Below are 106,376 nucleotides of genomic sequence, written 5' to 3'. Positions count from 1 at the left end.
TTACAGGCCATAAAATTCTAAGTGATCTCTGTATCTGCTTTATACGTGCTGGATGTTTTAGTAGAAACTGCAGTTGTGATCGAAAGACGGGTAGCAAGGGAGGCTGCTGGAAGGCAGAGAATACTAATTATGTGCATATCATAAACCACTATTTGAACAAATACTGTCTTGCACTGTCAAATCATGTCTATGAAAACTACCTTTAAAATAATCTTACAAATCTACCTAATTAACAGATTTTCTCAGAGTCTTTATGATTCACTGGTAGATAGCCCGTAAGAAAAAAAAAGCAGGATCATGCTGTAATATAGATGAACATTGACTGGAAAATATGACAGCATCCTCCAGCATAATTTACTGGTAATTCAGAAAATAAATCTGAACTTCAAGGGCAATAATTCAACCACCATTTAGCAGTGCTCACTTACAGTTAAACCAAATATAATGAAATGTAATCAACAAATTATTTTATTTCAAGAATTAAAGTTGAAGTTCTCAAATTCATCACATTCCACCTCACATTCTTGAAGTCATGGTGGCTGGGCCCTGAATTTAGTTTTTTATTGTTACTGTCTCCTACCATGCTTTGCTCCAGTCCCCAGTACTTTCTGCACCTTAGAAAAAGCAAATTTCAACCTACTGACAATAGACTGGCTTCCCATGGTTAACTTTACAAACTTCTAAGTAGTGCGGTTTCCAGACATCCACAAGTTGAAAAACTTTGATTTTAAACACATTAGTCTTACTGACAAGCCTCTCTCAGTCCTTTTGCCTTTCTTTAGGTGACAAAAAAAGATGATGAGGAAAATGGTAGAAGGTTGAATAAAGCCAAAACTTTTCTTCTCTCCTCCCTTTATTTTTTTGCCCCCTTTTTAAAAGAATAAAGTAATAGATATGTAAAAGATCAATGGGTCTCAGAAATTAAGGTGGAAATAGGTTCTCTCAGAGTCATTCTCCCCTGTACTTTACCATTAATCTCCCTTTATGTTTAACTACTCTCCTTTGAAAGTGTTTGCCTTCTTTTCTTCTGCATTGTCTTAAATTTCTGTTTTGTTGTGGTGCCTATTGTGCAACCTATTCTTTCCCTAATAGTGTTTTCTGGTTTTGAAAAACAAATTATGCTAGTGTTTTTATTCATTTCATGTTGCTCCTTTACTTCTTTGGAATACACTTAGATTTCTTTATTCCATCTCTCTTATTCTTCTTCCTTTATCTATATGGGTTATATTCAAGTCTTTGCTTTCCCAATGTAACTAGATTATGTTTATATTGATCCTTTGATTCCTAACAAAAATAAACTTAAAAAATGGGGAAGCAAAAGTATCTGCTGGCTATTTCATTACCGCTCGTTTCTGCAGTTTGTTGTAAAATAAACCTAGAACCCCTGGGTTAATGTCTTGTTCCTTCCTTTTCCTCAAAGCAATAATAAATCTGAGAACATGACTTTAGGTGTACTGTAAATATTGTGTGACACTCAAATACCGCCATAACACGGTCCCTACAAAAGGTAGCAATCAGACAGCTCGTGCTGATGTTGAATGGTAGCCAAATACCATGAGATAAATTTTACAACATATCTGAAAGGGTTTTATTTACTACCATTGCATTATTTCATTCTTTCACTAACTTTCGTGCCTACTGCATTTATAGACAAAGCAGCAAAAATTGAAAATTCTGGTTAACTCTTCATGAAACAAACCCCCACCAACACAAAACCAGTGTGCATCCACAGCTCCCACAGAGATGAATCCAGGGGATGCACACAGCCACACAAGCTCTGCAGAGCTGCCTCCAGCTACCTGCAGCATTTTGCTTGCAACATAGACAGTTGAAAGCTTGAAGTGCTACGATAGAGAATACCTGGACATTTTCTCTCCCTTCAGTCACCTTCCCATTAACTCGCCACAGTAGTTTTTATCACTTGCCTTCCCTGCCCTAATGCTACCTTTCTGTTGTTCTCAGCTTAAAGAACATACTTGACACCCATTTCACATCACACTTTTGTACAAGTGATCTTAATCCTAATCTCTGTTTTTCTAGGAAATGCTTCAAAGCCACAAGGCTGCATGCTTCTTTTGCATTGTCTGCCTGTCCAAATGAATCTTGAACCCTTAGCATTAAACAAGGTAATTTTAAGAGGTGGGGTGCACAGTGTCTCTTCCTTTTTTTTTTTTTAATTTTCTATTCTGAAATCAAGTAAAAGAAGTGGTAACCCTGCGGTGGTATGGGAACATCTCTTTGAACCCCTGTGGACAGGCAAGATTAGGATCCCACATCTCTCAAATCTCAGCCGAATGCTCTCTTCGAGGATGGAATGCTCAGTCATTATTTGCTCAGGGATGTGGTGGAGTCACCATCCCTGGAGCTGTTAAAAAAATATGTAGATACCGTACTTTGGGACATGGTTTAGTAGGCACAGTGGTGTTGGGTTGATGTTAGACTTGATCTCCGAGGTCTTTTCCCATCTTAATGATTCTATCTTGCCATACATCAGAGCTTTTCTACTCATCTTGCCTGCCTGCAAGTCTGTAAATATAAACATTACCATTACATCACCTTCTGAGCTACAGCATGCACTGTGACTTCTGAAAGGATCAACTCCTTACCGCAGTAAATCTATTGCAATGGATTTAACTGAAGAGAAAAACACAGCAACAGCTCTGAGGTATCAAAGTGACAAAGTAAGAGTAGATGTTTTCAAGATTATCAGCACTTTATTTTTGCCTATATACTTCACATGCACATTTTATTTCTTTTTCCATGTACTGAAGCCACCACGAGAGGCTGACTGGCATGTTGGTGAGTACAGGAGGAATGTGAAATGGGAAAAGGAAAAGGCAGAGAAAGAAGGAAAGGGAAAAAGATGGTAAAAGGCAAAGAAAGCAAAAAGAAAGGACGAGATGTGAAAAGAAAGAAAAGTAGTGAAAAATTTGAGAAGTGTTTACAGACATTAAAAATAGTGAAAAGTACTGAAAAGAAAAAACACAGAACAAAAAAGTGAAAGAAGATACAGAAGTTGAAATGAGAAAATGAGACATGCAAGGAGGGAATAAAAAAGAAGATGCAAACGTTTGTAAAGAGAAATTAAAACAAAGAAGAAACATGAAAAGAGAAGCGATAAGGAATGAAAGAACTGCCACAGGAAAATTGAACAAAGAAAGAAATAAAAAATAGAACTGAAAAGAAAGAGAAACAAAAATTTAAAGCAAAGCAAGAAAGGAGTGAGGAGAAGTCAAAGCACTGACGTGCAGGGAAAGGAATTTAAAGAAGGGAGGAAACGGAAGAGACCTGAAAGGCAGTGATAAGAAATTAAAGCAGTGCATATCTTGGACTAGTATAGAAAAAAGTGAGGAAAGTAGCAAAATGGCTGGGAGAAGTGGGGAAGGGAAAATCAGGAAAGAAAAAAGGATGAGAAGTCAAGATGTGAAAACTGACAACAAGGAAACGCTGTAAGAAGCAGGGAGGGAAAGGGCAAGCAGAAGGAGGAAGAAAAGGGAGATGGAGAAAGATTAAAAGGAAGGGGGAAGGGGAGCAGGGGAAGAGAGAAAAAAAATAAAATAAAAAGGGAGCTCGGAGCGGGAGGGAGTAGAGATAAGAGTTGAAAAGCAGTGGCAAGAAGCCAAAGCGAAGGCAAAGAGAGCAAGGCAAGAGAAAAGAAGGGTAGGAAAAGGAAGAGAGGAAGGGAAGACCTGAAAACCAGCAAAGCAGTGAAAAGCAGCAAAAAGCATTCAAGATGGTGTAAACCACACTAAGAAGGAATAGCAGCCAAAGCAGGGGGAAACAGAGAAAAGAAGTGAGGAGGGGTGGAGGAACCCCACAAGGCATGAAAAGCAAGAACAAGCAGAGAAAACAAGACAAGAAAAGCAGTGTAAAAAAAAGTTAAAGCAGCGAAAAGCAGGAAAGGGAAAGGCAGAGAAGGGGGTGAGTGGAAGGAAGCAAAACAAAAAAAAAAACCCACACACACTTAAAAAGAAGCAAAAAAGAGTGCACAAAGTAAAAGCAGGCAAAAGCAGCCAAAGGCAGCCAAAAGCAGAGAGAAGCAGTGAAAAACAGGGAAAGGGCAAGCAGGTAAAGGAAGCAAGGAAGGGGGATGAGGTGGGGGGAAGATCTGAAAAGCAGCAGAAAGGTCAAAGAAGTGAAGAGAATGCAGAAGCAGTGAGGAAAAAAAAGGGGGGGAAGGAGGCGGGGAGGAGGGGACAGCCTGAAAAGCAGTGGGAAGTAGTCAAAACAGTAACAACTAATTAAAAGAAAGGAAAAGACAATCCAGACAAGCAGTTTGACAAAAAGTCAAAAAGCAGTGAAGAGGCTGAAAATCAGGAGAGGAAAAAAAAAAAAGAGGATGGAAGAGAGTGGGAAGGAGGGGGGGAGTAGGCAACACCCTCACCCCCACATACACCACACCCAAAAGAAAATCAAATTAATATGCGGTGGAAAGCAGGGAAAAGAAGGATAAAGGCGGGGAGGAGGTGGGGGGTGAAGAGGGCGGGGAGGGGAGGACACCAGAAAAGCAGTGAAATGAAATCAAATCAGTGATAAACAGGGAAAAGAAAGGAAAGGGAGAGAGTTGAAAAGCAATGAATATAGAGCAAAGCAGTTACTGGCAGGGAATAAAAGTCAATGCAGCGAACAGTGGGGAACAAGAAAGCAATGGACAGGGAGCAGTGGAGTGGGAAGCAGAAAAAGACCTGAAAAGCAGCCACAAGCAGGCAAAGCACTGGAAAGCAGGAAAACGAAGTCAAAGCATCAACAGGCAGGGAAAGAAGGGATAAGGAGAAAGACCTGAAAAGTAGATAAGTCAAAGCAGCATAACGCTGGAAGAAGGGGAAAACGTAAACAGAGAAAAGAAGTAAAAACATGACAAAGCATTGAAAAGAAGTCAAACCAGTGAAAAGCACGGAAAGGAAGGAGCAGAAAGGGGATAAAAGACCAGAAGAGCAGGGAAGGGCAGTCAAAGCAATGAGTAGCAGGCAAAGAAGTTAAAAGATCTGAAAGGCAGTGAAAAGTAGTCAAAGCAGTAAAAAATAGTCAGACAACTGAAGAGAAGGACAAGGGGGGGGGGAGGGAGAGAGGGTAGCTGGAGAAGAGACCTGAAAAGCAGGAAAAATAAGAGAGTGGGGAGAGCGACAACCTGTGAAGTGGTGAAAATAAGTCGTGGCAGTGACAAGCATTAAAAAGAGAGGAGGAACAGAAGAAAAAGCAAGAAAAGCAGGGAAATAAGCAATAACCAGGGAGAAGATGAGGGAAGACCTGAAAATCAGTGAAAATTAGGTGAAAGCAGTGGCAAGCAGTGAGGAAGGAAAGGAAAATTATGTGAAAGAGAAAAAGGGGAAAGCAAGGAAGACACCTGAAAAGCAGAGAAAAGTCTGCAAGTACTGAAAAGCAGAGAGGGGTTAGGAATAAAAGCATGAAAAGGAAGGAAAGGATGAGGATAGAAAAGCAAGGAAAAGACTAGGAAGGAAGAAGAGGGAAAAGTCAAGGTAACAAAAAGCACGGAAAATGAGGGAAAGTATCTGGAAAGCAGAGCAAAGGAGGTCAAAGTAGTGGGGGGAAAAAAAGCAAGGAAAAAAGTTTCAGAACAGTGAAAAGAAATGTAAAGGGGAAGATGAAAATGCCTGAAAATCAGGAAAAAGACAAGGAAGGAAAGGCAGTGGAACGGTAAGAAGTGGGGGAAAAGATGAGAAGAGAGAAGCAGGTAAAAGACAAAGCAGTGCCAAGCAAGGATGAGATCTGAAAAGCAAGGAAAAGGCCAGAGAAGACCACAAAAGCAGTGGGATAAAAAGTCAATAGTGGGAAAAGATGGGAGAGGATGTCAAAGCAGGAATAAGTAGTAAAAACAAGAGAAGGTGGGAGAAAAAACGAGAGACAAGAAAAGCAGTGAAAAGAAGTCAGAGCAGTGAAAAGCAATGAAAATCATTAGGGTGGAGGTTGTGTGCAGAAGCAGATGCGGAAAAAGAACTCCAAGCAGTCAAAAGCAGGGAACAGAAGTAGAGGGGAAATGACCAAAAAAACACGGAAAAGATGGGAAAACAGTGGGAAAGGAGTCAAAACAGGGAAATGCAGGGAGAGGCTGGGAAAATAAGCAAGGGGAAGAAGAAATAAATTGAAAAGCATTTGATATAAAGTGGAGAAGGAAGGAGGAAGAAACCTAAAAAGCACTAAAGCTAAGAAAGGAAGCAAATAAAACTGAAAAGCATTGAAAAAGAATGGGGAAAAAGAAGGGGAAGACAACGAAAGCATTGAAAAGAAGGGAGGAAAGACCTGAAAAGCATTAGAAAAAAAAAATAGTGAGAGGAAAGGAAAGGGGGAAAAGAAATGCAAAGCAACGGTGAAAAAGCAGGAAAGACAAGCAGGAAAAAAACAAGCAGGAAAGAGAGGAAGTGAAGTCAACATAATGAAGAGCAATTTAGAAGAGGGCTGGAGCAAGCAACATGAAAAAAACAGAAAAAAGAATGGAATACAACATCAAAGCAAAGAGGAGAAGTCAACCCAGGAAAACAGAACAGAAAATACCAAACAGAAGAGAAGGGGTAGAAACCCTAAAGATTTGGGAGGACATCAAAAGAGAAACCAGCAGAGAGACAGGGAAACACAAGGGAAAGGGGTGAAAGACCTCTTAAGTATTGAAAAGAAGGGGATGGAAGGAGCAAGGCAAATAGGGGAAACATCACAAGAACAACAGGAAGGAAAACAAAAGCAAGGAGGATGAGCATAAGCAAGACAGAAAAAGCTGTGAAAAGACTGGAAGAAGACAAGCAGGAAAAGGAAAGAAATCCAGTGAAAATAAAAAGAAAGACTGGAAAGGCAACAGAGGAAAGCAGGAAAAAGCAGTGGGAACAACAGGGAAAAGGCGCAGAAAGAGCAGGGAAACAAAAAGCAGGGGGGAAAAATGGCTGAAAGGTAGGGAAAAGGGGAGAAAAGCAAAAAGTAGGAAGTGTAGGAAAGCGGGCAGACGGGTCGGAGTGGAAAGTAGGGAAGGGAATGGGAACAAGAAGCAGTGAGAAAGGACAGGAACTTGGATTGGGGAGATAAGGCCATGCAATGTTATTGTTTCTGAACAGGGCAAATAACTACAGTTTCTACTGAAAATGAAAAGGGTATTCAAATGGTTTTAGCTGAAGTTACTATGTTTGACTTTTTTTTCAGGCAAAAAGCTCCCATCGTTCTCACAAAAGAACTATGAATATGATACTTCCAATATTCAAAGCTCTACCTCCTGAGAATTCTGCATTTGTCTTCTCAGATCACTGTGGTTATCACAGGACATAAACCTTCAGAATATCACTACATCAAAGTGACCTCTATGGATCTCAAGGCACTGCCACTGTAATGTTTCTATTTTTAGCATGTTTTGTTTACAGAGCAAATGTTCCTTCACAAACACTGAAGTATCAGTTCTGCACACAGAAGTTTGACCAGACTGATGTGAGATAGCATACATAGAGTACCATAAAGCAGGTTATTCCAGTATAAACTCATGTACAATATTTTTCTGGGAATATTAACTTAGCTGGTGTAGGAAAAAGAGTGATATAAGTTACTCATACACAAGGCAAACATTTTATACAGACAGATCAGTTCAGATGAAAATAAAAATGCACGAGTGCAGAAAAGAGCATGAATCCCACTGGTACTATATTGTGCTAGCCCTGCAGTGGGGAAGAAGACAAGACTGAGGCTTTGAAACTAAGTTCCCTCAGCTTATTCTTGGCTCCCAAGTTCTGTGAATGGAGTTTCCTTTGAGTGCAAATTATGAAAGGGTTTGTTGCACTGAAAATGCAGAATAGCTCTGAACATGCTCCGTTCAGGACTAGCCTTTCTGCCTGCTTTAGGTAATGAGAAATCATCATCATCATCACCATCCCTGCAGGCTTAAAATGATTAACTCCATCTACCAACTGTTGGCATTTTACACTAAGGAGAAGTTGTGAAATTAACCTGTATGAGCTAGAAGTTGGCAGGAAAATCTGAAGGAAGAGGCAGGCTTTGGAACACCACAGCAAGCGGTACGCGAGATCGCTTCTACTGGTGAGGAGGAACAGATCCTGAAGAAGACAGCCTGGGTGGAGAGATTTTCTGCTTGACATCTTCAATTAGTTTCTTCAGAACGAACAAGCTTTGCTTTTACTTTTTCATATATCATTTTCCAATCACTAACCAATTAATTGTCTTTCGACAGTCAACATCTGTCACATTAATCTCCTCTCCTCCTACTTCTCACAGGGAGACCTACAGGAGGTGGATTTGGTTCTTAATTTCTGGTGGCGTATCTATGCTGCTGTTCTTTTTATTACTTAAAACCATATGGAATACCCGTAAGATCTGAAGTTTCAAGAAATTCTTAAAATCTATGGGATTCATAAGCTAGTGCTAAGCAGGATTCAGCTCTGATGATCACACACAAAATTGAACTTGAGAAGTAATGTTTTACCCTTTCCATCATATTGTAGTTATGTTTTAGGGAGCAATCTGTGGATTGCCTTGAAAATTAAGACTCAGATTTCTTTATAGACACACTGCTGAATATCAGCAATAGGAAAGCCAGAGTTCTTTTCGAAGAGAAAAAAAACAACAAAAAAAGAAAGCTACCAAGCCAGATCTTCAAAATTATAAGCTACTGCCATTACCAGTGCTTTAAGCAGTGAGAACTGGCTAACAGGATAATTATTGGGAAAATGCAATGCAAACATATTAAGACAACAAGCGTCCTATAGTCAAACAGACCAACTTTCAACACCCTTTAACAAATAAACGCTTTGAATTAAACTGTTTGTATCAGTACAAATCATAAACACCAATACATCTATGGCTATTTAAAAGTTAACCAATCCTTTTAGACTCAAATTGTTTTTTTCTAGCAGGAGTAAAATTGCTCATCTATTGCTCCACAGGAAAACAATGTCTTCCCAGAAAGCTTTCATAAGACTCTAGCAGGAGTCTTATGCAACAATGAAGAGTCCAAATGGCTAATGCATTTATGAGACCACTGCATATATTATAAAAGCATTCATACTGGAGACCAACATGCTTCTAGGAGACGCTCCAACACTGCCTTATGGTACACAATTCCATGAGATTTGTCCATTAGCATGCAAAATGATGGAAGAAAAATGTCAAAACGTTTTTGTACTTTGTTAATTGGACAGCTTTAAACTAAATTTGACATGTAAGATGTTCTGCAAAATATAATGCCCTTACAGAAGAACCCACATGCCAAGACATCATGACAACTGTATTCCGGGACGCTGGAGTTCGCAGCAGTGCAAAGTAGAAATTCCTGCTGAAGCTGTTCCTATGGAGTACGTGGAGACCAAGAGCTGGATTGCACAACTTACCAGAGATGCCTCTCAAAGACGTACAGGAAAGAGAAACAGAAGAAAATTCCAGTGTACTACACAAGAAGTTTAATTGCATTTGCCTTGTTTACCTAAAGCCACATTACATTCTGTTGTCCAAAAGCCATGATCTACGTGTGGGTTTCTCAGAACTGACTACTGAAATTCAGACCAACTTGCCCCAGCCTAGGATAAATCTGCTCTTAAGGATTATTAGAACTTGATTTAGAAAGCCAAATAGCAGTTCTTTCCTACCAGTAAGCGTATTAGTAGTCTTAATTTTAAAAAAAATAGCTGATACTTTTCGCCATTTAGGCTGAAAATGTTGGGGCCATTTTCCTTACTTACTGGTTTTCTGTTTGAGGTTTAGTAGCTTTTCAGCATGACACTGCTTATCATTATTTAGCTCAGATGATTTTCACTGTTGCTCACTGAGAAAAAAATTGCTTGTTGTGAAACAGAGGATGTCCTGTCTTATGAAGGAGGACCTAAGGTGGATCCACAATAAAACATCTTTTAGAATATACAGAACCTATGCCTTTTCTAATTCACAGCAACATTTTTGTTAAAGAATGCCTTTGCTTTGGTCAGTCTCACTTCCATTCTCATCCTACTAAACACATGTGCAAGCTTTAACAGAGAATCACTCACCAATGTACCTTGCCTAGGCTTGGGGAGCAGGCGTGGGTGTCTGTTATTTCTACATCTGCTGTCTCCTTCAAGGTCTCACTAGGCTCTGCTTTCAGCCCATTTTAACCTATACATTTCAGCCCTAGTTAGGAAATAAATTAAAATCCATCCAGTTGTCTACATGCTGACAATCCATTCAAACCATTGCTGCTGCTTCTGCTAGTCTGATCTCACCAGCATATCCTCATTTGGCCTGCTGTCAGAAATCAAATCCTCCTTCTTCAATTTAGCCTTTCTAAATTGCAATAAAACCATCCCAACATTCACTTCTGCTTTCTTGCAAAATTCCAGATTTGACACAAGTCTTGCCAATTGATAAACAGACTGGATTCAAATCTACCTTGAGACAAAACACAGAGCTACATTTTAGACATTTCTCACATTAATTGCTGGAATCCAACCTCCTATAAAAAAACATTTTCAACTCAAAGTGGAACTGTTAAGCTTTAGTCAACACAGCCATGAAGTTTTCCATTCGGCTTCTCTTTCCTAGAACCAGGACTGCATAAAAAAAAATTCTTGTTCTCATTTTCAATTAAAGTCTGCACAATTCCAGTCAGCTAAGGGTATTTAATCTCCCTTTCATATGCTATTATTCACACTGGTTAGACTCCCTCCCACACAGAACATCCTTCCAATTCCCACCCTTATCCTCTTCAGAATCATCCATCCTTAATTTCCCTCCAGAATCTATGAACACTGCTTAAAGTGAATTTCATTTACTCTCTCCCATTCAGCAGAGGAGCCTGAAGTTTAGAATTTTAACTACACCTTTGTCTGGCTTAAGAAACATATCACATTCTCATATCAGTCAGGTCCTCAAGGACAGTCACAGTGCCCATTTTGTGACTGAACTCTGTGATGCTCTGCAACATCCAGCATAAAACATAAACAAACTGCAAATCCTCTCAGGTCTAGGCAGATCGTATATATTTGATAGGGCTAGTACGAAGAACTGTTCAAATAAAAACAAGGCATCTTAATCAATAAGGAAAAAAATAGCTCAACTATCATCATGAGGTGGAGAAATAAATACCACTTGCAAACTTCTCAACATAAGCTTGCTTCTGTAGAACCCTAAAATGCCAGGCATACATAGCAGAGAAGTACAATTTGGCAAGGTGACTTTCTTTGCTTGACAGATGTAAGATATTGTGCAATTCTAATATGCATCCTTCTAAGTAAAATACATCACTTGCCAAAGTCATGTTGGATCACATACAAACTATCTTCATGAAACCAACACTCAGCAAGAATTCTACTTTTAGTCAGTTACTTGTGTAATTTGGACTAGATACTTCTATACTATTCAGAAGTTCCACATAATGATCTTATTGAAATATATTTGTCCTATAAATTAACACAATATATTCACTACTGTGTCAGAATGTTAGAGTTTTAGATAACCTCCTCATTAAAAAAGGATGTTTCTAATGGATTTCAACAGGAATTCCCTTCAAAGCTACTTAAAATTTTTCAGTTATCAAGAATAAAATATAAGCACACTGATGGTTTAATGAAAACAGCGATGGTAGTGATAAACAATGAAGATAAGTCACATCTGTAGGTGAATCCAATCCGTCTGTAAACCAGTCCTGTTCAGACATCATTATACTTACAGGATGGAAGACTACATCCTGGAAGAGCAGCAGTTCTGAAAAGGACTCAGGAATCATGATGGATAATCATCTAAATTTACAATCTTTTAATGCAAATAACTGATACTGAAAGATTTTAAAATGCAATCCTTGGAGGTATAAACAAACAAGCAAAGATATAAACTGAAAGGTTCAAGAATGTACCTGCACATACTACACGCACACAGCAATACTGAAATTACTACCAGATGCTGTATGCAGTTCTTATGTCCACGCTCTTAATGTCCACACTTTAGAATGGATTTTAAAACATCTGAAGTTTCAGAAGAGCCGTAAAAGCTTTACAAGTAGAGATTTAAGGAACTCCATCTATATAGATTATTAAAGTTAACATATTTTTATGTGAATAAAGTGGAATAGTTTAAATCTAGAGTAGTTATTCATTATTCTAATAGGCAGCTAGCTATCTGATGGCCAGCAGCTGTAACTAAACAGTCCTAAAACTGCAGGAGGTCTAAGAGTATGGAAAATAAACTAGCTGCATCACTCAAGAGACACCAAAAACTCCTCACACTTGGAAGAATCTATATGAAAATCAGCTATCTTTTTAAAATGTATGTTCTACTGCACCCAAAAGATATGGACTTCATGATGCAGATATAACTAGACTGAATTCTAGGGATAATGGCATGCCAGTCAGATTATTTCATTACCATGGTCACTTCTGGCCTTAAAATCAGCTAGTCTGCGATAGGTAGAAAGCTGCAGTGCATATGAGAACATTCAAACTAACAGATGATAGATAATATGAAGAACTCAAACTGCAAGTACAGTCCATCAGAATCAAGCAGAGCTGTGTTCTTACATCAATGATTTGTATACCTTGCTGTTTCAATTAAAAACTCAAAATTATCTGTTATGCCTCCAACTTTTTACTTTCATATTTTTAAGTCTGTTTCAATGTATCTGATATTTACATATTATAGTATAATTATACCTACCATACCATGGCTTGGAGTAGGTTAATTGCATAGGAAGATTTACTATGTTTACATTTTTTCTTAAATTATTCTTTTTTTAAAAAGCACAGTAAAGAGTCTGAGGACAAATTATTCAACTGTTTATCATACATAAGACTGCATGACTATAATACAAAGGGCTTGTCTTTTCATTTAACGTTACAATATACACAGCAAGTCCGGACTAGATCTTACAATCTGAACACAGGTATTTAACCTTTTCCATGCTGTTTATGTTTACAATGCACAGAAGTCCTGTAACCAAACTGTGTAGTAAAGCACACAAAACTGGACTGTAACATAACACAGTATGCAGAAGCACTGGATTTTATGATTTCTTCTTTATGTAGATATTTTAACTGCTTTATTTTTTGGCGCTTGATAAGGTGTGGCAACCCGCGCACACGAAAATTACCCAGATTTCGTATTACCCTTATATTCCTAGACAGCAGTAAGTACTGGATTCCTTTTTATATTGCTAAATTCAGCATTCTGTTTCTAAGGTGATAGCCTTCCAAATCCTGTAAACTTCTCTGAATTACTGAGTTAAAAAAAAAGAAAAAGGAAAAAAAGAAAAAAACCCACTTTCATCCACAGGGCTGACATGTCAAAACAGAAGAAATATGGATTGCTCAATTAAAAAAAAAAAATCATGATTTACAAAGAAATGGTAGTCCCAAGAATTCACTCCCATTTACATGGTAGTCAGCTGCTGCATTGCAATTTTAAGTATAAAAAATTCCACCTTTTAGTCTGAAAAAATGACTTGGCCGCATAGAATTGACCAGTATGAACTCTGAATTTTCTGCTAAATTAAGTTTTAAAAGGGCTTACTGGCAGAGGTAGATCACTGCTTCTGTAATACATAACGGGCAAACAATGCTAATCTGGGATGGGCAATCAATGAATTACCCTTATCCTTTCCAATGTTCTCCACGGAGTTTTCACTTCCCATACAAATAAATTGCTAAATGGGCCCATAAATTTTGCAACTGCCAAGCTGACTGTGTTATATTAAGGCAGCATTACCCAAAAATTAGGCACCTGTTAAATACAGCCTGCTAACCTCAGGTCTCATGTGAGTGTTTTGCTTTACTCAGACTATTATTTTGGACCTGTTCATGCAATCAAGGTCTTGCCTTCAAGTTTACAATTATGTTAATAAGGAATACAAGAGTCAACTGCTGGTTTCATAGCTTCTGGATCTAGTGTCCCTTTTACCTTCAGAAGCCTGAACACATTTATAATGTAACAGATGTTATAGTCTCAAAGTAGATGTCAATCTATTATGTTCAGTACACAGATTGCTGTAAATGTATTGGCTATGAATTCAACAACAGTTCCAGTTTTGTTTAAGCAATAGTACAGCCATAATTTTCAACTGACATTTAAAAATGGTCTAGTTACACCTTGTGTCAAAGTGCAGAACTGCTACATTATTGGTTACAGACATCTATGTGCTATAAAAACAGCTTTGGTACAATAAATTATCAAAAAAGAAAATAAATTTTTGTAAAATTCACAGCATAATTGTGAGGCAAAAAAGCAGTCACATAAAATTCTGCATTTTTAAAAATGTTCAGGATGAACAGAAGACGTCTTTGTGCAGAAGTAATGGTGGAGAAACCACGTGCCGAGAAAAAGCAAAAGAAAAAAGTAAAAAGCAGGAAGGGACACAGTTGTAGCTATTTCCATCAAACGCAAACCACTACTCCTGTGACCTTCAACCAATAAGGAAGTCAACTTTATGACACACGCAAAGTGACCTTGCAATACCTTACAATAAGTGGGTCACAAAAGTCTATTTTAAAAGAAAGGCCTCTTGAATTACCCATTCTCTGTGTTTTCAGCATTAAGGACTGTCTGCAAAAGCATGTCCAAAAGTGATTGCATCTGAAATGGTAGGCTCTTCTAACTTAAGAGTCCAAATCCATAAGGCCAAAGGTTATCCCAAAGACCACCACTTAGACCTCCCCAGGACTGGCCAGGACCGACCCGTTGATTGCTTCTCAGTGCACCTCAGTTATGAAACCAGTCATATTTCAATACTAACTGACTGCGGTCTCCAAAATATGAGACTCGCAGAATCCCATTACAATTGCTGCTTTGATCCTCAGTAGATTCAGAAAAGGAGAGTTCTGATCACCGCCACTTAGCATGCTTAATGTGCCTTACAAACTCCATTACAACCGTCCCTTTTTACAGCTGAATAATATATTTGTGTAATCTGAAGGTCCCTCTTTCTTACAGTACTGCATTTCTGTGCCCATGTTTGTTTGGGGAACTAAAAAATATATATATATTTTACTCACTCCCCTCCCACCCAAAAATTTCAAAGGGTCTTTTTATAAATCATGTGCAATGCTTTTAAAAAGAAACTAGATTGCGACTACAACTAACATTTGAACAATAACCCCTGTTGAATGAGACCAAAAAAAAAAACCCTCCCCAAAAAAACCAAACTATGACTAGGTTGTGGCAAGTTAAAATGGGGGAAGCAAAAGGTGAACACCACTAAGCTATCCGTTAAGGTGGGTCCGGACATGGCTTTTAAAAAAAAAAAAAACAAAAACAAAACCCCAAAAACCAACAAAAAAACTTCATTGTCCCTTTGCAATCTTTTCAAGTTTAAAAAAATAGTCAGCTTTGCCCTCCTGTAGCGGTTCAGTGAGTTTATCTCCTTCTGATTCAAGCAGCTTTGCACTTTGTTTTTGGAAAAACACCACTTCTATAAAAACACACAAGAAACAAACTTAGTTTCAGTTTAGTCACGAGCTAGCCACAGGACTTTGCTGAACACAAACTCCTGTCATGGGAGACTCTTCTCTATCAATTCCTTGCCTCATTGCAAGGTGTCCTTCAGTCATGTAATGAGCAGGACCTGTATTAGCAGAAAACTGGTACGTTGGATGTCCAGCTATGCCAGTTTCTTGGCGCGGATTAGAGTAGACTGTTAAATTCATGTCCATAGCTCCATTTTGTCCAAAGTCCAAGGTATTAGCAGCCACTGGGCGGTTCTGATAGGCCTGATTGCCTTGGTTACCAGTAGAGGAGGAAGATGTAGAGGAAGAAGTAGTTGAGGAAGACAGGGATGTCATGGAGTGGTGACTGTGGCCCACCTCCATAGAATCCTGGGTGGAGGAGCTGTTTGTTGGAGAATTGTAGACTCTCGGCCTGGTCCGGCTACCCAAGGCTTGCTGTCCATGATGGTGGTGGTGGTGATGGTGGTGGTGGTGGTGGTGAGAGCTATTTCCGTGATGATGATGTAATGCATTCTGTTGTTGAGGGGTTACATGGAAGGTGGTTTCCTGAACTGGATGGTTTTCAACAGTGACCTGTGTAGGAGCTTCAGTGGCTGTCCAACCAATAGGAGGAGGAAACTGTTGTCGAACCTGTTAAGAAGCAAAATAAAAATTAAAATGCTTACTCAAATCTGTCCATTTGCAATATGTAAGATGTTTATACTAACTTTTTTAAAAGTTGACCAAACCTTGCAGTTTCAAAATTACTCTAGAAATGTAAGCATGTAGTTAAGAAGTACTTCTAATGCACTTTCCTAAATACACCTTAAGAAAAATAAGTTCATGTTCTGGATATTTTTTTCAAACATGGTTTAAGTAAGTCCAACATGTGACCTTACTGTCAAAATTACAGAAGCAGCTTTACAGAACAGTAGTAACAGCACAATATTTGTACATCTAGAACAAAAAGGCCCTGACCTCTGACTCAGGCTTCTGGATACAACAAGCATACTAAGCTTAATTCCTATGTCATAGTTCATATCTTGAACTGTATCAACAGCATTAGAGTACTACTCACATCCCTGGAAGAAGACAGTCAATTAAACATTATTAAAATAGCACGACCTAGCTACACACCGATTTGTTGTATAAACCACATTTTCTAATTGGGAGAATTTATCTTTTTATCTGTTTTATACTAAAATAAAAGTATTACTGAGTTATCTGCAGTTAATAAATGAGTTGTTGGTTCTCTCCAAGAGCCAGCATTGAAAAAACACTAATTCAGCCAGTGATTATGTGGGTGAAGTACGTGCAACACCACAAAATGGAAGCACGAAGTGCTGCAGGAGTCCACTGAAGTACAAGCTAGTTTTTTCACTGGGTTGGAAGATGCAGCACAGCTCTGTGTACTCTTATGCCCTGTGTAAAGCGAAGCACTGACAGCTCCACCTGACTTATTGCTACTGATATTATTGACGTTTCTGCACAACCTATGGAAATCTTTACAGCTACCTGCAGTGCTTCTGCCTAAGTGACCGACCCAACGCACACGGGACTATACAAGAGCTGAAGGTAAAAAGTAAACCAAGTCTGAAGGCTAGTTCCCACGTTTAAACCACTTCAATCCAGAAACTGAAGTGTAAATTTGTTTTAGGGATATAACATTCTCAGAAAATTGATATAAAACAAACAGACAAAAGCTCTGCTTAAGTATACCTGTGGGCTGTGTGTTTCACAGTCCATAGCTTGAACAGCAGCAGTGAAGTGTCCACCACTATGTCGATGCTGGTGTGTGGGGTCTGACCGCGCCCTTCCACTGTTGCTTGTTCCAGAAGATCCACCTATAAAATCATAACAAGCACAATAACCAAAGAGACACAACATTTAATGCAAGCTGCAAAACAATGACCGCATTAAGATATTTAAACTGCTTCAAGGCAAAAATACAAGACGTATCACTCATATTTTTGCTTATCTATTTTTTGTTGGAGCAGTTACCTGTTACAGTTGATTAAAATAATTGTTTTGATGACCACGACTGACATATTTGGTTTTTGTTTGTTTGTTTGTTTTTTTTAAAAAAAGGACACTTATATGGGTAAGACTCCTTTGATGTGATTAGGAAATATAATTTTGTTATCTGTGAAAGAGAAAAACTTGCCTGAGCTTGAAGATGTACTAGAGGTGGTTCCTGAAGACTGAGACTGCTCCATGGCAGGACTTGTTGACACACTGTTACTTGTGTTTGTACCTTCGTCTGCTGTTTTCTTAAAGAAACTATGCTGTAGGGCATAATAAGGTTGAATTCGTGTCTTAGGGTCATAATCAAGCATCCTTAAGATGAGGTCTTTGAACTTCAAGTAGTCAGCTACAGTATGACCCGATTCCCCAGCACGACGTCCACCTGGTCCTCCTGTTTCAACTCCTAGTATATTGTGAAGTTTACGAGTTCCGGGTGGTTTGTATTCCTGTTGGAAAGGTAGAAACTGCTTGAAATGAAGTTATATATTAAGCCTTGGATGTGCATAGTTTAAACGTGCCATAAAAGGAAGTATGTCAAATAAAAATAAGATACTATTCAATATTACAGAAGGTGTTATTTTATTATTCTGTCTTACAACATGGAACAATAAGGAAAAACCATAAAGCTACATTTTCAAGTAAGGCAAGATGTAAAACAAAGTAACATCTCACCAATATATGTATATATAATATGTATATATATGTGTGTGTATATACATACATATGTATGTATTTTTAAAGAGGTAATCTATATTCTCATCCTAATTATGTAACCTACCCTTTTTCCATCTTTGGTCTTCTTCAAGTTCCAAGCGCCATCTGGCAACTTCTCAAAGAACTTCCTTGCTTTTGGTGCTTGGTCAAGGATGTGGGTAGGTGGAATCCCCAAGACTTCCACTATTTTATTCATTTGATCCACCTGTTCCAAACAAGAAATATTCGTCAACAACATGTGACAGGGAGCTGAGCAGTGTGACAGGGTGATATTCTACAGTCTCACGGGAAGTAAATGTAAATCTCCCTGCCAAATTTTAAATTAACTTACTTTAAGAAAAATCCAATATATAGAAAACAAATTTATGAATAAGGACTAAGAGGGGGGACCCAGAAACAGAAAATTAACAGGCAATTTAGAGTTCTGATAGAAGACATCGTTGTCATTAACTTTTCTTCATTTTAGAACCAGTAAGCTTCCCTAGCTTATGTATTACAATTGAAGAGATGGAAGTCATGATAAGAATGAACAAAAAAATAAAATAATCAAGCTACTTGTACTGCAACATAGCCGCATACCTCATTTGCCCCACTGAAAAGAGGCTCTCCAGTGTGCATCTCAACTAAAATACACCCAAGGGACCACATATCAATTGCAAGATCATAAGGCATTCCCAGTAGCACCTCTGGTGATCGATAAAAACGACTCTGGATATATTGGTATATCTGAAATAAAAACACCAAAGGTAATAAATACACAGCATCCAAACAGCACTACCATGATCCCAGATTACAAAACAGAACTATGATGAAATACACTTTTGGTGTAGCAAAAGCCAAGGTATAAGTGATACTAAAAAGTACCTATACATTACATTAAAAAAATATGTAAATGTTAATCCTTAGGAAAATACTAGCATTCACAGTCTCTGACGAAAAACATAGTGCAGATTCACTCATGATGACAGTGTTTTACATTTATGGGTTGATGAGTGTAATCTCATGTAATTACAGGTAATCATACAAGAAAATTTTAGTCTGGTATCACCCTAAGAAAAACTATTCCATAAGCCACATCAGAATCACACAACTCTCCAGACAAAAACAGTAGTAAAAGTTAAAAAGCCACAATTATGATGTGATGAAACGTGATTAAGCCATCAGGTAATTCCAGGAACCAGAAAACACCACATTTGAAAAAGTAACCTCCTTCCACCCTCAACTATCCTACTCATTTCACAAAACAGGTAATTCTACCTTGATTATAAACCCAGAGATGGACTTAAACTTAAGCATATTCAAAAAGAAACACAGAAAGAAAACTTTAACAGAAAACCCATAAAATTCCAAAATCCTTAGTAGAAAACATCCAACAGAATAATACTCAACATAGAACATACTTTATATTCTAAGTAACATGCAATTTCATCCAGCACTTTCCACAAAGGCACTGGTGTTTCTTTGTCATTTTTTAAGTTAACTTTAATGAAGAATTATACCGGGGTTTCCTGTTTGTACTTCTTAACATCTCAAAACTATCTTATTGACCTAAACAAGCTAGATCTCATTTCACCTCTTGGTGTTGTCCTTCACCCCAGGCTGCAAAGTTTCTAGTTCACAGAAATGAGTATCTTTACTCATAGTAATACCACCACTAAACTCAATTCAGTCTTTCCACAGCTGCTGAAGTGTTTGTAAGAATGGGTTAGTTATAATCAGTATCTTTAAGAGCCAGCTACTGCCCTGTCTCGATTCTCAAATACCTTCTCCTCTCCAAGGCACATTAAATAGACGCCATGCTAAAGTGGAAGCATTAATACATATGTAATAAGAAAATAATAAAAATGTACATTATCTAGTAGAACTGCAGACTTCTACAATCAAGTGCTGATGCATTCTGCATTAACATAGCATAAAAACATAACCAAAGAGAAAAGAAAGATGGAAAGTTTATCTCTATGGAGAACGTTCAAGCACGGTAGCACTAAAATTCATTAATGTTTAAATTAGCTATCTGAGTATTATGACTTAAAAAATATTAAGTTTTTTATATGCATCCAAGAGTAGCATAATTGTAAGTTTTACTAATACTCACCCTCTGTCCAAGTTGACACGAACTGCCAAAGTCAACAATCTTGATAGCACTTCGTTTGGGGTTGCAGAGCAGGATATTCTCAGGTTTTAGGTCACAGTGAATGATACTAAGTTCAGGAGTCGCCAGAAAAAGCAGTGCAGTGCACATTTGCTGTGCAAATTTTCGTGTCAGGTTCAATGAGACACCTCTGAAGTTGGTGTTCCGCAAGAGGTCATACAGATTGTAGGACAGCATTTCAAACACTAAGCAGAGATGGTTTCGGAACATGAAGTGGCGCTTCAAATGCACTTTAAAAAGGGGAAGAAAAAATAATTAGCACACATCTTGTGTGGCAAGTACTAAATACTAATTACAACAAAATATTTTAAATATTTTCATCAATATTTAGGAAGCTGACCTGTGAGTAAGATAACACAGTGTTGTGCTTGTTTTTATTTATTAGATCCAGGTCTAGGCCTAGGGTATGAGGAGACACTTTAAACATCTGCAGGCTACCTCAGTAAAGCTCCATTAATCAAAAACAATTTAGAAGTTAGAAGAGACCTTTTTTCCAAACAAGATATCACTCTCCTATTTATGGGTGAAGAAAAATGTCAGTAGAAAAAAGCCAAAATGAAGCACAAACTGTGTCTAACACCTCTGTCACAACAGTTCTGATCTTCTGCTGGGGAGAGTTCATTTCTCCACTCACCTAAAACTAAAACTGTATTCAAATCCAAGCAGACCGGAAAAAAAGTATATAGTTTTCAACAGTAAAGCAGATACCGCACTTTAGACTGAATTATTTATTATGAATCTCCCTTATATTTATGGAGAAAATATTTGAATGCCAGGTTAATTTTAAAATATTAAGACATTACTGCAATTTATAAGCCCTGACTTCAACTGATTACTTCAGTTAATGAAACTGATCAATATCCCCAATGTGTTGTATTAATTTAAATCAGGCCATTATCTCAGTTAATGAAAGCAATCAATCCAGACCAAATCCAACTGCTTTATTTCATGAAAAAGGTGAAAAACTCTTCACATTGTCTGTATAGAGGCAAGCAGGTTTGCCAGTCTGTCAACCATTCAGATTTGTTGCCGCAAGTAAAAGAAAACTGAAATACGAGAAATACTTCAGCCTTCAAATAAAGAGTCACACTCCTTTTTTTGTCGTAATAAAATCTTGAGCCGATACTAGCACAGTAAGCATTCAGACTTTCAATTAAGGTCACTACTTTGTGTCCTATGGATTTTTCTTTTCCACTACCATAACTCAGTTCCTCATGTGTCCCTTAGAACTTACCTGTAACAATACCATTTGTTTCCACCCTGACGCCAGTTCCTGCAATGCATCACTGTCTAAACCTTTTGTATTTTTTCATCTTTGCCATATTTCCGATATCCTCCCACAATAAACGTACCAGCACCTTTTCGTGTCCATGTGAGCTTCCTACGCTTGATTCGAGTTCCTCCCCACATGACCTAGCCTTGCTGGACCTGCCAACTTGGCAAGGAACATCACTTACTCCGACTGATTTGTAACTACCAGCCAAACAGTACCACTTGCAACTGCCACACAGTTCAAGTAGGCTGCGTAAGAGCTGAACTTGCGACATCTTTCCTTCGGTGAAGACATGACATTTGAATATTTCTCCTCCACTCTGCCACCCATTTTCACAAAACTTAAAGACCCTAATGCATTCTTGTGCTTGTGTTAGCTCTGAAGGAGACCAGTCAGAAGGTTTGAGGGTACTAGAGGCGATCTGACAGAAGCATAGGCAGTTAAGCTTTACGTCATTAAAAATCAGGCTATGGTGTATTTAACCACATTCTCCCTGAAGTTTACAGTTTACATCACACGACGCATTGTAATACCTGCAATGCTTTCAGCCTTATTCAGCTATTCTTAGCATCACACATCTGAAAGCCTATGCAAGGATGAGCTGTCCATGTGTCCTACAGACAACTTACTTTTTACATTAGCATGCTGAAAACTTCAATTAAGTCTTGTTGCAAAAGTATGTTCATAAGCAACGGTTCCTATACTTATAGGAATTTTCCAGTGAAGTGCCTAGAGATCTCAGTTCTCCACAGTCAGATTTTGCATAGCATGCAATACAAGGTATTCATTCAAAACATTATCTCTTTGGGTTTTTTATCTTTACTGATGCTGTCACGTTCACTAAACACTAAGTTAAATAAATGGGTAAATATTCTAGTGTATCCTAACAGATTTGGAGATCAGCTTGAAATAAGCCTAAAAACACTTGGCTAAGCAAAGGCAGTACATGTTATTTCTCCAATGTCCAAAATTATCAAAACTTTTTTCTTGCTTTTTTTTCTTGTTTATATGATGTTTTGGTCCATTTCACTTTACTCGATGTTACAAACAGATCCTCCAAAACTTAACAATTCCAAAAGCTTATGTGCCAACACCTACAGTGCCTTTATTTGCTGCCTATTAATCTGAAACTGGTCATGTCTTTAAGGTTCCTGAAACATCTTTTTGACATAGCATGCTGTCAAGTTCAGGTTTTCTTTTATAAAAGCATGTTATTAAACAAACAACCTCCTGTTAAAAATACTTAAAAAATAAAGTGCATTCTAAAGATTATATTCTATAAAATAAGTTTAATTGTAACTGAAGACTCATCAGATAATTTAACACCAACGTATTAATCTCAGAATTTCAAAGGTTTCTTTCTAAAACACAGAAAGAAAAATTAGTAATCCAGCATATACATGCAAATCAGAAAAGCACAGCTGTTAGTATTCCAGCTTCTATAAGCTAAAATAAAAGATGCCTGAACTAAGCTTCATTGTCTTTAATCACTTTTTCATACTTCTCCATCTCTCTTTACAACACGTTATTGCTTTCCTGAAATCTTTTTTTCCCCATCTGTCCACTACAAAGAACAGACAGGATTTAATAAAATTTTTACACAAGCTGACTTAATTTCATTGTTATAAAGTTCAAGAAGCATTACTATTATCAATTAACAGGACAACGTTCCAGCCTACAGGAACAGTGAAAATCACAAGCTTTAAAATATTTTCTGGGTTCTAAATGGGCAAGCCTTAACATTTACACAAGTCTTATCTCAGATGTGTTATACAAAATTTTGAGCTTTTAAAACACACATGATCAAAAAATAAGGATTAAGCTAGCCATAAAACTACTGTGTGGTGCTGTTGTACATTAAGTATGCACTCTTTTACCCACAAGATTTCTGAGATAATTTAAGATATATTCAAAGTAGTGAAAGAGATGCAAACTACCACAGATCACAGATGCTATGGAAAAACTGGTCCATGCCAGCTACTTCAGCTGTCCGTATTACCAAATGGAAAAAGAAAATTCCACAGAAAATGTCAGCGTTACAAACAAATAAGTCTGTTATCCCAGATAACTTCATATTATTCTTCTGGACAGGGTGCTGTTGCAAATCAAACCAGAAAATGTAGACTGAACAACATTAAAGTTTGTATTTTCATTTCTTTAGCACCAGAAGCATTAGTTGAAGCATCCTACACTACATAGCAAGATCCACAATATTCATAAGTTGATTAAACAATAATTTGAAGTAACTATTCAAATACCTATATAGTACTTCATCTCAGTGTCATGTTTGTTCATAAGCTCAAGCAGTCGCACTTCAATCTGTGCTTGGTTTAAGAAAGCCTTCTTGTTTTTTATTATTTTGATAGCCACCCACTCCTGTTCCACTCGATCATAAGCCTTTACAACCTGGAAGAGAAAAGTCAAATACCTCAGTAAAATCTCTCAACTCAATTTTTTTAAGTACAGAAAAACTCACTTTTTAAACTTTATTTACCTGCTGTATTTAAAGGAAATACTTGAAAAACTTTTGTTCTTTCCAGTTGAATTTCTTATATTGAATTTCTTTTCTTACTTGATACTACAATAAAGCCACAACTGATAATGTGACATTTACTGCAACAGGTTGCAAAACAGTACTGAGGCTTCACTGAGCTTCACTAAAGCAAGTAATATACCCAAATGCAACTAGCAAATCATCAGAACCTGTAAAGCAACTGGCAAAATCCAAGAAAAACTAGCAAAAAAAACCAATAGAAAAGCTCCAGCCTCCTTGCAGCCGTTTCTCACTCCCTAGCTACAGTCAAAACAAATGTTAACAGGTAATTATTTGCAATAGGTAATCTCTAGCACTAGACTGTTTTAATTCTAAAAAAAGCAAACTAACAGCTAAAAATACAAACTGATGGCAGAACGCTGAGGATTTGCTTATTGCAAAATGCTTTACCAGATCGACATACTGGTGTATATTCACATGTTTTCCATAGTAACAAGAAACAGCACAAAATACAAGTGTCTTGAGCAGGCACTCAGTTCAAAAGGATTAAAAAAAAAAGTGTTGAATTTAAAAATTAAACAAGAATACCCCTTAAATGAAATCCATCTTACGATTCACATTAATTACATGTTGCTCAGTTAATACACATTACCTGTCCAAAGGATCCTTTGCCTATTAAAGAGTCAATTTCATAACGATCCATCCACTTCTCCCCATTTTTTACAATATAGTCATAGTTGTCATCATCATAGCCATCATTGTAAACTTTTCGCTCCTTTTTGTGACTGGAATCATCTCCTTGGCCCTGCTGATGCCGCCGTTTTTTTTTTGCATAGTAAACCTAAATGTGGAAAGTATATTGCTTAAAAGAGCACTTGTTATAACATCAGTTCAATAAAAATTAGAACTGACTTTTATAATCACTGCACCTAGAAAATTCAGAAAGCAGATATAAAGAAATGCTTTAATTACACTGATCCCTAGAGTTCACAGGTGCAAAAAGAAGAGATGAAGTACATTATACACACAGCAGAATTTAAAATGGTTAAGTAGCCTGAAAAGAAGCGTTATAAGCTGCTCTTTCTGTAAGACTGGAAAATAAAAATTCCAAGGAAGTCAGTGATCACTGCAGAACTCCCTTCATACTCCCTACAACTGCCAAAGAGTTAGAAACTAGCTGATGCTTTCATGTATTATCCACACTATTGTCATATTTTGCATTTGCCAATAATAGTTCGATAAATAATTTAGGGAAAACACTATTTTTCCCTAAAAGCTTAGACACATTTCTTAAACATTTATAGGATGAGCTGAACAAGTATTTGTGCCGCTTATATTTGCTTATGTAATAGGAAAGCTCAACATCTGTTTATAAAACAACAGAAAATAAACTTCAGGATAAAACATGTCCCGTGGGCTGGACAGAAAGCAGGACCATCACATCAATGACCTCAAATGAGAAGGGAACAACAGATGAAAGGCTTGATTTTTCTTCTCTCTCCAAAAGATTATTCAGAGAAAATATACTTAATGATGTACTGTGAACAAAAACTTCACATGGATACACAATTACAAAGATAGCCAGAGCCATTACCTCATTAATATGCTTGTATGTTTTGATCAAATCTACGGAGAGTTTCCTCAAAGGAGCAGTGGCTGGATCACGGAAAGTTTGGGGCATCCGCCTCTGTAATATGATCACAACTTAGAAAAAAAACACCAGCACTAAAGATACAATTACTAAACCAAATCGTGATATTCCTCATAGACATCAGCTATTCCACTGAGGATCATTTTCTTTAAGGTGACATTAAAAAAAACAAACAAACAAACAAAAAAAACCCCAAATCTAGGAAATGAAATAAATTAACAGTTCAATTAACAGTTCAGTTACTTCTTAATATACTTGAGGAATAAAATAAATAAATAAATCCCAAGACTCCTACTTCTCCTCCCATTATGCCTAACAGACTTAATCCTTATAAACAGTTTTTTCCCCTGGTTAAAAATACAGCTATTTTGACAACTGAGGTTCTCACTGACATTACTCCTCTACCTCATGACAGATGCATGGAACTGTAAACACATTCAATGTATAGCTGCGTTAAAATCACAAATGAAATTCAGCAATGGTAACTACTGCAGAGCTGTTGCAGTTTGCTACATTTGAAGCGCATCAAATTCAAAATAACAACAATAATACAAAAAACCCAGGTCTACTGTGCCTTGCTACTGTGCCTTGCAGTAGCCAGGCTTAAATCTAAATCTAAAACCTAAAAGAAAATTTAGAGCATGCACATGAACACCGTAACTACATTTAAAGTTTTAAAACAACAAACCACATCCCTGAAATGGTTGTGATGTTCCTCATTTGTGTTTCCTAAAACTGAGTACACTTGGAACAAAACCATATTCAACAGCAGGTTGGGTTTTTAACTGATTTCCTGAAGAAACAAGACTCATGCGATAACATTAATTGTGAGCCTCTTTTTTTAATTTGCACACATATGCCATGTAAATTCTGATCTACTAATCAACTCCTTCTCATCCTTAAGATTTGTTTGAAATCTCAGAAGATGAAGTTCCTGAAACAGTAAAGCTCCAAGAGGCAAGCTGGAAGTGAGTTATATGCCCAGAAAAGATAAGACAGAACAACTAAGTCACAAACCATTTCATTTGGCTAAAGCTGACTACCTGCTCAGCAGACACTTACTTAACAACACAACTGCACCACCAGACAAGCTCTAGCAGCTTCCCTGTCTCACCCAGAGTGTGTCAGATGGGAAGCTAGGACAGAGAGTGACAAGGTTAGTGTGACTACTCCCGCAGCCTGCCTCTCTTTATTCTCTCTCTTCCCAATGACAGAAAGCCACAGAGCAAGTTCAAGCAATTCCACTAGAGAAAAGCACATTTCGGATACACTGAAGCCTCTTTGACTTCCTTTCCTCATTATTAAGAGGGTCCAGTGACCAAGCGTCACCACACTCAACCTTACAACTCTCCTCTCATCTCGTGGCACCAAATATGTTCACATTCAGAACTCTCATCACTTCCAAGCACTTCATCTGATCTGCTACCTCCTGTTATAACTAAACTGATAAGCAGCCTCCCACAGAGCTGAGGAAAGAGCATAAACTGTCAATAAAAATAACGAAACTGATTTTTGTATAATTATTACTGAACTAATAAATGAACCGGAGAAGCATAACTGCTCCTCCATCTTTCGTGCTCTTACTCAATACTTACAGCAGTGACTCTGCAAACTAGCTCATCTTTTGCCCAATGACCAAGTAAAACCAACTATGTTGAAGTGACCCAAAAACATTCTTGCAAACTGAAGCGACAAAGAGAGTTTGTGCTTCTGAAATTGGACCTGAACTCAGGTACCCAAGCAACTATACTAGGAAAGCTAACGCTCTCCCCTGGTGGATGTGCAGACTGCACAGGGGGAGGAAAGACACTGTGCGCAAAGCTGAGAGCGCAAGACAGAGTGTGAACAAGCAAGCATTAAAGAGGGGGGGGGGAAGTAAGAAACTGCCAGTAAGCTTTACTGCATCTGCTGAAGGCTCCTGAGAAACAGCAATTCAAAGCTCTGACGCGCACCACTCCAAATACACTCACATAACACTTTTTCACCCCTGCAAGACTGCTGACTTGTGATCTTTTTTATTAGAGAATGTTTCTCAGAAATTATGTGCTACAGTTAAACTTCCCTCAGGAAATTTTAACCTAACTCATGCCCTAGGTTTCTGGTCCAGTCAATTCACTTTCAGATATGCCCACTACCATCAATTTCCCTTACGCGGTTTTACCAAATTAGTTGTTTAATTCTTTTTTATTACAAGCACGACCATTTTGTGAATATCATAAAATTCTGTTTTAAAGTTTCCTAAACAAACTATTTGACATTTGCAAAACATTTTTGTTTGTTCCTTTCATCTGTCAAACAAATGTGAACAATTAAACAAATCACACCTAAACACGATCTCTTCTGGTACTCTCTCACTGTTAAACAACTAAACGGCATCTAGTCCTAACCCCAGCTGCTGCTGCTACAAGGCTTTTAAAAGTACTTCCTTTAAATTTCCCAATGTGACTTAGTAAGATTTTTGGAACGCAGGAACACTGGTAGATTCTGTTGGCAGAAGAATCTCTGCAGCGGTGCACAAATACTGGCTGGGACCAGCCTCTGCCCTAGGCTGACATGACCACACGGGGTCTTCATTACTGCAGGTCACAAGTTTTGCAGAAGACTCTCAGTGTGGAAGAATTCCATAAGTCAGATCAACTATTCAGACATAAGGTTGTTCTAATTTGGAAAGGGAATTTGTAGGACAAGCTTTCATATTTCTTTTCCAATTTACTTGCTTAAAAAGAATTTTTTTCTAATTTAAATTCTGAAATTAGTAGCTAGGTGAAAAAAACTTCTAACTTGTTGCCATTCCCCAATAACAAATTATTAAAATTCTGCAGACTACCCCTATGTTGCTTGCAGCCAGTACCTTGGTTTAAAACTGTGCTTTTAATTGTACATTTAGACAGTCACACATTCTCGAGGACACACTTTAACCTGTGTGAACTTTTTAATGGGTGCTATTTTTCTATCCTGGGTTCATGAAGTGTTGGCTGGGAGAGGAAAAATAATTGACCTTTTATTCCTCCCTCTGTTATATTGCAAAATTTGTATAATTCTCTTCTTTTTCCAAGATCCTTTTGGAGACTCTCACTCCCTTCTTTCTGATGATGCAAGACTATGGAACAAAGAAGTCATTATTGATTTTACACAATAGCACTCTGAAAATCTTTATCACTGGGGTAATACTGATATTCCCTCTTGGCCTCAAAGAATGCTGAACCACAAAAAAAAAAAAAGAAAAAAAAAGAAAAAGAACAATGCTATAGCACAAGCTTCAGTCTCTATCTGGTGGCCAGACAGCAACACTGCAACCTCAGATCTTCCCAAAGACAGAACACACACCAGAAGATATGCTTGTATTTCAAGACTGAGAGACAAGAAACTAGTTCCATTACAGTTACACATGTGATGAGTCAGTAAATACTCATCACGTTCTGACCAGTCCATACTTCTGTCTCAGTGGAAACAATAATGCTACCAGGATGGCACCATGACAAAAATTACATGGCAAGCAAGGAACTGAAATTTCATTTTCTTACCTATTAACCAAACACACAACATAGTGCTGAGAAGCAACCAGTAACTAGTCTAAGCAAAGAAGAATCAAATAAACACCAAAAAGGCAACCAAGAACTCCACTTACGTGTAGTCAACACATCTGAGACAAACTATGTTTTAAGAAAACTCTGACTTTTAACTCAGGTATGTTATTTTAACTCACGTATAGGCTTTGAGGTTTAATGAACGAAGGAACAGATAACAAAACATATGTCCAAGAGAGAAATTCGTTATCTAAAAAACAGATGGCACTGTTCCTTACTAAATGCATTTTATTTTGATTAGGGGAAATTCTGAGCAGATATATTTATATTCTATTAATGTAATGCTTTAGTTCAGCTTTTATTTTTTTAAATAAAGATCCACCACCATCCACATTTATCAAAAAAGAGACGAGATATCCTGCTTGTCTATAGTATGTTTCTTCTTAAAAACAGAACAACAAAGATTTTTATATTATAAGGCAAACTTTTAGCAAGAATTTCTGTTGTAATGACCTATTTAAGACTCCCATATTGAAGAAACAAATGGACCAGCCTCCCCTCCTAAGACTCTTGCCACTCAAAACCCTTCTTGCATCAGAATAATATAGGATAGGAAGTCAATGCTAATCTCATATTATGGTGGGTTGGCCACACAGTAGATGGTGTCTCCAGCTGATCAGTAAAACAAATGTTTAATTGCTACAACTGCGAGCCACAGTAATGCTCTGCCATAACATAAAACAAGTTTCAGTTTTTAGAAAAATTACCAAAGAGAAAAAAAAGTATGTGCCAGAGAACAAAATAAGAGAAATCAGGACTCTTCTTCAAAATGATTGTACTCAAAAGACAGAACTACATGCAGGCAGGGACAGAATTTCAGTCTAATTACTTTAATCACTGACTTGTGCTCTGTGACTACTTCCCTCCTATTCTGCCTTCCTTCCACAAATCAATAAGGTTGCCGAATAAAAGTAGTAGTAAGAAACAGATAAGTTTAAATTTAAATAAATAAATAGAACCAGCAAGGAAACAAAAGGTTATCTGCCAAGATGTTTATCTTTTCCGACTCATCACAATAATTTTTAAAAAACACAGCGGGGAACAGGAGTAGTAAGAGAAAGGGAATGAAGAAGCCTACTCTGAAATTCTTGTTGCTAGAGCATAAACATTTTTTTCTAAAAAACATCCGAGAGAGATGGAAAGAAACAGAAATGCTTTTACTGACATGAATTGCATGCCCACATTCATGACAGAGTCTGGTGAAGTCCGACCACCACCAAGAGTAATGCTGCTGATTAGGCAGCTGAAGTAACGGAACTAAGGATTTGCTACTGCCTGCTAGAACATATTAACTTTGCAATGACCTAGGTGCAATCAATAAAACTGCTGTCAACATCTGGACGGGAAAACCTAGAATTCTGCAGGTGATAAGTGATACCCTACAGAGAGAAAGATGTTTAGCGGTCAGCCTGATTTTTGAATTCCAGGTGCTTTGTGAAAGCTAAACTTTTGGAATTTGTTACCAAATCTGCCCAGGAGTCTCATTTCAACTTCCTTATCAAGTCAAACAATATCTTAAACTTTTGTATTCAACTGAAAAAAGTTTTAGGCAATCTGAGTATGCAGAATGAAGATAAATATTAGCACAGCACAAAAGAAATGCTTGTTTGGAATTGTGAAAACCTCTAAGCTTATCTTATATTTACATCAAACTATGTTGAACTCTCAAGATGCAACCACTTGAAACAGGACAAAGAAATATTAATGTTTGTTACTGGCAAAAGAGAAAGGCCCCAAGGATCTCATCTCTTCTATTCACTCCAGGCCACATGTTCCTATTGCTTTCCTGAAACTGATCCTGGCACTTGTCAAAGAGGTAAGACCACACAGTTGAGAGCAGGACCCTATCCCACCAGCAGGCCTGGCACTTGGCGAATCACAGATTTAAAGTAAACCCTAACAACCCAGCAGTTTTCGGGAAACAAAAGCATTAAGTCAAACTACTGAAGAAAACAGAAAAATAAAAAGGGATGGAACTGCAAGTTTTTAGCTGTAATTTTAAACCTCATAAATAAGTGAAAAACAAAGCAATCTTGTTGGCTTTGAAGTATCTTCCTGTTATTCGTTCCTTGCCAATGATGAGATGAGTAAGTTTTGGTAACTATGGTCATAGAGCAATAGGTGAAAAAGATTATATAAATAATATTTTAAGGGTAACGTGATATAAATACACATAATTTATATAACTTTAATATAAATTGTCATTACTGTTGCCTAACCTTTAATTTGCAGCTGCGAATGATTCACAGAACACCAGAATATGGTCTGCAAGCCGTTACAAATCAAAAACCAAGAAGCACAGACTGGGAATAAAAACAATAAATTAACATTCAAGGCCTAGCCTCACCATTATTTGGTTATGAATGAAAATCATTACGGGAACTTGAACAAGACAATACTCCTCCAAAAAAGGAGTCAGTCCTCAGTTAAAAGACAGACACAAAAATAACCTGGAAAAAAAAATAATGAGGCAAATCATCTTTGCTATTTATCAAAATGACATTGTTTACAGAAAATGCTGCTGTTCTACACCCTAAAACTTCACAGCTACTCTCAGCAATTGACAAGCAGTATCCTTGGGTATCTTGCTGCAGCCTGAAGAAATTTACTCTCAGAGGGGAACTACTTGATAGCTATTATTTCTAGAAAACTTCGGCATCCCAAAAGCTGATACTTCATCTCGGGTTTTATTTTCAAGCAAGTCAATGCTGTTTGATGCAAAAAAAATACTGTTTACAAAGTTCAGCAAACGCAGCAATCACAAAAGTAACCCTTGTGTTCTCGATTCCCTCAACAAAAGACTCCCTCAAAGATATACTACGCCACTCAGCAAATTATTTCACAGATGCTGAGTTGGTAAGAAGCAAGTTTATCCTAAGGAGGGACTGTTGTGCCGCCTCCTGGCAGCGGGGCGGGCGGTGCAGTGCGGCTCTGTGACCAGCAGATGGTGGCTGGAGCGCGGAAAAGAATTCCGCCTGGCGGTCCCGGCACCGCCACCGCCGAGCCTGGGAGATTCTCGCTTCATTGACCCAGCTGGCTACTCAGTCAACAAGGAAATGGAACACTTTCAGGAGCAAAGGGGCCGGCGACTCGCTATTCATCAACTGCTGGACGCTTGCATCCGAACTGGTTACTATTCCTCTGTTGAAAATGGTAACTGCAAAGCTGACCCAATCAAGGGGTTGGAAAGGCGTGTAGATGTGGTGCTTCGGGACATGGTTCAGCAGGAGAGTTGGCAGTGCCCGGTTTGCAGTTAACACTCTGTGACCTTAAAGATCCTTCTCCAACCTAAACGATCCTGTGATTCTATCTGGTCTGCTGCTGACCACTGTTGCACTAGGAAATTCTGGGAAACTGAAGCTCAGAGATTTGACTTCTTGTCTCTTTCAGTGGATACGAGATGTTGCATTACAAGGATCCATCCTTTAAGAATTACGCTTGTTGTATCTGCCAAAACTCATCTTTTTCTTCTTCCTATTTCTAACGGATCAATCTATCAAGCTTTCTACAACAACAGACACTCAGCCTATTCCTTTTGCTGCCTAGGTTAAAAACATGATCTTCTTAATCATCTGAATTTGAAAACAAAGAACTATGTCACCTTATGTGACTGAGGTCAGAAGACTTCAAAAAGTTGCTCACCAAAGTCAAGGGTGCTGAAAGCAGCTCACAAAGGATAAAGGAGCAACAATTCTGAGCTGCTTAGGCAGAGGACTATAAAGACTTCAACAACACAATTGCAGTAAAACAGGAAGACAAGATACAATGCAGGAAAAACAAGATGGAACTGGAAAAGTAAAAATGTTAATTCTAAAGCAATGTGCAAAGACAGCTACCATTTTACCCATTTAAATTCCTTGATGCTCTTTGGTTTGAAAACATGAACAACTAAGCACTAACTTACACTAAAGCTCACAAATGTCATGCCAGATTGCAACACCTCGCTAAGTACCTTGAATGGTTTAAGGAACACAGCAGCTTTTCTTAATTGGCAAACTGATTCGCTAACATCATTGTGGAGGTCTGGGGGACCTGTAAGCTAAGAAAAGTCACATAAAATACCTTTGTAGATTTCTCAAGGTAAGTACTATTATATATGAGTAGATTTACTCTTTCTGCTAAGTGGCTCTCATGAAAGCAAAAACATCCTTTACCAGCTCCATCCACTACTCCTCACAGACCTCCAAATCCTAGTATCAAATATCCTGGCAGTTAGTTAGACCACTCTGATCCCCTCTAATCTTTCCCTCTTTCTGCCTAAGTGCCTTCCTACAGAACAAGACCAATAGAGCACCTTTTGATGGTAGATTTTTTTGTCAAAGCCATCTTGAATCCAAAACCAGACTTGAAATACTTCATCTTCACCCTCATTAAGTGGAACATGTCTCATCAGCCTACGCCAAATTTTGAAGCTCTGACTTGCAATACTGGCTCTTCCGGCTAGCAACCTAGCACTATTAATCAGGAAGCTAGTTTAGCAGTTCTAGCAACTCAAAAGCAGTAAGGAAGAAACACCGATCTTGACAGCTTAAAAGCATACATAATCATCATAATCCCTGCACTCATTTTACCTCCTTGCAATAGTAAGTAGTAAATTATTAGTAGAAGTAGTAAAACCCCAATGGCAGCATAGCTTAACTTTTTTTTCATCTGCCAAGAAAAAAGGGTATCTTCCTTAATAAAATGCGTATTTTGTGCAAACCTCTCTATTCTAAATACACTAACCAGCGACTCTGGATTAGAGCACTGTCCATTAGAACAAATAATAAAGCACTCACATTCTAACATCAAACAGCCCTAATGAAAGAAAAAAAAAAGCCATTACTAAACTGTCTTTCCAACTCTCCACTTGGACAATATTTGCCCTCTCTTATCTCAAAAATGTTAGAAATAGAATAATCACAATAAGTATGTACCAGATGTTTAAAAACAACTTCCAGAAACTTACTCATCCACCCATCCTTAAAGAGTCAGGAGTTAATTAGTTTAAAAAAGAAAAAAAAAAACTCAAAACCACATGCTCTGATACTGTTATTTACAAGTGTATAATATACTTAGAGAAAGAATTATTAGATGTAAAATTACTTTTTTGTTATCATTTACCTGGTTTGTTAACGTTAGAGGTTGCTGAATCTGGTCAGCATACGATAAGGCAGAAACCTGTTGGTCGTTTATGTTCTGCTGTCGACGATCACTGTACTGCTGATGCGAATGGGACATCTGTCCAGCCATCTGAAGGCCAGCAGCATGGAATGAAAACGATGGTGCAAGCCGAACAGATGAAGGTTTGCATGCTGAAGTCTCTCCTCCTGCAAAGACAATGTGAGTTTTTAATGTAGTTAATGACTTGAAAATATTTACCTCAGTTAAGCCTCTGTCTCCCAGCTTACAGTGTTTATAAACACTAACAACTTCACTGTTTTAACATACACAGGTTTTCATACACAATTAGCCCACATAAAGATTACCTAGCTGAAATGCTTATTCCTGTTTCACAGCGACAAATTATTCATTAATCATTTGTTCCTATTTATCCTTAACACCCCTCTTCCAACACTATCACCTAACGTGTCACAACTCAGCCAGATTTTGACAGAGCTTATTTTCAAATATATGAATTTTGTGTATGGATTCCATGAAAGCCAGAAAAAACATGCAAGTTTTTCAAGGTTGCTCACAGCAACTTTCTGGACTGACCACATCAAATTAAAGAACAGCTAGTGCCCAGTCTCAGCAGGTCATCTTCCCTGGCCTCAATGGTTATGCCTTCCTACAAACTGCTTAGCTTGCTACCCCACATTTGGAACTTCTGCCCTTCTTCCAACACACACTGTACTTCAACTCAGCTTCCTGACCCTGCTGCTGAGTTCCATTATGCTATAGGTAGCAAGCACTGTAACCTAAATTAATTCCTTTTTGGGAAGGTGAAATCAAACTGCAAGAAGCAATAGCAAAGGAACTGCAAAGCAAGAGATAAACAAAACACTTGGTGCTAAGTTGCTGGAGAATGGCAAACTGCATTGCCAAAGTCCTTGACTGTGTAACAGCCTGAAAAATGCCAAATTCCACAGGCACAGAATCTGCTTTTAACCAGGACAGATTCCACACCTGTCAACTCTAGTTTCAGGCATCCATCAGATGGCATTTAATTGGTTCATAGTCTTCTTTCATCTTCACTGTCTCCCATCAGTGGAGGACAGACTGAATTACAATTTGGTTTTCTTAGTTTGCTAATGAGAGTTTAGCATGTTCTACATTTAACATCCATCCTTTAGCTTTTTGCTGACTATGCCAGAGAGGGGAAATTCTCTAAATGGATGGCACATTGGCACAACGTAAGAGATGGGGTAGGATGGGACAAGCAGTGAGGCACACTTGAAGCCACCACTGCCACTCAAAGAATACATGTGGAGTCAGAAGCTGAGATCTGGAAGCACAATTATTGGTAAAGGTTAAATATAAAAGCAAGATGTAAAATAATCAAGCACCTTAACCAGCAAGGGAAATCCTCATTTCCTTTACAATCAAAACCTTGCAAGAAAATACAATCAGTAGAAAACACTTCAAATCAATTTTACTCTCTTAAAAATAACAATTCACCACCTGCTCTAAGTTAAGGAAAAATAAAACATTGAAAATTATAGTGCATCATTGACTCAGCACCTACCAGGGCAGGGGAAGAACAGCATGGGACAAAATAAAACATTATTTTACATTACGATCATTTTAGAAAAATATATTCAATTAAAAAGTCAAAATAACATTCAAACAGCTACAAATAAGAAAGCCTATATGGAGTATTCACTAGTACTTAAAGGGGGGGGAAGTAAAATTGTACAGTGAAATACCCACTGACAGACCACTGGTATTTTTCTCCAGTGTTACAACTCGGTAGGACTAAAGACTAACAGAACAAATTGTTTCAGATAACAAACTGGTGGCCCACAAAACAAACATATTTTCACAATGTTTCATTAAATCTTCAAACATTTTTGTGTGTGTGTGTGTGTGTATTATGGTGCCTCTGCTAACTTAATAAAGTTATCAAGATGACCTTACAAATGGAAATAAAATAAAGAAATTTCTGGCCTAAAACTATTATAAGCTAAGTCAACTTAACATTGCACAGAAAATTACTTTAACTCTTCCGTAAAAGGTTCATTAAAAACTGCTTTGTGATTTTTAACACAAATACAGATTTTAGTAAGCTCTAAAAGTGAAACTATCCTCCAAAATTTAAAAGTACAGAGAAGAGATTAGTTAAGTTTCCAAGTGTAAACTTTTCAAAACATGGGCATATTTTGAGAAGTTTTCATTAAAAGTAACATCTTACGTTCACTTGTGAACTGAGCAACAGATCGTTGCCTTCCTTTTTAAATTTAAAACTATGTATTATGAAATTCACATTTAAATACAGTGGGAAAAAATGCATGCAAAGATTCTAATGCATCAGCTGGCCTCTCTCAAAGATACCACAGTCCCTTTATATAGTAATGCTTCTGTCACTTAGATCATTTAAAAATTGTATGGAAATATTTTTACCCACGCTACCATATTTTCTTAATACCTAAACTCCATTTTTACTAGAGAATCAGTTAATCATCCATCTGTACAACCTGGTAAATTCAGTGTACCTTTACTTTTCAAGATATAGTGAATGGTCCAGTAAGAACACGTCAACACATGTAAAATATTACTTGGTATCTCTACTTTTCTGCTCTTTTAATTTCTGCTGATTTTCTGCTTAACCTGAATAAAAAGTAATCTCACTTAGCGACATCATGGTGGTTAAATTAAAAGTCAAAACAATATTTAAAATTAGACAGTCAAGAAACACTATAAATTTTGAATCGTAGAGCATATTACTTTAAAACTTTTAATTTCTTGTAATTTTTTACCCCAGGACAGTTTCCCAATAGCATGCTAGATATCTTAGCATATTATATAAAAGTAAAAATTAGGTTTATTAAGTTAAAAATCTCTACTTGCAGGTGTCCCTAAAAGAAGCAGAAAGCTCACACATTTACACACAAAAACCCCAGTAGCATGGAGTTCCCACTTACAATTCAACTTCCCAGTATCTTCTGATACTCACTCAAAATATCATAACAAATCTGAGGATAAACTGAATAATGCACTATACACACTTTAAAGGAGAAAAAAAAGAAAATTAGAGTAAGATTAGAAGCAAAATCATCCCCCAAAAGAACAGCTGTAATACTGATGTTTCACTTCAGCTTTAAACTCTTGATGCTTGTGCACCCTTTCCCTCCCCAGTGCACTAGCAGGACAATGAGGCTGTACCTTTCCCGGTCTTCCAAAGAGACAACAGTTGGTTGGACCAACTCAGTTAATTCCACAGTAATGTCCCAGGGAAGAGAGCTTCAGAATTTATTGCGAAGTGACTGGGCTGTAGAATCACCAAGTTAGTTTCTCTAAGAACCACAGTTTGACAAGTCACTTATTTTGACTCATTCAAATTTTTTTTGAAGATGCAATGTTTGTGATTAACAAGCATTTACCCATTTCCCTCGAGGCAAGTCACACACAACCCATGACTGTCAACATATATGAATAAAAATATAAAAATTGTATCCCATAAAAACTTTTTATAAACCATTGTTCTTCGGGAGAAACAAACTGATTTCACAAACCAGCACTAAATCTCAGAAAAAGAGACATTACTTAACACAAAAGTTTGACTACAGTCTCATGACCTGAAGTCTGTTACAAGCAGAGGAATGGAAACTGGCGTGCCCATATATCCTGTGTTTTGATACCAAATAGAAAGGCATCCCAATTTCTGCAGAGATGGTGGTATTAAGCCTTAACCACGTTACTAATAAGCAAGGACTACCCAGGTCAAAAGTATAAGAACTGTAAGAACAGGCTCTAAAAGATCAGAAGCCACGTAATTTTCATCTATGTGATTTCTTACTGTCACAGAAATGGAGACACACAAGTTCACAGACTCCTCTTGCTGAAAGTAGTCTTGTCTATGAACAAAACCAAGGAATCTTCAGAATATAGTCCCTGATTAAATACTTGTCCTTGCCACATTTCAGACTTTGTTTCATACCAGCAATCCTACCCCAGGACAACTAATCCCAGGAAAACACACATAACTTACTACTATGAACAGAGAAACAGTCACGTTAGGAAGAAACGGGACTTTTTACAAGGGCATGGAGTGACAGGATGCGGGGAATGGTTTTAAATTGGAAGGGAGAAAATTTAGATTGGGCATTAGGAAGGAATACTTCATGATGAGGGTGGTGAGGCACTGGCACAGGTTGCCCAGCGAAGCTGTGGATATCCCATTCCTGCAGGAGGTGGGACAGGGTTCCCAGCTGGACAGGGCTTTGAGCACACTGACACAGTGGAAAGGGTGGACTTTTGGAATTGGATGATCTTTAAAATCCCTTCTAACCCAAACCATTCTGTGATTCTATCATAGGAAAGAAGGTAGGGTTTATTTCTTTAAAGTATCATCTTAACACAGTAGAAGAGTGTAAGTTCAGAATATACTTCTTCATTTGGCAAGGACGAGAAATACTTCATTCAGAATATGTTTGCTTAAAGGGATTTTTCCAAGTTTCAAGGAAATTAGTAACTAAAGGTAGAAAAATACTTGAGATGGTAGTTATTTAACAGCCTTAATAAACTATAGTTGGTTTAATATAGGACAGGTTTTGGTACAATTTTACAGATTTTTAAAAACCCAGTGCAGTTTCAAAATTCAATTTCCTACTTCATCTACCTTAGATTCTGTTGTTCTCATTTTGGTATCAGTCTGTATAACTCATTTAAACATTACTTTCTCCCAAGAGTTTAATAAGACAAGCAAGTTGTGCAACGCATTACAGGCCTTCTCCTTTCAACATGAAGTCAGGCACACTCACCAACTGACTGTGAACAGCTGCAGGTAACAGTGTGCCACCCCGAGTGGATCACTGTTCAGAAAAAAAAAAAGTGTCTTGTGGTCATTTAAATTTGGTATTTAAGAATAGGAAAATTTCAACTGAAGTTTTCCCTACAGCTAGGCCACTGTGAACTCTGTTCTTCGGACAAGACTTATCAACAACCTAATAACACCAAAAGGCACGCTACAGCCTTTCCCACAGTCACTGACTGAGCACTGTCACAGCTTGCCCAGAGAAGCTATGGGTAAGACATTCTGGGTGATACTCCAAACCCAACTGGGCATAGTCCTGGGCAGCCACAGGTGGTTGGACCAGGTAGCCTCCAGAGAGGCCCTTCCAACCTCCATGGTTCTGTGAATCTGTGACACATGCCAGAACAAAGTAAATGACAGGCTTTCTCTCTGTGAATCGGGGAACTGATAGATCATATGCTCTTGTCACATGGGACTGCACTTGAAAATCCCCATGGCAATGAAATAGTTTCACTGCATTTCTGTCACCCAGCTCATTAAATATATGCTCAGCTTCTCAAGGTATGTATGTGACTCTCTTTGTCCCTCTGTCACAGTTCTACTGAAGTATTCTATTTAGGCATACTTATATTGAGGGATTAAAAAAGGAGAAAAACTCAGACATTAAAATCATTAGAACATTAAAAGAAGTGACATTTCCTTAATATTTCTTCATACCCACGTACCTCACACTTAAAAAAACTAAACCCAAAAAAGGACCACTGCAATGCTTCCGACACCATGAGTTATACAGACTTGCTCTAAGAGATGAGGGGAGAAAAAAGAATTGGCTAGAATAGCAGTCCTGACCTCTTTTAGTTTTAGGCCCCAGTTGTCAAAAAGCTATAGAAATGGGAACATTTGCGTACATCCATTAATTGAGGTTCACAAAAACCCTGCTGGCTGAAGTTCATCTGGACAGCTTTAGGCATGCAAAAAAGTAAGTGATCTACTGACCATCACAGCGCCACTAAAATCCACAGGAGCTCGCTACCATACCACAGCTGTAACTTCTACAGAATAGAAATATCCAAGGAACATGGTCTTGTCAATCACTGATCTTCTTTTCTAACCATTGTAAGTTCGAATTATTATACGTTGTAGAACACACTGCAAAGGATATAGTGACAGAAAGCTGAAAGCATGCCAAGATCTCCATGCATGAAGGACATTAAGGGAAGAGATTTCAGCTTAGGAGTGGGTAGAATTATCTTGGGAATGGGCTTTACCTAATGTGTTAGTTCAGGGAATGGCATAAAAAAATATAGGTTTTTGTATGTTTACAGTTTAAGTTTTTAGCATTTTCAACCAATATTTATTTGCCTGTGAGGAGATTAAATCAGAACTTGCCATAAAGAAGGTCCAGCTTTGGAAGGCATCCCTTATTTCAGTCTTAAGAGCGTTTTCCCTTTTCTCCTACAGTCATGAGAATGTAACAGCTCTTTTGAAGCGAAGCTGTTCAGAGCACTCTATTTCTTTAGTGATATTTCATATACCATAATACAAACAAAACATAACAACAGTAACTTCTTGACTTTTGTAAGTCTGCTGCCTCAGGAAAGTAACGAGAGGAAGAAGTAAGCACTAATAAAACGCTACGCTCTTGTACAAGCAAGCCACTGTAACTGAGAGAAAATGTTTAAAAGCCGACCAATAGCATAAATGTGATGCTAGAGAAAACATGAATTATAACCTCAAGAGGTTCATAACTTAGAACTCAGAACCTAAAGGGGGCCATTTCCTTAATATTTCTTCATACCTACTTACCTCACACTTAAAAATTAAACCCAAAGAAGGACCACCGCAATGCTTCTGACACCATGAGTTATACAAGCTTGCCCTCAAGACTGACAAAAAGGACCCTCCAGTGCAGCAGCTGATCTTGATTTCATGACACCAAGAGACAGAATTCTCTACTTGATAACATAACCTTTGCAACAGCCCTAAAAATACTTCACTGTCTATTGACTGTTGTACAAAATGGAGTAGGTGAAAGCAGTGCAAGTCACACAAGTTTTCTATTCTATCCTATCCTATCCTATCCTTTTAAAAGTTCAGATGTAGTCATTCTCCATGTTTGCAAACTTACCACTAACCTGGTACCTAAGTAACAGATTTCCTTTAAAATCTTAAGAACTTCATAGCCTGTACCCAAGTCCTCTCCATCTGGCTTCCAGGCAGAGATTACTAAATTTGCAGAACACTTTGACTGCTTCCTAATAATGTCACTGTTCCCATTTCCCCATCTCTTTGTTTAGCTCAGCTCAAAGAAGAGGAAGAATTTCTTATTGGATCCATAAATTAAAGACCAGTGAAGTATGGCACTGTAGCATTTAACTGGCAGAAATAATGCAGAGCTAAATTGGAATCAGTGGCAATATTCCTTGGGGCTTTATCCTGGACTGTGGGGTCATCTCATTTTGATGTATGAAACTTTCTCCTCTGCACAATTCATCTTTCATTCTCTTCGCATCACTAGCGCTTTCCTTCCTGTTCTTCAGCATTTTCCTTCTAAGCATCATTGCTTTGACCCTAAATATTCTGAGCTTCCTTTCACCTCCTCTCCCTTCCTGCCTCGTCCTCCCTTCCCCTATTGTCTCTTTACTATCTATTATTTGGGTTATTCAGCAATATGCAGAGATATTCCATCTCAGTCGTATCTACACAGCTGAATGAGAACCTGCTAGAAAACACAACCGGAGAGCAAAAGTGTGAACTGTATCACTTACCACAAAGGGTACTCTCATTTCCACTCTCAAGAGCTCAAGAGCTTATTAGCCTATGCCACAGACCAAGTAAGGTAGCTCTTAGTACTGCATGTGACTGGTTCAGACTTAATATCCTATTTCTAATCCTTGCTACCCTACCAGAGACGAAGGCACCTACCTTCTTGTTATTCTTTTTTTTCTGTATTTAAATTACTGAATGTGAAAACAGCCAAATGTTTCCTCAAAGAAAATCCTGTAATTGTTGAGGAACTGTACAGTTCTCTTCCTTCACATAGTATGCAACTTTTACTGCAATTAATCGTTTCACAGAGTTCTCATCAACCTTGTTTTTTAAGATCCATGCTTGGAAGACTTCTTAGCACCTATGAGCATTATAATATCTCAGCTATTATGTCAAACGTACCTCTAAGAAGCAAGTCTGGAAAAGTGAGAAGACTGATCTTTGCATTGCTTTAATATCCAACCATCTCTGCACTGTATTAGCACATCCTAAAATAGATGAGCAATTAGCAAAAGAGACAAACATTTGTATCTAGAGAATTTTATTCAAATAAACCCACATTTAAGACAAGTCAGACCTACTCAAGCTCTGCCTAAGCATAATAAACGTCAAGCACCTGGGATTTTAGAGTTTAGAACTATCATCTTTTAAGCAATAAGCAAATGCCAACTTGAACTCTAAGTGAACTACTGCTCTACTGAAATACTGCTTTGCCTATTGTCCTCATGCACTGCATTTAAAATAACTGCATGAGAACATGACGGTACATGGACTTCACTCAGCTTGCTCTGGAATGAGGAAAGCTGTGAAAGAACCCAGGGAACAAAGGGAAATTACCTGTAGCAGCTATTGTAGAACAAACAACACCATTCTAAATATTGCACCCTAGTTCCTCCTCTGAAGGAGGAACTATATTATTACGGAGGAATTATATTATTAAGAATGGCTACTTCAGAAGCTATTCTACAATAACCATTCAATCAACTTCCCTGTACAGAAATGTCAAACGCTACTTTCACTCGAAGCAAAATTAGACGCTAAACTTAGGAAAAACGACCCTCTCAAGCTCTGTTCACTAGGCCAACACACCCAGCCCAAAGAATCCTTCTCCTTGTACTTTTTTTTAATGGACAGAGCTGGAGAGAAGGTGAAGTGCTTAAGAGGCAACATAAGATTACTTCCTGGTGTCATCTTTTCCAACAGTTTGCACCTTTGACACGACTTGTCTGTCATGTGTCTGTTCATACGGTAGAGGCAGAGAAAGAAACCTGGAGAAAACACAGGCCAATAGTAGGTTTCATTCATGTTTCTGACAGTGTCGAGCCTGTTCTTGGACAACATCTTCCTTGGATGAGCTGCAGCAGGAGGTGGCCTTTGGACAGGACTGGCATGCACATGCTTTATTGCTCTTGTGCAGTAAAGCCTGTATTCAGCAGACACCAGTTCTCTCTACTGTAGAAATACAGTGGCTAAGACCTGTGACAGGGACAGGTTGCGGTATGTATCTCTCCCTAGTCACTTCAAAAATCTGGTACCAGAAAGAACGAACACCATTGCTCACTATAATCCTCCTATAACAAGAGAACGAAATTTCTAAAACTCACGAGCAACTTATGATTTAATCCACTGGCAACACTACATAGATCTATGTTTCATTAACATATAAATGCCACGTTGAGTATACTCTGGAAAATCTTAGAACTAAGAAGATTTTGTGAAAGTGAAACTATTTTGTTTTTATAAACTAAGACCAAGATTGCCAAAATTCTCAGTTAAAGACTACAGGAAACACAAGCACTCTAACTTTCAAAGTCAAAACCTCCATGAGAACTCTGCTTTTGCATTTTTGTTCCCAAGAAGCAGTCTGCCTAAGATCACACCTTAAAAAAAAAAAAAAAAAAAAAAAATCTACAACTCCACAAATAAACAGTGAGGACTGAACTGATGTACAGGCCCTCACATGTATCAGAAGCCTCTACCTAGGTACATACTGGACTGAAAGAACACTAAAATTGAAAAGTATTGTGCACAGAAGTTAGGAAACACCAGAATACTTTCACAGTTTTAATTCAGTGCTTCTATGTAAATAAGTTATGATACTGTTTAGTTACATGAATACTCTATTTATTTTAAGGCATAGAATGGAAGTAGCACAAACTGAATAGGTTGCCATACAATACATCCTTTTATTTTCATTGTACTTAACATAATATCCCTTTACGCTCCTTAGGACTGTGCTCTAAATAAAATTTTTACTGTCTGCATACATATTCTATACAGTAGTCATTGTTTTCGTATTCATGTAATTCACAAATAACAATTTCCTCTTAAGTGACTGGATTTTATCGTGTTCTGCAGAAAACCAGGGAGACGCAGGTTAAACACAAACAGATTCCATGACTTTGAATTTCTAATTTTGTACACACGGAATTTGAAAGACTTTACAAAGACATGGAACACATACTAGTAGGTAAATCTGCTTTACAGAGGTCCACAGAGAACCTTTACAAGTTACATTTCAAGAATTTGGGAAAAGTAAACCAAATGAGAGAGATCTGAAATGGGCATTCATTTCTGCTTGCAAGCAAAACCAAACAAGGTGGAGTACTTGATTCATGTTGGACTACAGTTCTTTCAAGCAACAGGGCACCAACATAGGAATTATTCATATCTCAAACCAAAGATGCATTCGCATCAGTGTCCTGTCTCTGAAAGTGGCCGACACTGGTCATCTTGGAAGAAAACAGGGCAAGCATATAGCAGTGGGTGCTTAGGATAGTCATCCAGTCTCCAGTCTAGGAATTGCACGAAACAGAATCTTTGCGATTATCATGTGATGCACATATATATATATACACACAAAAAAATATATACACATATATCGTGCATCCTTTTCTTCCATGGACCTTCTGAACCACTTTTTACACTTCATCTTTTAGCATCCAGAAGACCCATGGCGAAGGGCTCCATGGATTGTTCACAGGTGGCATGAGCATGACCTCCCTTCCTTTGTTGTGAACTTGCATTTTTCATGTGATGTCCTCTGCTGTACCGTAACAAAAATTATGGCTGCCCTCCTTCAAAGAGGCAACAATATTGGTATGAAGAAATGAACGAGAGGCTTCGCTTCAGCAACTCTGTTTATTCAACTGTTGAGTGATTGATTTACCTTTTTTTTTTTAAGCTCCCTTTAGCACTCTGTCTTCACGTGATCCTCCAACAGAGGATAATCTAATATTTAGAGAAAAAATATACTCGGCTAACGTGTTTACATATATAACATTTATATGCCAATGTATTTATTATTGAAGTTTTTATCTTTTTCTAATACACATTTAATATTCTTCAGAAGTTTTCTTAACACATTAGTACTCTGTCCAACTCTTCATCATCAACCTGATGCTTGAGAAACACCGTTCAAATTCAAGTAGTTAGGTTCATGACTCAGTCCAAGACAGTATTTAATATTATGCCAAATAAGTAAGTAAAACTGAATAGCTGAGCAATCAATACTAATTTATTGAATGTTTAATAGATCATATTTAAAGAAGAGGACTGATATTTGCTTTAAAACTGAAAAAAAAAAAAAGTTAAAATATTCAGAAGAATAATACATTGTTTTTTCAGAGGACACCAGTGCTGGTGAAAATGTGCCAAAGACAGGGTTCGCGTACTCCTTTTCCCTCTCCCCCCACAGATTTAGGTTTACTTTATGATTTTAGGCAATTATTCTAAGGTTATGAGGTTTGTAAGTTTTCTAATTTAATGAAAAACCTGCCGCTTAAACAGAGGGACTACAAAGACAGGGGAAAATGGAGATCAATGTTTTTTATGATCACAGTGAAAGTTCATAACAGCTTTTAAAATAGAGAAAAAAGTGTGAATGTTATTCCACACTAAAGTTTAAGAACTACTTAATTCCATCTACATAAGCATCTAGGTGAAAGGCCCACACCTGTCCTCCAGTTACCAGTGCAACCTCTGAAAAGCATAGATACAAATAGAAAACACTGTTTATACAGAAAGTTCTGTCAAATTTAGTAGGTAAAAAAGGGTAAAGGAGGAAAATATAACTAATGGCAATCTCAAAATACAGACAACAAATTTAGTGACACGAACGTTAAATTCGTATGTTTGTATGCAAGTGATTCCACTAAACGTGCTATAAGAGAATGTCCACACTCACATTTCAGAAGGCTTCAAGCCAGCTCCACTTCATGTACACACAAGACACATTTTATTTTCATTTTTAGCTTCTAAAATGCACTAGAACTTGGAATCACCAAGGTCCCATATTAAAAGGAAACATTCGCTTTGTTCAAGAGCAATTAGATTTGCCTCTGCTGTCATTTTTCTGAAGGGTTTACGAAACAGTAGAAAAGTTAAAATTCCAAAGTAAAAATCAGATTTAATCACAGTCCACTTTTTAACAGTAAGCTTTGCTCTCCACAATGAACACAACTTGTTAACGGCTGCAGACTATCAGTCATCTGAACTAATGCACTACAATAGTTAGTTTAGAAACCCAAAACTTGTTTAGTCCTAAGTATAAGCATTAAATTATGAGAACGTCCGTTCTCTTGGTATTAAAGTACCAATTAATTCAAATTTGTTAGAACCTAAAGAAATGTTTTGTGCACAGATGTGTTTTTTAAAAAATTTCACAAAAAAACAGTTGTCAAATGAAACTACTTTTACCAAAATTCCAATTCCAACTGAACTCAAAAGGATTTAAATGTGCTGACACCAGGGTTACTCTTGGTCAATAATATGCCAGTGAAAGTGATTTCCACCGTTGCTACTAAATGCTAGGTGGTATCAAACCTCAGGCACACATTGATATCAATACTAAGGGGAAGGGCGAGAGAGAAAAAAAAAGAAAGAACACCAAACCTACGTGGCTAGATTTACTCAGTTAAATAATTTATTATCCCTACAGTCAGTTTTACCGAGTTGGACAGAAAGAATGTAAGCAGTTACGCAAAGAAAGCCCACAATTTGGACAGCTAAGGAGAGAGGGAGAGACTAGGGAAGATGACTGAAGAAGGTAAACTAATCCATGATTGAACAGGAGAAAAAGCAGGCTTGCAAAGCAACAAGAAAGGAATAGACACAGATTTAAGCAACAAAAATATTTTAAGATCAGATTTCCCAGTATTCACAGGCAGGAATTATTTAGGGCAGAAAAAAATCCAGGCTCAACTGTTACAGCTGAGATGGAGTTTGGGTTTTGGTGTGGTGTCAGGGTTTTTTTTGGGGGGTGGGGGATGGAGACATGCGAATATACCATTTCTAAAAGGCAAGCGTGCGTTCTAGAAATAGATTTTTCTATATTCGCACCAGCTACTGATACTTATCACAAGTAGAGAGATTACTGCGTTTTAGGAAGTCCTGATATTAAAGCTGACTTTATTAACGTTCCGAAGCCGTGACGCTTCCCACATAAACCTGGCGGCTCCAACACAGGGCAGTTTAATTTAAAAGAAGAAAGAAAGGAGGTAAATGAAGCGGGGCGGGAGGGCAGGAGGGCGGGCGGTCCCCTCCCTCTCCGCAGCGCGGGCAGGGCCGGGCGGGCCCCGCTTCCCGGCGCGGCCCCCGCAGCCGGCGCGGCCCCAGCAACAGCGGCACGAGCGCAGCCAACCGCGGCCGCCCCGCCGCGCCATTGGCCGAGCGCGCCGCCCGCGCGACCAACCCGCGCGCCGTATGCAAATCGCCGCCCGCAGTTGCCGGGGCAGAGCCGCCGCCGCTCGCCCAATCGCTGAACGCGAGCCGCAAACAAGAAACGCGATCGAGCTTTGTCACGTTTGCGAGCCGCTGTTAACGCTTTCGAGCTTAAAGCCGGCGCGGACCGACGGCTTCGGGGCTCGGGCTCCCGGGACGGCCTGAGCGGCCCCGAGCGGCTCCTGTCCCGGCGCTCCCCGGCCCGGGAGCTCCCCGCTGACGTTCCTCGGAGGGCTTTGCGCAGCAGCGAAGAGCAGGGAAGCTCCCTCTCGCTGGCTCAGGCAGATCCCCTTACAAAACGCTGTGTGCTGCTCCTGGTGCGGCACCCCCTCCTTGGCAGGGACCGAGCCGCTGTCTGGTTGGGTTTAAAGAAGAGGAGAAACACTAAAGAAGGAACCTCCTTCGTTATTTACCCCACTGACAGATTTATTTACCCCGCCGACAGGTTTTAAGTAAATCCAAATCCAGTTCCAGTTCATCTAACCAAACTGCACCGCCAATAAAGGCTGAACTAGAGAAACTGACGTATCCTACAAGAAATAAGCAGGTCTTTTTTTCCCCCTACTCGTTTAAAAAATTAAGCTTATCTGAAAGAATGTTTGCCTCTGAGTGTCTCTGCATATGCCAGTGTGAATACACGGGGGAGCACAGCAGCCGCTGACCACCATCCCCTCCAACACTCCTCAGGAGGTTCCCTTCCCACACACGCAGATGTGCGTTTTGAAAACCAGCATCGCTCATCCCGCTTCAAACAAAGTCTCTAAATGCAAAGCCTGACAGACTTACTCTGGAAGCAACTGCCTCTCCCTTCAAAACCAGAACGCAGCTGCGCAGCTTCCCTCTACACTGTGGCGGATGCAGGAGATCCTGTGCATGTTTTACTTCACTTTCCACAGCCCGACAGGGATGTGGAAGGGCTACTTGCAAATTCACTCACCTGGGAGGCGGGTGCTTGTACATTTTTCGCTCTCGAGTGCTTGTGGAAGATGCCCGACACTGGCAACCGACATCTCCTGCCCCGGTACACACCAGGTACAAGATACAAAGTAACGGCAGCAGCCTCTGTGAATGAAACCCTCAAAGGATCGAGACACTGTTCTGCTCGCCGATCGGCTAAAGGAGGTCTATGACTTTCTGTCAGGTGCTAACCTGGGTCACTGCTAGAGAAGAGAGAGGCTCTGTATTTATAAATCTCTACGGCACTAAAAACTTTTCAGATCTGAATTACAGAATCTGCTTTTTAAGTGCCCAATATGTCAGTTCCACAGCCTGATGCTAACAGAAACCAAAGTTTTACTGGCTCACTTAGAAAAACTTAACTTCATTTTGGAAATTTTATCAATAGTAAAACTAATAAAATATGTCCTTGTATGTCCTAAAATACATACAGTTATCTTAGCATGTGCACCAACCCCTCTGATGCCTACAGAAATCAATTCTATCCTTCATCTCATATTATCTTTTTAAACTAAATTACTGTGGTTTGATTTACACTCATCTAGCAAATACTGTAATAGCACAACAGCAACAGCAGTGAGCAGCAGCAGCAGAGTGTTATCTGACCACAGGCTTACAAGATTTTCCAAGCAATCCAGCCTGGGTGGGTACTTTGCAGCACTAATCCTTCTCCTAGTCTGGTTAACTGTCCTCTCAAAGTAATACTTTTATCAGCCGTTAAGTAAGAGTTTACCGTACTGGTGCTGTGCTTTCTCTTTTCCCCACCTCTAAAGAGAATATAAAATAACATTACTTAGAATTTTCAATTGACAGTGCAAAACTCATTAAAGGCTGAATAGAAATTACCTGCTACACAGCCACATGGCAAACCATACAATCCACAAAAGAAGTGAAAAACACCAAATACCTTTCACCTAATCAATACCTGTGGCTAACAGCTAGCCTAACGTCTAAAACTTCACTGTTCGGGTTCCACAGGCATTTCTAGCTGAACATAATATAAGGTTAGCATAAAGAACTGAATCATTTTTAAAGGTCTCCTTTACTCTATTGTACAAATACATATATATTTTAAAAAGAATCTTTTCCTTCACGTAAAAACCATCAAAGGAAACAGAATAATTCAAGTCATTTCCCATTTGCAGTTACTGAGGCACAAGATATATTTAAACAGTTGGTACAGAAAAAATGGAAAGCATCTACCATATCAATGTACAGCTAGCATGCCAAACCATTAATGTAAGAGCTAAAGAAGGGATGAATACATCATGTGCAATAGTCTCACATGATATAAATTATTCAACACCTGACCAAAGAAAACAGCTTTCAGGAGAGAGGGGGAGGACCTCAAAGTACTTTTGCAGTTTGAATAAATACAGTGTTATGAATTGATGCAAAAATCTTTCTCTACACCACAGTTAAATAATCACACGTATTTTCAAACTATTTCACTATGTTAGTCAATCCAATTTATGTTTTGCTGTTTACCATTAAGGCAGATTTCATTTGATACTATGATGAAAATTTTAAAATAAAACCAAACACAAAAATGAAATTACTCGGTACACAGGCAGGCATGTATTTTCAGAATTTATGCTATGTTCCCTCCTTCCACTTGCAGGATTTGGATAACATACAGACCTACTGATATTTTTTCTTTACTCAAACTGGCTATATAGGACTTCGACTTGGGATTGCCACACTAGTAAAAAAATACTTAATTCATGTCAAACAAGTCTTTTCTAGACTTGGGTATACAGATAGAAAGGGTTTTTTAGTGACAAACTGAACAACAAAAAAAATATCAGCAATTATAAATTACACCTAAATGATGTGGAATCTGCTAGTATACCAATTCCAGGGAATGCCTTCGGTGGCTGATTTCATATGACCTTAAAATACTTAATTTTTTCCAACAGAAGTTTATCATACATACTCAGTGTTGGCAACTAACGGAGCAGTTATGTTGCATCTGGAGACAGTATACTGTTTTTATACTCTGTCTTAAAAACAGGTATTCTGATATAGTTTTTAAAAAACAGAATACTTTGAAACTCCTAGGCATACTGTCTATATTAATCCATATTATGCTTCATAAAAATAGTAACATTCAAAAAGGTTTTTTCTGAACTCCAAAGCAGACGGGAAGCATCAGAACTATCTTCTGTAAAGTATTCACAAACTAAATTATTTTTCTGCTATGTTCTTAACAGTGTGATAACTGATATTCTGACAACAGCATTTTACAACAGCCATCTCAAGTTGGTCCTTACTTCTTGACAAGCTGTTCAGAAGACTTCTTTAGTAAAAAGTTGTAACATTTACATATCAAGTGAACTGCAACCACAGAGAACTCCAACTACAATGAGAAATGAAGCCAAGCTTTCACAAGTACACTGAAACTTCACAATACCAAAGCACTGACTTGAAAGACCAATTTTCTGCCTTGGTAATAATCTCTGTATTTAGTACACACACTTTAAGTTTAAATAATTACTTCTTTTGATTTGTCTCATTTTGAAGTACTAGCTTTCAACGACAAAAAAACTTAAGTATGGTTGAATGTGTACTTGCAACTAGCAACCACCAAAACACAGTGATGACAACTTTCATTAATCCAAACAACAATACAACCCCAAAGCGGGGCTCACCGTAAATTGCTTTAATTTCTCTCAAGTACCATAAATTTACAAAATCATAACAAAAACAAAAACCACCAACAAAGCAAAAAACCCTGTATCACTATTTTTTTAGGGTAATAATACATGAAAATTATTTTTGGAGCATAACTCAAAGGCTTTACCATTTCCAGTACAAACTAGCAGTATGCATTAAAAAAAACTACAGGTAACTATTAGAACTGGGGAGCTTCACAACAATAATGATGAGAGAAACATCACTCAAGTAGCAAAGTTGTGAAAATTTAAAACCTTTAAATTTAGTCTAGATCTTCAGCTACAAGCATCTATAAATCTTATTTCCAGCTTAAAAAAAAAAATAATCTGTAAGCAGAGACTGGAGTTCACGTTTGCCATGACCAGGCTCCTCCCAGTCCCTCCCAAAAGGTGCCACTTCTCTCTGCTACAGACACCACGGATAACGCATAAACCAAAGATAATGTGTTCCAATTGCCATGCTTAAACTGTAACGTTTAAGCCTCTCTTTCCAGCAGTCTCTGGTTTTACGTGCCACTTCTCAGAGCCAGATAGTGAGAGCTGCCCGTCACATACATCTACAGCATCCCTATGGGAAGTAAGGTGGAGATAACGACGACGTACAATTCTTGCCACCAGAAAAGACAGGTTACTTCAAAAGGGGTGGGGAGGGAAGAATTTCCAGCATGGCCTGAAATGCAGATCAACTACATCAGGGAAAAACTGACAAGACAGTTAGATACAGGTTTGGGTTGGGTTTTCTTCCCTCCACAGAGGTTCCAGAGGGAGAAGAACATTCCACTTGGAACTTCTTGTTCCATTTTGTGCTCATTGTCCCTTGTCCTGTCACTGGGCACAACTGAGAAGAGTCTGCTCCCATCCTATCAATGCCAGCCCCTTTAGGTATTTATAAGCACTGATAATGTCCCCTCTCAGACTTCTCCAGACTAAAGTGACCAAGCTCACTCAGCTTCTCCTCATAAGACATGCACCAGTCCCTGATCATCTCTGTGGCCCTCTGCTAGACTCTCTCCCACACCTGCTTGTCTTTCTTGAGCTGAGGAGCCCAGGACACAATACAGACGAGCCTTACTAGGACACAGTAGAAGTCAGGGTAACCTCCCTTGACGTGCTTGATTCACTGTTCTTGACGCACCCCAGGATACCACTGGCCCTCTTGGCCACAGAACATTATTGTAATAAGGATTGTCTATTACTACAGTTATGAATTTGGAGGAGGGAAATAAAAAACAAGCATAGTATCTGTCGCCTACAAGATGTTTGTGAAAGAAAATGAGAGCTGGGGAACTTAGCATCCTCATCCAATAGACTGCCATTGGCACAACATTTTACCAAGTGCATCTGAAAGTTTAAAATCCTTACCGGAAAAAAGAGCAATACCGTTTATCATGCTCCAAAGCCACTGCAAAAAACAGGGAATTGGTGCAGAATGAGCAGAAGAACTCCAAACCACCTGCTACTGCTTTGTAGCATCAGTCATTATGCCAAGCAGTGGCAACACATGAAGCTACTTGCCAAAGCATCTGGTCTGAAAGCAATACGGTGTTGTTTGCTGGCACTGCTGTACAAGATAGCAAAAAACTGATTCAAAATGTCAATCTGAGAGGGGCTCTTCAAGACTTCTATAGCAATTTGCAGAAATACTACGATTCTTAGCAACTTCAGAGAGCCCCATCACGTACAAACACAAAGCCATAGAGGACTTTGCTCTTTTCCTCTTCCTCTGCCCCACAAAGGGGTAGGGGGAGACTCCCTAACATCTCTAGAAACAAAAGGCAGTAGACAGAAATGGAAAAACTTTCCTTTGCCATTAACTGTAAGAAGGAAGCATGGTACATTGTTGAGTGCACCATGGTAGTGGCCACCTTTAGTCAATAAACCAATGTTTCAAATGTCAGCAACTATTAAACTTTATGTTGCAAGACGGGAGCCATACAAAGGCAGAGCTACAAGGGCTCAGGGCAGATAGCCCTCTTTGTGCGCTGTTAATTATTTCATTGTGGGTTCTACAACTGCAGAGAAGCTTGAGATTAATATAACTTGATCTGTCTTCCTATATCCATGTCCCAAGGCATGCTTCAGAAATCCCAAGGGCAAGAAAGCAAGCCAAACCATCTTTTGGGGCATAAGAAACAAGTTTGTAGTAGCAATGACATCTCCAATCAGCTCCCTTTCAACCTTCACAGATTTTCAAGGGAAACAAAGTCTTCAGTAGTGAACCACTGAGCACATCCACACTGGGTGGTAGCACTGTGTTTTCTAAAGACACGAAGACTCTCACAAAGTTGGCCCAGAGTTTAACTGCAGAGACTGTGGTTTTGCTCACATATGCTCTCTTTCTTACAACTTCTCTAAATGGTCTGTCTCTGCCGTTTCCAGGGGTATGGCTTGACAGCGAACAATCCTGAATTCTCAGCAGGCCTGAAAAACTTGGGAGACATCTTGCAGGAGAAAAGGAGATTAGTCTTCTGATCGTAAAGCAAATCAGAGGTGTGCACCCAGGCACACTGCAGACTAATGATCCAGAGCCAACCACCCCTTCTCAAAAACCATGGGATTCAAGACTGCTCTCCTTGATTCTGAAAAAAGTTACTTTACCAATCTTGAAAATTGCTGGTGCTCCTGTCTTGCATAGGGTTTTAAATCTCCAATAAATAGAAGATTGAGCGAGACTGTGCTCATCATCCAAAAAGAAGCAATGCATCTTTCTGTCATGGGGAGAACCCTTCTACACAAGAATATGACCTGATAGGTTCCTACAGCCTTGTTTGTTCTATGCTGAAGCACTTTTCTTCACATCTTCTCTGCAAAATTTCCAAAATCCTATTTGAAGAGAGAGTAGCAAAGAACTCTGCCAAGGGAAGCTACAATTCTTTTATTTACAGAAATGCAGGATCAAAAAAAATTCAGTATAGAATCATAGAATGGTTGGGTTGGAAAGACCTTAAATATCATCCAGTTCTACCACCCTGCCACAGGCAGGGATACCTCCCACTTGATCAGGTTGCTCAAGGCCCTATCCTACCTGTCCTTGAACATCTCCAGGGATGGGGCAGCCACAGTTTCCCTGGGCAACCTGTGCCTGTGCCTCATCATGGAGAATTTCTTCCTAATGCCTAAATCTTCTCCCCTCCAATTTAGAGCCATTTCCCCTCATACTATCACTACATGCACTTGTAAAAAGTCCCTCCCCAGCTTTCTTGTATACTGGCTTAGTGATGACAAACAAAAACGACTCAACTATCTAACCTTGACATGCTAAAGAAATAACAAAGGAAGTGAATGTGGCTAGGCTAATACGTGCCAAGTAGGAATGTAAACTTTGAATGAAGAAACAGAAAAAAAACAACAAAAAAAACCAAACCCCCAAGCCATCAGCAAAACCAAAAATCATAGACCAACTAAAGTCCCCTGAAGGAAAAGAAATGGTTACACTTTGAATTTTCACTCTCCACTTTTATTCTCACTGGACATTCTCCTGCCCTTCTTTAGTACGGATAATACAGCTATCATATTTTTTAAAGAAACCATGAAACGTGTTTCTGCATATGGAACAGAATTTTTAGAAGTTCTCAACACTGACCAAAATTCCAAGTGAGATAATGCAGAGCTTTATCATTTGATTATCACAGACACATAGCTGTGCAAACAAAGCTTTTGAAAAGCTCTTAAATAAGAATACAAATTTATTCATGTATGTCCAAATCTGTTTCTATTTCCATTTGGTGGAAATAGACATGCTGCCAAGAATTAATCTATTTACTACTACCAAATATTTTTAATAGCTATCTATGTATATGAACTGTAAAGTTTGGAGAGCTATTCTAAAAACAACACTCAGTTCCAAAATTGAGGAAAGACAGATGCCTTCCTACCTCCTCTCATTTTATATGTTAGCTTCAGTTTCCCCAGCAAAAATCAGCTAGTTTTTGACAGCTCTGACAAAAGCAGCTAGTATTTCCTAATGGTGCTACTTCATACACCACTTTGCTCTGCTCTGTTCTAACAAATAAGGAAAAGTTTTATGAGAAACACTGAAAGACTTTGCATTCTTTGTCAGTTGATGTGTCTCCAAAATGGTGGGAATAATTCAGCCAAACCATCTTCTCTATGTACATCAGCAAAAGGGGCAATTTATCTGGAAGAAGCACTAGGGGTGGGGGGTGTGCATCCTTACTACTTTATTCCTGAATTCTGAAGGAATGATCGGAGTCTCAAAGAATAAGGCTGAGAATCAAGGAACATCACCTGAAGAAAGATCAATAGTTGGTAGGCACATGGATACAACTCCTTTCTGTAATCAAGCAGACTAGATACTACAGTCATTCAGTCCACTCAGATGAGGAACTAGACAGACAGGACTTAATTACTGAAGGCCAAGCATGTTAAGCATAGTCATACTCAGAAGTTAACATGCTTGTCCTTTCCCCTGTGACTGTACTGAGGACCCCAGTGAGAATGAGCTGGATTAAAAAGAGAATGCCTGACTCTTCAAAAAACAAGCACACTGACGCTTTTCCAGGAAGCATCTTATACAGATGCTCTTAAGAACTTTTTAAGCCATTTCTTATTTTCAAAAACCGGTGAAGTCCTGCAGTTAGTTCGTATCTTTGAATAAGGGAAGACAGAAAGGAAAGACAGGCCTCTGTCAGAGGTCCCATTAATCCAAAAGGTGCAATATCTGTCTAATTACCTGGTCTTTGATAAAATTCAGCTGATTCATGAGATAGATAACCATGAAGCTTATCTCGAAAGGACACCAAATCACTTTAAGTAGCCTGCTACGTAAACTTGCTCATAAGACACCAATTCACTTTTCTCTAAATTGATCAAAAGGCTTAGATAAGAGGGAGATTAACCATCTTCCTAATGGTTTACTGCAGCTTCTTGGAAAGACGAAGCTACTGCTAATCTGTTATTGAGGATAATGTGGCTTTTTGATGGCAGAAAGATACTGCTAATAAACTCAGATCTTTGGGAAAAACTGTGATACAAAGTGGAATAATAAAATACTACATTAAGTACTGAGCAAATGTATTTGTGTAAAGGCAACAATTCCATTCTCTTCTCTACCAACCCTTTCTCTTCCTTCCTCCAAAAAACAGCAAAGCAGATTTTTCATTCATATTATACAGGCTACAAATCGCAGAGTTACAGGACACAAATTATTCCTGAGCTGCCTTAACACACTTGGAGTGTTTACATGCAGCCGAGCTGAATACCTGTAGCCAGTGTAAAAGACTTCCAGTAAAAAGACGTCACTACAGAACTGGCAGTGTTTTTAACCCAAATCATTGCTGTAGACAAAGTTAGCTCCCAAATTCTATTTAAGGAAACTGCCTTCTATTGAAAAAGTGGAATATTCAGCTAGCTACATTCTGGTGGCACTTTTTCTGAACAGAGTGTCAGAATTTTTGCATTTGGATGGCAGCCTATAGAGCCTGGATTTCTCCCAAGAAAAAAAATGAAGTTTCACTTCTTGTCTTCCCCTGGAGCTCCACATGCCTCCAGACACAGAAGAAAACACCAAACAAACAAAAACCACAACAACTACTTTTTGCCTTTCTCAAGATTGAAACAGTTGTTGCCTGGGGCCTTTTGCTATCAGTATCTTTGTAGGAATACAAAGCTGAACGGCATTCTAAATTGAATTTGCAGAATCCTCACTTGAAAACTGACCAGTGGATTTGGGTGTGAAACAGCCCTTTTCTTAGGAAAACCTCTTCTTCAGAAGGCAAATCAAGAAGATCTATAAAGTCCATGAACAGCCTAAGAAAGAGGACAGGAAAAACTTTATAGGTACAGACACAATTTGTCAGAAGATGGAAGATAAAGAGAACTTTTGAAGAAATCCTACAGGAATCCAACACAAACTTCTTTTGAGCTTTGTAAGCAAGAGGGATGCAAAGGCATATTCCTGCAGCTCCAGGTCAGGAAAGAAAAGACACACACACATATATATATATGTATTTTATACATAATATTTATATATTATGTATGCATTAAGAAAGGTAAAAAAACCCCAGCATTTTCTTTGTTTTGACAATAGAAAAAGCAATCTTCTTCCAAGACAACAGTAAGTCTGAAGGGAAAAGAAAAAGTATTCTACCAATCCTTCCAATCCTTCTCTAAGGACTGGTAGACCACTGTAGACTTAATAGTTTAGTATACATGGAACTAGGAGCTTTGCACATCAATACTAACAATTTCATCTGGGCTGAGGAAGGTTCCTAAACACAGAACGATGATCCAGCTTGTTTGTAAAATGTTAGAGCATTCATAACATCCGTTCCAACTAGCACTCTTCCCCAGTAACTCCTGGGAATGTGTGGCAGTCAGCATGTTCCAGGAATCCTTCCCAATAGGCAGCTTTCAGGCAGCCACCCAGTTTGACAGGCTAGGACAGTTAACTAGCACAGATGTGTGCTGTGATCGGCTTCAGTGGCTGTGAACACTCAATGTACTAACAAAGATGTGGGCGTTTTTGTCTCCAAAATTTTATTCTTAAATCTCTTCTGCTGTTGTGGCTCTCTTTTAGCATGCTCTACAAATAGTGTCTTCTACCTATCTTGAGGAAATCTCCTTCCAAATAGTGAAAGTAGCAAAACAGAAAAGGTTCACTTGTGAATGCTTTTCTTTTTTTCTGGTTTTTTTTTCTTTGTAAAATACTGAGGTGCAAACAAAAAGGAACGAAGATGTGTCAAAAGCTATCATCCAAAAACTGCATTGCTTGCTTCAAGATTTTGGCCTAGTGAATCTGTTTCTTTGCAGGGGGCTTGGTTTAAAAGAGGCTAGTGCTCTAATCAGAGAATTGCACAGTGAGATCAAAGGACAGGAACAATTAGTTTATAGTGACAATCACCAAGTACAAACCATATACATGCAAAGATCTTCACAAACTAGTCTAAACTGAAGCACAGAGGACTACCTTATATTTTTTTCAGTTATTTATCAGAATCATCTTAACGTTAGAATCAAAGTTTTCAACATCTCAACACATCAATTTTGGAAATCACAATTCTGAAAACTCCAGGGATCTAAACATATAGCGTAAAAGAAACACTAGCTTTTGTACACCATCTTCTGAGACTAAGCACCAGAAATATATTTAACCTATATGCTGTGGATACATCATTTTACTTGGGTAAATTAACTACTCACCACTGTAAAATGATTACTTAATTTTACAGCAGAAAGTTTTAGAAATGTAAACTTAACATTACTAAAAGAGTAAATCAATTAATCACAGAATCACAGAATGGGTTGGACTGGAAGGGACCTTAATGATCATCCAGTTCCAACTTGCCTGCCATGGGCAGAGTCACCTCCCAGTAGATCAAGTTGCTCAAAACCCCATCCAATAATAGCAATAGATTACTGCTTTTTTTTCAGTCTTCAAGGACTTAACACTTAAAGCATCATTTTAACATAAAAATATGGAACATCATCTAAAACAAAGTTGTAAATGAATGTATGATGCACAACCATTTCTTTTAAAAGATATTTTGATAAACTTTAGTAAGTGAAATACACCAAAGGACAAACTCACCCTTTCATTCCAAGCTAGCAAAAAGCCTCCATATTAGTGGAAAGTACAAAACTCAGTAAACATATTTGTTTGTGGGGTTTTTTTTTTAAAAGAATTTTTAAATAACCTTATCTAATACATAAAAGCCCATGCTCCATATTTACATGAAGATACCACTTAACCAATTTTATATTCACTCACAGAGAAGGATGTAATCAACTACTTCCAAGAGATATTAGTCAGAACTATTATCAACAGGTGAAAACATATTTTTACTAATATTTTAAAAAGTTGCAGTCTCAGTTCAAGCCACCTACGCATATTCAGTAGCCATGTGGGACCACCAAGATGGATCAAAATCCTACTACATATAAGCTAGCCTTTAAAAAATAATCCATCAAAATATGGTTGCATTCATCCTACTTCTTTGGCTTCAATATTCACTGCTGCCTGTACAGGGATCTTCATGTTTTATTGCCAGAAATGGCTATTTACTCCTGTGGAATGGTGAGACGACCCTGAGGAACTGTGGACTATAATCACTGCATCACAAATGTTTCTTCTCTATTCAAATTTCTCACTGCCTACATAACCAGGTAAAACTTGTGTCCACAAAATAGTCAAGAATGAAATCATCTTCACCCACCTTTGCAAACACAATCCTTCTACTTCATTTCCTGGCAGAGCCCATCTACCAATTCTTCTACACTACATTTCAGAGGCACTGTAAACAAGTGGCAAGCTCACTCCAAGATACTGACCTCAAAATAGGCAAGATGCACAAATACGAAAATTTTCTGTGACCTTAGCAAAGACACTGTGATACAAAGTAACAGTGCTGAGTGGCAAGCCAAACTTTAGACTGGATTTTCTGTCCATACATAAAGTGGATTTAACATGACAATGAAACAGAATTCAGGAATATACAAAAGAAGAAACCCGTTAAAAGAACTAGAATTAACGAGTACAAGCAGATCTTAACACTGTGCTTGTATTCTCAGTTTTTTAAGGGATCCTTAGTAACAACTTTGTTAGAAAAATGCAGGCACCCACAGATTTTGATGGGGGAGGAGTAAATAAAGAACACACCTCTCTTCTGTGTCTGCAACAAAACTCCTGCCACGTGTTTCACCTTTACAGCAAATATGTTCAACAGCTGTCTCCATCTGCAATGTACTAAAATCCAGATCTTCAAAGATATTTAGGTACTTAACCCAGTAGAATGTGAACAGGAGTTAGAGCTAAGTATCAATGAAGTGCTCGGTCTCAGAAATAAACCTTCAGAATATCACTTTGGTTGGTCAATGCATGTTGTTCTGCGTATTAGCCACTGTTGCCAGGATAACTGAAAGGTCAAAAGTGCAAATCTGATGCATCGCCACCACTCATAAAAACAAGTTGTTTCTTTCTATCTAATCTAATAATTGTTCATAACAATTTATCAACAGAAATGTATTTTTGAGAACAGCATCAAGATGAAAATCTGAGAATTGAAACATTCTCAGTTCTATGACATTGTCCAAGTTTAATTACATTCCTACTAAAGAAGGTTTAACTCAATCCACTTAGACCATGCCTGAATTGCATCTAGCAACATAAAATGACTAAGAAGTATATCCTTAAGTTGTCTTATGGAAGTATAGAATCATAGAATAGTTTGGGTTGGAAGGGATCTTCTTAAAGATCATCTAGTTCCAATTCCTTGCCATGGGCAGGGACACCTCCCACTAGACCAGGCTGCTCAAGGCCCCATCCAACCTGCCCTTGAACACCTCCAAGGATGGGGCAGCCACAGCTTCCCTGGGAAAACTGTGCCAGTGCCTCACCACTCTCCTGGTGAAGAAATTCCTCCTTATATCAAGCCTAAATCTGCCCTTCTCCAGGTTATACTCATCCTATCACCACAAGCCTTAATTAACAGTCCCTCTCCAGCTTTCTTGTAGGCCCTTTTCAGGTACTGGCAGGTCACTATAAGGTCTCCCTGGAGCCTTCTCTTCTCCAGGCTGAACAAGCCCAACTCTCTCAGCCTGTCCTCACATGGAAGGTGATCCCAGCCCTATGATCATCTTTGTAGTCCTCCTCTGGACCCATTCCAACAGCTCCATATCCTTCTTACATTCAGGATTCCAGAACTGGACACAGTACTTCAGATGAGGTCTCACAAAAGAGGAATAGAGCAGCAGAATCACCTCCCTAAACTTGCTGGCCACACTTCTTTTGATGCAGCCCAGACACAGCTGGCCTTCTGGGCTGCAAACACACATTGCTGGCTCACGCTGAGTTCTTACTGACCAGCACCCCCGAGTCCTTCTCTGCAGGGCAGCTCTCAATCACATCATCCCCCATCCTGCACTGAAATCGGGGACTGCCACGACCCAGGTGTAGGACCTTGCACTTGGCCTTGTTGAACCTCACAAGGTTCACACAGCCCCACTTCTCCAGCCTGTCCAGGTCCCTCTGGATGACATCCCGTCCTTCTGGTGTGGCAACTGCACCACTCAGCTTGGTGCCATCTGCAAACTTGCCAAGGGTGCACACGATCTCACTGTCAATATCATTGATGAAAATATTAAACAGCACTGGTCCCAGTACAGACCCCTGAGGGACACCACTAGTCACAGATCTCCATCTGGACTTTGAGCCACTGACCACCACTCTCTGAATACAACCACCACTCTCTGAATACAACCACCCAACCAGTTCCTTATCCACCTTAACGTCCACCCATCAAATCAATATCTCTCCAATTTAGAGAGAAGAATGTTGTGGGGGACTCTGTCAAAGGCTTTACAGAAGTCTAGATAGATCACATCCATCGGTTTACCCGTGTCCACTGCTGCGGTTAACACATCATAGAAAGCCACTAAGTTGGTCGTACAGGATTTGCCCCTGGTGAACCTGTTCTGGCTGCCAGTAATCACCTCCATGCACTCCATGTGCTTTAGCATAGCTTCTAGGAGGATCTGTTCCATGATCTTCCCAGTCACAGAGGTGAGGCTGACAGGTTGGTAGTTCCCAAGGTCGTCTTTTCTACCTTTTTTAAAAATCGGCACAACATTGCCCTTCTTCCAGTCACCAGGGACTTCTTCTGATTGCCATGACTTTCCATATATCATGGAGAGTGGCTTGGCAACCACATCTGCCAACTCCCTCAGGACTGTGGGATGCATCTCATCAGGTCCCACACACTTATAAACGTTCAGGCTCCTCCAGTGGTCACGAACTTGATCCTCCTCTACTGTGGGAGGGGGTTTACCCCCACGGTCACCATCTTGCTGTCCCATGACCCAGGAGGGGCAAGAAGAACAGTTATCAGTGAAGACTGAGGCAAAAAAGTTAAGTACCTCAGCCTTTTCCTCGTCTGTTGATACAAGGTCACCATTCCCAATCATCAGCGGGGGTACGTTCTCTTTAACCTTTAGAAGACGTACCTGTAGAAGCCCTTCTTGTTAGTCTTTACTTCCCTTGCCAAGTTCAGCTCCAGCTGCACCTTGGCCTTCCTGACCTCATCCCTACACAACTGGGCAGCATCCCTATACTCCTCCCAGGTTACCTGTCCCTGCCTGCACTGCCTATGCAGCTCCCTCTTCTTCTTTAGTTTAGCCAGCAGGTCTCGACTCAGCCACACCAGCCTCTTTCCTTTCCTGTCTGATTTCCTACATAAGGAGACTGAGTGCTCTTGTGCTTTATGGAGAGAGTCCTTAAATACTTGCCAACTCTGCTAAGCTCTCTTGTCCCTGAGGACTATGTCTCAGTGTGTTCTACCAAGCAATTCCTTGAAGAGCTGGAAGTCTGCTTTCCTGAAATTTAGGGTCCTGACTATACCCCTCACCCATTCCATATCCCTCTGGACCTTGAACTCCACCAGTGCATGATCACTGCATGGACAGTTGATTGCATACTAAGACACAGAAACCACTGTAAAACCCAGTGAGAGGAACACTTACTCCCCTACATATAACTAGGCAAAAACTCTCCATCATCAAGTCCTAGTGTATTTTATGTTGCTTTGACAAGCTGGTAATATACTGGCTTGGCATACCAGTCAGGCATCAAGCTAACAGAACGTTTGGTCACCAGTGTCTGGAATAGCATTTAATATAAACATATTAAAAACCATATATCAAGGAATGCATTGAACTGAATGGGAAACAGCAGCCTGACTAAAAACAGAGAAATAACAGTTTTTAAGAAGTCATAATGTCCAATTTCAGCAAGATTTACGAACATTTGCATAGGTCTTGCATCCTACCTGCCTGATGAAGTATTACCAACTGAATTCCTACCAAGAACTATGAAGCACTCGGGACTGGCTGTTGAGAGAGCCATCCTATAGCCTCGCTCTCCATATCTTAAAACCTAATCCCAGAAGAATATAACTGGTTAGGGATGGTGGGAGAGGTGATTTACATCTAACTGCATGACTTATAAAATAGGATGCCTCCTACAAACATTTACTCCTCTGCTTATTCGACACAGGATATGCTAAGGAACTGAAGCGGTGCATACGTTTAAGTTAAGCCACTATTAAGCTTGTTTAGTGCTAGGGCTGGTCAAAACTAATGCATTAGGTTATTCTGTCTCCACAGACAACAAATCCAAATAAAGCTGTTGCTGTGTGCAATGAACGATTTTCATCCTAGAATATACTTTAGGAATGCAAGACTTCAGATGTGATTCTTAGAAAGCTGTGAGGAGCAAGCTCCCGAACTAGCATTGCCCATTGCTGAGTTCAAGGGAAGAAGCTTCCTTTAGACATAAACCAATGGCCTCTCCAAAGGAGGACAGGGCTCAGATTCCCATTGAAGCCCACCCTCTACTCCTAACTTCACTCAAAATACCTCCCAACCCAGGCAAACAACATCACTCTATGAACACAGTTTGCTACTAAAAGCAGACAAAACAGGTCAAAAAGAAAAAAGCTGTCTCCTATACAACGATGCTTAAGAGAACACAAATACTACCAAACTGGGCTAGCAAGTCAACATGATATAGCACAATGCCAAGACTATATAGGCAGCTCTAAATGCAGTCTAGCCATCCTATTACTGCATTACCCAAGAGAACCTTTACTTTTCATTCACAAACTGCAAACACTGACACCACAGGGGCTTTTCATTACAGCTGCTCATTTGATGACTTTAAGGGCTATAAGACTATCTTTGTAGTGTTATATTCATTGTGGACCTCAGACATTCTCAGTGGAATGACCAATAATTCTAGAGATGTATAACATTTTTCATAATAGTTACGATTATAATTCTTTATCTGAATTTGAAATTTTTGTTCAAAATGATATTTTTCTCAAGTCTAAGTGAGTCTTTGCTTTTAGAAACAGGTAACAGAAGTAACTTTCAACAGAGTATTAAGTGACGAGGACACTTCTTTTTCACGAACAGTAGACTTCCAGCATTTCTACTGCATGGCTGAAATGTAACTCAAAAAAGTTATGAGACACACACAAATCCGGACACAAAACAAACAAATTACTTTCCTGAAATATTAAAACCATAGATGTGTAACTTTAAGACACTTTTACGTAAGCTTTAGGCAGCAATATAATGCTTTTGAAACTGCAAACCTCCTCCGACTCTCCCATCTCCTGATGGTCCCCTGGGCTGACATCTCAGCTCCATCAACACAGGAATAGGAGATGTGGCTGCAGTGGTTGGAACTCTGTTCCACCCCATCTCCCTGTGCTCCTGAAGAAACAGGCCACCCAACAGCTACCCAGGCCCCACTGAACACTCATATGAACAGCCTAAGAAAGAGTATTTCCATCACTTTTGCTGCAAAACACAAATGAAACTTAAGTAATGAGAAAAAAACTTAGACAACTACTAACAGGGCTTTCTACAGGAATGCACACATATGTCTCTTAAGTAGAAGAGAACTGCTCTCTCTTAAGAGGAAGTTAATTAAATAAAATCAGAGGCCTCTCACGATTTTTGGTGCAAATGCTTCAGTTTATTCCTGAATAAATAAGTTCTATACTTCCATGCCAAACAAAACCCTGGAACAGGTTTGGTTGTTTTGCTCCATTTGTTTCATCTTAGATGAGGACTGAGGATGAAAACTTAAGTCTTCAATATCACAGGTACTAAGCATTTTTGGAGGAGGGGAAAAAAAAAATCCCTTTTCTTTTAAATAGGCAACTTCTTTTTAAATATGGATGCATGAATCTAACTTTAGCTGTCCAGGTTTTCATATTTTTGATCTCAAATACAGAAAGTAGAGCATTAATCTAGTCTCTTGACTTCAAGGTTATCATTCATTGAGGTCAATGACTCGATCTCTGAAAAGCAGAACTTCCACTTTCAATATGATAACTGTTGCCCTTCAGTAAGCAACTGCGTTCACCTTATTCCTGACTGCCTTCTCACAACTGGTGACAAAAAACTAGTACACAGTAAGACTGCATGAACAACTCCTGTAAAGAGAGTTATCTGTGTAAAAATAGCAGTTAACCCTAAAAGCATTCTCATTCATGCAAAGTGCCCAATAGCTATCTATGTTTTATATTTCCACTACTAATGAGCAACCTTGCCCCTTACATTATTTTCTTGATATCTTCTGTTCATGTTAAACTTCTGTTTACCTGCTCAGCCAAGACCTGAATATCCAACAAAAACTGCCTCTAATGATACAGTCAAACATACAAACAAGTTACTGATGGACAGAATCAGTCTAACTGGAATCAAAGTGACCAATCAGAAAAAAACCCAGAATTAGCCGATCTCATGGTTCAGTATGGAATCAGCACACAGGCCAAATACTGGCTCCTTTACAATCCAATTCTGGTTTTATGCCAACAACATACATCTCGCAAAAGACACTCCATGTATGCAATGACTTAAGTGGAAACATAGACAGTAATAGTCTTCATTTCCACAAGATACAGGTAAGTGATGAAAAGGTGATGACCCAGGACGTTTCTGGAATTCCCTGGTAAAATTTAAAGTAGCTCTCAAAAAACTCGTTTGAAGGCATATCAGCAGACATAGTATAATGTAATACTGATGAACTTCAAAATGCAGAGCAGCAATACTGGACACAGTTTTTTCCAACTACAGAGTAACACTGGTGTGTTTTTTCGCTTTGCTTTTGGGTTGTTTTTTTGGTTTTATTACTGACATATAAAAACACAGGCTCAAGGAAATCAGTAGCTAAAATATTATGAATATGAGACATAAGAGACATGGCCCAATTCTAAATTTTCATTCCACTCTTACATAAAACTAACACCTGAACACTTGCAAGACTATAAACTCAACCTAATCCAAGAACTTCCCAGAAGTCTTCACTCCACATTTGTTATATTTTAATAAGCAATACAGCTGGGGGCAGAAGGGGAACCAAATACCTATGTAAGTATTTACCATTTCATTGTTCTTGCACTGTTCTTATTGCATAGCACTGGAATGACTTTTGCTTTTCCAAACACTAACAATATTTTTTTGAAGTTAAGAGGAATATGATGACTTCCCATGTTTTATCAAACTTGAATTTACCATCTTCACATTTTATATCACTTGCTTAGTTCTCAACATCTCTGGTGCATTTAATATATTTTCATGACAAAGAAAATAATTTTATACATTATTTTGATCTGTTTTCTACATTCAAATGTACCCACAAAAATATGAATGTGTTAAAAAATACAGTTAATATGATAAATTCTACCACACAATTACAGATAAAATAACTACACTACCCTTCATTTTAATGATTGTACACAATCAAACCTCTAGATCAGTTTATTCAGGCATCAGAATCAGACAAAAATACTACACTATTTATATACTACAAATGCCTATTTAAGACGTAACTGATAACAGTTACTCTGTTTCCATGCTGCCCTTAGTATGCAGCAATGTCCCAAACAATGTTGTTCAATGGTCCTGTGGGAGATCTAAATCAGGAAGAAGTATCTGTTGTGTTCTAACATAAAAGTGCATCATCATCAAAAAGCAGTTCAGGACATACAGCCCCTTCTTCCTTCCCTTCTGCTTCCAAGAAAACATTTCAACAGTATTTGCTACCAGTTAATCTCCTCTGAGAAGATCAGCACATGTTGTTAAGGAATGGATCCTTCAGGAACTTGGGATCCTTCTGGAACTTGTACTTTTGGTTTAGTTGATTTATATTGGTCTTTTATGCTCTCAACTGAGATAGGAGTCCTTTCCTCACAAAGGTTATAAGGAAAGGCAAGAAGCTTTAAGCTCTTCAAAAGCTTCAAGATCAGACAACCAATTACTTGTACATACATATTTCTAGGCTGCAGCTATCTAGAAAAATCAAAACCCAAACCAGAAAGTTCTTTGTTATAAAACCAATCTGTTTACATAAGGTAAGAAGAGAGGAAAAAAAGTAACAACCAACCACACAGTTATACTCTGCTGAGCAGGTGCAGGACACGATGTAGCAATCACTTTGGAAACACTAACTTTCAAGCACAAGACAAATCCTTGCTTGTAAGTACACAGCCCAATCCCAAATTTGATACTACTACATCATAAGAAGTAAACACTTGCTGTTATGAATAATTACAGCCATTAATAGTAGTAATAGCACTGGCATCTATGATTCCTTTCTTTCAGAGTATGTCCTGGAGAGACTGACTTTCAAAGTACAAAGAATTAAAAAAGAAAAATTCGCATACTCTTTTTTTTTGAAAAAAAATCACAAACCACACTCTTAAGGCATTAACTTTATCACAACATGCATTTGTAATGCACGAGCATGTCTGAAATATAAATTCAGCTCTTCCTATAATGAGCAGAAGCACCAGCTTTGCTTTTTGCAGTGTTGCACAGAAAAGCAATATAGATCTTATGAAATCTACAAGTTAACAAGACAGACAAAAAGCAATTATTGAAAACCTTTCAGTCCTCCAAACAGTATCCTTAAGAGCCCTTCTCTGTATGCATCCTACATATCACAGGTGCTAATAACACGGCAAAAAGAGAATTCAGACATGCTGCAAATTTGTTTTCCTGGGTAGTCAAATGGGAAAATGAGATTAGATAAATACCACCATTTCTTCATATTTTCACTTTTTTTTTTAAAAGCAGTGGGCTTCAATACATTTCCATGTTTTCAGCTTAAGCAGTGATCGAAAATTCAAGTATTCCAAAGTAGAAAAAGAGAAAACATTCTCTTCCTCAAGAGGATTGCTTCCCTCAGTTACGCTGTGGTTAATTTTAGGGTTTTAGAGTAGGGTAGTTTCCAGTGAAATTAAGTGATCCCCATTATAACAAAAAATTTATTTACCCCGTGGAAGTTTTTACCCTCTATCCAAAAGAAACTTAGACATTACCAGGCATCTCTGATCAGTCAGCCAAATCAGTTACCCTCAGAAGCCAAGCCTTGTTGAAAATGCAAAAGCACCATCCTCAATAACCACAAAACCTTTCCATTTCTGGCTTGAGTTCTCACCAGCTACTTTAAACTTGTGAAAGATAGCAGCAGAGTCATCATACAAGTCTTGCTGTTACTCCACTAGAAAATAACTACAGTACATTTTTCTCATTTTAAGGTATGCAAATCACATTTATTTTCAGAACCTCAGCATACTATACTGGCTCTCCTAATAGCCAATAATAGAAAGCTGGAAATAAACCTTATTTGTCTAACTTCCCAACTTATATGGCATAAGAAAAACCTGTAAGTTTTTGTCAAGATACCACTGTTTTTCACTTTGTATTTATCATAGGACTTCTAAATAAGGAATTTGGGCTTTAGAAGACAGAATTGCTAGTTAAAATTTCAAAACCTTGTATACGTTTCTAGTCTTTAACTCCGTAATTCTACAAGCTCACCTTTTCAGAAATCCTGACCAAAACTGAATGCGCTTAAGTTTTACATCAGATTAATGTATATGAAACTTGATTCTCTCAAACAGTATTACTCCTTTTAGTTGTGGGATGAATACTTTTAATGCTTTCAAACCACTTTCTCAGCATTTAAGCTATATTTTAATCTACACCACAATACACAAATGACCTACAGTGCAATCAACTACAATGACTGCCTACGAGACAGAGCTTCATAAATTTGACAGGACACTGAAAGATGTAATTTTAAGACTGCATTTTGAGAGAGACAGAGACACTATTTCTCTGCGTATATATTCAAAACAAATTAAATATCCCTTTGGAATAAGTTTTTTTCTCCTCCTCTTTGCCTCACCCGATTTTGGCATTCTTTAGATCCAGTTTTCCTTGAACTATTAACATACAACTTACAAATGTTCAACTGAAATGAACGAATGCTTAGTTTTCACAGAATGAAATATCCACTTACAGCGTCTTGGCCTTAATCCAACATACTCCATGTAAATATACCCTGTAAAGCTGTTTATGCATGAACAGCTGATGCAACTGAAAACTGTCAATCAGGAGATGATCTGCGTGCATACATAAATCGATCTAGCTTTTTTCCAGCACCAAGGATTCACGGGGTTTAAAGCTGAACAAGCAAATGAAAGATCTGTTTTACATGTACTTCTGTTATAGGCCTCAAAATGTGACATACAGAACTGTTCATTGCTTAAATAAGGGCACATGGGCATAAAGAACTACACCAATCCTCCTGTACAACCTAGATTTTATTCTCCTTCTGCTCATCATTTTTCATGTCAAAATATTAAACATATTTCCAGCAAAACAGCATCACTAAAGATAAGCTCTTTAATCTGCAAACAGAGTATTTTGATTAGCAAAAAATAGATGAATTTCCTAAAGATCAATGTTAAGAATGGCTAGTGACTTCAAGATGTTCAAAGATCCCGCCCTCAGTTCTTGAGAAATCTTACAGTAATTTGACAAAAACACGTGACATGGTATAATGAACTCTTAGCTATTAACTTGCTATGCTTTTTTTCAGAAGGATCCATAACATCCCTTTAAAAGAAAGTTAATGAATTACTGAAGTACTGTGCCACTAAGCAGGTGACATACATCCGTTGGCAAGTGGGGTTCATTAAAGGGGGGCAATAACAAACAAGACAACTAAAAGCAGTACACTTCATTAACATCTTTAAAAGCAAATCCTTTTTTTCCATAGAACTTTGAAACAATATTTCCATTCAATTAAACAATTTTCAGCTGCAAGGGCAAAGAAAGATCCCAAAATTCTGCAGGTTCTTAATATCCTGTTCGGGTTGGAATGAAATAATTTTGGGGTACAGAGAATGCAATAGAAACAAAAAGTAGACCAAGAACAAAGATTATCCCTTTTAAAAGCCCTTGAAAATAAGATCACCTGTATGCATCGTCTTCTTTCAAGTCTCATATCATCCTGTGGGGGTGTGGGGGAAGGGGGAGTCCAGCAGCAAACAACACTGCAAAATGAAGAAAAAAAAGAAGAAAATGTAAACATACACTAATAACATACCTAAAGAAAAAAAATTAAATCTCCATTCCACTAGATTAACATAGTACTTAGTTCAACCCTAGCTCTCAGATATAACCAGGGAGCTAAAGCAAGGGAGTTTCAACAGAGAATGAAGTTTTCCAACAGTAAGAGACCAGAGTGTCAAAATTTCAGAGATAAATTTCAACTGACCACTGAACACTTCTCAAAATTAAGGTCACCAAAACAAAACAAAAGAAATACCAAACACATACCTTTGCAAATCTGCAAAAGTGAAATTCATTGCAAAGCCCTTAAATATGTCAATTTTTACAGAAACTCAGGACAATATTTAGAAAACATGACTAAATTCCTGTTCACTCAATTTTTTTACCAAATGAACAAGCTATAAAAATGTAAATCCGTTTTTACTTCGTATCTCACATGAAATTGAATTAGGAGCCTTGGATTAAGAGCCTTAGATTTAAGCTTCCACTGATTTTATGGAAAGGTAGGCATATAGGTCCCTTCAGCACTGAATTTAAGAGGGCTGTCAGGCCCTCTTCAGGCTGTCTTCAGAGGTGGAGATACAAAAGTAAAGCAATGATAGGACTAAAATATGAAATTTGTCTGGGGAAGCGATACAAATTAAGAGAATTTCATCATCGGTAGAGTAACATCAAATGAAAATTCGCTCAGGAAAATAAAATCATAACTTTTTACAAGACAAAGAGATATAAAGACGTGAATTGCTAGGAAAAGATCTCTAACAAGTTAAAAAAGAAAACCATGGGATTAATAAAAAAAAAAAAAAAAAAAAAAACAAAACAAAAAACACCAACCTAAACCAAACAAGAAAATCTCACTGAAATCAAAACACAGCACCCAACAACCAAACAAGCCCCTGTCAATGTTTTTTTCAATCACTGGTTTTCACGTGTTTTTCAATGAAATATCATTGGTACACTACAACCTATGAAAACATCAAAACCATTTACAAATGACTGAGAATTTTAAAGAACATCTGCAAATTACCTAACAGCTCAAATTGTTGAGTTCAGATTATTACTAAACATCTCCTGATACATATAAATCCAAGAAAACGTGTCTAGACAAAAAAGAACTTAGATACTACAATCTGAGCAGAAACGTTGCAGTTCACTCAATTTCTTCATCAAAAATGTCTGCTTAAGCACTGCATACATCCTAAGCCCAGCCAGCTTTTCTGCCATCATGCTGCGTCCTTCTGACGCAGAAACGAGACATGTATACACAGACTCACACACATAAAAGCGGTGGCGGGAAGAGAAAGAATTATGTATTGGATACACATAGGTGTATATGTTGCAGTGGTTCTGCTGTTATTTTATGAGCAGACTAATTCTGGCTGTCATGCCTTCAAAAGATGGAAGGGGCAAATAAAAACTGGTCATGCAACGTCATGAGTGAACAGCTTTATTTTTTTACTACTGAAGTTCCACAGAAACCTAGGATGTCACTGCCACAACAGCAGAGAACAAAGACAATGAGTTCCTGTGACGGTAACAGCACCACAGGCATACAAAGTAAACCCATAACATTATAATATTTTTTTTTAAATAGATACAGCCAAATTGCATACAATAGCTGCAGGGGAAACACATTAAACTCAATAACTGAGAGTCTTCTATTGTGCCTCTGCGTTGCCAAGTTCTTAAAACCGAAAGACCTTTTACACAGCCTGTACAAGGGCTTCCTGGTTTAGATAATAAATTGATGATAAGAGGAGGCAAGAACAAATCCCAGTCACTGCACAGTCTGTAAGATCATTACTAGAAGAATCCCCTTAGTAATAACATCTACTGGGCTTCAAGAACCCAGTTTGATCTACTTACTGGTATAGAACAGAAGTGAATAAAAATAAAGGAGTTGGGGAAGGAAGAGACAACAAGAAAGGTGCTGAAAAGCAAATAATTGGAAGTGGTAGAGCACACAAAAGAATAAAAGCTGAAGTCTTTCATTTAAACAAAGAGAACAGTTCTTAGAAATCAACTGTGTAGGGAGCTACCAGAATAAAACTTTACTTCATGCTTTTGTTTCCTATTTTAATTACTGTTGCTTTCTACTCTTCATCTTTCTTACTCACACAGTGCTCCTCTGATCTCCTCAAAATACCGATAATGGGATTACCCACTCCACTCATGAATAATTTCAAGTGTAGAGTTCAGCATTACTACAAAACATTTAGTTAAATAAGCACATTTTATCACAGGTTTTACTCCACCATATTATAAAGATGGCGACTCTGAAAAACAAAGCTTTCCTATTTCTCTGACTTCTTCCACCGTAAGCCTAGTTTGCCTGTTTAAGGACTAGTGTTTTATTCTACTGGATTCCTTAAAGAGTACCCACTCATTCCTTCAAAAATCTAATAGATACACCATAAATCCAAGTTGGTTTCAGAGCAATCATACATCTAAAACACTAAAAGTTAAAGTGCAAAACTCATTACTAGCTCTGAAGAAGTTTCACCACGCTCCCCAACTTCTGGAGTATGATGGATATTAATCAGCTATCAATCGGAATGAGTTTTTGCAAACAGGGACAATTTTATTACACATCAGCACAATAGGAAGCCAGTTGAGCTGAACTGAGATGCAGCTGAGCAGAAACGCTATTTTTTTAAAACTATGTTAAAATTTCATATGCTTTTGAATGTACGTAAGTCATGTTGCATATCTATGATTTACTTCATATGACAGATTTTTATTAGACAATCTTTACTAAACAGTCTATGCAATTCTATCCAGCACGAGTTTGAAAAGCGTTAAAGGCAACTACCATAAACACCTTTAAAGAAAGGCCACATCTACAATTTTGCTTTAATTCTAAGCACATATGAAAAATAATTTTCATGATGAATTCAAGTGAGAGTTTTCAGAATATCAACAATAGCACACACAAGAGTTTGAATTAAAAGAAAACTCTGCTAGGGATGCTTTTACTTCTCACATTTTACTAATTAAAACACTTGGTACACAGATTTATTTTCCTTATTCAGTATCAATGTATTATGAGATTCAATATGGCACCTTCAGTAAAAAAACCCTGAAATATTCTGCTAACTAATCAAAACAAAGTTCTGAAAGTTTTTCCTCTGTGATAAGGTTATTTTCTAATTTCTAAAGTCACACTCATGAAGTGCCAGAGAAATCTCTGCATATCTCATGACTACACACACTGCTTTCAGAGATGAACATAATTTAGGTCACTGACCTTCAGCAAATGCAGGCAGCCCTGTTGCTAGCAACATAAAATATAAATACTTACTTGGAAGTAACAATATTTATTTATTGACTAGGAAAACTATCCTGAGGAATATATCATTACATTGAGACTATAAACATACCAGAATATAATGGATCTAGACATCCATAAATCTATACAATAGTAATTTCTTAAGCTGTTCTTATTCTGCATCTCAACAGCCTACTCCTGGAACTATGCACAGACAACCAATGACAGTGCTTGACATAAGACACACAGGGCAAAAGACTCAAATACACTAGATTTGGTCTATTATTTAAAATACTGAATAATAAAATGTGAAGTACAAACAATACACTGAAATTTTAAATAAATAAATAAATAAATCTCTCAGAGTGCTAGCAATTGTCAACTTCCAGGACTAGTTCCCAGAGACACACAACTAAGAATTCCAAAAATCATTGTTTTTACAATACCTAGCACATACAGTATCTGGTTACTAGGTAAAAATCACAAGTGTTTAGATGTATAAATTAACATACACCTGAAAACCAAACACATGCATATTTACCGCTTCTGCTCTACTTAGGATCAACAGTTGTATTATATTGTATTGTATTATTAATTCATGAGATTTATTTAAAAAAAGAAAAATCAGACTACCTTGTATAGCCAACGTCCAAACAGAACTCTGCACAACAGCTTCGGTCCACCCACAAAATCATATACATAAAATTAAGAGCAGATATGGTTTCAGCATGAAAATCCAATACATCCCTCCACATTTTTGGTGACCTGCATGTTTCTGTACCCGACAGCCAATATATTGAGTAGAGTATACATGAATACAAGTAATTCATGCTTGGCATCACATTTAGCACGTTCCCACAGAAGCCACAGATCCCTGTCTCCAGGTTTAATTGCTTAAGTACAATGGAAAACCTGTTAGCTGACTTTTCACTGAAACAGACAGCAACTACATTAAGACTACTTTAGGTTTTAAAAGTCAAAATTCAATAATACCAATAATCAGTTTAGCTTGCATATTCCACAGAACTAGGAGTGCAGTCAACTTCACATCTCCATTTACTCCATGCTTAAGAAAGGGAATTTTAAAATTTTGGGAAATGGGCGTTTTTGTAGATGACTGCTTATCATGTTAGGGTGCAAAGGCAATAATCAGAACTGTGTTTATACTTGACTTCACCCTGAGAGTCTGTAATACACTTTGTACTCCCAATGAGTTTTAAAACCACACTGCTAAACTAGAAGACTCTGCTAGATCAACATTTGCGAGATGCTTACCAAACAACTGCATCTAAAATAAAACACTCTGCCATCATTTTTCTTGTATACTGTAAAATTATTTTCAGCGTTCCACTTCCTCTAGGAAGAATATTCTTTGAATGATGAGTTTCACTCTTCTAAATTTACAACATATGATGCAAGAATCCATCCTTTAAGTGTGAAAGCATGTAAAAGCAGCTTTACTGACATCATTGAAGTTTCTCACCCTAATTCAAACCTGGCAAAGGCAAAACTCCAGCTGCAGTAGAGCAAGAATTTCTTTTCAGCATCAGCGCTGCTTAAGCAGCCTGTATCCTCTCCACTACTACCTGCGTGGCTGAGACAGTCCTACTATCACACGGTCACTCAGCCAAGTGCACAGAGGAAGCAACCCAGGTGGAAAAATGGGGAGCAGGATTAAAAAGACTATTTTTTTCTTATCCCGTATCAGCCCTCTAATCTGGTCTGCTACAGATGCGGAGCAGCCTGGCAGCAGGAACAAACAGCTGGGACAAAAAGGGGCTTCTTAGGCCAGTATTAGTGTCAAAATACTAAACATTGAAACACATTTAATTTTATCACAGAAAGACCTACAATGCTGTCACACCAATATTAATTCAGTAAGACTTCAGAGTGCAATCTGGATCTCTGAACTACCTCATTTCTAACACATAGGTTTTTTAAAACTATCCTTTTTAATGAGAAGAAATGCAAAACTTCTAAAAAATTCACTGCTTTTCTTGTATGTGAAGAAACTGAACAGCATAAAACTTATATTTGACCCATACAGCCGGACAATTTGGGATTTTTTTTTTAAATATTTATTTGTTCGCATGAATAAAGCTTATGGTTTTAGGAAGAACTGAACTGACACAATTTAAGGGGGGAAAGGGAGAGTAAAACACCTCACACTTACACTAAGAGAAAAAACTTCAAATACTTCAGTTTTTTAGATAATTTGTGTATGCTTCTTTTCTTATTCATTGACTACAAATATTAATTTTAGAAGCACAAAATCAAAATGTTTTTCAGTATATTGACCATATAAAGAACCACAAATTAGAGAGAGGAGTGAGTCACCCCCCGAGGCTTAATAGTGTCAAACAAAACAGATGTTGTTACATTTTAACTGGTTTGGAACAGCAAAGTCAGGCCACTGTTATTTACATTCCTCCCACTCCCCATCCAAAAGCAGCAAAGAGATGTTACAGCAGGAGTCGCCCATCACCTGCAATATCAGCTAAAACATCCACAACTGTTGGATGGCACTGAACTCTTACAGCCAAGCAGTTCCTCCTGTACTTTTAATGGCCTTACTGAGTATAAATGCAATTACTAAGGAGTCCTTTTTACATGACCCTTGAAAATAATTCCACTTCAAATTCACATAAGCATGAAGACAACAGAATTCCAGGAAAGGGACAGATATTCACAAAGTCCAGATATTTTTGAATTATTTCTATGTCATCTTACAAAACCAGATGTATGTAACAATCTGATTCTTCTTCATGTTAACACATGCACCCTACCTACAACTTCCTTAAAAGGTGACACCTGATAAGCAACTACATTTTTAATAGAACCATTTTAGTCACATTAAACATTAATTACACAGTAGCATGCAAGTAAAGTCATATTGCAAACAGACTAGTAAACTAGTTTATCCAGAATAATTTGCTCTCACATTTGTGAAATGCTTTTCAGAGCTGAGATTCTTCTACAGATGTCCTCAAAAAGATTGATCATTTCATTTACAAAACCCCTTTCTGTTCCTTGTGGTTGGAGAAAGAACTTTAAAAATGCAAAGCAAAACATATGCCACGATACATTTGTATTCATCAGTTTAGAACCTTAGACCTACAAAGTCTCAAGAGAGTATAACCTTCCTACTTCTCTCATTTTTTTCAGCCACAAAGCAAGCAAGCAGAGAACTAAAGGATGCCTAAAATTTGCAGAGAACGTGGCCAAACACCACTCAATTTACAGGTCTTCACTACAATCTTGATATTAATACAGCTTACTGTTCTTTCAATTTAGTGGTTGCTAACTACTACTTCCATTCATTGCTATGCCCTTTTATTTACAAAACACACTCTACTTCTAAGAAACCTGGCAAGAGGGGGCACTCAGATGCAGCTACTTCAACTTCTTATACCTGGACTAGAGTTAGGACAGCACTTGTAGTGCTCTCCAGACAAGCAATGCCTACTGAAATGCTTTTAACCTCTTAAAAATTGCAACAGCTCAGACCCATGTTACACATACGTATAAACACACACAAACACTACATATATACACACATACATATATACAGGAGGTTGTTCTTCTCTGCAAGCACAGATTGTTTTAACTGCAATGCCTGTATACTGATTAAAACATAAAATCTTATTTTTCAGTGGGCTAAGACAACAGTTTCTATCCAAAGGTTTGCCAAAACAGTCATTAAAAAAGAAAAAAAAAAAAAAAGAACGAATTCCTAGAAATTGAAGAAAATAAAATGAGCATCTGAATGGTTTAGTATTTTCATAGCTACCAGGATTTAAACAAAATATTATGACACATTCAAAAGACTTGAATTTTCTAAGTGACCCACCCTTTTTAAATTCAGGTGTTAACGAGGTTTTGACATCACTACTGTTTCCTCATTTAAAATGTCTACTTTTTCTTTTCCCCTTTTAATTCTGCCCTGAAGCATGACAAATGCCATATCACCCTGCAATGTTCATGTAACTGGAACCAGAAATTAATAAACTCATACGTTATCATGTTTCAGTAAACGTGACTCTAACACAATTGAACAAAACCAAAAATCTCACCCAGACCACAAAAAACACTGTTACAAAACCACTTTCTATACTTATACAGGTTTCAGAGAAATGTTTTGTAGATGAAACAAGGCTACTCCACTTCAATTTTGGCACCAGATAGTTCCAACATTGCTTTCAAAGATGATCTGAAGTTACGTATTTCAAGTACATTTGTAATAACCTAAATGACTGTTGCCCTGATACAGTACTACCTTTAATCTTGAATGCTTCCAACCACAGCTGCTGGCTAGCTCTGTAAATATATGGCTTTGGGCAAGTGGCTCATTCCTACCATACTTTGGTTTGTCCGCCTTTTTAAATACTTAATCTTTTCAAACACACCATAGACTAACTGCTGTTTAATTGATTCTCATGACAGCTCACACCGATAACTGCAATGCCACGATCTACATTTGTCTTTTATTATTCAAGAGATTGAGACTGGATAACCATACACATAGCTAGGTACTCTCTGGTCTTACGTTAACCATATGCCGGGTCTTAAACTAGACTTCAATCCAACAATCCCCATACCTTCTACCAAAACAGGTATATTTCTGATACAAAAAATGATAATGGAGAATTACTGCTGATATCCCTTCCACTTGAACATACTAAGTCATATTTAACTGCCTGAGCTTCAGTTTAGTCTGAAAATGTGAAGCCTGCCTACTTCCACCTTGTATCTAAAGAAGCTAAATGAAAATATTTAGTTCTCAAACTTCAGAATTCTCCTTAATGCACCAATCAGAATCAGCCACTTAAATGGGCTTTTCTGGGGACACTTGTTCACAGAGGCTTTTGAGCTGCTGCATCTGAAGGAGAAGGAAAATGAAGGCACTTCTTCAGTTACAAATACATACTGCTATCATCATAGAAATCCTACAGAACTGCAAACCTCCTGTAAGACTTCTCTAAAAAAAAAAATTAAAAAAAATCTATAGCCCTTCTAAATCAATCAATAAGTTAGCCAAATAATAAATCTTTCCAACAAGACTTCATCCACAACATCATTCTGATGGTAAACGCATCAGTCACTAGGAAAAAAAAAAAATCTTAAAATGACTGTATCTAGAGCACAGGCATTTAAAAAACCTGCCATGGAGGATGGCCTCAGCTCTAAGCTTTCTCCTTTTTTTCTATTTCTCTCAGGGAAACAGACAAGACACCTGTCTTATCATTAGGTGATTATTTTTATGCACCAGTTCACAGGCTTCACATTTATATGAAAATAGTCAAGCTCAGTACTTCAGAAATAGGGTACACACTGCCTCTCCAGAAAGGCAACGGGAAGAGACTGATTTAGCACATTGACAGCAGCAACCAAAGCAGTTTTGGCTCACAAACGGCTATTCCTAAAAGTAAATCTAAACACACTCTTCAAAGTAGAAGGGTATCCTTTCTCTCTATTTGCACAACTCAAAGTCCCAGCACTTTATTTTCTTTCTATATATCCTGAGCATAATACTAAAGTAGAATATGGAATAGCCATGCAAGTGTACTAAATGGGGACATAACCACAACTTAAGTTGGCTTACAGAACTCAGATCTGCCATTTAATCAGATCTATCAATGTTAAAAGGTGCTTGAAGGGAATTATAGGATTACTTCTAGGGTTTTAGGATACTCACAAATTGGGACCATAAGTTCACAGATGGGAAAAATAAGTTAAAAGTTGCATAAAGAAAAAGAGAAGGAACCCCGTATTTCTGAAACTACGTATGCCACAATTGATCCTCCAGCTCTTTTTAACTTGGAAACAAATAAAGGAATCTCCAGCTTTTGCCAGACATGTCAGTACAGAAACACCACACTTAAAAATCTTGTTCTACATGCTTTCAAACATCGGTTCATATGAAGTTCAGTAGCTTTGAAAATTGACAGTGGTCAAGTTCAGACTTCATGATAACCAGATGCATTCAAAATTGATGGTTAATTAAAGTAAGAACTCTTGGGCTCCAGTTCCCCAAAAGCCAAAGCTGACTTGGATTTGCCTGCTGTATTCCCACCCACACCCCTCCTTGCCCTTAAAAACTCAGTGCAGGCCCATCGCTTGCACCATGTCTGGCACCTGCCCCAGACTCGCTGAGTCAGTTCTGCAATTTAGCGTGATGTAAAACATTCACCTTTTTTGATCAGTTTTCTGCTGACACTGCACAGCTCCAGAGCCCCAGTCTGACTTTCAGCTTAAAAATCTACACAGTAAATAAGAACCTAATTGTTCTTTTCAGCACATGCATACAGCTAACACATTTATATTCTGCATAATACAACTTGATCACAGAGAACTTTATTTGCATTTTTGGGCAGTCTTTGATGTTCTGGACCTTTGAAACTGACAGTTCCTACGTCAGGGCCAAGAGTCCAAACACTTACTGATACTGCAAGTAAGGCAGCCGCACTCCGGGGCTGTGCTGGGGTAATAAACAGGGCATTCTTCTCATGGAGGGAGAACCTCATTGTGTCAGGCATTGTGTGACACAATAAATGGTGATCCTGGCCTAAGAAGCTCACTGTCTAAACAGACCAGTTTGTCCACAGAAAGACAAAAGCAAAAGGGCTCACAAACTTTAACTATCCATTATAAGGCTTGCTGTATAGGCTAAGAATACAAGAGAAGTGAAGAGCAACTTAACTACAGTATTTCCACTAGTTCTTGCTAAACTGCCACAGAGCACTTTGCAGACCACGACTAACATCTGGTTTGATATTGATAGTAATAGACCTCACCTCTACTTCAAGAACACAAGAGAAATGTTTACAGGCTCTTCTATATATAGTTTGTGTCTGTCATAATAGTCTACATAAATAAATTTGAAGAAATAAATTTAATCAAGCATGCCAACTACAAACTTCTCTGATGTTGGAGAGCAAAATGAACAAAAAAAAAAAAATTTTTCATCACAGTGAAATCCAGCATCCTTATCATTGAGCTGCTCTCAATGTGCCAGCCTAAGTATACATAAAGATTTTCACAATATGCTTTAAGTCCTAATTCAGGCTCAGGTTGACCAACCTAACAGTAGGAGAGAAGTCTTGAATCTTAAAGCAAAATAATTCTATTTTGGATTACTGCAGCAATCACACGGGGATTGTTTTTATTTTACAAGACCCCAACTTAGAGAAGCTAAGGAAACAAACCATTTTCAAAATTCAAGACACCTCCAGCATAAGCACAGTACCTATTTCTTACAAATTGCACTTAACTACACAGACTCAAAAAGATTTCAAAAAAATATCACAAAGTATTTGTATTTTGACATAAAAGACATTTATCAGATTAGGTCCTTCAGAAATTTAATTTCATTTCACTATAAAAATTCCACTAGTTAGTGTTAAAGTCCCTTAACAAGAGTGAGCAGAATATAATTGCACTGATAGAAAGTATTTTATGTTCCATCCGAACTCTTCTATGCTCTCGACACTTTATCTGCGTATCATTCCTAACTTGGTGGTTGTGCTACATTTCCATAATTCACATAATATCCTTCCACTGAGAAAATTAAACATTATTCAGGAGCCATTTCCTGTAAAATGCATAAACACCGATTAAATCCCAGAAAGTTTCTTTTTCCTATTCCCTTAAGGTAAGCACACTAATTGCTCAATTGGAGAGCCATCTTTCCTTTTCTCTCCCTCTGTCCCGTAATTCTTTATTTCTTTTTTTGTACAATAGTACAGATTACATGAGACTCATGGACAGTGGACAAGAGCATCTGAAAACCCAGCTGATCTAGGTATTGTCACTGGAATTGAACAACATGAGCTAGGATTCTCTCCATCTGAGGAACATGCTAAACTGCCAGAAAGGGTAGCAATCCATCTCTGTCTTTCCCAACTCTAACGTACACAGTTGTGCCCCCTTTCTCAGAAAGTTTCAGCATTCACACTAATTATACTGTAAAACAAATCAACATAACAACCCAATGAAGAACCGTTCACGTTTCTGTCAGGTTCATTTCCTGCCAGTTTAGTAAACTGAACTGTCTCAGCAAATAGTAAGAAAAACCTAAAGATAGAACAAAAAGGCTAACACGGGCTTCTTTGTGCCATAAAAATGTTGCTAGCTCCGTTTATGCCACATAACTTCCCAACAAGCGTATGCCTTCACAAGCTGACCAAACTCAGGGCTACTACTTACAAAAAAAGAGCAAGTCAGAGAAACAACACTGACACTCATCCACCTCATGATGAAATAGTTTAGGTAGCTAAATTGGCAAAAAAGGTTTTACCTTTACTTACATCATTAAGGGTTTGTGCTTAGCTTCTTAAGCTGGCCCAACATGGAAAGACAAAGCAAAACTGCCAATGAAGAGAACCTGCAACTATGCTTAACCAAGGGAGAAAGTGGACACAGACAGTCTCTCATGATCCAATTTAGGCTGCTGTCAAACAGCCACATCATATTCCCCTCCAACATCCAGGCACCACCGAGTTAGGGGTTACAATAATGAGGGCTACAAGTCCATCTGCGGCCCTAGCTTAAATCCTCTTTTTCTCGTAAACCACTTTTGAAGGAGGAAACTACTGTAACTCTCATATCATACTCAATAGTTAATCTTCAATGCATATAACATCACAAGGCACTCAAAACTATGGTAAAGTCTCCAAAGCAGATGAGCAAAAAAATGTACAAACAGGTTTTTCCCTTCTTTGTTCCTTCAACATGGTAAATTAACACATGGATAAATAAAGATTCCACATCTTCCTCACATCATTCACTCCAGAACTACAGTCTTAACATTTCTCAGAACATAGATAACTGTCAGCGCCAAAAAATTTTTAGCAAAATGTGAATCATCCTAACATATTATTTTTTAACTTAATATAATTCAACATGGTTCAACATGGTGTTACATTCCATCTGTAGTTGATTTACCACGGCCTTATTCCCTGGTTAAGGAGCCACTGACCTAGAAAAGTCTCACTGAAGGAGATAAATTAAAAAACTTCAGTAAATTCTCATATAAGCTAGTGATGACATCCAAATACCTGTGTTTTCAGATTTATAACTCCAAGGCCTTCTTCTATTATCTTATTAGCCTTCATCATTACTGTTAAGAATAATGCTGAAGCAAATCTTAGTATACCCCAAGATACTACCAGGGAGGTGGCAAGCTGCAAAATATTTCTGAGTTTTAAGTGGTATTATAATCCATTAAGAGGAATCCAAACATCCTATTTAAGTCATACATCCATGTGGGTGCGTGCACACACCCAGGGAGAAAAGCCCGTATAGACAGTGGGTACACATCCACTAACAAATGCTTTACTGGGGTACGTTTACGATCACATTGAATAGAGATTTCATCAAACATTCATGGCAGCTCTGTATTTCTACAAAATACGGTCACAGGTAGCTCACTGGAGGCTGTCGAACACTTTTCTGCCATATAAAATGATTGCCTTTTCTGCTCTAAATGTAAAAAAAAAAAACCAAAAAAAACCACCCACAACAACAAAAACTGAACCAAGAACCTCACACCATTAAGCCCAGAACATTCTCATCATAATCTAATATGATCTTCTACACAATTTTGAGAATTTCATCCAGTAATTCCTCATCAATTCTTCATCAATGTATGGAATACCCAAGAAAAAGATCTAATAATTTAAACCCTCCAAACCGCCCCCGCCCCCCAAAAAAAAATTATACTCTTTCATCAAGTGAAATGGACTGCAAATCACTATTAAAACTCTACAATTTTCTGCTTATCAATACATAAGACAAGGACTTCCTGGTGTGGAAAAGTTTTGAAGAGTCTAACACGAAGCTGCTGATTACCTGCAGGTAAGGTAACTCAATCTGAATCTGGTAAGAGCTCAAATTCACAATCACGTTTACAACAAGTTACCTTTTGTCAGCTTATCCTCAGTATCTGACCACATATACCTACCTACATAAACACACCTTTAGCCCACAACAAATGTGAGAGACTTTGTTTTCACTCAGACAACAGAAAAAGAAGGTTAAGGCTAAGAATGAAGTAGTACATGATTGCTAAGCCAATCTAATCATTTGCTGCTAAATAAAGGTTGGGGAGAAAGGAGGACTGTTCTTCCCATATTCCTCTCCTTCCCAATCTTCATTGTTCAAGCACTAATGTACCCAAAGGAAAACCACCTTTTTTTAGGTTTGCTTACTGGCTTTCTCACATACACAGATGAGGCCAAATTATTTGAATAAACGTCACTTTTTGATGTACTAAAGGCTTAAAAAAAAAAATTGTCCCAAGTTCTTTAAAGTAACTATATTTTGATATGGTCCTCAATGTGTAGTTCAAGCTTCGTCTGTCAACATGGGATAGTGATGTCTTGAATCCCTTTTTGAGGAGAGTCACTACGGAGATGTATGGAATTAATTTTCTAATATTCTCCCATATCAGCCATAAGACAAAAGTCAAAAAGACCTCATTCATCAAGACTCCAGGAAAAGTCTCTGTAACAGAGATCTTTTGAATTAATTCTGTCTAACTAGACTTTTATGAGGCCAAACAGAAAAGGCAGAAGCCTTCAGACAGTTAATGTGACTCCCACCAACTCCAGAATCCCAATACCAGGTATAAACTGATCAATCTAATACTCTCCAAGTTATCTGTCATTTGTTCAAGAACCAGACATTTCACTAAAACTCTGACAAAATTATCTATTTAAGTAATTCTAGGACATGCTCAGCTTATACAACTTTCTGATTATTTAACAGTTTATCTGCCAGCATAAGAACTTGTTAGGGTTCTGACCATGAGTCTGGCTTCCCGTAGCATTTTTTTTTCCTGATAAAAATTCCTGAAGTTATTTTAATATGGCAAGTTGCAGTAAGGAAATAAGGACAAATTAGTAAGGCTTTCAAACACTGACATTACAGACCTCCAAGCAGTACTCAAGATCATCCTATGTCTGAGGTATCCAGAAAATAAGAAGTCAAGAAAATCTTTAGTGTCCCACTGAAGTCCTTGCAGACTACAAATAGCTCGCTAGATGGAAAGAAACAAAAAAAAAAGCCACTTTTCCAGCAGATTTTTTCTTTAATTTTCTACTAATGTTCCTGAAGTGGTACATCACGTGTTAGGACATGCTGCACTTTTTAAGACAGATTGCTGCAGAAAGATACCTTTGATATAAACCTGCTCTTTTTCCTGTTTTGTGAAAGAGCTCAACAAGAAGGTCATGAGCGTGATCTGACACTCCATGGATGATGCCACAGCAGACGTACCCTAACGTATCCTTAGGAAGAATACAACTTTTCTAGACACATCTGAAATGGCAGAGCAGCATACAAAATCGCTGGGGCATAGTAAAAGGGGTAAGAAAAGCAAGATTCAGAATTCATACCAGGTGCACCAAATGGATTTATTGCAGCCTAACAGACTCATCTCTGCAGCACTTCAAACAACCACTTTCCAGTGCAAGGCAAAAAGGAAAGACTGACCATGACATTGTAACTATCAAGGTGGTCAGAACAGAGAACTCTGTCCTGATTCATAACACCTTATGCTACACCAACATCTTCCTTTCCAATTAAGAAGCAAAGCCACATTTAAAGGCTTCAAAATCGGAAATTCTCTCTTCCCAACACTCTTCTTTTTTTTCTTTAAATAAGAAAGCACTACCTTTGGAAATAAGCCTGTACTCCACACTGCTAATTTAAGATGATACGTGAACTGAACATAAAGGAGATGTAATAGCTTCAGAGCTTAAGAGAAAGATATCTCTATGGAGTTCTATGCTGCTACAGTGAATCTATCTGAGAGAAGATGGATCCCCACATAAATCTAGCTACCAAGGCCTACTCTCCCTTTTTTGCTCAGAGAGATTTTTATTCAAAACATTTTAGGTTAGCTTCATACTGGATTTACAGGAATTACTAGAAAGTATGGAGGTGCTCTTCACGATGCCTCTGTGTTTAGGAAGGAGCAAGAGACATGCTAACTTGTATAGACTGTATCTGCCACAGGCACTGCTAGAAAACACTGAACAGTTACCCTCCTTCTCCCAAAGGGGTCAAGGAGCCGGATGACAACCTGAGGGGCAACAGAAGTAGGAATTTCTGAAATGCAAAACAGTCAGACTCAAAGCAAGTTAGGGAAAGAGAGAAACAAGGCTTTATGGAAAGCATAACAGATTGCTGAAGAAGGGGATGGGAGTGGGGGGAAGACAGGCACTAAACATCAAAGAAGCTAAAACATTATTTGATTAAGGAACTTCAACTAGATCTAGAAACTGAGCAATGCTATGTTGTTTATCAAAAGCTAAAAGTCTTTAGCCATCAAAAAAATAAAGAGCATAAAACGAGCATGATGAACAAAATTTACAGAAGACCAGATTGGAAAAAGACCCAAACCAGAAAGGAAAACGTATGGATTTGAAATAAAACAAAACCAAAATCTCACTGAAAGAGATACAGCACTTTTAAGTAATACTTTCATTTACTAACCAAGAAAGAACCAACCAAACATTTCCAAAGATGACTATTGTAATTCATAATAGTGCTTGCCCTAATTAGCATGCGCATCCTGATAGGAGGCTGCTTAATAACCTGACCTAGAACAGCTGGCCTAACGAAACAAAAATCTGCACGCTCAGTGATGTGTTTAAGTGCACCCTCATATAAGAAAGTAAAGGTAAGATGCTGTCTCTCTCCTTTTGTGGAGAAGGCATACCTTGCAAGGTACTTAAGGTGCTCCTGCTCTCAGTCCACCACTTAGAGAAGCAAAGGAGACAAGCAGAAACACTCCATTGCTTTTTTTCCTGCTATAAAGTGTATTGTCCAGTCTTTCACATTTTTATTTGAGGTCCCTCTGAATTATTGAAATATGGATGGATATTCAAATATGAGTGGATTTTCCCCGTAAGGAACCAGCATGTTGTGTACCTTCCCAACTAACAGGAAAATAATTACTAAAAAAATTTAACTTTAACAGAAATATTACTTATCCCGATACATGGAAGTGAAACAGCAGCATAATCCCTGCAGCTCTGGTTACTTAAAATGACAAGCAAGCATGGATCTTCCAAAAGAGTTGTTTATGTGTTTGTTTTTTTAACATAACTGGTCTGGCTGGTGGTTACATTAAAATCAGAGAAACATTTTTTCACATCTCCTTTGTGTAACAGAAACAAGAAAACCAAGTACCTTTACTCTGCAATTTAGCTTCTGGTACCAATACCCAATGCTCACATCGTATGAAGACAGATGAAAACTACTTTTATTAGAACATTAACTTTTGAAAATTTTTCATGGAAAAAAATTTTCACTGGAAGGTTCATTGGGCACTGGAGCAGGCTTGCCCAGGGAGGTGGTTGAGTCACCTTCCCTGGAGGTGTTTAAAGGATGGGTGGATGAGATGCTGAGGGGCATGGTTTAGCGACTGATGGGAATGGTTGGACTCGATGATCCAGTGGGTCTTTTCCAACCTAGTGATTCTGTGATTCTGTGTGAACGATGAATTGAAGTTTGTTTGTCCAAATAGGAACAACACATTTTGTGTGCGCAAATCTATCTTAAGACAATAAAGAATTCAAGTAAAAATTTCACAAGTGCATGAGACTGATATTGCATTGCTCTGTGGTGATGTTTGGAGGTAGAGAGAACAGAAAATTAAAAATTCAGGGTTTCTCAAGGGGTTTTAATCTTTAAAAGATGGATTTTCCCGCCCTCAAAAGCACTGTTCTTATGGAGGAGGGAAGAGAAAGCAAAGAGGGGTGAGAAAGAAGAAACAGGAGAGAACATTGAGCAAGCAAGAGACTGATCAAGTGAGAAAAAAAGAGATGCTTGAAAGACCAAGCACTACAAAGGACATGGGAGAAAAAAAGCATGAGCAGAAGTTAGAAAATTGTAAAAAGAGCAAGCGAGACTGAGGAAGAACTAGGCGAGCACAAGTAAGCATAGATGCATCAGGAGTAAGCAGCAGAGTCAGAAAGCAAGCAAGAGAGCTGGGAAGAGAACTTCTTACCAAGTAAGACCGTGGTAGCATGTGCTAAGAATGCACACTAGCAGGCCAGCATCAGAGTGGGAACAAGCACAGAAGTTTGAGACAGCAAGCAAAAGCCTGTTGGGGGAGGTGAACAGAGTGAGAGAAACTGACGGGAGTGATTTACTACTGGAGGGGTGGCAAAAATTCCTCAGAATGATGTTCTCCATTAAGTAATAGTGCTATCAAAGCCAGCTAACCAACGCCTGCATCTTCGAGGCACCCTGTTCCTGTCCACCCACACAACCCATTCCATTATCTTGTCAAATGTCTGAGCGGTAGCACGGTGTACTGGGTCTGGGAACCGATCTGACTGAAAAGTAACCTGATTCTCTGCCCCCACACACACCGAAGTGTTATATATATATAAAATTATATATTTCAGCCGACTCCATTTCTAAGTCCGATTCACTGGTTGGTCTTACAAACAGCTGTGCCAACAGAAAGCAGGTGGGAACAAGCAGTCAGAATCCAGAGAGAAGGCAAGTTACTTGAGTTGCAACTGCCTTCAAATAACTCCTTGCTGCACACTTTGCCTTAGAAAGGCTCTTTCAACAATTTTCCAAAGTGCTTTAGTGGCTCTACATCTTGTAGTAAACTGATGCTAATACTTATGCTGTAAAACAAACACATATAACATCATCAGATTAAGCACTGCACATACCCCAGTCCTCTGGCAAATGAGATATGATAACAGAGTTGTTGGTTTTCATCCTTTTTGCTTTTTTTTTTTTCAATTATTTCAAATTTGGCATAGGTATAGACTTGGGGAGAGTATGGTAATTTTCACTAACCCCAGGAAAACACACAGATTTGGGTAGGTGGAAGGAGAAAACAGTTCAGGGTAGAAGGAAAGGGGGGACAAAAATCAGCATTGCTTGTGTTTTTCCCTGAATATACTCCCTTTGCAGTGCTGTCCTTCAGCATTCTCTCAGCACTGAAATTCTGTTCTAGCCTACAGTCTTATCTCATGCTGGAAGACAGAACTGATCTAGATGAAAAAAAAAAGATGTCTTCTCAAATTTCTCCCAAATTTAAGAAGCTGTAGTAGCAGAAGACCAATAGTTTCAATCTTTACTCATCAGCTTCTGTCAGTTTGCTTCCCTTCACTGCCACTGCTACCAATCAATGGCTCAAAACTCCATGACAAGACTGATCAGCTGAAACTAGAGCACAGAACACCATCATCAAAGACTCATATTTAAGACATTTAGCTATTTTTCCCCTCAGGAAAGCCAACCAAAACCAAGCATATATAACTGTGGCTTACACAACCAGTACATGCTTGTGCAGGTAACCCAGTGTTTCCCAAACTGCTCACTCTAGAGCGGCTGACCCATGGGACTGAGAACTCAGCCCTGCCAGATCAGGTCGGAAGTTCTGTACCAATAAGATGGAGACGTTTCAATCATACAAACTAGGCAAATAACATAAATAACTCTTTCTCCTTTCACATAAAAAAATTCTTACAAATGTCAAAATCAGAGATTACGTTATGAACTGTTTAAGCCAAACCTGATAGACAAATCTGTCTCTTCTATGTATTTTGCAACAGAATCTTTACTTGCATGGTCAAATGCAATTTTAGTCATTAAACAGATGCTTATCTTATTCATCAGGAGGCTAGCACACAGGAAACAAATGTATACAATAAATGCCAGCTATACTATAAGTGATACTATCTACTGAAATAATCCATCAGTTTATTCCAAAATTGAGGTATGTGTACCAAATGGGAATGAGACTGCAAGTAAAAAATCATAATTTTTTTTTGGACGAGCAAACTGCCTTTGAGAAAAATGAGTTTGAACTCTAATTCGCCCACATTTCCAAGCAAATCCTAAATTCCTTGAGCAGACCTCTATCTGGATATGCTGAGTCACTCTCCAACCTTAAGAGCCTGCTTCTCAGAGTTACAAAGCACTCAGAATATAAATTCAAGTCAAATGCAACTGCAAATACAGGGCATCCTGCTCTTAAGACATAAGGCACCTAAATCCTTAACCTCAGCTCCACCCATTGTGTCACTGTGTAACTTTGGGCAAGTTACTTTACCTTTTCTTGCTTTCATTCCCTTTGCTAAAAAGCAGCTTAGTAACATATTTATCTCCTGTTAGCAAAGCAAAACCTGCTGTGTGGATGGAAAGTAACACCAAGTTAACTGCTATACAAAATGCCCACAATGTCTGAAACCCTTCTCCCCACCGCCAAAAACAAGAACTCAGTGCCTTAGGTTAGGCTGCCAATAAGCAAAGTACATTCCCATTTCCAGGTCTGGTGGACGTTTTTTTCTGTACACAAGGTCCTAAATACTGGAAAACAATCCTGTTCAACAAGACACTGGAAGTATCTGTTAGCATTTGCTAGATTCAGGTACTAAAATACTACATCTGCACAAGCCCATGAGAAAGTCACAGACCTGAGACTAAGTGTAAGGTCTGGACAGTGCAGTTATTAACAACCTGTAACCTAAAAAATATTATACTTACTGTATGATAGAAGATAATTCAGATCACCAAAAGCAGGAGACAATTTTCCCATTTTTGTCAGTGTTTGAGTACTTGACTCAGGACATTTTTATGGAAATAACTAAGCCAAATACAACTCTGTAGAGGTACACAGGATTAAAACATAAAGACAAAGACTGTACCTACAACACATGGAATATAAGGCCAACCTGTTCCCTCAAATACATAAATAAACTACCACCATCAAGTTGTGAGCTAACAGATTTCAGAAGTAAAGACTAACGCAGAAACTGTATTCTGGGATCACTGTCTGCTTGCTAAAAACATATCTCAAGCTTCCACCTCAACTCAAAGCACAGATCTCAGAGTGGTTTGTTTTATGAAAAACAAAAGCCACCCTTTGCTTTCACACAGCAAGATCAGAATTAATGTTAAGTTTTTTTTTTTTATTTTAAGTATCAGTAGTCCAGAGGAAGAGAATGAATGCAAAGCATATCATAGAATCATTGAATGGGTTGGGAAGTCATCTTTAAAGGTCACCTAGTCCAACACCCCTACAATAACCAGAAACATGATCAGGTTGCCAAGCGTCCCATCCAACCTGACACCGAATATTTGCAAGGATGGGGCACCTACTACCTCTCTGGGCAGTCTGTTCCAGTGCTTCATCACTCTCATTGTAAAAAAGCGTCTTCCTTATATCTAGCCTAAAGAATATACAAAGGATCCTACATCAGAAAATACCAAGGGAAAATATTGAAAATACAGAAGCCTAGAAACTAAATTCTTCACCCCATGTTCATTCCCTATTCTCGTATTTTAATAACATTAGATAATAACTACAAGACTCAAAATCTTAACAAAAAAAAAGACTGAGGTCAATCATAAGACAAAATACTGTTTTAGGTATGTAGGCCTCCAATGATACTTAGTAACAAAAAAGAGACAAAGACATACAAAACTATGAAAGACATAGGGAAGGTGAATTAAGCTCTCTCTCCCTCATAACAAGGCTTTGGAAATTAACACTGAAGGGCAACAAATACAAACTAGGGCCAAAGAAATCTTTTTCACAAAGAAAAAAATATTTACTGATCTCAACCAGAACATGCCCCCTGATGGGGAAAAAAAAAATTCCCCCAAAAACCCCCACCAAAAAACCTAGAAACTATTACATTGGACAGAACAAGGAAAATAAAAAGACCATCCAAACCTCCTATGCAGAACCTAAGTCTATATGCACACAAATCATGCATACTGACCGACTGTATGTCACCGATCATCTCTAGTTTTTCCAAACGCAAAGCACTACAGCATACACTGGCAGAGCTTCAGGAGACCTCCTAAACTGTTAATTTATCACATATGCAAATCCCTTTCCTCCACACGTAAAACACTGAGCGAAATGTCCTTGTGTATCCTTACACAGAATTTACTTCTATATTTCACTTCCATCAAAACAGTAGGCTAAACTAAAACATTTTCAAATATCTCTGTTCAATTACAGAAGTATCATTTTTACAAACTGTGCAGAAGAGACCACTGTTTCAAAACACAATATCTGAACCTTGTAAACTATAGGTAGGACTTGCTTTCATATTTCTTTAAATGACTGGATGCTGGTTAAGGACATTAGTAGAAAATCAGAATGATATACCTACTTTATGCAAGCATACAATTATTTCCCTGCATTACAAGAAGAACAAAAATGAATTTTTTTAAACTGTACTTTTAAACAGAGAATTTGAGATAACATACCTGACTTGGCCAACATGTTTTCCTTGCTTTATTAACTTCCATAGGAAATTAAATGGAAGTATTTTAGCAAAAACTTGTATTTTGGTTTACCGCAATTATCTAGTGGCATGCAAACTAAGTAAAGGGGCACTAGCCATCACCTTCTAATCCACATTTAGAAATTGTCTCCAATTCTAATACTTCCTTACATGAGAAAAGCATTACAGAAGCTTCCAGCCCCCACAACATGAAGCAAAATCAACTTTGATTTAAGAATGACAACAAAAGTTGTCAGTGTTAGCACTAACCACTAAGGTAAGGCAGCCAAGAATCTGTTACCACATGTGCAACTGGATTTCTCAAGGTTTCAAAACTAAGCTCATAAAGTTTTAAAGTGTCCATGCTGTGAACATGACTCGGGTTAATTTAACTCCACAGAGATACATAAATGAATGTTTTGATGGGTAAGAAGACAAAGTAGACTCATATGGATGCTGTCAACTGCAAATCATGATTGCACACTTCTAAAATACAGAGGTGAAAATATCCCCAAACAATCCTACAAAGACAGGAGATAAGCATTCTTGCAAAGACCACATCAGATATCATTAATGTCTCCAGATTATTGGTTTTCAGACTTCCTATCGTTAAGATTTTGTACAACAGACTATCAAATTACAATAACTCAAAACCCTTTTTATTTACCAGAACAAAAAAAAATACAATCACGTATGCATTTACACTATGCCAAAACAAAAACGCCACACAAGAGAACAGTAGAAATAAATGGGTATGCGTCTCAAAGTCATGAAATAAGGATTAAATGGGAAAGAAGTACTTACTTCACGTTGTACAATACAAAACAAAATGGAAATCAGATCCTAGTTAAGGTCTCCAAGTATTACAACAACGCAAAACCAAACAATTTTTAACTATGCCCCTATAATCTAACCTTCAACCATAGTTTATAACATGGTATCATATATACTCTTTCCACTCAGCCTTCAACATAAATGAATCATTTATGATGCTGTCTCTACTCGACATAGTTCACAGAAGACATTAATTCACTTAGATTCTAAGCTTGTAAAACGCAGTGTGCATTAACAATAATAAGCCATCAGGAAAAGTTGGAATGACCATTATATCTCCTCAAAATGAAGCTGTACTAACTGCATAGTTAACTGACCTCTCCCCAGAACTGCACCTACTAGTGTTTATGATTTTGGGGTGAAGTGTAAAGTCAATTTGTAGCCTTAGCACAGATAAGAGACCTGATGACCTCTGATCTCAGTGGGAAGGTATTGATGGGTATGTGCAATCATGTACATGCTCAGCTTTTGCAGGAATGTTCATTTTCCTGCACAGGGCCAGCCATAAAAATCTCAAGTTCTGAGGGCACACTATGACATGGACAGGAATGTCACCCCAAATACAAGAACACAATTCTAAGCTTATGAACATCTGATCGTGCTGAAAAATGTACATTCAGCTGTGTTATTCTACAATTATGACCCACAACTTGGAGTATTTATGAGTAACTCTACAGAAAGTGAAGCTACCAACATCTTCATGCAACTATCACTCACTGTAACGTTAACAATGACATCAATATATTTCAAACACTAACTTGCAACTTTTGGCATACCATTTAATTAATGCCTAGTTATCCACAAGTTAGAAAGAATAACAACAAAGAAGTCAGAATTAAACATGATCCAAGAAAGTCACTGAGCCACCAACAGCAATCAGAATTTGCAAGACTGTATTAGAAACTTGTCTGTCATCAAATATATACCCTATATGTATTTAATGTATAAAACCTGTTAAAACTGTATTTAAAAAACAAGAATATGTATGATTATATAAGTAGGGGAAAAAAAGCTGCAGTTACAACTGGAAAGACCAGAGATCATTGTAAGGAAATTCACAGTGTTCAGGAGGACACAGAACTAACTAAGTACTAATACCTTAACTTTCCTACCTGACAATAATTTCTGTCTTTTTTTCAGCCCTTCCTTAAATTTAAATAGTAAGCTGATAGAACAGACACAAAATTATCTCCTCTACAAAGGAAGTGGATGTGCCATGCTCCAACTGATTCCCCAGCTGCACATCCACTGGCAAAGTAAATGAGAAGTTATTAGCAAATTATACAGTTCACAGGAACAAAAATTAGGATTTGAGCACATATAGGTAACCAGGCTTTTGAATTTGTTTGAAGCCAGGAAGCCTAAAAACCAATGAGCAACAGGTTTTCAGGACACTAGGACTTAGAAGTTTCACTGGCAAGTCTGATTTAACCACTAAAATGTATTTAACTATGATTGTACCAACTAGTCATTCTACTAGTTTGATTTTTTTTTTTAGTAACTCATCAAAATTCACTGTAATTTTTTTCAATTATATTTTGAAAGAATAACTGTCATCAAAAGCCAATCTGTATATTTCCATTCCTCTTTTACTTCACCATCCAAACAGTTATTAAAAAGAAAGAGGAAACTTTTCAACACATAGATGTATTAAATATATTAACCACTCCTTTAAGTGACTCAAGAGTCAATTTTTATTTTCTTCCGGGGGAAAAGAAAAAGGAATAGATGGTTTAGAAAAAATAGAAAAAAATAGATGGTTTTGGAACTTTATGTAACACAAATTGAAAGCTTGGTTTTTCTCAACAGGAACAAATCTGACACTTAATGAAATTAATTTCACTTTCATTTACTTGGTTTCACTTCCAGGTATTTAGGGCTACTAGGATCCTGGAAACTTTTCAAGAAATGTGTTTACAAATAAGCACTGGCTTATTGTTATTTTAATTACAAAAACATTTTCACTACTTTTAATATATACTATATTCAGAGCTGAAATTAAAATGCTCAACAAGGCCAAGTGCAATGTCCTGCACCTGGGTTGGGGCAACCCCTGGTATCCATACAAGCTGGAGGATGAAGGCATTGAGAGCAGCCCTGTGGAGAAGTACTTGAGGATAATGGTGGATGAGAAGGTGGACGCGAGCCGGAAATGTCTACTTGTAGATCAGAAGGCCAACCCTATTCTGGGCTGCATCAAAAGAAGTGTGGCCAGCAGGTCGAGGGAGGTGATTCTGCCCCCCTAACTGTGCTCTGGTGAGACCCCACCTGGAGTACTGTATTCAGTTCTGGAGCCCTCAGCACAGAAAGGGCATGGATCTGTTAGAGCAAGTCCAGAGGAGGCCAGAAAGATGATCAGAGGGTTGGAGCACCTCTACTATGAGCACAGGCTGAGAGTTGGAGTTTTTCTGCCTGGAGAAGAAAAGATTCCTGGGAGACCTTATAGCAGCCTTCCAGTACTTAAAAGGGGGCTGACAAGAAAGCTGGGGAGGGATTTTTTACAAGGTTTGTAGTGACAGGACAAGGGATAACAGCTTTAAACCAAAAGAGAGTAACTTTAGATTAGACACAAGGAAAATATTCTTGAACTATGAGGGTGGTGAGGCACTGGAACCAGTTGCCAAGAGAAGCTGTAGATGCCCCATCCCTGGTGGATGGGACTTTAGGCACACTGGTCTACTGGAATGTGTCCCTGCCCATGGCAGAGGGGTTGGAACTGCGTGAGCTTTACGGTCCCTTCCAACCCAAACCATTCTATGGTTCTATGGCATTAGCAGAGCTCCTTGGGAACTATCTTCCACATTTCCCTAGCCCTTTAGTGGGTATTCTCCCTGCAAGTCATACGGACAGGATATCTGGGAAGGAAACAGCATATGATAACATCAGGACCTTTAATATTGAGCCACCTTTATTGAGCCTCCAACCTTTTCAACTGTGGAAAAACTCACCTATCTTTTAGAGACTGGCGAGGGGAAGGAAGAAAAAAAGTAGAGGAAGTAAGAGAAACCTTATGAAGACAATGGGACTTAGCCTCTCATCACTATGTGCTTTCTAGTCAAAGAGGAGCTCATTTTTAGATCTGTGCTCTCAGACAAGCAAGACCCACAGATACTGGACAAGAGTTGTTTGTGTATTACAGGAAACGGAGCTAAACTCCAAATACAGCTGGGTAAGTATAAACTAGAGACCTATTCTGAAGTAATGAGATGCAATGGTACTAGCAAAATCAGTTGAGTTATTTTTTCAGTCATGCTTGGATAAAACAGAATCAAACACACAACTTTACCTTGCTTTCCCAAAAGGGATAAAGACAAGCAATGAATATCAGTTACAAACTGTTACATTAATCATTACACACAACTAATGATTAGGTCACTGCAATTCTATTGGTATATAGCATCACCTCGAAGACAGGGTACTAGATAATTGAACATATAAAACATGTCTTTCTGGAAGTAACAATTGTTTCTAATTATCAACTTTCTCCAGCGTTTTTAAACCATCAATAGACTAGAATTCCCATAACCCTCCTCCTGAGGGACCCATGGAGGTAAGGAAAGAAAAGGAGAGTATTCCCCTTCTTGGAAGGTCACCTTAACTTTTTTCCCCGCTTGCAAGTTTACAAGAAAGGCATGTTTGCTCAGAGTTTTCTTTTTTAATTATTTCAAACAGTCACAGAGCAAAAATGAAGTCTCACTGCATAAACGTATCATGTCTTTTACACTTCTTGAAGTCTGATTAGCAAAAGAAGATAATAAATATTTTTTTTTAAAAATGTTTCTTACCAAACTCCTGGTAAAAAAATAGAAGATGAAACTGTAAACCTAACAAATAATCTTTTGTGCTCAGTTATAGAGACAAAAGCAGCAGTTCTCTGTAAATAATCCTATTTTACAACAACGGATCCATTTACAAAAGGATTTCAGAAGTTAAAGAAGTCTCCCATGCTCCCATAAAACAGAGATATTAGAAAGTTTTTTACTTCACTTTGGAAAATTTTTCTCCAAATGGCATTAAAAACTACCACGGAAAGACTAAACATACATCGGTCTTCAATTCTTCCTCAAAAACATAAGCTGTAGCAACTTTAAACCTACAGGCCCGCAGATAGAGTGAAACACACCTGAAATAAAGAGGTTTTAAGAGGAATGCTGAAAAGAGAATTCTAGTTATAGCAACAAAATTGCTTCTTTGGTTAAGAACACGTTTTGGTCTTCAAATTGGGACCTGTTTCAGTTCAGGTGAAACTGTAAAACTCTATCATCACAAATAAACGCATGGGGTTTTAGGCATTTTATTAACTAGTCCTCTCGCACATTACCATATGACCAGGCAGTACAGCTTCAAACATGTCAGCATAACCTAAAAGAGACTTTTCACTTTTTGTTTAGGTGTCGACTAACTTTTTTGAACTAAAATAACAAAAATCTCACAAAAAGTTTACTAAGGCAAAGCCTAACAATACAGTTAACACAGACACAAGTTTCTTTGCAAGGCCCTATCAGAACTAAGATTTTAAGATGTAGCACACATGCTAGTGAGTATGTCCTAGTTAAATAGAACTTTAAAAGCTTAGATAAGGCACACAGTTCTTCCTAGATACCAGTATTTTTTTTCTACTTTGTGTAAACCATCAACCAGTTTCTTGGAGTCACTTATGGTCATCGCACATTAATTCCCAGTCTATGCAAAACCCGCATACTTTAAAAATTGATAAATTCCTGATGACTACATCATTATTTTACACAAGTAAGAGAATACTACCCATAAATTGACACCGAAATAGAGAGCTCTTGGCTGCTATTAGGTAAAATTATCCTTGTTGCAGCTTCTCCGTCACTGTCCAACAATGGCGGAGGGGATTCCAATGACAAGTTCTAAATCCATCCAAGTATTGATTCAGAAACTCTAACATGTAACAAACTGTCTTTCTTCCATATTTGCCTGGAAACAACATGTATGTAAACGCGTACACAAACATTTAACAGAACTAATTGCCCTCTTTTGTCGATGTAAGAAGACTGTGTTCTTCATTCAGTTTTGAACAAGATACTGTTACTTTACTCAAGGAATGTTCCAAACCCACAAATTAAACTTGATAACCTTCATAAACTTAGACAGAATTTTTTAATTCACAGCAGAAAATGTAAATTTAACACATCATACACATGTTGTACTTCAGACTGCAAATAAAAACACCGTTGTCTAAATAATTCATATCAGCCAAAAACATGAAGCGTAGCCTATAAAATGCTGCGTGTATATACACACACACCCCAAGTACACCTAATATATAAAGATAATAGTTAACAAATACTAGTTCATACTCAAGAGTTATTTCCAGTGTTACTATTCTACTTCTATAAAGCACAATTAATTTTCAAAAAATATCCAACCTATAGAAGTTGAGAGGTGCAGGATGTGGAGAAAAAGAAACAAGTTTACCAAAACTTTTTAGGGCAACAGACTATTCCAATGGGGAAAGTTAAATTCTGCTTGGTTACAGGCAGATAATTAAATGCGACTGCAAACAAAATGTTGGCTTATTAGTTACCAGATATCATCAATGTGTTTTTCATCTTCATACACCTTTTCTTAAAGAAAGGAGAATCAAATACCAACACGATAATAAAACAAGTTGTTAACTTCTACTTATCTCTACCCTCTCATGACATAACACCCATGTAAGCGTGACTATACACACCTACTGCAAAAAAGCTAACAACACGCTCTCCCTTGGATTAAAACAGTAGGTTGTCAAAAGCACGCTCGTCGATTTATTTTGTAGCCAGATATTCTGTCTTTGTTAATTTAAAAGAACAATGAATGTTTATTTCCCCCGATGACTGTGGAGTAATAGGAGAACTAAGTAACAGCAGCAATCTAGACACATGATCAAAGAACCCCTACATAGTCTTTGGACAGACTAAACCGAAAACTTCAAAGCCGACTGAGATTCAAAAATGCACCGATTTCGAAATTTCAAATTACAGTACTTTTAATTGCATTTTCTGATTTTGTGGCGACGGGAGGGAATGCCACTCCAGAGAAAGAGCACCCTATGTATCAGATGAGATCTCCGATTTCTTCAGCAACACAGAACTAAATTCCTAAAAGACCGCAGCCAGCTAAAACACAAAATAATAAAATGCTAAAACACATAAGTGCCCGCGCGTCCCCTGTGCCTATTCCCAGCTGCTTGTCCCTCCTCTTCTCCGGCCCCCACCCCGACGCCAGTCCCCTCGCACAGGTACCCCCGCTACACCGGCCTCCAACTTCCCACCTCTCCACCGCAGCAGCCCCTCTCGCAGGGGTGCGGGCAGGGCCACCTAAAGCCTCCATCCCCCACAACAGGTGCCTGCTCAGCTGACTGCTCGGCTCCCTCCTCGCTCCCCTCTCTCCCCGCTCCCAGCCCGGGGCGAGGACCTCGCACCCGCCCACCGCAGGGCGTTGCGCATAAGAGCGAGAGGATCCACGGAAGCTCCCTTCCTCCACGGCCGGCTCCGCGGGCCTTTCCCGCTTCCCAATCCGGCGGCCACGGCCTCTCCCGGACGCCGGCGGGGAAAGCGGGGGGTGGGGGGAGGATGGGGCCGCAGAGGCCGCTGCCCCCCGGTCATGCCCGCCCTGCCCCAGAAGGGGGCGGCGGGAGGGAGAGAGGGAGGGATGGCGGGCGGAGAAGAACCACGGAACGGTTTGGGTCGGAACGGGATGATGTTGAAGGTCCCTTCGCTCCCCCGCAGCGGGCAGGGACGCCTACCCCCGAGCCCAGGCCGCCCGAGGCCCCATCCGCCCCGGCCTCCCGACACCCCCAGCCAAAGGCGCATCCACAACTTCCCCGGGCGACCCGTGCCGGCGCCTCGCCGCCCTCCTCGGCGGCGATTTCCCTTCCCCGCGCCCGATCCAACCCTCCCCCGCTCCTCGCCGAGCCGCGGCCCCGGGGCTCCCTGCCCTTGCCCGGCGTCCCTCCCCGCGCTCCGCTCTCCTCTCCCTCGCTCTAAGATGGCAGCGGCGCTGCGCCCCCCTCGGCCGCGCTCCCCGCACTCACCCCGCGCTCCGGCCCGGCTCCTCCCGGTCGAGGCCTCCTCTCTCTGTCTGTCTGTCTGTGTCGCAGAGCCGAACGCAGCGATCGCCGCTCCGGGGCCGCTCGGGGGGGGTCCCGGCCTCCCGCTCTCCTTCAGAGGAGGAGGAGGAGTGGGCCCAGCCCGGCGGGCGGATCCGCGCGTCGTTTCCCCGGCCGGGCTGAAGGGTTGGGTCTCTTTTTTTTTTTGTTTGGTTTTTTTTTTTCTCTTCTTCTTCTTTTTATTTTTTTTTTCCTCTCACCCCTTCCCTATCGCTCACAAAATGGCGCGCGTTCCAAACCTGCGCAGCGCCCAGCGGCCTCCCCTCGGCGGCCCCGAGCCCGGCCCGGCAGCGCGGGGACAGCGGCAGCGGCGGGAGGAGGAGGAGGTGGAGGAGGAGGAGGAGAAGAAGAAGGAGAAGGAGGAGGAGGAGGAGGAGGGGGGTGTGTGTGGAGAAGCGGGGGGGGGGGGTAGCGCAGCGCCGTACCGAGCCCCCGGGAACTCCTCGCTCCCTCCTTTCCTCCCGCCCTCCCCCCGCCCGCTCCTCCCTCGCCGATCCCTCCGCGCGCGCGCTGCCGAGCCGAGCCGCGGCGCGCACCGCCCTTGCTGCCTCCGCCGCCTCTCAGTGCGCGCGCGGGACCGAGTCCCTCGCGTGTCCCAACCAGGACCCTTGCGGCCCTGAAGGGGGCGGGGGGAGGGAGTCGGCGAGCGGTTTGTGTTCTTATTTTAAACGTGTTCTCGCGTGGTTTTCTTCCCTCGTGCGATGGAAGAGGGAAAGAAAGGGGAAAAGAAAAAACGAAGAATCAACCTCCCTCTCTTCCCGCCCGAATCGTTTGCGGGGGGGGGGCGGGGAGGGGGGTTTCATTTATTTATTTATTTATTTATTTAAAGGCGGACAAAATGGCGGCCGGGCGAGCCCGTTTCCATGGTAACTGTCAATCACGCGCTTCCCCCCCCCCCCCCCCCCGGCCCATAACGCCCCGCCCGGGCGGGAGACGGCGCTGACGTGCGGAGGGCGGGGAGCAAGGAGGGAGGGCTGGCCCTGGTTTCCTAGGTAACCGCTGTTCGCTCTTCCCGCTACCGCCCCTCCGGCGTGCGGCGCTGCGGGCCGGGATGGCCCCTCAGCGCGGGGCGGGGAGGACGCTGGGGCGTGGCGCGCGGCCGGTAACAGCGCGCGGAGGGAGGGGAGAGGGGTGAAGGAGAAGAGCGGCGGCGCTCGCGACGCTGCGCCCCCCCCCCCCCCCCCCTCCCTCTCGCGCCTCCCCCCGCCCGCAGGGGGCGCCAGGGCAGCGGCCGCCTCGTGCCCCGCCCGCTAAAGCGAGGGCTGAGGGTGGGGGGGGGGGAAACACAACGACGCGACTCCCATCTGGAGTCCCGTTCTGGAATCCCCGTCAGGAGAAGGACATGGAGCTGCTGGAAGGGGTCCAGAGGAGGGCTGCGAGGGTGATGCGCGGGCTGGAGCAACTCCCATACGAGAGAGTTGGGATTGTTCAGCCTGGAGAAGGGAAGGCGCCAGGGAGATTTCACAGCAGCCTTCCAGTACTGAGAGGGGCTACGGGAAAGCTGGGGAGGGACTGTTTACAAAGGCTTGTGGTGACAGGACAAGAGGGAATGGCTCTAGATGAGAAGGGGAAAGATTTAGATTAGATATTAGAAAGAAATTCTTCACGATAAGGTTCAACAAGGCCAAGTGCAAGGTCCTACACCTGGGTCAGGGCAGTCCCCACTTTCAATACACGATGGGGGATGATGTGACTGAGAGCTGCCCTGCAGAGAAGGACTCAGGGTGCTGGTCGGTGAGAAGCTTGACAGGAGCTGGCAGTGTGCACTCGCAGCCCAGAAGGCCAACCGTATCCTGGGCTGCATCAAAAGCGTGGACAGCAGGTCAGGGGAGGTGATTCTGACCCTCCATTCTTTTGTGAGACCTCATCTGGAGTATTTGTGTCCAGTTCTGGAATCCTCAGCATAAGAAGGATATGGAGCTGTTGGAACAAGGGCCACAAAGATGATCATAGGGCTGGAGCACCTTCCATATGAGGACAGGCTGAGAGAGTTGAGGTTGTTCAGCCTGAAGAAAAGGCTCAGAGGAGACCTCATGGCAACCTCCCAGTACCTGAAAGGACTACAGGAACGCTGGAGAGGGACTTTTCGCAAGGGCATGTAGTGATAGGATGAGGGGGAACAGCTTTAAATTGGAAGGGGGAAGATTTAGATGGAGAAATTATTCATGATGAGGGTGGTGTGGCACCGACACAGGTTGCCCAGGGAAGCTGTGGCTGCCCCATCCCTGGAGGTGTTCAGGGCCAAGTTGGATGGGGCCTTGAGCAGCCTGGTCTGGTGGGAGGTGTCCCTGCTCATTGCATGGGGGTGGAACTGGATGATCTTTGAAGTCCCTTCCAAGCCAAACTCTTCTGTGATTCTATGCAACAATAAGTATATCACCCCCAAAAAAATAGGAAAAAAAGAACGGCATGGAGAAGCTGCGTCTGTGCTGTATGGAGGGAGCCTCAGGCTCCTGAGGGAAGTCTCAGCCCATAACTGAGCATCTCCACAGCTCAGCCTGAGTGGGGCTGTAGTGCTGGTGCAGTCAGCCTGGATCTGTGACAGAGAGGGTTTAATTTTATTCTGGAATGCCCACAAAGATCAAAAAACTAGAGTGTGGCCTTTATCTAATACTTTAATTCTAACATGTGATACTTTAATCTAGTCATTTCAGTTCCCAGCCAGCCTCCTTGAAGAAATTAGGGCATATTACCAACACTTGTTCCGTTTGCTTTTCTTTCTCTTTTAGTATGTTTTTATGTCAGCTTAAAAGGTGGAAATAAGCAGCCAAGGAGAGGGAGGCAGGTGCAGCAACAGCCAGAGCCGTACATTCCCCCAAATAACCAAAGTCTTGCTTTACAAATGCAGTATCAAGCACAGTTCAACCAAGCTAAAATTGTGTTGCAGCTGAAAACAGCCACCCAGAGTCTCTCCACTCTCAGTAACACAGTCCCTCTGCCTCTTTTTTTGTACATCAGCAGGAATGCCAGCACAATGAAACTAAGTGAAACACCCATCCAAACCAAGAAGTTCTCTATATGGCTAGGAGAAATACCGATACACAGGAGACAAGAGGAACACGTGGTGGGGGAACTGTGGGACCACCCCATTGAGTAACAGCACGGTGTTAGATTAGAATAAATCAACCATGAAACTGCACCTTAAAGCCGTAGTAGGTATCTGGGGGCACCATGATTTAAGCAGTCATTTCTCATTCCCCTCAGCCCCAGAAGGACTGAAGGGGCACTTCGGGCCGCTTTAGACACCTCTCTCTCTGCTTTCGAGTATGACCAGAATGCAGCTCTTACCTTGGGGTGAGGAAAGCCAACACGCATATTCTGCAGCTTAACGAAGGCCCTCAGGATCGCCTGCTTCTAGCCAAGGACTCCCGAGTTAGTATTGTCACATTTTGGCCTAGGGTACCTGCACACACAGTGTATGTGACAGGGGATCCAGAACATACAGGAAAGCATTGACTGTCTTGCATGTGTGCTGCCCAATTCATCAGTAAGGGAGGACAGCTCTTCTCTTGGGGATGGTGAGATCTGTCCCCATGACAAGTTTGTAAACATTGCTAAAATGTCTTTGCCATTCCCTGTGAATGATGATGTGCAGTGGCGGAATAATTTATCTGTTGCTCAATGTAGGCAACCACAAAGCTCATAGAAACTCGTCACACCATTTACTGTTTCAGAGTATGTCACAGTACGTATTATAACATGTTGGGGTTTTTTTGAGGAGTTGGGGTTTTTTTGAGGGATTGGGTTTTTTTGTGCTAACACTTAAAAATATTACAGAGTTTTCATGAGTTTGTGCACTTGCTTAGTAGTCCTCTACTCTTACATTGCTGGCTATAACCTAATTTAGGGTTTGTAGCAGCCTGGGCTGAGAAAAAATGTCCTTTAAAATGTGATGGCCTTTTTTTAAATTTTATTTTCCAGTAGAAACAACAAAATATTTTTGTGTTGTTAATATCTTAGTAATGAACAACCTGTATAGTTCTTCTCTTGTACAACAGTAGTCTTTTAGATGTCCATTTCATTAAAAGCATGCATACGCAGAACAGATGGTCTGCAACATTTTCTGTTTAGGTCCTCAACAGCTAAAGCGTCAAAACTGATAATCATTAAAATTAAGGAACGAGGCCGTCACAAACTGCAGTTCTACCAGAATCCTACTTCAGTCACAGAATCTGGGATTACAGCTAATGTTAGGATGGACTTGCTTGCCTGTGTGCTTTAGGAAGAGGACTTGTGTCCTCTGCTGCCAGTAGGCTTAGGGCTGGTGTTAGGGTTCTGAAAATGTTCCAGGCTGAGACTCCACCAGAACCCTGCTTCACTTGGAAATATAGCACACAGGCTGGGGGCAGGAGACACCTTTACCTTAGCACTGGAAGCTAGAGTCCTCTTCTGCGCTGTAGATACAGGTAGAGTAAAAGTTGGGTCTCGTGTCTGGAAAGCAGGGATCTTCTAAGCTGGCACTCAGCCAGAATCTCACTCCCCCCCCCGAGAAGTTTTGTTTTGATTTGAATACCAGGTCACCTTTCTGATCCATTGTCTAAAGCATCCCATAAACGGTTGTTATTGGAGTAACCGAGAGGTCAGTATTGCATAGATGTGGAGTGGAAATAAGGGGTAGAAGATGAGGGTACACTTTCACTGGTTTTGCTAGTGAACACCATAAAACAGTCCAAAAATAAATATGACAGCAAGAGATTGCCCTCTAGGAGATCAGCTTTGGCGTGATGTAGCTGAGACAACAGAGACAGAATATGGAGCAATGAGAAATAGTTTGTGATCTGGAAGAAGGGGATCCAAATACTTGCTAATTTCTTCTACTCTGCTCAAAATAATCATATCTTACTTTTTTTCTTTCTTTAGGAAGGAAGGGACCATCAGGATGGGAAAGACTGAGAATCCTAGAGGAGATTGACAATATTGCAGTATTACACTTGAAAATAGGAATCTGCGCACATTCTTTATGAATTAGTAGACAGGTTCCTAAGAAATACTTAGTTTTCTCTTCCTAAGAGACTAACTCCTCAGAAAACTGAATATTTGGGGCCAAAAAGAACAACAATAGGCAGAAAACTTGAGAAAAAAAACATAAGGGAAAAAATACATTAAAAATTAGGAGGAAAGAATACAGTATGGAGATACAAGATCTAAGAGAGAAAATAATAGACAACAGTCTGGAGAAATAGAGCGGATGTAAAAGAAACAATAAAACAGCACAAACATTTTCTTAGGTCACTAGATATGAGATGATAGGATACACAACATTCAAAACACGAGACAGAAATTTACATTGCAGCCAGCCTTGGTTGACTCTTTTGCCTCTCTTGTCCTGCAGCATGATTATGTTGAGAAATATAATCCTTCCTGGTTTCCTCTCTTTTTTGGTGTGCATTTACATCAAGAAAGTAGACTTAGGGACCAGTGCAGAAATAGTTGTAATTGGAGCCTACAGAATCCAAGAATACCCAAAGGTGTAGAACTACCCCAGAAAGAGTGCTGTAGATACAAAGGGTTTTCCAGAATTATTATTATTGTTATTATTGCTGTTGTTATTACTATTATTGGTATTTTGGGGAAAAGCCCATGATGACTTTGTCATCTACATTCAGAACAATAGGATATGGCATGGCAGATAAAGTAATAAATAAATATTTGTACATTCCTTTTTACTTTCCATTTCACCAAAGAAACAGATGAAAGAGATCAAGAAATCAGAGGGAAAAACTGAAAATCACATTACATTATGTTCACACCTTGAGTATGCTAACTAGTAAAAATTAAGAAGGAATTATTTGTTTAGGTCTGTGTGGTTTATCATCATTCGCTTTAAAATTTCTGTCAGTGAAAGCTACTGTGCAAGAGACAGTACAGTACCGAAGCTGGGGGGCTATTGGTGTGCTAATCATGGCACTTCTTATATCCGCAGTGGCCAGTTCTACTCATTTATTTGTTGGTTCTTTTGTTTGCCTCTGATTATGGGCACAGTCAACAAGTTGGCATATAATGCCAGATTTACTTACTTACAGATCCTCACTCTTGTCACAGACTGACAGAACTTCATAACTCTTGAGCGAGGAATGTCTATTCACAAAACCAGTATTTTCAAATAGCTTTTAATTATTCAACCCAGCGTTCTGTCAGTCATAGAATCATAGAATAACCAGGTTGGAAGAGACCCACCGGATCATTGAGTCCAACCATTCCTATCAAACACTAAACCATGCCCCTTAGCACCTCGTCCACCCGTGCCTTAAACACCTCCAGGGAAGGTGACTCAACCACCTCCCTGGGTAGCCTGTTCCAGTTCCCAATGACCCTTTCTGTGAAGAATTTTTTCCTAATGTCCAGCCTAAATCTCCCCTGGCGGAGCTTGAAGCCATTCCCTCTTGTCCTGTCCCCTGGCACTTGGGAGAAGAGGCCAGCACCCTCCTCTCCGCAACCTCCTTTCAGGTAGTTGTAGAGAGCAATGAGGTCTCCCCTCAGCCTCCTCTTCTCAAGGCTAAATAACCCCAGCTCTCTCAGCCGCTCCTCATAAGGCCTGTTCTCCAGCCCCTTCACCAGCTTTGTTGCTCTTCTCTGGACTCGCTCCAGAGACTTGAAGCAGTAGAGGTCTGCCGATAGTCGTGTTTGTGGCCTTCTCAGCACACATTATATCAGTAACACTGTGTCTATGATTTTGGGAGTGAAGACGTTCT

The 106,376-nt window shown here is 39.1% G+C and overlaps 1 protein-coding gene across 1 annotated transcript; it reads right to left on the bottom strand.

The window, feature by feature from the left end:
• Positions 1 to 11,700: 11,700 nt before the first annotated feature.
• DYRK1A (dual specificity tyrosine phosphorylation regulated kinase 1A) lies at positions 11,701 to 100,271 on the bottom strand. Its single transcript, XM_069871378.1, has 12 exons — positions 99,610 to 100,271; positions 70,087 to 70,165; positions 34,380 to 34,585; positions 25,633 to 25,725; positions 24,691 to 24,879; positions 23,803 to 23,950; positions 20,215 to 20,501; positions 18,699 to 18,845; positions 18,184 to 18,324; positions 17,545 to 17,851; positions 17,100 to 17,224; positions 11,701 to 16,031 (listed from the first exon to the last, which is right to left on the bottom strand). Exons 2-12 carry the CDS (start codon positions 70,094 to 70,096, stop codon positions 15,408 to 15,410), a joined length of 2,277 nt encoding a protein of 758 aa, XP_069727479.1. The 5' UTR covers positions 70,097 to 70,165; positions 99,610 to 100,271; the 3' UTR covers positions 11,701 to 15,407.
• Between the last annotated feature and the right edge of the window lie 6,105 nt (positions 100,272 to 106,376).

This window comes from Phaenicophaeus curvirostris, chromosome 1, assembly GCF_032191515.1.
Source record: "Phaenicophaeus curvirostris isolate KB17595 chromosome 1, BPBGC_Pcur_1.0, whole genome shotgun sequence".
NCBI classification, from domain to species: Eukaryota; Metazoa; Chordata; class Aves; order Cuculiformes; family Cuculidae; genus Phaenicophaeus; species Phaenicophaeus curvirostris.
This window is presented reverse-complemented; position numbering and strand designations above follow the sequence as displayed.

Excerpts from the sequence above, each read along its gene's own strand:
- DYRK1A (XM_069871378.1), bottom strand. Across the intron at positions 24,880-25,632 it reads CATACAAGCATATTAATGAG|GTTTACTATGCAAAAAAAAA; the intron begins GTAATGGCTCTG and ends TTCCACATTTAG. Across the intron at positions 17,225-17,544 it reads TAGTACATCTTCAAGCTCAG|GTGGATCTTCTGGAACAAGC; the intron begins GCAAGTTTTTCT and ends ATGATTTTATAG.